A 130,965-nucleotide genomic window follows, 5' to 3' on the forward strand; every position below is an offset into this window, starting at 1 on the left:
CTACAAAGTACTGGCTTTGAAAAAAGACGTTCAGGCAAACTCATGATCCTCACTTATTCAATTTCTAAGGAACACTGATTTCACCAGAAACCAGAAGGGGAAATGTTAAAGTATAAATTTCTCTGAGAAGTAAAAAAACACAAAATAAAAGGGCCTTCTTTCCTACATCCTCATCCATTCTACAAGTATTTCGGAATTTTAATCTCTCCCACCTGAGGTATATATTCATGAAACTCCGGGAAAACCTATGTTCAAATGTAAAGTTAAAAAGGAAAACAAGCATAAAAATGTTCCTTCGATTTGTTACATTTTTTTCAAGCCTAGTGTTTAGTAGGTCATTTTTTTTTTCAATTTTATTTCTAGACATCACTCATCTAAAAAAATTGATCTTTTGCTTTTCTTTTTTCAAAACATCCTTTGGAGGATACTCATATAATCAAGATAAACTCTTTAACTTCTGCTGATTTATATAAAAATATACATCGTGCACATGTTGGTACACAGTTTTCCATGGAGTGGTGTTTGTATCATTGTAAACTTCCAGGGCTCTGAAAGTATGAGAAGGGAACATTCCTACCGCAGTCTTCCAGGAGTCAGCATCCATGTCAGCTGATCCTGTGACTGAGGACTCAGGGCTTGCTGCTCTCCTCAGGATCATAGATAAGAACTGCTACAATCTACAGAAGGGAAGATGACTCAGCGGATCCAGTCTCACGCTCTCAGTTAACACCAGGAAAATCAGATGGAGTCATAATGTCAGTGGTGATCACGGTGTGATATTTCCTCTTGTGGAGAAGAGTCTTAGGTAGCCCCAGAAGAGATACAGAGATTAGACTGGTGGTTACCAGAGGAGAAGGGGGGCTTGGGGGACAGAGAAAGAGGTGACAGGGCACATGTATACCATTGATGAGGATCAAGCCTGCCCCAGGGAGAAAAGCCCAAGGAGTCCTGCCCTACATACTGATCTGTATCATCCTCCAGGATGCGTAGGATGTCCTGACCTGATCCGACCTGATTCGTAACCAAAGTTATAGGACCACCCAGTAACCACACCCCACCCGCACTGATACGATTTTAAAGATTTTTTTCATGATCTTTCCTTTGTCATGTAAAGAAATAACTCACATACCTATGCCTTATAAATTTAGCTCCATCCCTCAACACATTGCAGCCCTTTACTGCCCATGGGTCCTGTCCCCATGCCTGCAGCTCTTTACTGCCCATAGGTCCTGTCCCCATGCTATTCTCTGAATAAAGGACCACTGCTGCCAGAACTTGAGAAACCAAGAAATCTTTCTTTCAACTCCTCGGCTGGCCAAGCCCACATCACCATGACGGATGGTATTTAGTCTTTGGGTGGTAAGCATGATGTAGTCTACACAGAAATCAAAATATAATGCTGTACATCTGAAATTTATGTAATGTTATAAATCAATGCTACCTCAATAAAAAAAAAAAAGACTCTCTTAAATGCAATTGTGTCTGATTAGGTCTCAGGGCTTTGACGTGATCGAAAGCCAACTGTGGACAATTCTCTCACCAAAAGTACCTGCAAGAGGGATGTGTTATCAGAGAGCAGTGCCTCATCCTCCTAATGACCCTTGGAAATGAAACTCAGAAGCAACCGAGACTTCCTCTGGGTGGGCTCTGGGGTCCCTCCGTCCCCTCCATGGGCCACCTGTTCTCTTTGGGCATCTTGGGCATCTTACATGGAAATCCCTCACAACTTTGAAGGAGTAACCTTCAGTTATATTCGCAATTGAATTAAGTGAACCCTGTCACCGCATAAAGGAGCTCTCACCATGTGCCCAGATTCGATGAGTACCAATTTACAACTTTGTGTCATTCATAAGAGAAAGCTAATTAGAGCTGAATCGTGAATGGACAGGAATGACTTCGCCTGCCTCTCTCCTCCTCCAGGAACATCTCCTATTTCACTAGAGCTTCAGCATCCTGGACGATTGTCAGCCCAGAGGGGACAAAACCTCGGTTTCAAGGCCAGCGGAGGAGTGAGCTAGAGGAGGAAGAGCGGAAGCAGCAGCTGAGCCCAGGGAGCAGCCAACGCCTCCAAGAGACGCCTTCCTGTGAGGAAAAGAAAGAACCACAGCCCACATGCCGAACCCCATTCCCAAAGCACAGGAGGAGCCCGGCACGAGTCGGCAGCCTGGAGGGCAGGGCCACAAGGGGTGGGATAGGCTGCCGAAGCGAGAAGCTGCCCGAACACGGGATACCCCAGGCAGCGGCAGGTGCCCGGGCCCAGGAACTGCATCCCTCTCGAGGGAAGGCCATGGCCAAGCCCCCAGAAGGAAAAGCTGGCAAAACCCAAGTGGGCCGGGGTCCGCTCGGGCTCTTCTCACACCACAAAGCTGGATTGGGAAGCGAAGAAAGTAAGAGCAATCTAGTTCTTCCGACTGGAACAATGTTGTTTGTGAGGACCAGGGACAGGAAGGAACACGAATAGGAACAGGAAACTTACAATGTCAAGTCCTGCTGAGCTTCCCATTCAAGCCAGGAACACCAGTTGCCCAGGGTGCAGGCATCCAGGCCCAGCTCTTCCAGGCTGACAGTTGGTGAGTCGGGTTGGAGCTGCTGATGTATTTCCTTCCTGATAAACTGTGTCCAAGACCCAAAAGCTGGCGGGGCCAGGAGCATGGAACTCTGTTCTAGGCATCACACGTTAAACGGGATAAAAGCCAATTCACAGGACAGTGTTGGATCAAAGTGGCAGACGGAACAAGATACACCTCTCTCCCCGCTCCCTTACCCCAAATTCCTAGAAACGACAGAGGAAAGACACGTTTAAAAACAGAAGAAATCCATTAGGCTTGTGACGCAAAAAAGAAATACAGTTTCAATGATGAGGCCACTGAGATCTTTAGACCGTTTGTTACATCAGTTCACTTTACCCTAACTAACACAAAACTTAGTGACTTGAAAGAGGGCCCATGATACTTTAGAAAATGATAAAACCTAAAATACATAGGCTGATTTTAGCAGTTGGATGATGAGAGGTAAGAAAACTGATATTTAAGACGGGGAAAATGGATCAATGTTGTCTTGTGGCCAGATCTTTAGTCAAATTCTTGCCTTTTATTTCTTGGAGGGCAGGCCATGTGCCAGTGGGTCTTGTCTTTCTGGAGAAGATGAACGAGAATGTTAGGAGAGTGTATGAGCCATCGCTTCTCTCAGAAAGCAATTACCAGAAAGAGATGAGCTCAGAGAAGGAGGGGCTCGTGCGCAAGCAGTAATCGCGGGGAATAGAGTCCAGAAATTCTTGGCCTTGCGTGGTTGGAGTGGAAAGAACTTGATGTGTTAAATCACCAGTTAGATGAAAGTGACCCAACTTGCACCAAATTGTTCATCAGCAAAAAATAAAACTTCCTGGTGTTAAATCACTGACATGTTGGGGCTGTTTGTTACAGTAGCCAGCATGAACTACCCCAAGACAATTTTCTATGTACTAGTCACAAGCAATCAGAAAGCATAATAGGGAAAAAAGATCCCAGTCACAATAAGAGAGGAAAAAACTTAGATCTATATCTAACAAGAAACGCGCAGGAACCGTATGAATATACCTGTAAAAGCTACAGAATGTCTAAAGAAAAGACCTGTAAAATGTTTTTTGCAGAATATTTTAAAACTGAGTAAATAGATTTAACACTTACCTGAATGGATATTAAAATAATGTCAAGTCTCCCAAAAGTAATCCACAAATTCAATGCAATCCTGATCCAAATTGCAACAGCGTGACTTTTTAGAAACTGACCTGCTGATCCTCAACTCATTTGGCAAAGGAAATGCATATACCAAAACAACTAATAAAATTCTAATTTAAAATATATAATTAAGGGAAACAGTTAGGCCAGATACCAAAACATACTGTCGTGTTATAGAAATTAAAATAATTTATTTGCGGAGAAATGGAAAACACTTTAATGGAAGTGAACCAAAAATTGAGAAATACCACTAATGTGGCATTTCATAACAGTGTAGAAAGAATGTGCTGTCCAATGGGTGGTATTAAAGTAACTGGCCATCCATTTAGGAGAAAAATAAAATTAGATCTTATATCATGACCAGAAAATAAATTCTAAATGATTTTGAAAAAATGAAAATATCAGAATGATTGTATCATCTTAGGATGGGGAAGGGTTTGCTGAGCCAGTCACAAAAAGCCAGAAACACTGACAGATTGGCTACACGAAACTCTAAAACAGGGGCTGGCCCCGTGGCCTAGTGGTTAAGTTCTTGAGCTCTGCTTCAGCGGCCCAAGGTTTCGCCAGTTCAGATCCTGGGCGCAGACGTGGCACCACTCATCAGGCCACATTGAGGCGGTGTCCCACATGCCACAACTAGAAGGAGCCACAACTAAAATCTACAACTGTGTACTGGGGGGATGTGGGGAGAAAAGGCAGAAGAAAAAAAGAAGATTGGCAACAGTTGTTAGCTCAGGCGCCAATCTTTAAAAAAAAAAAAGAAACTTGAAAACATACATTTGACCCAAAAAATAAAACACCATAATCAAAGGAAAAATTGAAAAAAATGAGAGAAAATATTTGCGACATATAAAGCAGGTTAGACACTAAAATTCAGAAAATATGTTGAAAATCACCCACCACCCAAAAAGATGAAAAATGATCCCAGAAGAAAATGAGCGATATCATGAACCAGTGAAAAAGAATGAATTCTAGCAGTGTGTTCTGACGTGGAAATGCCTTGGAGCTACATTGTTAGTAGGAAAAGTAACCAAGGGCTTCAGGATACTGGATAGAGGGTAGTCCTATTTGTACATTGTGATTGTATGCGTGTATACGTCTGTGGAGGCATAGAAAGGAGAGAGAAGGATACAGATAGGATTGTTAACAGTGGCTCCTTCCAGGGAGAAAACTCCTTTAAAGGAGAAAATGGCAATGTCTAAGAATTGTTACATGTGTGTACGTGTATATATATACATTTTACTAGACTTTAATTTTTAGAAGAGTTTTAGGTTCACAGAAAAATTGAGCAGCAGATATAGAGATTTCCCATATACCTCCTGGCCCCAGACACACACAGCCTCCCCTACTATCAACATCCTCCACCAGGGTGGTCCATTTGTTACGCTCTATGAAGCTACGTTGACACAGCATAATCACCCAAAGTCCATAGTTTACGCTAGGGCTCGTTCTTGTTGTTGTACATTCCATGGCTTTGGACAGATGAATAATGACATGTAGCCACCATCACAGCATCAAACAGAGTATATTCACTGCCCTATAAACCCTCTGTGCTCTGCCTAGTCCCCCCAACCACCGACCTTTTACTGTTGCCATAATTTTGTCTTTTCCAGAATGTCATGTAGTTGGAATCACAGAGTATGTATCATATATGTATATTCTAAAGTCTTCAAAAACACGGAAGTATACCTGGAGTTGTGTCTAAATTCAGAAGCATGCAGTTTGAAGGACAGTTGAAGGCTGTTGAGACTAGAGAGATTCAGGTGAGCTGCAGGAGACAGAAGATGAAAAAGGAGCTGATGAGACCTCAGAGCAAGACAAGAACGTGTCCATGCTGGGAAGAGGTTACCATATGAAGTAAGACCACACAGAAGGCAAACTCGCATTACACACACAAAATATTAAAAATATACACAACAAATGCAAATTGTAGAATTAACACTGGGAAAGAAACAGAATCAGTACCGTCTAAGACTGGCTAAATAAAATTTCCAGAATGCAGGAAAAATGTCCTATAAGATGAAAAAGACAGATACAGAAAATAAACAAAGGATGACCAATAAATGGAAACTTTGGCGTGCCTGCAAAAAGAAACCAGAATGAATGCAGATTGAATATGCTTGGCCAACACTAAGGTATATCCAAGTTAATTTCTTAAACTTTAATGATAAAATTTATTCCTTTTCATATGCTGAAAAGGGGGACTTCTAAACTAACCATAGATTGCACTAAGGCTTAACCTCCAGAATGTAAAACCAAGTGTAAAAATGTATTAATCTTTAACAGAACATAATTAACCACTAAGGACTGTTGGGGAGACGTTTCCATTATATGAAACAAAATGTTGTCATATCGTTTATAACAAGACAGAGAAAGTGTATTCTCTAAAACTCAAGCTGCACCACTCGCCCATAGGGACACGAAGGCTGTCAGGATTAGATTTCTCAGAGGAATGAAAGTCACAGGGAGGTTATGTGTCAGATCGTGTCCTTCTAGAAGATAGAGGAATATTAGTGGGACAAAATGGAGAAGAAAATAAAAGAGTTGATGGGGGTGCAACTGTGGGTGGCAAGATCTAGCCAGGAAAACAGTTGACCTACTGGAGAATAACAACAGAGAGAATTTAATACAGGGCAATGGCTACATGTGATGGAGGGGCTGAGAAGCCAAACAGGGATGTGATCCAACCCAGAGGTAAGCGACAACAGAAAATGACAACCATCCCAGGCTGAGAGACAGAGGGAAGAGGTGCATGGGTTCCCCATCGGATGGAAAATTGGAACCAGAGCAGGTCTATCTGATGGACGTGAGAGTCACAGAAACGATGCAGTTCCTGCTAGAGACACTGGCTGAACAGAGGCAGGATAAAGACACAGGGCTTCTCCTTCCAGTCTCCTCTCTGTGCCCCCATTGGTCTAACCCAACCCAAAGCCAGCTGGCTGGGAGCCTTTGACTATGGGCAGAGGGCAGGAGAGGGAGGAAAGGATCTGCCCAGGAGACGCAGCAGAGCAGTGGAAGGTTCTCTACCAGAGGGGACCCTCCACCAGGGCCTCAGAGACCTTTGGGAAATCCCGCAAAGATCCAGGCAGGTTTGGTTTGATTGGATTTCCTGGGGAAGGCAGCTGTGGTTTCATGTCAGTCTGGTTCGGGGGAGGGGTAAGGCGGGGAGAAGAAGAAACTAATTTGCAGGCACATCTTCAGTAGTGACTGAGAAAGCCAAGAGAGAGAAAGGTCAAGAACTCGCAGAGATGCTGGAAATGATCAACTCGGGGAGTGAACCTTGCGAGTGAGCCACACCAGCCTAGAACTCCAAAGACAGTGCGGCCCCAAGCTAAGGACACGTGTGTTACACTTGGGAGCCCGACACCGTGGTCTGGAAAGGAACTCTCCAAAAACCTGGGTTGAGGATATTATTGCTCAATTACAAATGGAAAAGTGGCTCAATTTCCTTAATTTGGTTTTCATCCTACTTGGTAAACACTAACAGCTTATTATTTCCTGGATACCAAACTAGGGTAATGAGTCCCATAATCAGGGTGGATTGTCCAACCTCAATTATTTGCAAACTTTTTCTACTCCCAAGACCTTTGAAATGTTAGCATCTTTTCAGTGCCCCACTTGCAAATGTTAAGGCGCATTTTGCATCACACACTGTTTCCGTGGTCCTCCTTTGTTCCGTGTTGCTAGTTGAGGCGACTGTTAGTCTGGACCACACTCTTTCACACTGGCAAGAGGCCAAGCTGTCACATGTGTTGGTCAGCGCTGGCTCTTCTTGTATGCCGATCAGGCACTTTTCCAGACCCTTACTTCCTAACATGCCACGCCTGATCCATCACCCAGCCCCTTAGCTCGGACCCCACCTAAGACACATAGTCATAACAATCCACACCCTCCTGTGGAGCACGGTGTGTAGAACATGACAGCAGACCCCAAGGCTTCTCTCCAGAGAGCCTCAGAAACCTTGCCTTGTGACACCTTCACACCAAACAGGGGTGTCCACATTTTACGTCCTGAAACAAACACGCTCTTAAAGCATTTGGCTTCCCCTCGCTGACCACAGGGTTGAGGTGGGGGCAGAGGGGGAAGGTTGTGACCCATGTTTCCTCTCCAAACCCCTTTATGCCTGATAATATTTGAATCTTTCCAACACATCCTGCTTCATGCTCTCCTCAGGCTGAGTTCTTTCCTGTGCATGGAACAGTCTGGATCCTGAGATGTCCTAATAAGATAAAAAAAGAAGCTCTAAGTCATAATCCTCTGCCCCAAGACCAGGTGAACAAACGTGAGCACTACATTTCTTTAGTTCTCAGGTCCTTAAAAACCTTCTAAAGAACTGCTATTACCCCAGAAACACATTTTTAATATTTCCCACTGTTTGGAAGAAGCAAGCATCTTTTGGAATACACACACATGCATACACCCACATACATATACGCATCAAACATGTGTGTGTATATTCTATGAAATCTCAAGATTTTTTTTTAAAGATTTTATTTTTCCTTTTTCTCCCCAATCCCCCCCAGTACATAGTTGTATATGTTTTTACTTGTGGGTCCTTCTAGTTGTGGCATGTGGGATGCCACCTCAGCATGGCTTGATGAGCCATGCCATGCCTGCGCCCAGGATCGAAGCTGGTGAAACCCTGAGTGTGTGAACTTAACCACTCGGCCACAGGGCCGGCCCCTCAAGATTTTTTGAAGGGAATTTTGGAAAACAAAATATTTTACAGCTCATGATCATTCAACAATCATTAACCAGAAACTATTTAGCACCTACTATGGTTTCATGATGAGCAAGAGAATTTTCCAAAGTTGTGGTAACAAAATATGCCTCTGGGAAGTGGCCCAAAGAAGAGTTCCTATTATGTTATGATCATGGACAGTCCACAGGGTTCAGGAAACTTAATACCAAGTTAATCAGATTTGTGCTATGCTCATACACTTTGCTTTATATAATAAACCCACTAAAATGTTGGCATAAAGAAATTATTATAAATTCGCTAAATGAAGTAGAAAGGTTATCATTTAAAGAAATGCTGGTGTGAATTATTTTATAAATCTAATAGTCACTCTCTGATTTGTGTTTTGCTTAATATGTACTTGTGCAAACACTTAGGGGGTTTTTACTGAAGTATAGCTGACATACCATATTGTATTAGTCTCAGGTGTACAACATAGTGATTTGACATTTATATACATTATGAAATGATCAGCGCAATAAGTCTAGTTACCTTCTGTCACTTTGGGTTTTGTTAGGAAAGGTAATATTTAAATTTAGGGGAGAATTTGAACTGTATTCTCTAATTTAATTTTTTAAATTGCTACATAGAAAAATTATTTCCGGAGTGTAAAAACAACAACCGCCTAAGTTTCTTGTATTCTTTCTACTCAAATAGCCAGTCTGTGCAGCCTGCCTCACCTGTGGCCCCTCACAACAACCAAGCTGCACTGGGATGATGGCGACCTCTAGCGGGTAGTAAAGGGAACTGACTAATTTAAAGTCACTTCATCTCAGGCTCTTAGCAGAATCATGAAACGTGGTTAGAATCGTGAACAGTCAGAGGTTTCCTTTCTCTTCTGTTACTGCTCACACCCCGGGTGTTTCCACCTAAGGTAATCATTTTCTCAAACTTTCATGGAAAATGCCTCCTTTTTCCTGTCTTACTATTCTTGTCTAAGGAGAATAATCTTTCCTTTCATTTCTACTTACGAGTAAAAATATAAAAATGACTCTATCCTTGGAACAATATCAAGGTCACAAAAACGAAGACATTGAAATGAAATCAAACAATATCGCTAACTGCTAACCCTTGATTCTCCCTAAAAGGCCCCTTCTCAGCACCTTCACGAGTTCCGTTTCCTAAGCACAGGGTTCCAACTCTGGAAAGGCTATGACGTCGTTGAGAACCTCTTTTGTTTATGTGTTAGTTCATTTATTAGTCATTGTGCTTCTTTGATGCTACAATAAAGAGTATTTTAGTATTCTTTAGTATTTGAATGCTTCATGTGTTAGTCAGAATAGTGTGGGTTATGATGCGGTAAGAAACTAACCTGGAAATCTCAGTAGCATTGTGTACAAAGATTCATTTGTCTCCCTCAAGAGTCTTCTGTGATTTCAGCCGATTTCTAGGACCTTTATTTCTGAACAGTAACTCAGAGATCCAGGCAAATTCCTTCTTACAGCTACACCACCCGGGTCCCTTGGGTTCCAGCTCACTGCATCAGTGGAAGAGAGAACCTCGGGGTCATGCACCCCCTCTTAAATGCTTTAAAAATCCGGAAGTGATGATCTTGGCCCACTGTCCAGAACTTGTCACATCACCCTACCTGACCCCAGGTGGTTGCAAAATGTGGGTATCATGTGGATATTCACTGAGCAGTAAATGTCTCTGCCACACACCATATTTCAAAAATATTTTAAGTTTGATGCTTTTGAGGGAAGAGTGGATCTAACCCAGAATTTCAACCCCAGTTATACCACTATCTATGAGAAAATGCAATCTTAATCAGTTGTAAACTGTTGTATTACTTTAACAAATACAAAAAGGGAAGGAAGAACTAGCTTTCTTCAAAATAAAGTCTGGGTGGAATCCTGTTAGCTAGGTACCACTTCTGAGATAAAGAGATCAGCTTAGACGTCTGGAGCAAGGCTTGACAAAGAAGAAAATCAACAGACAGTAATGAGCCAGTAGGCAAGAGTTGCAACAGTTCTTCTTGGACTACAAACAGTGTAACACATGTATGAACAGAGAGGAGGAAAATTAAACAAAGCCAAGAGTCTGATTGCTCAGCCACTGTTAGCCTCCGTGGAGGAACAGCACCTCCCAGTGATGCTTCCTCACATCGTGCAGTTCCCTCACGGGCATAGGAGGTCCATTCTTGGCTTTATTGCAAGGGGGAACTCTAATACTTTCCTGGCATTTTAAATTGCTTCCAGAAGAACTGGTGAACCGCAATCTTATGTAACTGTCTATCACAGATGATGTTTCCAGTAACTCTTGGAGCTAATCAGTACCACTAAAGAAAGATGCAGGGAAACCACATAATAATCCACATTGTCAGGATATTCCACGAGGGAGCCAGCAAAATAGGGCAGGAGAAGAAAGGTGGGTGATGAGCAAATAAAGAGAGCGAGTTTTGTGAGGATAGCTTAGAAGGAAATTGCTCATGTCCGGAGCTGACTGGCATAAAGCAGGGATCACGTGTGAGTGTAACGGGGTGAGATGTGAAGTTTGATCTTCCAGTAGTTTATACGGGACATGAGACAAGTTCTACTTTCCTTCCCTCCTGCAGTCCCTGTAGACACACCTGTATGCACATGGACACACACATGCACATCCACAGAGAGTCAAGGACAAACAGCTGATATAACGAACCATTGGGTTCAGCGAGGAGGTAGCCAGGTGAGGTATGAAGGTAGCCAGGCCCCTTCATAATTTTGTTAAAACACAGATAAAAATAAGGTCCCTGTGCACCCACAGAATACCCAGCACCCCCTCTCTCAGCCACAGTGAGTGATGGCTACTTCTTTACCTATTATAGCTTTACCTCCCCTCACTCTGCTCTCTCTATACGTAAGATGTATTAAGACACCCAACCTTAGAACTCTCAATCTGCTTTCTGACAGCATCCAGTCCAGAGCAAACACCTGCTTCCTTCAATGTGCTCCCAAATCACGCAACAAGAGTCCAAACCCCACACCAAGTTCTTCCCAGCACCCTGTTCCTGAGACGCCCATTGCTCCTCATGGAGTGTGTTCTCCCTCCCGGTCATGATAACAAATCCAACTTGTTAACCTACAGGTGCACTCCTGGTGGCCTGTGGCTGGCGAGCTGACACAGGAATGAAAATGCCCCAAGCAGAGAGAACGTATTAACCCGATGAGGTGGTTCGCTCCCCACACCTCCCTTCACTGCTGGAGATGACACACAAAAGCAGGCGCGAAGAGAGGAAGAGAGTTTGTCCTTTTTTGTTCCTGCCTCTACGTATCTCTCCATTACTCTGCAAGCACACACACACACACACACACACTCAGGAGGATGGAAGTGTATTTGGAAATAAAGAACTGATTCCCTCTTCTTGTCAGGCAGTTCCTGAGTGCAGGACCTACAAACGTATCCAGCCATGCCCAGGTAGGGAAGGGCAGCCAGAAGTGAGAAGAGGCAGAAGCAGGTGGGGGACAGCAAATACCACTGAGGTCAAACAGCAGGAAACCCATTTCCAATATGTCAAGGGGACAGCATAGAGAGAGCTGGAAAAATAAGCCAGACTTCCAACCCCCGAGAGGCAGCAAAATACAGTGAGAGTCCTTTCATTAGAGGCTGCTTTCTGCTGGAGAAGTGGCTACATCCACTTCAGCTCATCCACGCCAGGGAGCTGTGAGGAACCACCTGGATTCCTAACAAACAGGACTAGCCCCTGCCTGGAGCCAAGAAAGCAGCAAGGGCAGAGCCAGAGCCAGTCATGTGAGGTCAGGATGAGCAGGAGCCCGCTCGGAGCCCCATAGTTGCCACACGTGCTGTCTGTCCACTTCCTGACGCTCAGGCCATCCGTTGAGCTAACTCCCTTCCTCACTCAGCTCCTGTGGCAACAGACACATTCAAGCTTTGTGGACGTAAAAGAGGAAGAGGGGAGAGGAAACCATTTGAGGAGGGGGATGACAGTGGAGAGGGAACTTTGAGGATCAACTGGGTTTAACCTAAAGGTTGCCCAGAAAAGCTAATCATTACACTAGAAATGATTAGAATACCTGGAACTCAACAATAACAATAACAAAAACACCTAAAAATTCAACAGAGAAATGAAAATGGCATGCTAAACATGCTTGCTTAACATAAAAGAAGGCAGCAAAGGAGGCTCAGAAGAGCAAAAACAACAGGAGACATACAGAAAAAAATGTTGGGCATAATCGCAACCACATCAATGCATTCAACTCTCCAAGCAAAAGGCAGAGGTTGTCAGGATGACAAGCTGGATCCAAGTCTACACTGTCCACAGGAAATGCAAATTTGATTTAAAGATGAAAATTGAAAATAAAAGGATGAAAAAATTTATACCACAACAACAGTAACCATAAGAGAGCTGGAGAGGCTATAGGAATATCAGACGCAATAGACTTTAAGACAAGACATATTAACAGTGCCAAAGAAGGACATTTCATAAAGATGAAAAGCTCAATCCATCAGGAAAATATGACAATTATAAATGTATTGGCACTTAACAACAAAGCCCCAAAATAAATGAAGCAAAAACTGTCAGAATTGAAAGGAGAAATAGACAATTCAACAATTATAATTGGAGACTTCAATACTTCTTTCAGTAATTGATCAAACATCTAAACAAAAATTTAGCAAACTATAGAACTGAACAGCACTATCAACCAACTTGACCTAAATCATGTTTATAGAATACTCCATCTAATAATAGCAGAATACGCATCCTTTTGAAGCACACATGAATTAATTTCCAGGATAGACCATATTCTAGGTTGTGAACATTTCAATAATTTAAAAAGATTGAAACTGTACAGAGTATAGGGAATTAGAAATTAGAAATCAACCTAGAAAAAAATGTGAGAAGCTCCAAAATTTTTTAAATTAAACCACACCCTCTAAGTCTCCATAGGCCAAAGAATAAATCATAAAGGAAAATGAACATATCTTGAACTGGATCAAAATTAACATGGATGCAAAACTCCTTAAAAAATAGTAACAAATCAAACCCAGTAATATATAAGAAGGACAGTATACTATGACCAAGTGGGGTTTATTCCAGAAATGCAAGAATAGTCTAGAGGCTGAAAATCAGTTAATGTAACAAATTGTGTTAAGAGAATAAAGAAGACAAACAACATGATTACCGCAATAGATGCTGAAAAATCATTTGAAAAAAATCCAATACCATTCATGATACAAATTCTCAAAAACTAGGAATATCAGGAAACTTTCTCAACCTGATAGGGGGAAAATCTACAAAAGCTTACAGCTAACATGATATTTAATTATAAAAGACTAAATGCTCTTCTCCTAAGATCAAGAACAAGTCAAGGACATCTGTTCTCACCACTTGTCTTCAACATTGTACTGGAGATAAGACAAGAAAAAGAAATGAAATGCAGCTATATTGCAAAGGAAGAAGTAAAATTGTCTTTAGTCTCAGACAAGTTGATTTTTTTATGTAGGCAATTCCAAGGAATCTACAAAAAAAATAATAAACTACTAGAACTAATAAGTGAGTTTTAAAAAGTCACAGGACCCAAGACCAATCTACAAAAATCAATTGTATTTCTATATACTAGTCAGAAACAATTCAAAATGAAATTAAGAAAACAATTCTATTCACAATAGCATCAAAAAGAGTAAAATACTTAGGAATGAATTTAACAAAAGGAGTGGAAGAATTGTACATTGAGAACTACAAAACACTGCAGAGGAAAATTAAAGACCTACGTAAATGTAGAAATATATTATGTTCATGGACTGAAAGTCTTAATAATGTTAATACAGTAATAATTCCCCAAATATTTTATAAGCGCAAGGCAATCCCTATCAAAATCCAATCAGGATTTTTTTAGAACAAGAAGAAAACATAAGAGAAAATCTTGGTGACCTTCAGTTTGGCAAAGTTTTCTTAGATATGACACCAAAGCATGATCTATGAAAGAAAAAACTGATAATTTGGATTTTATCAAAATGTAAAATGTTTACTGTTCAAAACATATCAATAAGAAAGTGAAAAGATGAACCACGAACAGGGAGAAAATATTTGCAAATCATATATCTGATAAAGGACTTTTATCCAGAATATATAAAGAACTATTCCAACTCAATAATAAGACAAGCAGTCCAACAACAACAAGAAAAAATGGGCTAAAGATTTGAATAGATATTTCACAAAGATAATGTATACCATTAGTCATTAGGGAAATAAAAACCACAATGAGACACTACTACATACCCACTAGAATGACTGTCATCAAAAAAACTAAAACTTCCAAGTGTAGGCAAGAATGTGGAGAACGTGGAACCATCATATCTTGCCAGGGGAATGTAAAATGGTACAGCCACTTTGGAAAACAGTTTAGAAGTTTCTTTAAAAGGTAAACTTATACTTATCACACTGTCCAGCAATTCTACCCCTAGGTATCTACCTGAGAGAAATGAAGACACATGTCCACGTGGCAGCTTCTACACAAATGTTTACAGCAGCAGCTTTCGTAAGAGCTCAAAACTGGAAACCATCTAAATGCCCATCAATAGGTAAGTTAGCAAAACGTGGTATATCCACGTGATGGAATTCTACTCAGCAGCTAAAAAAATGGAATACTGACACATGCAACAACACAGATGAACCTCAAGGCATTACACTAAGTGAAAGAAGCCAGACACAAAGATTATGTATTATACGATTCCATTCATGTGAAAATTCCTGGAAAATACAAAAGACATGGAAACAGAAAGATCAGCAGTTGCCTGTGGCTGGGAATGGGAGCAGGATTCACTGCAAATAGGCAGGAGGGAGCTTTCGGGGGGTAACGGAAATGTTCTGAAGCTGGATTACAGTGATGGCTAAAAAGTCATCGAACTGTACATTTATGGTGGATGAATTGTATGTTATGTAAATTATAATTAAATAAATCTGTTTTTAAAACCTGCAAACAATGTTTATGCAGTCAAGGGTGCATTATAAAAAACTTTTAAGACACCTTAGAGAGCTCCTTCTTAAACAAACTACTCTCACTTGTGTTACTAAATTCTGGTGTCACAGGAAAGTAGAAGTATCTATATACCTATAGATGAGTTCACTCCCAAGATGTCTCTGCACCCTCGATGTGTGCCCCTAGGAAGGATCCATTCCATTTCGTTTATCTGACAGCTTATATACACCAGCAACTCACCCACAGCATGAGATGCGAAGGTTATGTTTCATAGCTCCTATGATGTTCAAAGGAGCATCTAGGGTTATCAGTGAGTCTTATTCACAAAACTCCCTTCTCATTTGGTACTAAAACATATTTATTCTGACATTGTCAGTCGGGCACTGAAATGGAGCTGTGAAGAGTGAGAAAAAGCGTATTCATGTGTTCCAGCCGTCGCCAGGATTGGCAGGATACGGCTGCGAAAAACAGCCTATGACAGCAGCCTTCTCTGGCTCTTGGTGAAGGCGCCCCGCAAGTTAGAATGGCGCCTTCCACTGCAAGTCCTCCTAACAACGCTTAATGGCCACCACCACTTTCCTCAAAGAGATTTCAAGGTTTTACAGATATAAGTTGTAGCCACTATACTGAAATTGGGCTCTTCCAAATCCTGGAAGTTAGAAGCAGTGGTGTGCTGGCAAGTCTTTAACAGGCTCTCCTAGAGAGAAAAAAGACCAAACGTGCAGCATCTGCTGATGGCCAGGGTGTAAATGCTGCCACCATGGAGGATTTCAAGCTATGGACTTAACGTCACTGAACGTAGAGTCGGAAAGAGATGTTCACGATGGCTCTGTGAGTCGGTGGAGCAGCTCCAGCAGCCCTGGGCTTGGGGGCAGAGGCTCACACATTACAATTTTTGATCAAGATTTAATCAAGATCAAGAATGTCAGAATAAAACCATATAACTGTTTTTACTTAAACAGTTGAAATAAGTTTAAAAGAATTTCAATTCAAATTTAATAAATTGCTAATTAGTGTTCATCTTCTTTCTCTGTATTTAGGTGTTCTATTCGCAAATTTTCAATAGGGTCATTTATATAGGTATGTATTTTATAAATGTATATACACGCATATCACATACATACACAAATGCGTGTGTGTGTACATATATATACACATATGTTAGAGTCGGCAATCTCCTAGTGAGTAACAAGAAAATGGTTCATCATGGGTCTTAAATAATAGAAAATATATCCCCTTTGAATAAATTAATCCCCCTACAGCTTGCCTGAAATGACTGGAAAATGCTGGTGTTTGTGTGTGCTAATTATCATAGCCTGATCTCACAGATTCCAACCTAACTGAGAAACGCAACCAAGAGGCAGGAAGGGGTCAAAACAGCAGTGTTGTCACTAGTAAAGCTGAACGAGAGACTGAGGCTTAGCACGGAGCCACCATGGCCCTTCCAGCCCCGCTCCCCATCATCGCATCCCATCCCTGCAGAGCAGCTGGACAATCACTAGACAACCCCTGCTTAGGCCAACATGGAAATCTGACTCTATGTCAGGCCCTAAATTCTGGAGGAAGGTGAAAACCCTCTGATGTTGGGCTCCTAGTCGGAAGAACAGCTCAGGGCCCATCCCATCATGGATTATGTCAGACGAAGCCAGAGCACGGATGTTGAGTGCTCCCAGTCAATTTTTACTCAAAGTGTGTTTAGGGTAGTAACAACAGCTCCCATTTACTAGACGTCTACCACGCCAGGGTTTTCCTAGGTGTTCTTGTTAACTCTGATAACAACCTGTTGGGTAGGTTTATCCTCATTTACAGAGTGGGTCTCAGGGAGGTTAAGTAGTGTCCCCAGTTGCCCTAGCTGCTAATGGGGGAAATCAGGATTCCGCCACATGACTATCTCCCTCCACAGACCTTTTCGTGCAATAAGATTTCTTATCCTTGGCCAGGATTTAGGCAGGTAGCTGGCAAGATTCTAGGGATATAGTCATCAGGCACAAAACCCTGGCCAAAAGAAGTCAAAGAGATGTCACCCAGAAGTCACAATAATCCATTGAGCATTTATCCTGTGTGAGGAGCATTCAAACACTTGCACACTTATTTCATGCAATCCATCCCATGCCCTACGATATAGATATCATATCAAATGAGATGTCATTTTCAAGCTGGAAACCTGAGATGTAACCCAGATAACCAGGCCTGTCTGAGATTGCATTTTCCTGCCATGTTACCTTTGTAGACTGTAGTCCGAATAGGCCCTGTGTTGATTTCGAAAGTCCTGAGGCCTAACCAAATGTTCTTGCAGTTCCAAGGTTTTTGCAGTCCTAAGGTTCTTTAGTTGATCATGCTACTAGACAGAAAATCTGTCACTAAAGGGCCTCACTCAGTTACAATGGATTGTCCAGCCAGAGTCATCAGTTTTCCAAGGGTGGTGCTGAGCTCCAGGTCCTCAGGAGGAACCATCTGAAGATGGCTCAGGGAGACCTCTTGTCTCCTTGGGCCAAGCAACACATGTGTAAGGGGTTGGTCTGCAGCCAAGAGCAGGTGCAAACAGGTCGGGATTAAATGCAGTTGTTGCTGATCCCCAGGGTCAGTGATTCACACACCACACGCCTGCTTGTTGGTGAGGCAAGGCTTCCAACCTCCAAGATGTGGAGAAGATCGGCAGGTCTGAAAGTAGACACAACCCCTTACACAGGGACTGAGTTTCACCAGCGTTCCACTCTCCCAGGTCAATGATGGCTCCCATGCATCTTGGGAGCCCTCAGTTAAGAAACTTGGGTGTATGCACACAAGTGGTGGTAGCTCCAGACATCAGACATGCATGCATCCTGGATGCAATTTCCATTACGTTCTGAGGACTGGTCAATGATTAGCAATGAGAGAGACCATCTTGGCAGAAATGACAGACAGACAAAGCTTCAAAGCTTACAAAGAACATGGATACTTGATAACCTTGTAGTTCTGGCTTAGAAGTGGGAGCAAAAATACTATCATATGATCCTGTAAAGACACTTTTCAAATATAAAAGACATTTGTAAGCTAGATTGTGATTATGAGCTTTCCCTAAACCAGATGAAGAAAAACTCCCATCTTAAAATTACCTGATTGCCAGAGAGAGTTCACAAGGAGGGGTGAACAGTAGCAATTAATAATTTAGCATTTATGTAACGTCTGGCATCTGCAAAGTGCTTTCCAATCGGCTCTCCTTATCATTGCTCACAACCACTGCAGGCAGGGGTCAGCTGGCGTTAGTCCTATTCTGTCAGAGAAGCAAGCAGGATAATAATTTGATGGTCCTTAGAGAAAAGTAGCATGACAGCAAATAAAGCCAGAAATAAGTGAGAATCCTTTCATTCTATTCAGAATGTCACTTTTAAAAGTTGTTAATAGAGAGAAGTAAATTTTGTCAGCTGTGTTGACAGGAGGGCAATGGTGTTTTTCTTCTTATCATATAAGAGCATCAAAATCCATATCTAGAAATACCACCAACAGTAAAGGTCAAAAAGAGCTACTGGTTTAATTAGGACTTTGAGACATAGCCTTTGTTATTTAAAAACAGAGAAATATAAATTTGTGCGTGTGTATTCCCCATTTTGGAGAGACGGACTTTAAGACCATAAGTTGTAATAAACATTAAGTGTGCTTTAACCATCCCAAGACACAGAGCAAGCACATCATCAGCCCACAAGTGACTTTCCCAGTCTTTCCACTCTGGTAAATTTGAGAGACTAACCAGTAGGAAAGGAAACTCATTTTTGCTGTCTAAGGTGAGCCCCTACCTTTGGCACGCAGTTGTCAAACCAGGCCTGCCCCTGCCTAGGGTCGGGGAGAGGGGCTTCAGTAACTCCACCTAACTATTTATAAGACCTGTGATAAGTGACATGGTGGTGGACAATAGGAGAACGTAACTTAGTCTGATGGGTTAGAAATGGCATCCCAAAGAAGGGTGAGTAGGTGTTAACCAAGAACAAAAGGAAGCAGGACCAGCATGTTCAAAGGCCCTGAGGTGGAGGCTGTGTGATTCACTAGAGGAATTAAAATGAGGCCAAAAGTCCAGAGCTCAGAGAGTGACGGTGGAGAGAGGGGAGGTGAGGAAAGCTCTGACTTCCAGAAACAGAGAGGCAGACCTGGGAGCCAATGGCCCACGTTGGCCAGGTCTTAGCAGCTTGGCTCGGAGCTGAGCCTGACTGCCACTTAGTAGCAACCACCGTTAGTGAGTCCCTAAGTGACCTCTGTGCCTCAGTTTCCTCCCCCATAATTTAGTATCTGCTTTACAAAGTTTTTGCAAAGATTTAACACTCTCTTGCATATAAAGTACTTTATATGCAACTTGATAATTTTTATTCGAAGCCTGTGTTGTCACCCTCCTGACATCTTCTTACCTTTAGGCCACTGTTCCCTAACCCATATTCTTGGGGCACTGCCCTGTAACGTACTCCAAGAAAAGGGACCCTGGTTAAATGAGTTTGGGCAACACCGCACACCAGTATACTAAAGAGGCTGAAAGTCCCACAGTCTTTTTAAAAAAAAATTAACTTTCTCAACCAACTGTGCATGAAAATTGACTATCACATGCCACTCCCTTTTTGCTGGCAACAATGCTGTCCCCTGTTAATAGTCTATGTCCCTAAGTGCACATGAGCTCCACGGAGGGAGCTCAGAGGCAGCGGCCAAGGCTGGCTGGAGACTCCGGCTTGGGCATTTGCAAGGCTGCAGCAGAACAGTTTCAATGCTGTTATTTAGAAAATAAATTATTTCAAAGCTCCCATTTATAACAAATTCTCAAGCAGTTCTTATTTCTCAGAACTCTTTCCCAACCCATAGCTATGATTTCCAGTGTCTTCAGTAGGGGACTTCCAGGGAACAAGTTTGTGTTACTAGAACCATATGACCTTGGTATCATCAGTTCATCTCTGAGCCTCAGTTTCCTCATCTGTAAACCACGGCGTCAGACTGGGTGATTGAAAAACCCTTCAAACTAGGATTATATGATTCTCTGTTAAAAATCTTTCCAGGTTGCGTACTTCATGTTCTTAGGGGATTCCTGGGGCCAATTCCACCGCAGTCTGAGTGGACAGACACACATCCATCCACATCTGGATGGATCCTAGGTCCATTCGCCTCCTGGCTTTCCCATTATTTTGTCTATCTTAGCAGTGCTGAAGAATATTCACCAAATCCATGAGTACTTTTGTGATTTTTCTATGTGTCCATTTTTTTAAAATGCACTAATACAGAAAAGTGCAAAACATAATATAAAAATAATGACATGAAGGAAAAGTACCCAAGTGTCCACATTTGTTAAATCATGGATGTCTTTGCCTCCAGATTTTTCTCTATGTTTTTAAATCCTTCACAATGTAAAAACTATGATCTTCAGTAACTGGTAAATTTCTTTTACTGGTGATGTCACAGAAACCTCTGAAGCTGTCTTGTGCATGTTCTTCATCATTTCCTTGAGTTAACTGTCTTGAGGCTGAACTTTAGAAAGAGAAATGTGATCTTGCTTCTTGTCCTGCAAAGTTCACGTCTGGTCATTATCTCACAGATTATTGCAAGAATTATTTGCTTGAGACCTAAATTAAGCTCTAACTAATGGCAACCAGGAGCTAAACCACAGCCAAGCCATCTAATTGCATTTCAAAGTCATTTCCATAAGCTTAACTGTCATCTTCCCACAAAGAGACATTTTCCCACTAATTTTATCTGGAAGGAAGACCTAGTGTGCACTATTCCACATAAATCCCCTTGAGAATGACCACGGCCAATAGGCCATTTTGTTTTTATTCAAAATAAATATTCAAAGATGTGATGTATTGTAAAACATCTCAAACTCTGCCCAAATTCTTACAAAGTTTGAATTAAGCCTGAATCTGGGTTGATGCCAGCTATGTTTATCTGTTTGGGACCAAAGTCTTTGTAGCACTTAATTATATACAAACAAGTGAGACTCTAAATAAAGAATTTTTAAAATCTTTTCTGTATTAAAGAAAATTCGGAAATTTCCCACCTAATGCTGAACTAGCATGACCCCAGGCTACTTTGGCCAAGATAAACCTGGAGAACTCTGAAGATAAAACACCAAGAAAGGGAGATGAGAACAGTGCTATTTTTGAACTCATGGGTGGTCGGTTTGGCCTGGCTCAGGGGCAGCCTGGCGCACTGTGGGAGGATAAAAGTAGAGGAGGAAGTGTGGGGGTTTGGTTTGCATCTCCCAGGCATAGTCTTGAGATGGCGTCTGCACCCAAAGCTGGGACAACTCTGACCTCTGGTCCAGAGGGCCACAAGAGGAACTTCAGGGAGGTCCAGATGCTCCACGCTTATGAGGAGCTGAGAAAAATAAGTGTAGACTGACAAATTCCAGACAGTAGCTAGCCTGTCTCCCCCTGGCGCCAGTGAGTTCCAGTCTAAGAGCATCTCCCCCTAGTGCTGCTTCCCCGAGTAGGCTAGTGGGTGAACCCGAGCTGAGGAGCGGTCTTGGGTGGGGCAGGGGGTGAAGGGAGGTGAGTGTGACTGTTTTCTGGTCCCAGCTTCTCCTCCACAGGCTCAGCCACCCCAGTGCCTTCAGATCACTGGGCTGAGGCAATGTAGTTGGGCCTTCCTCCTACACTTGACTGACAGAGGAGCCAATACCTCAGAGGAAAAGGAACTTTCAGGACAAAAAAGAAGAAACCAAGACAGTTGATTGGCACACCATTTTGGAAAAAACTTACTGGGTGATAGACTCCATCAGAAGCAGAAATATTAGACCAAGGATTTACAACTGGACTAATAAACATTTTAAAGGAAATAAGGGAATATAGTAGCAATATACAACCAAAAAATATTATAGAAAACAGCCGAACAGAAATGTTTGATATGAAAAATAGAATAATTGAAATAGAGAATAGAATGACTAGGATAAGTAACAGAAGAGCTGCAGTTGAGGAATGAAATAGCAAACTGAATAGCAATCCCAGAAAGAAGAAAGAAATGACAAAGAATTAGAAAATGCAAGAAAAAATGAAAGTGATATGGAGAAAAGAAATAGATGTATGAAATCCAAATAAAAGAAACTCCAGAGGGGGAAAAAGAGAAAAATTAAATTAAACCTGGAAAATATTTGAAAAAGTAAAATACAAATTCTCTAGAGTTAAAAAAAAATGCAATAGTTCATATTGAAAGTTTCCATAGAAAGCCAAAGAGGAGAATAAATTAAACACATTTAATGAAATTTCAAAGTATCAGGCAAAAAGAAAACTTTTAAAGCTTCTAAAGAACGTATCATAGACAAAGGATCAAGAATTGGGTCAACATCAGATTTTCAATGGCAACAATGGGTGTAAGAATGAAAAATGGATCAGTGTTTTCAAAATGTTGAGTAGCCTAGATTGTTACATCTAATCAAACTATCATTCAAATAAGAATATCGCCAGGTTTACAAGGTCTTATAGATGTCACCCAGAGACCCACTGTGACAAAAGTTTTGGATGAAGCTCTTAAACAAGAGAAGAGACAAAGCTGAGAGACGTTGCAAGTGATAAATGATGATACATGAAAGAAATGTAATCAAATATCTTCATAAAGTGTGTTGTTATCTTTATGAAGTCAGTAGGAAGGAAGAAAAAGGTAAAATATGCCCAAATTGATACAGAAATAATCATCCTCACTGCCCAATATGGAAGCCACTAGCCACATGTGGCTATTTAAATTTAAATTTGAGTTAATTAAAATCAAATGAAATTTTACAATCTGTTCCTCCATCACACTAGCCACATTTCAAGTGGTTAATAGTTCTGTGGGGCTGCCGGCTACTCTAGTGGACGGCATAGACTTAGAACATTTTCCCCATCCCAGAAAGTTCTGTTAGCCAGTACTGAAATAGAGGATATCAATATAACGGCAAGGTTTGTAGGAAAGATGAGGTCAGTGGATATGAGAGAATATAAGAGCTCTAGTCTCACTATTGAACAAATAAAAATACCAATTAAAAAATGTAGAAATGGAGGACAAGCAGAAATAATATATCAAGATGGTAGATGTGGATCCAGATATATCAACAGTTATAGCAGTAAATTGAAATGGCCTAAACTCATGGTTAAAAGACAAATATTGAGGGGCCAGCTCCGTGGCCGAGTGGTTGAGTCCGCGTGCTCCGCTGCGGCGGCCCAGGGTTCGGATCCTGGGCACGGACATGGCACCGCTCGTCAGGCCACGTTGGGGCGGCGTCCCACATCCCACAACTAGAAGGACCTGCAACTAAGATATACAACTATGTACCAGGAGGGTTTGGGAAATAAAGCAGAAAAAAAAAAAAAAGATTGGCAACAGTTGTTAGCCCAGGTGCCAATCCTTAAAAAAACAAAAAAAAAAAAAGGAAGATTGGTAGCAGTTGTTAGCCCAGGTGCCAATCTTTAAAGAAAAAAAAAAAAAAAAGACAAATATTGAAAGAAGAGATAGAAACCAAAATTCATATAGATGTTCTATGTGTACAAAAGACCCACCTAAAGCATAGGGACACACAAAGTTTGATGCGTTATTTGAGTCACATGAAATTGCCATTTTTGTAGGTCAAGAAAGGGTGGATACCGCCAATTTCGTATGGTTCGGTGTAAAAAAAAAAGAAGAGAGGCAATAAAAGAAGACATAAATGCCTACCAACAAAAGAAACAGCAAATGTATCTGTGTGAGTACTAGATAAAAGAGACAGTAAGACAAAATGGAGTATTAGGGGTAGAGAGAGGACCACTTCATTCATAAAACAAATTCAATTTATTGAAATACAACAATTTCGTTAAACGCATGTGCCTGAGAAAACACCCACCAAATGTAGCAAAATGCATTAAAGCTACAGAAAGAAATCAGTAAACTCACCATCATATTGGATTGATATGATAATTATTGGCACATCAATCAGACAAAAAAAATCAGCAAGAATACCCAAACAATACAATTAACAAGCTTTCCCTAAAGGACAGGTACAGAGTTCTATATCCCACAGCTTTCAAATACACATTTTTCTCAAGCACACATTTATGATAACCAGTCATAGATAATAACTATGATAATAATTAACATAACAATAATAATGTAGATAACAACATAGATAATAAGTAATAATAACGAGATCAAGAGAATCTCAATGTGTGTCAAAGAACAAGTGTCCCCACTCAGGATAGACAGCTCTTTGTCTACTTAGGCAGAGACCAAGAAGCTCAAAACAAAGCGCTTGAGATCGTCAAACCCAATCTCCACCCAATAGGTGAATTCCACAAAAACTATCTTTAAAAGTCCTAAGAATGAACCAACATCCCCTGAGGCGACCACTTTTTAGGCCTCGAGATTCAGTAGAGGTCAAGTCATACGCCATCGAGGTTGATGATTCTCATTTCTGTGCACACACAAATAAACAGATCGCCATATTGAGCAGGGCATCGGCCGCTTAGAACCTAACATAACAGAGCGTTAAATGGGCTTTTTCTATTCTATAAGAGTTTTGGCTAAAGCCACACAGCTTAGGACAAGGGGTGATGAGTACACTTACATGCTAAAGAGAGGTATGAACACATCTGTGCCCAACTTGCTGAAAAATAACAGAACCACCCAGCCGGTTAGGATCACAGCCCACCACTCATCTCCAGCATGTGTGAGAGAAGACCAGAAATGCACAGAGGATGGAGGAGGTACCCCACTGTGGAGTGATGTGTCTTTCTCCTCCACATCCCCATCTAAGGTGGTAAGGGAGACTTAGAGGGAATCCTTCCTAGAGGCTGGGGGTGCCGGCAGCAAGGCAGCAGATGCCTCCCGCCATGGCTAGAGGCTAGATGAGCTATAAAAACACCTAAATCCATCTTGGGGTGGTCCTCTTTGTAGATCGCTATGAAAAAGCTCTTCAGGGAGCTTAATGTCCATGTCAAGAAGGACAGACATTTCAGGTCCTGCGAAAAACTGAGGCTTTAGGATGTTCAGGTTCTTCAGGATAAAATACTCACATGGCACACAATCCTGTTCTTGGCAGTTTTGCCCACATCCCATAGCACGAGTTGAAGGTGTATTCTCTCCTTCATCTGGCCAAGCACCGCCCCCACCCTGGGAAGAGCGCAGAGAGAAAGGGAGACTGGAACTCGCACATACTGGGGGACTGGCCCATGATTTCCATCAGCGTTCTGCTCTTGGAGTAAATAACCCCATTTCTTCAACTATTCCTTCTTGCAAAATGGTTTATAGTCTCCCACTATCCTTGGCTTCCTGACTGTGTCCTGCTCCCTTTTGCCAGCGTCTCTGATCAAGCGCATTGCTCAGAAATTGCAATAATTCCACATAAAGCAGGACAAAGGGAAATAAACAACAGTCATTTTTAAATGTTCTACAAACCAGGATTTTTACTCACTCACTAATATAACAAGTCTGATTTACTGAGGTTTCACATCATGAAACAATCAGAGATCAACCGATTTTAGCTTAGCCAGATTTCTTTTAAGATTTTATTTATGTGTTAAATTGGACAAGTTCACTCTAGTTGTGAATGTGGAAAAAAAAAGGTTGGCAAAAGATTAAAAGTGAAAGCAGCTTTGTGTACATTTTTCTACCCTTGAAAACATAATTGTCACAATAATTAAGGTCTTGGCTTTCTTGTGTTCTTAACCCTCACCAATTTATGCATTTCTCCAGAACAATTTCATTGGTCCCCAAAATAGCCCTTCATGGGATAAAAAATTAGTTAATAAACTTTTGCATATAAAAAGGCCCTGCATCTTATAAATATTTTACAAACATTTGCCAGTTTATTTGTTTCTCTAAAGGATTTTTTTTTATTATTTCTTTGTTTAAAAAGTCCTGAACCATGAATATAGGTCCTGAGACGGCAAGATGAATGATTTCTTTTCTCTAATCACATTGTTCTCTACAACTTGATTTACCTTGCAAGGAAACTCAATTCCTTGGCGTGGGGACAGCTGTCCTGTGGCTGACACCGCATGGGGCAGAGCTGTGCTGTGCACACAGCCAGGCTCTCCCATCTGGCCTGGTTCTGCCTCGCCCCTCAGGTTTCTGCCTCAGATGACCCTCAGGAGACGGCAGGCAACATGCATGCGAGCCTTGTTTGTATCCACAGGGGGCGTCGGGGAAGGACCGACTCCCAAGAGCCTGAGATGACAACTCATCCTCAGGTCATTGAATTAATTTATTCAACAAATGTGTTTTGAGCATCAATGATGGGTCAGGTCCTATGGAAGGTGAAAGAAGAAGATGTGCTTCTTCCACTGACCAGCCTCAGAGGCCAGTTGGAACCCAGGGTATTACCATGGCAGTTGCATTGAATTTCTAACTCCCCCATTTCCTACTGTGACTGCAAGCTCCCCACACTCCTCTCCTTCCTCTGGGTACCCATCTATGGGCATTAGCTTTTGCAGTTCTCTCAGGAAATCTTAACAGGTGATCCTGTAATTGAGCACACATACCCCCTTAGACCCTCAGGCCCTGGGTTGTCACAGTTCATGATTAAGTGCCATGTGGATCTGGAAGCCTGACCAGCACTTACAAAGTCCCCTTGGATATTTCTCCCTGGGGACCTGGAGACCTTTCTACTGAGGATGCTCTTAGAGGCCTTCCTAACACCCCAGTGTAAGGGTAGCCAGTGTGGTGCCTTTCACTGTGAAAGACACAATCTCCATCACCAAAGAGCAGACGATCAACTAAGAAAATACCATTTGTTTAAAGGGTAATGTATTTTCAAGGCTCTGTGTGTGTCAATTCAATTGAACTTGTAAGAAAAGTAGCAGCCACATTATTGAGTCCTTCCTGTATTCTAAGCGCTTTGTGCATATTGGTGAAGTTACACATAATGACTAACTTAGTCCTCACAAAACTCATCGAAGTTGTTACCAAGTTCTGCTCCTCTGTACAGATGGGAAAAGATAACTTGCCCTAGACGCAGCTAGTGAGAGTAGATTCTGAGCAAATGCAGATTTGTACCCAGGATATCTGAGTCCAGGGCCCATTCTCATAACATTTGGAACATATTGCCCTCGTGAACCTATGCGACCAAGTACACAGACGAGATTTGGACCCATGAGTACGGTAACAACAAGTGCAGTACAGAAGTATTGCCACGTGATTGAGGAGTGTAAAAGTGGGAGAGATCACTTTCAACTGAGGAAATAGGAAGAGTCTATGATGCATGCTCAGCTGCACCAAGCCAAATGTGGAAGATAGAAGTAGAGAAGTAATCTCCATGTAACTAAATGGCATGTGAAAGGACTGGAGATGGCAATCTCAACACACAGGGTTCCCTCAGCTTCCCACTCCTGCCTTCCGGTGCACAGAGCACAGCCCTCCACTAGCATCCGTCCTTGCCTCTTCCCCTTCCCTCTTGGAGGAACTGGTGTGCTCCTCATTTCCCAAACTGAAGCCAATTCTCTATACTATACCTTGCTGTAGCCACCACACACCATCAAACATAATCAGTCCCCCTCCAGCTGGCTCCTTCTCTTTTACCCTAATAGCCTCTTCCCTGAAGTTTCTACCTTCTTCACTGACAATCTTACTGGAAAAAAATGGGTCTGCACACTCTCCTGGATTACAAAAATTATCAAGAAAGGCTTTCAGTTGCTTAAGCCTGTAACCCAGGTGGTGAAAGCTGTTCTTTATGAAATATAATTGAAAAAAATATCCAGTTGATCCCAAACTCAAGAGTGGCATATGCCGGAGGCTCAACGACCAGCCAGCCTGAAGAAGGAGAAATGAAAAGGGAAAAGAGAACTCTGATCGAATCAACATAAAATACTGGCGCAGACTTGGATCCAACTCCATCTCTACAGCCTCTAGGATGAAACTTACTCCCTCTCCACTCTCAATAAATTACACATACTAAGAGCCCAGAAGCCCAACCGAAGCCCTACTCCTCCTCCGTACCTTAAAAGAAAAAAATCCCAAAATGCCAGGAGTAGGGTAATCATTAGCCATGCCACAACTTTACAATGAAATGGAGAATCTTTAAGAAATCGGGCCCCAAATTTGAGCTATGTGGATCCAAATTTTGAGAATTATGTCATCATTCTAATGAAGTTGTTTCACCGGCTCCATTCTTTTAAGGATGACTCAGCTTCACAAAGAAAAATCCCAACCTGTGACCCCTGAAAAAGCCTCTAAAGTAAGAGATTTACAAATGGAAGTCTTGAGTCCCAATGGGTGCCACAGACTGTAGAGTATATTGGTGCTGAATCAAGTCATCAAACTATGGAAAAGAAAATCAAGGACCAGCCCAGTGGCATAGTGGTTGTTTGCACGTTCTGCATCCGCGGCCCGGGGTTTGCCGGTTCAGATCCCGGGTGTGGACATATGCACTGCTTGTCAAGTCACACTGTGGCAGACGTCCCACATATAAAGTAGAGGAAGATGGGCGCAGATGTTAGCTCAGGGCCAGTCTTTCTCAGCAAAAGGAGGAGAATTGGTGGCAGATGCTAGCTCAGGGCTAATCTTACTCAAAAAAAAAAAAGAAAGAAAGAAAGAAAGAAAAGAAAATCAAAACTGTACTCCAAACTTCCACTTCTAATTAGGATATTATGGGTCACAGCCAATGCTTCTGTTCTCAAAACCTGAAAAGAAAAAAAAGGATAAATTACAAAAATCACCTTTAAAGCATTGGAGAGCTGTGGGAGAGAGAAAAACCATTAGCAAAGGAAATGATGATTGACACCGCTTTCCCTGGAAGCATCTTCCACTTCTAGATACAGGCCTGATGCTCAGATTTGGGCCAAGTAGAGGATTTTTTGCTGGGGAGGAGAAAATCGAAGAGCTGTTAGTGGTGGTGTAGGGCCATAGAGATAAGTCCTACTTCAAGTGAGGGGGAAATGAGTAGCTGACTTCATCCACGAGACATTTGTTGACTTTTCTGGCTGAGTGGTCAAAGGAATGGGAAGCCTAAAGAGTAAGGGTAAAAGTTTCTGAAAGGGAGAGTAAAATTTCCATCAATATTGAGAGGTTAAGAAACAAAGACCCTCTGAGGGAAGGAGCTTGAAAAGAAAAGAAGAGCAAAATGAAAGCCTTGGTGAGATGACTCCAAGACCTATAGTTACCCTTTGGGGTCACGAGACAAATTTGGATGGCTAGAGGCTGAGAATCAAAGCTCGACCATTGGCAAAAGCTGCTGCTGGGAAACAGAAAAATCAGTAAAGATTTTGGTGTTCAAGAGGCACAAAATTAGAGACTGAAGAGCGTCAAACACACAGCCATTCACTCCATAAAGACATTCACCAAATTCTGACTGATCCAGGTCCATCTATCTCTGTTCGCAGGGCTTTAATCGAGAACTTAGAAAGTCTTTGCTTCCTCAGTTCTGAATGGCTGCGGGTGATTCAGCTTTGCCCTTGAGAGGTCACAGTTCAGCTCTCCATACTGACTCCCTCACCTTCAGCCTTGACACAGTTCAATTCCTCATTAGATTTTGGTAATCAGCCTCCTCTCTCAGACAGGAGATAGGGAACTCTCTTTGTTGAAAGACAACATCATGGGAATTTCTACAGTCTTTTATATACAATGTTCGGCTTACAAAAAATTACTAGTCAGGTGAAAAGCTAAGACCAAATACTAAGTAATAAAAAGTCTACAGAATTAGATTCACAGATGACCCAGATCTTAGTTGTAGCAATTACTTTAAAATAACTATGATTAATATGCACAAGAAAAAAGAGAAAATGAGAGGCAATATAAATGAAATGATGGCAATTTGCAATTGAGAATTGGAATTTATTTTTTAAAGTAATGGATATTGCAGAACTGAAAAATACAAAATCCAAAATTGAGAATTCAGTGAACAGTTTAAACAGCAGATTGGACACAGAAAATACACAGAATTAGTGAACTGGAAATCAGCACAATAGAAAAAGACCCAAAGTGAAAGATAGAAATTAAAAAGTAAGAAAAAATATTTTAAAAATTAGGAGACATGTGGGACACGATCAAAAGGTCTAAATGAATATACTTGAGTTACCAAAAAGAGAGGAGAGAGAATGAGGCAAAAACAGTATTCAAAGAGATCATTACTGAAAACAGTCCAAACTGATGAAAGACATAGACCCACACATTCAAGAAGTTCAAGCTAGGGGCCTGCCCAGTGGTGCAGTGGTTAAGTTGCCATGCTCTGCTTCAACAGCCTGGGGTTCACTGGTTCAGATCCTGGGTGCAGACCTATGCACTGCTTGTCAAGCCATGCTGTGGCAGGCATCCCACATATAAAGTAGAGGAAGATGGGCACAGATGTTAGCTCAGGGCCGGTCTTCCTCAGCAAAAAAAGGAGGACTGGCAGCAGATGTTAGCTCAAAGCTAATCTTCCTCAAAGAAAAAAAAGAAAAGAAAAAGAAATTTAAGCTAAACAAACATAAACAAAATCACATCCAAGCACATCATCACTGTCAGACTGCTGAAAATCAAAGACAAAAAGAAAATCTAAAAAGTTGCCAAAGAAGTAACACAATTATCATCAAATAAGCAAAAATAAGACTAATAGCGAACTTCTCAAAAGAAATAATAGAAGCAGAAAGCAATGAGAAATTTATAATCTTAAACGCATGTATTAAAAGAAGACAAGCTGAAAAATCAATGATTTGTTTCCATCACAAGAAGCTAGAAAAAAAAAGATCAAGTCTTACTTAAGAAGGAAGAAAATAATAAAGATAAGAACAGAACTTCAGTGAAATTTTAAAAATTAAAAAAAATCAACAAAGCCAAAAGTTATTTCTTTGAAATAATAAGTCCCAGCAAAATAGAACAAGAATAAAACACAAACTGCCAAATGATAAAAAATGAGTTATAACTACAAACTCCACAGACAGTAAGATAAAAGGATATTATAAACAAATCTACTCCCAAAATTTTGACAATCTGAATGACATCGACAAATCTCTCAAAACGTGTAACTTATGAATTCTAACAGAAGAATAAATAGAAAATATGAGTAATCTAGTGTATATTAAAGAAATTGAATTTATTACTAATAACCTTCCCACAAAAAAGGCTCAGGCCCAGGTAGATTTGTCAGTAAATATTTTCATTTCATAAGAAGATATGCTTTACATTAAATCATTGAAAAAATATAAGCAGAGGTAATACTTTCCAACTTTTATGGGCAAATCTCTCTCATGAACATATATTCAAAAATCCTAAACAAATATTAGCAAACTAAATTCAGTGATATATACAAAGGATACTACAGCATGAAAAAGTGGGGTTTACTCCAAGAATGGCAGGGCTGTTTTACATTTAAAAAGCCATCAATCTAATTCACAATGTTACCATTTAAAAAAACTAGGGGAGGAAAAAAATCATATTTTTATTTTGATGGATGCAAAAACACCCAACAACATTTGACACAACTCAATACTCATTCATGATTTTTAAAACTCAAACTAGCAATAGGGACAAGATACATGGAGATTCTTTTGTGCGACTGACAAAGTCCTATTTCATAACATGGGTGATTTTTGCAAGAGTTTTCATCTTGAAATAATTCACTAATCCAAAAATGTAAAATTTAAAAAAGGAAGAATTTAGCAAGATAAGCTGAATATCATGAATCTGATTTATATATACATCCTACATTACCTTTAAATTTAAGAGAAACGACACTTACACAATCTTACTTTGTAAAAAATGACTATCTTTAAATGATTCATTGATTTAGTAAGAAGAAAAGGTGTTACATCCTTCAGTTGCATGACTGGAATGCAGAACAAGTAAGATTCTAATATAAATTTGGTATTTTCCAAAGGAGATAGAAAATCTCTCCAACTCCGTTAACACAACGGAATGTAATATCCGTTTTAAATCTAGGCAAAACTGCCTGCTTTAAACTTTTATTTATCTAAGTTTTTCCCAAATTTATTCCTCTCCATCACGAAAGTAGAACACTGATAGCAACACTCTTGCCATCTGAAAAATATTATTTCCAATATGCCAAGATGTTATGGTAACCAGGAGCACACTACCTATTATAATATAACCAGCGAAGAAGATTTTCCAAATACTTTAATATAAAAAGAATCTCAAAAATGAATACAAATCAAACTATTCCAAGGCTACAAGTCCTCTTATGTAGAAAACAGGTTTTTAAAGTTCAGCTCCTATTCATCTGAAATAAATATTAACATCATAAATTGTTTGACCCATCGCGATGAAGTCTTATGTTATCTTTGATATTCTCACTTGGCCCTGCAATTTTTTGATAGAAGAGTTAGCAGCTATTCAAAGAGATGGAAGGAGAAGAGGAAGGAGTGTGGAGTGTACTGGGGATGTGCGTATCTAGCGTGATCTTCGTTACCGTGTGTGTGAGTGTGCATGTAACATGTATTTGGTATGTGTGTGTATCTGTGTGTTGGTGTGTATTGTGCAATGTGTCTGTGTGGTATATGTGTACTGTGTATGTGTGGTGTGTGTATATTTTGTGGTGTGCATGGTGTCTGTGTTGGATTGTATCTGTGGTGTGTGTGTACTGCGTGATGCGTGTGTGTGTGGTATGTATATTTCGTGGTGTATGTGGTGTGTGCCTATGTTGCATTTTATGTGTGTTATCTACGTATTGTGCTGCGTGTGAGGAATGTTTGTGTGGTGTGTGTCTGTGTGTGTATTGTGCAGTGTGTGTGGTGTCTGTGTTGGATTGCATGCGTGGACTGTGTGTATAGTGTGGCGTGTGTGACGCGTGTGTATCTCTGTGTGGGTATAGGCATATGGTATGAGGATTTAAATAGCACCAGCATTGTACTACTGCAGTGGTAGGTCCATTTCAACAAGAGCATCTTCTGCCCATCACATCAAAGGTTAGAGATCTCATAACTTAAAGTGTATATGCTCATGAAATAGCCAGTCCAAGGGTGAGGAGACTTGATCATTTGGAGCAACCAATGAGCAAACACCACCTGTCTATTTAGATGTAGAATTCACAAGAGATTGGTTATCTTAGAAAAACTAGTTATATCACAGTCTGGGTGAACCACATGAATTTTCTTATAAATGAATAAAGAAAGAGCTCAAAACACTTGAGAAATATTATTTCTGTCTGGCAAATAGCATCTAAGTGCACCATACCTTTACACAGGGAAGCAAGATGCATGGACAAAACACCAGATCGTCAAAGGGCAGACTGGACCCAAAACCCTCAGGTCTGGCCCTTCCTCTGGACTGTCTACTTGTGCTCCTGATTCTATTTGTTAATGAAGTTCACCCTTTCCTAATTGTAAATGTATTGATACACACAAAAAAATATGGAAAAGCAAAAAGAAGAAAAATATTCATTCCATAACCCGAAGACAGCCAATCAATTTTTTGCTTTAAATTTGGAGGAGGGGTGTAATTTAACATATTTGTCATTGTATTTCATATAACATTTTTATCTTGATTATTTAATATAATTTTTGAAAGCAAGAATCTCTGAAATGTTTAGAACTTTAAAGTAAATGTGATTGTAAAAGCTTACTGTTATATCCTGAAGATAGTTTAGTAGGTTTATTCTTTTTTCAGAATAGCATTTGGGTTCTTTCTCTTTTTGATCATTAAAAATAACACTAGTGAATGGCTTGGTGAATAAAGATTTTTCCATATTCAATTTGCGTTCTGAAGTTCGATTCTTAAAAACAAGCATGAGCCTTTTGAAGAGTCTTGATCACATCGCCAGATTCTTTTCTGAACCGCACTAAAGAGACGGGAGAGTGCCCAGGGCAGGACTGATCAATGGATAGATTGGCTAATTTTTTAATGAGATAATAATAACATGCATTTGTAGAGCCCTTTGCACTTTATAACTCACACTCCCAATCTCATTTCTAAGAGAGGTATTATTAACTCTATCTTACGAATAGGGAAACCAAGACTAAAAGAGGTGGTGTGCTAAAGGCACTAATGTGAGTCAGAACGGTCAGCGGTAGCTACTAAAACACTCAGTCGGTTCCAGGTGCAGAACAAGGGTCGTGTGCACAAGAACAGGGCATTAGTAGTTCCACCACACTGTGGGCTGCAAGGGCCTGCTTGGAGTCAGGAGCTCGGGCTCTAGAGCTCTAGAACTGGAGGGACGCCCTGGGGCCTTGAGCTTCAGGCGGTTGGAGCGAGTCACAAACCGCACGTGTTTCTTTTGCTCTCCTAGTGCCTCTTCTATCACGTGAAGTCTGCTTCTCCAAATGCCTGAGTGTCCCGCCAGCATTTGAGATGGCTCCAGCTGATTGATGGCTTCTGTGCCTCTTAGGTCAAATCCTTGACAGAAAGAATCCAATTGGAAACAAAGTTTGTGCCTTTTGGGTTGGATTTCACCCATTGTTCTATGTGGTAGGGAGGGTGGGGTCATAAAGTGCAGGAGCAAATTGATTGACACATGCGCCCAGGGGTTGCCTGGGAGATTAAGGACAGGGAGAGTGAACAAAAATTTCCCTCTGTCTTGGTGGAGTCAGGAACATTTCCTAAAGAAGTTCGTCTTGAACTGCACAGATTGATGGCTTGGGTCTGGGGATACAGGGCATGGAAGTATGAGCATCAGGAGATAAACCAGGAGCCAAAACTGAGGAGGGTTTTGTACCTTATGCATAAAAAGAAAACTCAGACAAAATCACTTCAAAGAGAAAAGTATTCCACATGTAAAGAAAATTTGCAAGCGATCTTGGATTTACAAAAACAACAAGAACTTTATAAGAAGTTTACTTATCAAGATTACTTACTGAAGGTCTGCAAAGGATACCAGATGTACAAGGGCTGGCTCATTAAATAAAAAATACAAGATTATATACAAAAAAGAAGTCACCCCCACAAATAAAGAAGAGATTTCAAGAAATATAGGAGAATGATTCACACAACTCTATGTCAACAGATTTGAATACCAGAGGAAAATGATGCTTTTCTGGTCAAAGGTAAAAATTAACATTTACCCAGGAAGAATTAGAATACTTAAATAGTCCATAAAAGTTCTATAACTAAAAATAGTGAGTAGAGCTTGATGGTTTAACAGCTGAATTCATTCACTCAAAGAAATAGTTATTAATCTCCTGCCACAAGCCATTTCTATTCCAGACACTGGAGATAGAATGGTAAACAAAACACATAAAATTCCTACACTTGCTTCATCTGTAATCTTCTTGGGGGGATAGAACATAAACAAATGAACACACACTATGGCAGTAGTGGGAAGTGCTAGTCACGTGGGCTTTTCTGGGACCATTTGCCTATTGACTTCCATCCACTCACCAGGTGGAGTGACAGGGTGAGTTGCATGGGCTCCTGAGGGAAGGGATTTCTAGGTCACTTAAAAACAACAAAGAATTCCAATGTTACTTAACTATTCCAGACTACAGAAAAAAGTGGGAATCTCCTCAATTCATTTTATGAGGCCAAAATGACACCAAAATCTAATAAAGAGAATTCCCAAAGATAAAACACACACACACAGAAACCCCATTATGAATATGGCTGCTCAGGTGGCAGCAGACCAAGTCCCATGGGAGGCCAAGTGGGACTACATGTGGCTGCCCCCTGGACGGTGCTCAATGAACTCAACACTGAGGGAATCCAATCCAATACTCTCTGAACTGTAACAGCCATCACTCAGATCAACACATGGGCAACTGCTGATTAAAATTTAAGTGAGAGGGAAGGATTACTGACTCTGGAATCCTTACTGAAGGAGTAGTGAGCCCATCAGAAGCAAAGAACACCGCAGGCAGCAGTGCACCCAGTGGATGGCGATGGAGGCAGCGAGAAGTTTGCGGACTGTAATAAAATTTAGCTTTTCTCTTCTGTCTAATGAGGTTTCCATGCATTCCTGCATTGAATGAGTGACTGAGGCTCATAGAGTCAAGGCCTCTGCACTGTTCCCAATGCACCCATAAGCCTGGAGAAATTTTAGAAAACATAGTCATTAGCTTTAACCATGCGGTTTTCAAAGATCCTCTGTGAACATTCATGTTATTTGTTCAAAAAGCAAGATTTGGCTTGAGCAGGAAACACAATTCAGAGTTTGTGGGGTTGCCCTTTAGCACTGCAGGACACACATCCATAATCCACGTGAGTTCCAGTCGTGTAATTTATCTTCTGCTTCCACCTCATCCTATATGTCACTTCTGGCTCCACCCCATTCATCTTCCGGGACAGGAGGATTGGGAAAAGGCCAGGGCAAGGCCACAGTTGCCATTGCTGTGCACAAACTACATCCATCCATTTTTTAGATAATTCAACAGTGGCCAAGCATATCTTTAAAACCAAACAGCTCAATTAAATCTGAATGCAATGATCATGCTTCATTCTCCACATTGCTTCAAAACCAAACAGATTTCTTGTGGGCCCATTTCCTATGTAATTTTCCTCCTACATGTCCAGACCAGCTTTTCAAAGGTCTGATGAAACAAATCCAAGTTAATACTACTTGCTAAAGATCAGAGATGAATACAAGAATGTCCCTAGCAGCCTTAAAATAGCCCTAGACTGGAAACAACCCAAATGTGCATCAAGAGAAAGGATAAATCTATTCTGGTATATTCAGACAATGGAATATGACACAGCATCTTAGTCAGCTGGCCTGCCACAACAGAAAACCACAGGCTGGGTGACTTAAACACCAGACATTTAATTCTTACAGTTCTAGAGGCTGGAAGTCCAAGATCAAGGCTTTGGCAGATCTGGTGTCTGGTGAGGACACTCTTGCTGGCTTGCAGATGGCCAACTTTTTTGTTGTATCCTCCCATGGCAGAGAGCAGAGAGAGATCTCTGGTCTCTCCATCCCCTGTGAAGGACACTAATCCACTCATGAGGGTTTCACCCTCGAGACCTAATCACCACCCAAAGGCCCACTTCCTCACACTATCACATTGGTGATTTAGGCTTCAACATATGAATTTGGGGGGACACGAGGATTTGGTCCATAGCACACAGTGATGAAAAAGAATGAGCTACTAATATCTGCCACAACATGGATGAATTCCAAAGACATAGTGAAGGGAAAGAAGCTGTAGAGAAAAGAGAAGATACTGCCTGATGTCACTGATATCAACTTCAAGACAGGCAAAGCCAACCTATGGTGATAGAGGTCAAGATAGACGTTACCCTTGGGGGACAGGGGTAGTGACTGAAAAGAAGTATGAGGAGGAATTCCAGGGGGTTGGCAAAGCTCTGTGTCTTGCTCTGGCTGGTAGTTAGTTACATGGGTGTGTTCAGTATGTGAAAATCCATGGGGCTGCACTCTGAATGACCAGGGAATGAGAAACAGTGAATAAATGAGCTCATCAGGAATTTAGAAATTCCCCTGGAGGCATAGTGGCTGGACGCAGGTATAACACAACCAAGATTATAATGCCATTTGGGGCGGCTTTTGTGGCCTCGAGCACTGTTAGGAATCCCTCAGCCTTTCAGGAAGAGCTTTGGCTCAAGGCATTGGACACCAGGATCATAAAACATTAGGACCAGCAGATCTGAGAGATCATGTAAGCCAAGCTCCTCAGTCAACGATTCGCATTTGTGGATCAACACATGTTACCCGGCAAAGCAACACCCTCAGTTAGTGGAGCTCAGCCCTGGCTGCACATCAGAAAAGCGGAGAGAGCTTTAAGAGAGTGATGCCCAGGCTCAACCTGGACCCAATTAAATCCTAATCTCTGAGCATGAGGCCCCAGCAGCAATGGTTTTACATGCTCCCCAGGTGAGTGTCACGAGCAGGTAGTGTTGAAAACTGACCTCTTTGCTTTCTGATGGGCTCACATCTTAGCTTTGATTCCTTTCCGACCAATCTGCCAGGCCCCTTGCAGAGCCCCGAAGCAAGGAACCCAGCAGGGGTAGGTGTTGTTGGGTGTGGAGGGCATGTGGAAGAGGAAGCTGCTCAGGGAAGGAGAGGGGCTCCCCGCCCACGCCCCCACCTGGCCTGCAGCCCACTGACACCAGCTGCCCTGGAGCAGGAAAAACGCCCTTCTGTTCTGTGCACAAGATTTCCCGTCACTTCCTTCCAACTGACATCCAGCGTGATGCCAGTTACATAACCCAAGGCGCTGTTTTCTTAAAGTTCAAAGTCAAAATGGATCTGGTGCAGCAGGAAATTCAGGATAAATTTAGTTGAGATCGCAGCTCTCTCAGGCGAGGCACGGGCTCTGACTTGATTGCGCTGTGCATCCCGACACACAAAATTTCCAGGCTGGAGATTCACACCCAAACATCCAACTTCAGCCAAAAACAAGTTAGGCCATTACCACCACTCCAGGAAGGGAGGGCCTGGCTTTGGCAATCCACACCACCTTTGGATTTTCTCTACCTGTAGAAAGAGCTTGCCAACAATGCATTGGCCACTTGCATGGGGCGTGGGCTGAGGCAGAATTGAGGAGGCAGGTTTGTAACTGAGATTCTCTTTTAAGGTGCGCAGGCAAACACACGGGAAATCCCTCCAGTTACTGGGCACCCAGCACTAAATGCACGCTTTGTTTATCCTCACGTAGCAAACTCACAAGCCCTTTGCTAATATTTTACCATCTAGAGACCAAATTCTCAACCCCATTAAGAAATTACTCAGAAGGTTAGTGATGGCACTTGGGTTTGGATTCAGATCTTTGGGTTACAAAGACTATGCATTTTCCTGAATGTTCTGCTGCTATCTATCTAGTCTTTCATTAGGACCTTAAGAGATTTAAGACTAAACGTAGCTTTATTTAACTCATTCACTCCTTCCTTTTTTCAACCAACTTTCAATGACCATCATATAGGAAGTACTAAACTATTGAGGTTTATTAAAGATAATAACACCCACTTTTACCCACTCAGTTTGGAAAGAGATTACTCAATTGAGAGAGGTGCAAGAGTTAAGCTGATGAGGATGAAACACACCACCTGTAGCACTGAGGAGCGCTAGAGGGAGCAGATGGCTGTGGAGGGAGAGCCCAAGGAGCTTGCTGAGCCTTCTCTTGAATCGAACTTACCCCGATCTGGAAGCCTACCCCTTGGGGACACATCCACTCTTATGTCATGGAGGAGTGGGCAGGTAAGCACACACCTCCTCTGCAGATCCAAGTGAGAGAGAAAGCCAAGGTTAGGGGTTGAGGCTGAAGGATTCCCAAGGTCAACAAAGACCTCTTCTTTCATGGGGATGAGTGCAGGCAAGAAAGGGGCAGAGACACCAGGAGCACTTGCTAATGGAAGTTCCTTCAGGAAGAATCAGAAAGAGGGGCCAGGCACTCCCAACATGTCCACTCCCCCACCTCCCTCATCTCCCATCCCTCACCACTCCCCCAGCTCCATCCCCCACCCCTCCCCCATCTCCCATCCCTCCCAAGGCTCTCTCCTGCATAGAGACACTTGACCCTCTCACACACATCCTCCTCTTTCAGGGTCACCGCTGAGACCACTCTCCTTGGCTGTAATAGCATTGGGGTGACAAATTAAAAAGTACTATTCCTGTAACACTTAACCTAATAAAAATGATGGAACAGTTAAAAATTACGCAACTACCTAAGTGGTGCTAAATTACAAGACATCCAAAATACTGTCATCCAATTCTAGTTTATTGAAAATGGAGGAATATTTTTTATTAAATTCTAAACTAAGTTATCTTCTATGTCTTTTTAAAAATAAGCATCCACTACCTAAACTTTAAGATATGTAATACAGTCGTGCATTGCTTAACCACTGGGATGCGTTCTGAGAAACACATTCTCTGAGAATAAGAATTGACGGTAGGTGACTTCGTCATTGTGCAAACATAGAATGTACTTGCACAAACCTAGATGGTAAGCCTACAACACACCCAAGCTATACGGTCGAAATCTTATGGGACCACCATCGTACACGCAGTCTGTCGTTGACTGAAATATCATTGTGTGACACATAATTGTATATACATCTTTGAGCCAGTGTGAGAAAATACAGACTCACACAAAATGGGGTCACAATTATGGACTTTGTAAAATGATACAATTTCTCTCCCTAGGGGTTGTGATTCCTTATGGCAATTAAAAATATAGATTTTATTTATATGCACATTGAACAATATAACTTGTACATAAATTGATGAATAATATCATATTAAAATTTCTGCCTTATGAACTAGCATCTTTATTCAAAAAAAGATCTATAAATCACCAATAAGATTATACTCAGAACTATATCAAAATAATGGAGGGGCCAGCCCCATGGCCAAGTGGTCAAGTTTGCGAGCTTGTTTTGGCAGCCTGGGGTTTGCTGGTTTGGATCCTGGGCATGGACCTACACAGCTCACCAAGCCATGCTGTGGCCACCTCCCACATAGAAGAACTAGAATGACTTGCAACTAGAATAGACGACTACGCACTGGGGCTATGGGGAGGGAAAAAAAAAAGGAGAGAGAGAGAAAGAATGGCAACAGATGTTAGCTCAGGGCCAATCTTCCTCACCAAAAAGCACACCTTTAAAAAATAATAATAATAATAATAAATAATGGAAAAAAAGAACTTTCCAGAAACTAGTGCCACCAAATCAGGGACTTTTATAATTATAGAAGTAAATTTAGCACAATGGAAAAACTCTTTTGGAGGTGGATTTTTACTCATATATGTACAAAATTTGGGGGCCGTTTTTTTTATTCCATGAAACATCTATTATCTTCCAAAACACACTGGTTCCTCCCTACCACCCCCGATCTGTGTCCCACTCCCCACCCGCATCTGGTAAGTGTTTCTGTGCAGCATTCGTGACCACAGGACTCACCAACCACCTGCCGATTTTCCAATCTGGTGGCTCCTCCCCACCCCTTAGCTCTTGCCTTCTCTGCAGCGTTTGTCACTGCTGGTAACACTCTCCTCCCTTGATTTCTTCCTCTCTAAAGTGCCTCCTCCTGCACAAGAACAGCTCACCACATCATATTCCCCACAGCCCATCGCTGGTCTTGTTCTTTCACTGAGAACATTGTCCTCATTTATGCCCACAGCTTCCACTATTACCAAGACCCTCCGTCCCATCCCAGACCACTCTCCTCTCTTCCCCCCCAGGGATATCCCCAGACTTTCTCCCAGGCTCCTACCTCGCACTCACTATGGCCAAATCTAAGCTCATTATGTCCCCAGAAATCTTGAAACTGGTTCTTCTTAGAGTCCTCTCGCTAAGACCCCCTGAGTCAACTCAGTGTGCAGCCAACACACACACACACACAGGATAAAGACTGCCCTAAGGAGGGGTTGCCAAACTTTTTTTCTATAAAGGGCAGATAGTAAATACTTTAAGCTTTTCAGGCCACACGGTATCTGTCATGACTACCCAACTCTGCCACTGTAGTGTGAAAACAGCCTGAGACAATATGTAAACAAATGAGTGTGGCTGCGTTCCAATAAAGCTTTATTTATAAAAAAAAAAAAAAAGGCAGCAGGTTAGATCGGGCCAACAGGCCATAGTTTACTAAGCCATGCCCTAAAATACACCGAGGGTTAACAGTGGTTATCTATGAATGCTGGTGCTCTAGCTGGTTTGATGCTCTTTATATTGTTCTATATTTTCCAAGTGTGCTATTAGGAACATGCACATCATATTTATAACCAGAAAAGGGATTGAAGCTAATGTCAGTAATTAATGGCTGATGTATTGACTCCCTGGTGCAGGGAACTATCCTTGTGGAACCCAAGCACTGTTCATAACTGGCCTGGAATGAAACAGTTAATACTTGGCTTGCTTGAAGCTCCAATAGAAAGTTTTATTTATTTCACTTCTTGTCCCTAATCTGAATAAGCACTTGCGTGTATGTGCCTGTGTTAGCATGTACACACCCACACAAACACACACACACAAAGTGATTTTCTTGGGGAAGTGTTTGAAATTCTCTTTTCCAGGATATTTTCCTCAAATGACTTCTTTGTCTCATTGATAGTGTGTGTGTAAGTCAAAGAAAAAACTGGTTTTTTTCCTTACACTACAAACTCAGTAGGAATGGAAAAATGGGACAGACTGAAATGTTTCTTCTCTTCTCCACAGTTGGTTCTGTTTCACGCAGCACTGGTGTAAGCCCTGCCGACAGGGCTCGGGGGTCACAACGCCTCCAACCACGTACGAGGCGAAAGAGAAGTGAATCCTCCAACGTTCTGCTCACACATATGAAAAGCAGCTTGCTATCGATCATGTCATTTGTTGCTTGCACTTTGAACCTTCCAAGGTAATTGTTTTCACATATAAAGTTGAGGCAAATCCTTTAAAATAATGTACATTTTCATTCAGAGAATTAAAATCTCAAAACTGCTCTAGAGGCCAATTCCAGAGCCCCATCAGCACAGCGCGCCCTCCTTGATGCCACCAACCACGACGCATATGTGCATGTCACTCGGTGTCAGAGTCTGTCAGCTCTGTGGACTCTCCTTCTAGGCTGTGAATACATCAAGAGCCGACATTCTTCCTCAAAGGAGGTTAAGAATCAATGAGTTAAGCTGAGTGTCTAGAGCCCACCAGCCATGCTCAGTCTCATTGCACTTTCCAAATTGAATGCTGACTGATGTCAGCATCTGGCCTTATACCTATCGATGTCTAGGTCATTGCTCTAGATCAGGGCTTCTCAACTGGGGCACCGCTGAAATTTTGGGGTCAGATCATTCTTTGTGGTAGATGTCTGTCCTGTATATTGTAGGGTGTTTAGCAGCATCCCTGGCCTCCACCCACGAGATGCCAGAAGCAGCCCCTCAACTGTGACAATCAAAAATATCTCCAGACATTGGCAAATGCCCATGGCGGGGGGGGGGGGGAATCATCTCATTGAGAATGACTGATGTATGTTGATCAAACCCACTCTGAGGGCATGAAAGCTCTACACTGAGTGAGAAGTGTCTTGCGTTTAGGGGATCATCTGTCTTTATATAATACCACCGAGGCTGTGTCCACCAGCAGCAGGGGGTCCTCCCTGGGAGGGGCCAGGAGAGCCTGACTCGTGGACTTCCTTGGGAGATCTTCTGATGGTAGATGATTGCATGTCATACTGTGACAACAGATCTTCATGCACCTATGACGATGGTGCATGGACCCGCCATTAGTCCACCACGGACTGAACTCACAAGGCCAGGCGTGGTGCTGGGTTATCTTAACCATCACATTATCTCACCTGCAATTCATTGAGTCTGACAGCTCAAATTGGTAAGATTCTTCATGATAACCCAAGAACAAACCATGGTAAATTATAAGTCTGGGGATAACTCTGGGCTGCTATCCTGCTTTGTTTGGCTTGCCAGGGGTCTACAAATGTTTTAGTTACTAACAACAAATGTTTTAGTTGCTAACATGTAAAAATTAGGAAATGTCACAGAAAATTCCAGATTTCTGGCTATCCTTAAAAACTGGGAAATCCGGTCCCTCTTGCCTTGCATCCAACAATGAAGGAGAGCTGGGTGGCTGCTGCCCCTTTCACTGTGCGTGCACTCTCACCCCACTTGGCCACAGTCCCCACTCTTCCCTGTAACACCCCAGCAAGGCACTTGGCCTGCTTCACTTACTTGAGGCAGCCTAAGGGCACTGAGTTTGCGGCTCTGGTCTAAGGATTCCTTTCATGATTTTTAATGCTGTGACACACAGTGTCTTTCACTAGAATAAGGAAATAAGCAAACACAGATGGTCCAGTGCAATTCAAGGCACAAAAGAAATTTAGAAGAAAAACTCGTGTTGAGGATATAAGACTACCTTACCCAACTGCCTTCTCTCAGATATGTTCAAAAAGTAAAATTCAGTCTAATGGTCCAGTGCCAGCTGAGTGGCCTGCTAAAGGCAGGAAGGCCAGATGTGTGACCCCGGGTAGGTCTTTCCTCTGAGCCTTGCTTTTCTGCACTATAAAATGAAAGGGCTGGAATACAGGAGCACCAAGTTTTTTCCTAAACTGAAAAAAATGCAATGATTCTCTAAGTCAGTCAGTAAACTTTTTCTATAAAGGGTCAGATAGTAAATATATAAGATTTTGCAAGCCATACAGGCTCTGTCACACTGTTCGGTTCTGCCATGGTTAGCGAAAAGCAGCCACAGACAATACACAAATGACCGCACGTAGCTGTGTTCTAATACAACTTTATTTACAAAAACGGGAAGCCACCCACCTGGATTCGGCCCTCAGGCCAGACTTTATGGACCTCTGCTCTAAATTAACATGTATGTCAATTTACAACTGATAAAATAGCATAAAATTATGCAAACACACTGTCCCAATGTCAGTTTCCTGGTTTTGATACTGAGCTAGAGTTGCGTAAAATGTAACCCTCAGGAGAAACGGAGTAAAAGGTACAGGAGACTTTTCTGTACGGTTTCTGCAACTTCCTGGGAATTTATAAGTATTTCACAATAAAAAGATTTATAAAAAGTGGTCTCTATTGGGAAACTAAGTTAATCACATTTTAAATTTTAGCTTTTGAGAATTTAATTTAGAAGGACACACGCAGTTCTATTGTAGCAAATAATGGTCACTTAAAAGTTCTCTGTTTAAATTTAGCCCAATCTCAAACACTCTGAGAAAATAAATTCCATGGAGTCAGACCGCAGACCTCCCATTCTCCAAGACGTCCCCAAATGGATTTTCCTTCCTGGTGATGCTCTAGGGACTGGGGGCCGGGCGGGGAGGAGCGCGTGGTCTGGGGGCTGTGTGGTGCCACCCACCCATCTAGGCAGCTGTCTCCAACAAAAATCTCCTCCCAGGTTTTCTGTTTCCTGTCACCCTCAAGACCACCAACACGCTCACTCGATAGCAGCCCTTTTAAAAGCTAAGCCCCGCCCTCTGGTTAAGGAAGCCGCTCGATGGAGGGACGGGGATTCCACAGCAGGAGGGACCTGGCTCAGAACGAGGACAGACATCTTCACACGCAGGTGTGCATGCAGGACGCACCCAGGGCCGTGCTGGGAAGGAGGAGGCGACACTGTTTGACCTGGAGGGGCATTTTTGGCCTTGCCACTTCTTCATGATCCCGTGGCTGCCGGCAATATTATAACCTGCTCTTACTAAACTCTAGATTGTTCCAGAGCACCCATCTCACTAATCAGCCTCTTCTTTGCAGCATTTTATACGTGCTGCTTTGCATCCAGAAGCAGAAATTGAATAATCCTTCCTAATTTATGCTGCACATGGAATGTTTTTGCACCTATCTTTAATTTTTTTCAGACCGGAAGCAATTGGCACGTAGCCAAAGAAAGAACAGCCGCTGAGTGTCTCTAGACAAGACCTAACAGCATTTGTTAGCATACTCCATAGGCTCTTGCATTTCTCAGACATACACACCACACACATACCATGCACACACCACACACCACACATCACACACCACACACATATCACCCTTGGTCAGCCCTCTGCAGGGATTCCCACACTCTCCAATGGCCTAGGTTAGGGGCTGGATGGGCAGAGGGCTGCATAGGGAAAAGAAAATTAATTTTAAGAGGCCCAGTGGCATAGTGGTTAAGTTCATGCGCTTCAGTGGCCCAGGGTTCGCAGGATCAGATCCTACATTAAGCCACGCTGTGACGGTGTCCCACATAAAGCAGAAGAAGATTGGCACAGATGTTAGCTCAGAGACAATCTTCCTCACAAAAAAAAAGACTGCCCAGCTCATTGTGGACACCTGGCCTCCTTTCATGCAATCCTTTTTATGTTATTTTTTTAAATTGCCTTATTATAAGTTAATTCACTTTTATGTAGCTGCTACATAGGCAAATTGTACATCATGGAAATTAATAAAAGAAACCCTAACTAAATTGGGAAGGCCTGTAGGGGGAGTTCTCACCCCATCACACATCCTCAATTACACCAAACAGGAAGAGACAGACATGTGCATCTTGGACAGGAAGTAAAACTACCTTACTATGGAAAGGAGACTTCTCTCCCAACCCAGCAACAGCCCAGCCAATGAGAAATGCCACAGCCCAGCCAATGAGAAATGCCATAGCTCAGCCAATGAGAAATGCTACAGCTCAGCCAATGAGAAATGCCATAGCTCAGCCAATGAGAAATGCTACAGCCCAGCCAATGAGAAATGCCACAGCCCAGCCAATGAGAAATGCCATAGCTCAGCCAATGAGAAATGCTACAGCTCAGCCAATGAGAAATGCCATAGCTCAGCCAATGAGAAATGCCACAGCCCAGCCAAGGAGAGGCTGTTGCTGCCCTGACCTGTTCCTTTCCCCAATGGACTTCCCTTAGAACAGCCCCCCCTGCTCCCCATCTTCCTCCATAAAAGCAAGCCCCATCCTTGGTCTCTCTGATTTGCCTATGGTTCACTATAGCATGCTCATGCCTAATTGCAATTCTTTGGGTTATTTCTGAATAAACTAATTTTGATGGTTAAAATAACAGGCGAATTTGCTTTTGCATTGCCATCCATTACATTCCTTGTAACTTCACCCCCCCCCCCCAAATACTGCACATGCTGAGTGCTTTATTTCCTTCCTCTCGTCTGTGGCTTCGTTATCCTCACAGGTCGGATTAACCAAGTGGTAGTTCTCTGAAAGAGAAAGGTTGCTTTGGTCAATGTGTCACCCTTGTCTTATCTTCCAATTTAACACACTAATACCCTCACTTCTAAATTGTCAGAGAGTACAAATGTAACCAGTATTTCTCAAAGTGCCATCCTCTAAACTACCTGGGATGCTGTTGAAAATAAAGAGCTCCGAGCTTTAACCCCAGACCCACAGAAAGAATCCACAGGCTCTGCATTTTTAGAAGGTGCTCTAGAGGAGTCCAAATGCTGACTAGAGGTTGTGACACCCAGTTTTAAAGTGACCACCAGGGCAGTATCGGGCACGTGTACCAGGGACAGTGTGGGGACAGTTAAACGTCCTTTGGACCCAGGTCCCCGGGCCCCCAGCTGTCCTGGAGTCCCCCAGCTGTCCTGGACAGTGGACGTGCCCCCTCCCAGCCTGGCTCTCCCCATCTCTCCCTATCTCTTAAGTGGGGACTGACGACAATGGTCAGTCTTCTGCCTCGGAGCTCATCTGGAACTCTGGACAGACATGCCGCCGGCTGGAGTGCGTCAGGAATTCAGAGCAGTTGGAGTCGACCTCCTGGGGTGATCCGCACTCCGCCTCCATCTTCCTCTTTGGGAGGAAACCCTGATCTCCCTGTTCCCAGGGGCCCTTCTCTCCGCTCCCCCTTCTCTGAGAACAGGCCCTGGGGACACGTCTGTACCCCCAGCAGTCTGCCAGTGTGGGCGGACACTCCACCCCTGCCCCTTCCCACTTAAAGAGAGCTCCCAGCTGGGCCCCCGTTCACCCTGCCTGTGCCCAGGGCACCTTCTTCGCGGCCTGGACATCTATTCCAAGTTCACGCTGCCTTTGTGAAATCTCACAACTTCGTCTAGAAATGACATTGAAACAGCTCACCATATTTCAAATGGTAGCTATGAAGAGTGCTAGACAAGATCAATTTTTTTTAAAATCAATATTTCTATACACCTAAAAATAAATTCGACATGTAACAGGAAAGGTCTCATGTCTAATAAAATAAAAATGATAATAAACCTATAAATAAGCTTTACGAGAAATGCATAGGACTTCTACAGAGAAAACTATAAAACTTTACTGAAAAAACATTTTTAAAGGCAGGAATATATGATGAGATTTGCTATACTCAGGAGTGAAAAGACTCAACATTGCACAGATCTTAATGGAACTGAACAAACTAGGTCTCAGAGTAATGATGTAAACAGTCAGAACCTGTCAAAAGGATGAAGAGAGGGGAAAAAAGATTGAGGAGGAGGCAGAGCAACATGGCGGGGTGAGCTGACCCGGGACTCTCTCCCCTCCAAAGTACAACAAAGGACTGGAAAAAAAAAAAAAAAACCCCTGAATTTCAGCTAATGAACCTAATGCCAGGACTCAGAGACCTACAGTATCAAAAGACAGAAGATGGAGCCCCTACTGCCAGCCTCAGAGGAGCTGGAACAGCGTAAGAGAGAACATCGCTCCATCCCCTAGAAACCAGGATCCCCGCGTGGGTTGGGAAGGAGCGGGGAAGGGGTCGCACAACCAGGGCATCGTCTAGGACTCCTGCCACTGGTACAGTGGAAACCTGCTGACGGGGGAAAGCTTCCGTGCACGGGGACCCCATAAACACAGGGCGGGAGACCAGAGAACAGAACTGATCGAATCCAGATCGGTGCGTGAGAAACCGCCCCTGCCCCCACCCTGCAAAGCGCACTGGGCGCCGACATCTTGTCCAAAGGCGGAGAGCTCAGAACACCTGGCTCTGGACCCCCATCTAGTGGCAACAGGCGGTAACTGCAAACGAATTCTACCATCGTGCGAAAAAACCGCTCCTCTACCACCCAGCAATTTATAAAAACCCCAGACCAGAAGGAAAACAATAAAAACACAGAATTAAGTCCTGAGGACTTGGAATTAGGTAAACTAAATGAAAATGAGTTCAGAGCAGCTATAATGAAAAAACTCAATGAGGTAGAGAGAAAGATAGAGAAAAAAGCCGAGTTCTGGAGTTACTTCACAAAAGAGATTGAAATTATAAAGAAGAATCAAACAGAATTACTAGAGATGAAAAACACAATGGACCAGATAAAACAGAATACGGATTCCCTGAATGCCCAGGTAGACTCCATAGAAGAGCAAATTAGCATAATCGAAGATAGACAGGCTGAATTGCTCCAGACAGAGGAAGAAAGAGAACTAAGGATTAAAAGGAATGAGGAAAGTATCTGAGAGATAGCAGATTCAATGGGAGAAAGAATTTAAGGATCACAGGAATTCCCGAGAACGTAGAAAAGGAAAAGGGAGCAGAAAGTGTGCTTAATGAAATTATAGAAGAGAACTTCCCAAATCTAGGGATTGAGGGAGAAATGTGTGTAGAAGAAGCTTTCAGATCTCCTAGATTTGTCAATGTAAAAAGACCTACTGCAAGGCATATAGTAGTAAAAATGGCAAAAAGGAATGATAAGGAAAGAATACTCAGGGCTGCATGAAATAAGAGAATTACCTACAAGGGAGCCCCTATCAGACTTTCAGCGGATTTCTCTGCAGAAACCTTACAAGCTAGGAGAGAATGGAGTGACATATTCAAAGCTTTAAAAGATAAAAATCTTCAGCCAAGAATACTCTATCCAGCAAGAATATCCTTCAGATATGAGGGAGAAATTAAATCTTTTCCAGACAAACAAAAGTTAAAGGAATTTGTAACCAAAAGTCCTCCACTACAAGAAATCCTCAAGAAGGCTCTCATACCTGAAAAAAGAAAAAAGGGAGAAAGGGGTCACAAACCACAGAGTAGGGAGACAGATAAATAGAACCAGAACAGGATAGCAAATATTCAACTGTAGCATTAGGATAAAGGTAAGGAAACTACCAAAGCAAAGACGATCTTATCACTCTAACTACAAACTCATAACACAAGTTGGAACAAGAAGTGAAAATAAGAATTTAGGAGGGGAAGAGCAAAGGGACTAAATTAGTCTAGGCCAAGTAAGTAAGAGACCACCAGAGAGTAGACTACATTATACATGAGATTCTAAATACAAAAGTCAGGGTAGACACTAAACTAAACAACAGAACAGAGAGACAAAACGTAAATAAGCAAAAATCTAAGAAACCCAGCATAAGAAATTGCAGTATCAAACGGGTAGGATAAAGCAGACAGGAAGAGAAAAGCAGGAAAGCCAGATAATGAGCGAAAGATTGACAGCACTAAGTCCACATGCATTAATAATCACTCTCAGTGTAAACGGATTGAACTCTCCAATAAAAAGACACAGAGTGGCAAAATGGATTAAAGAACAAGATCCAACAATTTGTCACCTCCAGGAAACACACCTCAGCCCCACGGACAAACACAGTCTCAGAATGAAGGGGTGGAGGACCATACTTCAAGCTAACAGCAAGGAAAAAAAAGCAGGTGTTGTAATTCTTATATCAGACAAAGTGGATTTCAAAATAAGACAGGTAAAGAGAGACACACAGGGACAATATATAATGATCAAAGGGACACTTCATCAAGAAGAAATAATGCTTATAAATATCTATGCACCCAACACAGGAGCACCAAGGTTCATAAAGCAACTATTAACAGACCTAAAGGAAGATGTTAAAAACAACACAATAATAGTAGGGGACCTCAACACCCCACTCACATCAATGGACAGATCATCCAGACAGAAAATCAACAAAGAAATAGTGGAGCTAAACAAAAAACTACAACAATTGGACTTAATAGACATATATAGATCACTTCACCCTGAAAAAGCAGAATACACATTCTTCTCAAGTGCACATGGAACATTCTCAAGGATAGACCATATGTTGGGAAACAAGGCAAGCCTCTACAAATTTAAAAAAATTGAGATAATAACAAGCATCTTCTCTGATCATAATGCTATAAGGCTAGAAATTAATTACAAGAAAAAAGCTGAGAAAGGCACAAAGATGTGGAGACTAAACAACACACTACTGAGCAAGCAATGGATCATTGAAGAAATTAAAGAAGAAATCAAAAAATACCTGGAAACTAATGAAAATGATAACACGCCATACCAACTCATATGGGATGCAGCAAAACCTGTATTAAGAGGAAAATTCATCGCAATACAGGCACATCTTAACAAACAAGAAAAATCCCAAATCAGCAATCTTAAACTACACCTAACTGAACTAGAGAAAGAAGAACAAATAAATCCCAAAGTCAGCAGAAGGAGAGAAATAATAAAAATCAGAGCAGAAATAAATACTATTGAAACGAAAAGGGCTGTAGAAAAAATCAATTAAACAAAGAGCTGGTTCTTTGAGAAGATAAATAAAATTGACAAACCCCTAGCCAGACTCACAAAGAAAAAAAGAGAGAAAGCTCAAATAAACAAAATCAGAAATGAAAGAGGAGAAATAACAACAGACTCCACAGATATACAACAGATTATAAGACACTACTACGAAAAACTCTATGCTAACAGAATGGATAACCTAGAGGAAATGGATAAATTCTTGGACTCTTACAATCTCCCAAAGCTCACTCAAGAAGAATCAGACAATTTGAACAGACCAATCACAAGGAAAGAGATTGAAACAGCAATCAAAAACATCCCAAAGAATAAAACCCCAGGACCAGATGGCTTCCCTGGGGAATTCTACCAAACTTCCAGAGAGGATTTAATACCTATCCTTTTCAAGCTATTCCAAAAAATTAGGGAGGTTGGAACACTTCCTAACACATTCTATGAGGCCAACATCACGCTGATACCAAAGCCAGACAAGGACGCCACAAAAAAAGAGAACTACAGGCCAATATTACTGATGAACATAGATGCAAAAATTCTAAACAAAATTTTGGCCACCAGAATTCAGCAATTCATCAAAAGGATCATACATCAGGATCAGGTGGGATTCATACCAGGGACACAGGGATGGTTCAACATCTGCAAATCAATCAACGTGATACACCACATCAACAAACTGAGGAATAAAAACCACATGATCATCTCAATAGATGCAGAGAAAGCATTTGACAAGATCCAACAGCCATTTATGATAAAAACTCTGAACAAAATGGGCATAGAAGGGAACTACCTCAACATAATAAAGGCCATATATGACAAGCCCACAGCCAACATGATACTCAATGGGCAAAAACTGAGTGCCATCCCCCTGAAAACAGGAACAAGACAAGGATGCCCTCTATCACCACTCTTATTTAACATAGTACTGGAGGTCCTGGCCAGAGCAATCAGGCAAGATAAAGGAATAAAAGGAACCCAAATAGGGAGGGAAGAAGTGAAACTCTCGCTGTTTGCAGACGACATGATCTTATATATAGAAAACCCCAAAGAATCAATTGGAAAACTCTTAGAAGTAATCAACAACTACAGGAAAGTTGCAGGGTATAAAATCAATTTGCATAAATCAGTAACATTTCTATATTCTAACAACAAACTAACAAAAAAGAACTCAAGAACACAATACCATTCACAATAGCAACAAAAAGAATAAAATACCTTGGGGTAAATTTAACTAAGGAAGTGAAGGACCTATATAATGAAAATTACAAGGCCTTTCTGAGAGAATTGGATGACGACATAAGGAGATGGAAAGACATTCCATGTACATGGATTGGAAGAATAAACATAGTTAAAATGTCCGTTCTACCTAAAGCAATCTACAGATTTAATGCTATCCCAATCAGAATCCCAGTGACATTCTTTACAGAATTAGAACAAAGAATCCTAAAATTTATATGGGGCAACAAAAGACCCCGAATTTCTAAAGCAATCCTGAGAAAAAAGAACAAAACGGGAGGCATTACAATCCCTGACTTCAAAACTTACTACAAAGCTACAGTAATCAAAACAGCATGGTACTGGTACAAAAACAGGTGCACAGATCAAGGGAACAGAATTGAAAGCCCAGAAATAAAACCACACGTCTATGGACAGCTTATCTTCGACAAAGGAGCAGAGTGCATACAATGGAGAAAAGAAAGTCTTTTCAACAAATGGAGCTGGGAAAACTGGAAAGCCACATGTAAAAGAATGAAAATTGACCATTCTTTTTCACCATTCACCAAACTAAACTCAAAATGGATCAAAGACCTAAAGGTGAGACCTGAAACCATAAGGCTTCTAGAAGAAAACGTAGGCAGTACACTCTTTGACATCAGTATTAAAAGGACCTTTTCGGACACCATGTCTTCTCAGAGAAGGGAAACAATAGAAAGAATAAACAAATGGGACTTCATCAGACTAAAGAGCTTCTTCAAGGCAAATGAAAACAGGATTGAAACAAAAAAACAACCCACTAACTGGGAAAAAATATTTGCAAGTCATATATCTGACAAAGGCTTAATATCCATAATGTATAAAGAACTCTCACAACTCAACAACAAAAAATCAAACAACCCGATCAAAAAATGGGCTGGAGACATGAACAGACATTTCTCCAAAGAAGATATACGGATGGCCAATAGGCACATGAAAAGATGCTCATCATCGCTGATCATCAGGGAAATGCAAATCAAAACTGCACTAAGATATCACCTTACACCCATTAGAATGACAAAAATATCTAAAACTAATAGTAACAAATGTTGGAGAGGTTGTGGAGAAAATGGAACCCTCATACACTGCTGGTGGGAATGCAAACTGGTGCAGCCACTATGGAAAACAGTATGGAGATTCCTCAAAAAATTAAAAATAGAACTACCATACGATCCAGCCATTCCACTACTGGGTATCTAGCCAAAGAGCTTGAAGTCAGCAATCCCAAAAGTCCTGTGCACCCCAAGGTTCATTGCAGCATTATTTACAATAGCCAAGACGTGGAAGCAACCTAAGTGCCCATCAACAGACGAATGGATCAAGAAGTTGTGGTATATATATACAATGGAATACTACTCAGCTGCAAAACAGAACAAAATCATCCCATTTGCAACAACATGGATGGACCTTGAGGGAATTATGTTAAGTGAAATAAGCCAGTTAGAGAAAGATAATCTGTGTATGACTCCACTCATATAAGGAATTTAAAAATGTGGACAAAGAGAACAGATTAGTGGCTACCAGGGGAAAGGTGGGGTGGGGGGTGGGTACAAAGGGTGAAGTGGTGCACCTACAACACGAATGACAAACGTTAACGTACAACTGAAATCACACAAGATTGTAACCTATCATTAACTCAATAAAAAAAAAGGAAAAAAAAAAAAGATTGGCAACAGTTGTTAGCTCAGGTGCCAATCTTAAAAAAAAGAAAAAGGAAAGAGACAGCCAGGTGTTAGCATACGGCCTCCTGCAGCGACGCCTGGGTGAGCAGGCTGGGCCCACTTGTAGCTGAGGAGGGCCAACCATCTGTGTTTTGCTTTCTACTTTACCAGAATGACTTCTCATCCTTTATCTTTACATCATGGAACTTCAGAGTGGAAATAACGTAGTCCCTTATCTGCAGACCTTCAGATAATGGAGTCCACTCCTAGCTTTAGAGATGAGGAAACTAAGACGCACTAAGGAAAGTGACTTGCCTACTATCACGCCCAGTGGGAAAAGAACTTTCATTTTAGCTTTCAAGAGCCCCTGCTCACCTGGAGGACTAGAGTCTCTTCCCACAGATGCAGTTATTTCTGGAACTCTGAAAGTAGGGGAGGCATGGGGACAGTCTACCCTTTCCTCCCCACCCCAGCTCAAATCACACATCACCAGTATATTATTTTAAAGAATTTGTGACACATTTTTCTCTTGGTTAAAATAGAAACTTGTAAATTTCAAAAAAAAAAAAAAAAGGATGAAGAGAGGGGACTTGCACTTACCGAAAATCAGGACTTCCTGAGTGACATAGCTGCAGCCAGGTGCAGACTCAGGAACAGATGGGCACATCCATGGAGCAGAGAAAGCCCAGAAACTCATTTATTTGTTCACTCAAGCTTAAATAACAATAAAAATTGACCCGGTACTATGTTTCTGGTGTTGGGACCACAGCAGTGAACAGAACAGACACGACCCCTGCCCTCGTGGGCTTGTCTTCCGGTGCGTCATCTGTAGGAAAAGGTGTTACCTCAAATTGGGGGACGGAGGGGAGGAGAGGAATTGTGGATCTATAATCAGTGGTTTGTATCAAATTGTCAACTTATTTGGAAAGACTGAGTTTGCTTTGTTCCCTTGTTGTGGCTTTCTTTGCTTTGCTGGTGTGGTTCAATATTTATCAGACTTTTTTATCACAACTTATCTGAAAGTATGTACATCTTACTTTTATTCTAAAAATGATCACCTTAGACTTTGAAAGGCAGATCGTATCAGGCTGGCACTGTGGTGCCACTAAGGCCAGTGAGCCGTCCTTGTAGGAGGAGAAATGAAGCACACTTCAATTCCACCCAGCCCAAGGCCACGGTTTCAGTGATGCCTGGATGTTGTGTCCCCTGGAACTGCACACGCGCGATGCTCTCCAGCCAGACTAGGCAACAAGGGGTTTATTCATTATCAGATGCTGGGTGGCTTTCAACATTCCCAGGAGGGCCAGGAGCCAAGTTGCTGTTACATTCCAGGAACAGGGAGCCAGGAGTAACACCCAACCGCAAGAAAGACTTTTGCAGGAGAACCCCCAGCTCCCACAAGAGGGGGCTGGATGCTGGAATGGACCCCGCGCTGCCTCCAGGAGCAGAGCATCTCCTTCACACATGGGCCAGGCGGCAGCCCGAGGTATCGCTTCCTCCATCTCATCGCCTGGCAACCATGGCCGGCACAGTCCTCCCACACTCCTGATCCCAATGTACGTAGAACCACCCATCAGGAAACTTTCCAATCGCTGTGTGCAGTGGACTCCAGTGAAGAGCTGAATGAAGTCATGGCGTTAAATCTACACATCACAGCACAATGAGAGGAGGGTCGCGCAAGGATCAAAACTAGATAGAGAGAGACCCTCCAAGGCTCTTGGAGGAGGGGGCATGGGAGCTGGGTCTCAAAGGAGAAAAAGGGTGTTTTTCCATTGAGATAGAATTCACCATCATGAAGTACACAATGCAGTGGTTTTGAGTATGCTCATTATGTTGTGCAACCACCACCACCATCTAGTTCCAGAACACTCCCCTCCTCCCCACCCCCTTACAACCACCAGTCTACCTTATGTCTTTATGGATTTGCCTATTAGAGAAATGCAAATCAAAACCACAGTGAGGCACCACTTCACACCCACAAGGATGGCTATAATCAAAAAACCAGATAATAACAAGTGTTGGTGAGGCTGGGGAGAAATCTGAACCCTCGTATGGTGCTGGTGGGGATTTAAACGGTGAAGCCACTTTGGAAGCCAGCTTGGCACTTCCTCAGTAAGTTACACATAGACCTACTATGTGACCCAGAAATTCCATTCTTAGGTATATACCCAAGAAAGATGAAAACATGTGTCCACACAAAAACTTATACATGCGTGTTCACGGCAGCATTATTCAAAATGGCTAGGAAGTGGGAGCAACCCAAATATCCATCAGCCATGAAGGGATAAATGAAATGTGATGTACCCACACAATCCGACATTATTCAGCCATAAAAAGGGAGGAAGCATTGGTATATTATGCTTAGCGAAATAAGCCAGACACAGAAGGTGATACACTGCATGGTTCCATTTACAGGAACAGGATGCCAGCAGATGAAGAGAGTGTGGGAACAGGGGGGTAAGTAATAATCACAAAATGGCTGCACTGAGCCCTTACTCTGCATGTGTATCGCCTCTCTGTCCTCACCACAACCCTGTGAGGTGGATACTATTTTATCCCCACTTTACAGATGAAAAAGTAAGAGCCCAGGCCAACACCCCATTGTGAGGAAATGACAGGGTGGACCCCCACCAGGCTGGCCAGCTCCAGAACTCAAGCGTTTACCACCAGGTCTCTGCCCTGACTCTGCATGCCCCGGGGGCAGCACGGAAAGGAGCCCACTCACGCTAGCCCCTAATGTCTGTGCTCACACCCAGTTTCCATGGAAACCAATCACAAGGCTGGATCCCACATCCGTGAACTCTCTCTCAGAGGACGGGAACGCTGGGAACCCATGGGAACAGGGGGCAGTTCCTGAGCTTGATTCATACCCCAAAGACTCAGACCCATTGTCTGATTCCCCATAAGGTGGACCACACATCCCAGCCTCAGCATCACAGACCCCAGAGGAACAAGATACTGAGGAAGTGACTCCGCCAGCCCCTCACTACCCCACTAACAAGCCACTGCTTACCTCGTCTGCGGGGGGTATGGAGTGAGTGAGCATTATGAGCCACATGTCTGTGTCCCCCAAAATTCATGTGTTAAAGTCCTAACTCCCAATGTGATGGCATTTGGAGATGGGGCCTTTGGGAGGTGATTAGGTTCAGATGAGGTCGTGAGAGTAGAGATCTCAGGATGGGATCCGTGTCCTTCTAAGAGGAAGACGGAAATCTCGCTCCAGGTGCATGCACCAAGGATAGGCCACGTGAGGACGCAGTGAGAACACTGCTATGTCGAATCTGGGAAGAGAGCTCTCACCAGCCACGGATCCTGCTGGCACCTTGATCTCAGACTTCCAGCCTCCAGAACTGTGAGAAATAAATGTCTTCTGCTTAAGCCACCAGCCTGTGGTATTCTGTGATGGTGGCCGAGCAGCCTGAGCCGACTAGGACCGGAGGCCAGTGAGCAGACGGTCGGTGAACTGGGTTGAACTGTCCTCCAAAAATTCCTGTCCACCAGGAACCTCAGGAGGTAATGTGAGATGGAAATACGGTCTTGGCAGATGTAATTAGCTAAATTAAGATGAAGCCATGCTGAATGAGAGTGAGCCCTAATCGAATGACTGATGTCCTTACAAGAGGAGGGAAATTTAGACACAGAGACACAGAGAGAAGACGGCCATGTGAAGACAAAGGCAGCGACTGAAGTGATGCATCATGTCAAGGACTGCCACGAGTTGCCAGCCACCACGAGAAGCTGGAAGAGGCAAGGAAGGAGCCTCCCCTGGAAACTTCGGGGTGAGTGTGGGCCTGCTGACACACTTCCGGTGTGCAGAAATGTGAAGGAATACGTCTCTGCTGTTTCAGCCCTCCCACATTGCGGTTCTTTGTCAGGGCGGCCTAGGGCACCAGCACAGCCGCTGTGAACTCCTGTGCAGGCCGACCTCATTCATCTGGGCCGTCATCCACACGCATGCCTCACCCACCCCTGCAGGCCGCTGTGCTAAAGGAACAGAAGGGGCATTCCAGGGTCCCCTCGGAGCAGCAGGAGGCGCCCGGGCCTGGAGCCACTGAGCTGGAATCCCTGCTCTGCCCAGTGCTAGCCTAAGAGTCTCAGGGGAGTTCGTGAATGTCTCCCACCTCCTTTCCTCTCCCACAAACTGCTGATGATCCCAGCGCCCATCTCCTAGGAGCGCGGGGAGCAGTATTGAAGTCCACACGTGCCAAGTGTTCCGAGCGGTGCCTGGTGCATAGTGAGTGCTGTGCAAAGACTGATCAATATGCTCTCTGTCCGGCCAAGAACAAGGCTGGACTCTTGGCTAAACAGCCCCCTCTCAGAGGTCTGAGACCCCCAACTGTGGAGCACCTTCCTTCTGTTGCCGAGAGGGGCTAAACTCTCGTGCTCACTCTCCTGCGTGGTGCCTCCGTAATCTCCTTAAATCAGGAACAGTCAAGAGCCCCACTTTCTTCATTTATGTCAAGAAGGGAAAGGTTAAGTCAGGATGAAAAGGTTAAGTTGGAAAGATTAAAAGGGTTCTTGTTATTTTCCAGGTCAGAGAGGTTTCCCTTGGTACCTTGTCAAACAGACATTTAACCGAAAAGTGTTTCAGGAAAAAATGTACTTATGAAAGGATGAAATCAACAGGCCCCATGACAAGGGCCTGGGTGATTGTCTGACAGCTTCTCCATTGAGTCTAACTGCATATTTTCCCATATGTGTGTGTGTATGTGTGTGAACACACATATGCACGCACAGGCACACACGCACACGTGTACATGCACACACACACATGCACGCATGCACACCCCTGAGAGCTCTAACAAACACTCCATCAAATCTCATCTTCCCAGCTTTTCCCAGATTAGACTCATTGCACCAAGATTCCATCCCAGGAAGGAAGGAATGAGAGCACTTCTTCTAAAAGTCATTGATTCTGCCCACGAGAACCAGGCTGGGGGGCGGGTCAGCCTCACAGAGGAGGTGACATCGAGTGGGCCTTAGAGATCAGTAGACCTTTCCAGATAGACAAGGAGAAGAGCTGCCACCTAGAGAAAGACCAGGGGCCTTGCGGTGAGGCGGACGGGAGCGCTCCCTGCAGGCCTGCGTGGACCAGCGCGGGCACCGCCAGTCACGTAACCAATTCTCATGGTCACAGCCCACAGTCCATGCCTGACCCACCCGTGTCTTCGTGGTCCCTCCAGTCACACCCTCGGCAACACTGGAAACTGTGGCCGTGCCTGCCCCAGGCTGGCAAGTGCTGAGCAAAATCTCTGAGAGCCCCCTGCAGCCCCAAGCCCCCCACATTGCTCCCTAAGGCCTCAATGTTGTGGCTGCAGCAGACGTCTCTGTGTGTACTGGAGCAGCCCAGGAACTTGGCCACAGTTCACCATGCAAACGCTGCGAGGAAAGCCCCTGCCGGCCCCAGCCCTGCCTGGTTCCTCACTGCCCCCACCCCTGCCAGTCCATGTGGCACCTTTGTGAGAAGTAGGAGGAGGGGCCCCTTCCTCCAGGCAGACACAGACCCCACCAGGGTGCCCCTCAGCCAGGCCCCTCATGCAGAGAACAATGTATGTAGTCCGAAGGCGGCCCCGAGGAGCCCATAAAACTCCCAGGGATTTGAGGCTCCCGGGGCAGGCAGCATGTGCTGTAGGAGGGCTGCGGCTAGAGTCCGCAGTGGGCGGTCAGTGTCACCCTAGCAGGACAGGGTGTCAGAGCAGCCCCATGGGACCAAAGCCCATCAAGTGGGGTGACAGAGAAGCAGGAGGGCAGATGGCGAGACAGTGTGTGGCCCGGGCCTGGAAGCTCAAGTGACAGAAGCAGCACCTGCTCCATTAGGTACAGAGCCCATCACAGGCCACGTGTAGCTTTGGCCTCTGGCCAAGGAACAAGGACGATGGGATTTCCAGCTTGTGGAGGTGAGGACTGCCTGGCCCTCTGGCAGCCACCAACCTCCCCCATCCTCCTGCCCATCATCCTGCCCCCAGGACCCCTGCTCCCTCCTCCTGGAACAAAGAGGTGAAAGGGCAAGGCAGAAATCATCCCAGAGCTCACTGACCCCAGAGGATGCTGAGGTGGCTGTGCTGTAGAGGGCAGGTTCTTCCCAGGACAGCCCCCTCCCCATGGGGATCTCTGGTGAAGGGACGCTCTGAGCCGCTGGTACACACATCCCCTCATCACTGCGGTTGGTTTAGGGACTGGCTCTTCTTAACAAGCAGATACTCACTGAGCATCCATGTGCCAGGCTGTGCTCAGGACTCCAGGGACACAGCAGTGGGAAAAGCAAAGTAAAAGGATTTAAAAGCCTTGCCCTCATGGTTCCCACATCATGCGGATGGGGCCAGCGAGTGGAATACGGTCTGAAACTCCCCATCCAGCTGAGGCCGGGCCAGAGTGGGGCTTCACAGAGCTGTGGGATTCCTGCCAAGCTGCGTAGGATGGAGGAGCAGTCCCCAAGGAATGCTCTGGAAGCCACATCATACATTCCTTCATTCCTTCCTTCTCTCAGCTAACATCTGCTGAGCACCGGCCGCATGTTGGGCCTAAAATGAAGATTCGATATTAAGGGCCGCCTTGACACCTGCTGAAATCAGAGGGCCTCCGTGGCTTAACCACAGGCTGCCGTCCCCACTCTGCTGCCACAGATCAAGTCTTCAGACGAACCTTGCTCCTTGCCCTGGGGATGAGGCACAGTGCCCCTCATCCTACAGGGTTCCCGCAGCTCCTAGCTGATGAGAGGGGCTCGCCACCTCCAGACTGTTGTACAAACAGCATGCTTTATGCTGGCACCTGCTTCCTGCTGGGGGTGTGGAATTTGGGTCCATGCTCAGCAAGGGGAGCCCAGTGACCAGCCCCCAATAACATCCTGAGGCCCTGAAACTCTAACGAGCATCCCCAGGAGACAGCATTCCCCACGTGCTGGCTCAACTCCTCACTGAAGGAAGTAAGGCCGCCCTGTGCAGCTCCACTGGGAGAGGGCTCTGGCAGCCTTGCCTGGCCTCCCAGATTCACCCTGTGCTCCTCTTCCCCTTGGCTGGTTTTGCTCCATATCCTTTTGTTGGACTAAATCTTGGCCATAAGTACGATCATATGCTGCGTCCTGGGAGTCTTCCTAGCAAATCACTGAGACGGAGTGGTCTTGTAGACCCCGACACAGCCCCGACAAGTCCCAGGCAAACATCAAGTGTCTGGGGCCAACACCAGCCGAGCATCTGGTTTTCAGACTGTCCCCGTAAGGATGAAGCCTCGCCCACCACCCAGCTGCGCTCTAACGAAAGCGAAGCCGGGTCATCCTGTCACGTCCTTTCCAGTTCTGCTCCTACAGTGGCCCAGAATGGCAGCTTCCTGGAGATGAAAGCAAACCCCGAATGTGCCCTGCCAAAGCCACCTGCAAAACCGTGATTATCAACCGAGAGTAACAGAGGACCAAGCAAGACTGCCTTTCCCCGACAGTGAGGTTAGAGGGGAAGTGTGCCGTGGTCTATTTATAGATGTGTGCGTGTTGAGAAATGCTCATGTCACAAAATAAACCAACAGCATATTTGCTGCCATGTATTTAAAAGCATTTCTGGGAATGTAAATGAGTGCAGCCACTATAAAAAAGAATAGGGAGGTTCCTCAAAAAGTTAAACATAGAATTACCATATGATCCAGCAGTCCCACTTCTGGGTGTTTACCCCAAAAAAATGAAAACACTAACTTGAAAAGATATCTGCACTGCCATGTTCATTGCAGCGTTATTCACAACAGCCAAGACATGGAAACAACCTAAATGCCCATCGATGGATGAATGGATAAAGAAGATGTGGTAGATATATACAATGGAATACTACTCAGCCGTACAAAAGAATGAAATCTTGCCATTTGCAACAACTTGGATGGACCTTGAGGGCATTGTGCTTCATGAAGTAAGTCAGACAGAGAAAGACAAATGCCGTATCATCTCACTTTTCTGCAGAATCTAAAAAGAAAAACAAAAAAACAAGCAAATGGAGAACAGACTGGTGGTTGCCAGAGGCAGGGATTGGGGTCACTGAAGAGGAAGCCCACTGACAGCCCTTGCAGACAGCAGGCCGCTGCACATAGCCTCCCACCCTGGACCTCCATCACCAACAATCCGTGGACCCTAAGGAAATCACCAAACCTGCCCAGCAGCAGTGGGACCAGGAACGTGCAGTGCTGAAGCATTTTGTGCTGAATCTCCTCTGTTCCCCTCACCCCCATCTGCCTATCTGAAAATGGCAGCAACCAGAGTAAGGGTCCCCAAGTGTTCTTGGGGTCCTCAAAACCACCCTGAGGTTCAGCGATTCTCTAGAATGACTTGTGGAACTTGGAAACGCATAATCCTTGAGTTTTTGACATCAAAAGGACACACAATAAAATCAGCAAAGGCTCATGGAGCAGAGGCCGGGCCAGGAGTAAGCTTCCAGTTCTCCTGTCCATGGAGCTGCATGGACAGCACTAAGTCCTCCCAGCAGTGATGTGTGACAGCACCTCTGAACAACTGCCAACCAGGGAAGCTTGCCTGAGGCCTGGGTCCAAGGTTTTACTGGGCGTCGGTCACAGGCATGAGGCGCCTGCGTGGCTGACCTTGGTTCTCAGCCTCCAGCCCCTAGGGAGGTCAAACTGATGCATCATGACCCAAGGCCCCCCATGAGTCACATTGCTAGCCTAGACAGCTGGCATGGCCCAAAGCCCCAGATAGACAAAGGCACTCTTATCAGCCAGGGCATTCCAATGGCTTAGAGGTGACCTCCAGGAATGGTTAAGGACCAAAACTTTCTTTGGGATGTGCGGGGTTTGGACCATTCCCTTTCCTGCACCCTGAGACTGTGCTTCTAAAAGTCCAGGCACTGCCCCTCACACTGGGACGTCCCGCTGGGCAGATTCTCACTGCAGACCCCCGAGCCCCAGAGCTGTCACTGCCAAAACCGCGGCATCTGAGATCCAGCAACCAAGACGGGATCCCGTGCCTGGATCTCGTCCGATTGAACCTTCTGCAGGTGTGACTCAACAGCTGTGCTTCTAACCTCATGGAATCTAAAACGTTGATTCTTTCAGTGGAAACGAAGCCTTCACCCACCAGGGTCTTTTGGTCAAAAGGAAATTTGCTTTACAATTTTCATAATTTCTCTAGTTTTTGTCACAAATCAGTTGTAGATTTTTATAATAAAAGCAGAATAAATATAAGGGCAACATGCGAACATTTATGAACCTGTGAACACAAAACCCACTGTCCTCCAGGGCAGCGATTCCCAATATTAGTGATAATTAGAGTAGATTTTGAATCCATAGAAAATGTCACTTTACTGTATTTTTATAGTGCATTGGAGTGAATGGAAGGAATCTGGGGCACTGATATGAAGCATGGGTAAAAGAATTTTTTACAATGAAATACAATATATGGAGATACTAAATATTGAATGCATAAAATTTCCAAATAAAGTGTTTTGCTATGTTTTTAGTAAGAAGTTTGAGCTGACTCATATGAGCATCACTTTCTTACGTCGAGCTGTGTGCTTGAAATGGCTGCGTGTGGTCCCTGATCAAGACTTCTTAACGATAATGTCTTCAAATTCTTGTTGACCACCCAGATGAGCAACTTTGTCAACACATTTGAGTGGTAAAGCACGAAGGAGCGTTTCCCACTGCTATTCAAACGTTGACAACAGTTGAAAGAAGCTCAAGGACCTCACGTGTCACGGCATCACTCTCTTTCACCAACAAATGTAACGTGGATTTCTCTTGTGACAATGAGCATGATCTTTGAGTCCAGCGGAACTCGTTCCAAGCGAGGATGTCAGAATGATGATGAAGCTTTCATCTGCCTATGGCTCCTGCCTGGTTAGAACGGTCTCCCTGAAGCTGGCTTTCAGGCCACTCACGAGGACACATCTCCCTCCAGTCAGTGACAGAAGTGTCTCCTGGGAGACAGAGATAGATGGGAGTGGGAGATGTTTGGATCTGTGTGACCCAGGAGTCCCCCTGCCCCGTCTCCTACCCAGAGGCCCATGGGCTGGGCACCAGGGCCCTCAGACGTCTGGAACTCACCCTTTGTTCAGGATGGGTGATGCTGATGTGGATTCTGGCATCACCCGAGCTCACTGTCCATGGGGGTGCAGGCCACACAGTCAGACCTCACCCTGCCCTCTGTCATCCAAGGGGCCCCAAGCCAAAGGGACTGTGTCACTCGCCCATTAAGAGTGGCACTTTAGCCACAGGTGGGAAGTCTTAAAAGAATCTTGGCTCAGAGGGGTCAGGCCACGCTCACTGCCCCCAACACTTCCAGGGTCCAAGGACTTGGAACTCAGTGTCTCCTACTGAAATCTCTCATCAAGTCCATTTCTCTAATACCCAGCATTCAGGAAAGCTCACTCTTCTGTCCAAACAGAGCTTCCTCATGCCTGTCCTCCTGGGCCCTCCTGGCCCTTGCCCTCTCTCCTGGGTCACCCTCCCAACTGCTCTTCGGGGCCCCTCTGGGGTACCTGGGTGCTGCCTCACCTTTGTCCTGAAGTGGGGGAGGGGAGAAGTTGTGGAGGAGGCTGGGAGCCCCACCTGACTTGTGACTTTGATAATGTCACCAAGAGCAAGAAGCTGGACATTTACGAAGTAAACTCACCTTCAGAGTCGTTTGGTTCACACTGTCAGATACACAAAAATCTGGATTCTGGGGACAAGCTGGGTTTCTGAGAAAAAAGCAGGACTTTATGGAATGCCTTGGGTGGATGTGGAGGGTTGTGTCCACTGGTGAGGGGACGTCAGCTGAGCTATGTGGGGCTTTTGTTGTGGCCTTGTCTCCCGTCACCTGAGGGAATGGCAGGTGGGAAGATCCCAGGCGACCATGGAGATGGCTAGGCCTGTGGGACCAAGAGCCAGCTCAAACACCGCCCCACTGATGCCCTCCAGACTTACACAGGCAGAGGAAGGTGGACATCACCGGAAGGAGGAGCAGAAAGAGAAGTGAGCTATGGGCTTTTTCCCCTGATGAAATAAATATTTATTCACCACCAGCTTAGGTTCTGAGGGTCTTTTTGAAGAGTGTTCACCAACATTGCTGTCCTCATAATGCGGCCATGAAACTAACAACCAAATTACCAGCCCCCAGAATCCACGACTAGCAGGTTGCATGGCCACTACCAGCTCCGCCCAGGGAATGAATGACCTCCCTGTCACCCACATGGTGGGAGCAGCTCCAGAGGCCCTGACTTCCCAGCCTCACCCACCCGCACTGCCCATCAATTTTTCGTCCAACCGCATCGCCACCAACGTCACACTCCCCGAGGGCTCCAGGGGCCTCCTGTGTGTCAAAAGGCTTTTCCGCCTCCAGAGGGCGGTCTGTGCTCCCTCCCCTGCTCCTGTGGAACTGAGTATGTGGTTGTCAGCCCCGCCCTTTCCCTGAGGTCCCACACAGCACCCAGCTGCCATTCTGCAGCTCCCTCTCTTCCCACCTCCCAGGACATCAGGGACCCTGATAACAGAAGGGCCACCAGTCCCCTGCCCAGGCCAGGACGTGGCTGCAGGTTCTGCACAGAAGGTGGAAGTCTGATTCCAGCAATTCGGGGGGGTCCCCTGTGAGGGCTGCTGGGCACCTGTGGGGTGGCAGGAGCAGCCTATATCCTAGCCAGGCAGCATCTCCAGCCTCCCTCATTGTCACTGTTAGGATTTTACAGATCTTTCTTTTTCTCAATAGAAGAAACAAAATGCAACATCATTTCCTTGTGTTTTTTTTTAAACCTGAGCACATGATTTCTTTTCAAAGATTAACTTAATTCACAGCCGACTTCGAGGGCCACTCTCCCACCCTAAAGGGACGCTCCTGCCCAGCGGTGATATGCAAGTCTGAGGGCACGGGGGACGGGACCAGCGTGGGAGGTTTGCAGGGCTGAGAAAAGCTGCCAGTAGGGCAAGAGTGCCCCCTCTCTTCTCTGCGGGGACACGGCTGGAGCAACTAGAACATCCAGAAAGGTTTGCAAGGAAGGGCCGGGCTTGTACTGGGGAGGAAGCCGTCGAGGGGACCCCACTGGGAGGAGGGTCTGGGTATGGACAGCAATGCCCACCCCAGACCCTGGGTCATTGTCAGAGATTCCCCCTCTGGGCAGGCGGCCACAGGAACGGATGAGAGCCTGGTACACCTACGAGAGGAGACAGATTCGTCAGCAGACACACCCCAACCAGCAACTCAGAGATGAAATGAGATGAAAACAAAGCAAAACAACAAAACAAAGGGCTGGCTTCTCATGGCCCTACCTTTTCCTCCTCCTGTGCCAAGCCGGAGGCAAGCTATCAAAAACCAACCAAAGTCCCCCAGGATGGCAGCGCTGGAAGGAGCTATGTGACAGCTAAAAGGAGGACATGACATTTTTAACATTCTAGTAGATACCTAGAGTCCAATTTCTTTCAAAAATGACCCTGGAGTCTTTCTCTTTCCTGCTTTTCTCCACGTAATTTTTTTTTTTTTTTTTTTTAATTCTCTAAAGCTTTGCTGTGGATTTGCTCCAGGCTTTCTCTGGCATGTAATAGCAGAAGCAGGGGGCACAGTCACCTACCCATAAATCAGTGAAGTTTTCAAGCAACTTCTGGGTGTTTGGCATGGTGTCGAGCTTGTGAGGGACACACACACACACACACAGAAAGCTCCCAAACTATTGAGTAAAGAAGATAAATTTGAAAAAGTTAAATAACACAAAAGAAATACTACTTTCTTACCATGCTATAGTGGATATCAGAAAGAATAGATAATTAACTGACTAGGATCCAGCACAATCCTTCTGGACCCTCTAGGGGGCTCTGAGGGGAGGAGGGACCCCAGTGGATGGGGACAAAGGAGCTGACCCCAAAAAGGGTGGACAGAGGAAAAGGAGGGCAAGGTTACCCCCCTTAACAGCCAACACTCACCCTGTGCCCCGAGAGGGACCCAGGACACACAGGGGGAGACCAGAGGTGTCGGGGCCTCCCACACTCAGGCAGGCCCCCTTCCCTGCACCAGACCTACCCCGGTGTTCCACAACTTCACAGCAAGCTGGAAACTCAGGACACAAAGAGGGAGGGAGGCCAGCCAAAAAACTTTCCAACTGCCCTTTGTTCTGCACCCACAACAGAATTCAGTCTTTGGACCCTGACCACATGGTGTCACCTCCAGCCAGAGAGACGCTTCTTATCAAAGGGCCAAGTACTGTGGACCCTGTTCATCCCGGTTGCTTTTGAAAAGCAGCCCAGAGGACACTGGCCTGGCTCTGGTGACCCCCTGGAAGGAGGTGCTCTGACGGGATCCTCATCTCCCTCGTCTGAAGCAGCTCCCGCTGTCCCCTCTCCCTGCTCTAGTGCGGTGTGTTTCAGATGACAGGTCCGGGCCATTGGTGGGTGACAAACGAAGTAGTGGGTGAGGCCACTAGCGTTCGTTTGCTTGTTTTTAATGGAATAGAGGATAGAAGAGGACAGACTGGATACCATACGTAAGTGTGGGGAGCGATTCCTCAAACGCGTACAGTTATATACACGTGGTGGCAAAGTAAAGTGTACTCCTCTGGCGAGGCGGTCATGGAAACAGGAAACATGGTGCTTCGGAGCACCGGCTCTGACCCCCGGCCACACGGGAGAATCCCCTGGGGCTTAAAGCCCCCAGGGGCGCAGGCTCCATCTACACCAATTGATTCAGACCTCTGGAGGGGTGGCCAGGCAGCCACTGCTCCCTGGAGAAGAGGCACGCAGGTCTCAGAATGACTTGTCAAGAGCAGTGGTGCCAGGTGGGCACCCATGGGCCACCCACAGGAAGGAACTGGCGCAAATCTCTTGGTGAGCACTGCAGGTCGTCCTGAAGCCACGGAGAAGCTGGGGACAGTGGGAGCCAGCCGCTGCTCAGAGCGGCTGCCAGGGCCCAGGGGGGGTCCAAGAACCCAGCCACAGCCACACAGGGAAGTGAGAACACTGGCCCCGGTAACATCCGACAGCACAGCTTATGTCTGTGGAACCCAGTAAGGAACAACGTGGGCCTTTAGATCCTATCTTTCCAGGGTTTTTCTCTTTCCATTTCATTTTCCTGTAGCTCGTATTTATTACATTTTATATGACTACGGGTATATGGCTGACTGCACTGACTGGCACACGACATAAAATAGCACGTATCCTTTGTCCAGACCATTTGCAGGGCGAGCCTTCAGAGAGCATTGGAACCCGTGGCCTCCTCTCAGGAAGGGAGGCCCAGCCCCCTGCAGGGGCGCCACAGGCTGGTCTCCACAACCATCCAGGGGTGAAGGGTTCTGGCTGAGCCATAAGCCAACCTCATGTAGGTCTGTGACGAAACCAGTGCCCAGCCCGGGCGTGTCCCCTACCTGAGGTGAGGCCGGGCCCGGAGCTGGATGAGGAGGCAGACGTGAAATGAGAGTTGACCAGCTTTGTCCCTGCTCCCTCTCTGGACCTGGCATGTTTGGTGAGTGCACAGTAACCAGTTTTGGGGTGCAGGGGCCCTGGGAAGCCCCTGAGTCCAGGCACAGGGTACAGAGCTCCGGTCAGTTCAGCAGCCTTTGTGCAACCTACAAGTCTCATCCCTAAAATGTTTACGGAGGGACATCTTTTCCTTTCTAAGTAAGCAGATCCGGGTAAAATAAAGCTAGGCAAGTAACAATTTGGGCAGCTCACGAGGAGAGAGGTGGTAAGATAATGCCTGATGTTGAGAATGCCATCCTGAGGACCCGGGAGACACCCAAGGATTTGAGTAGCAGAAAGATGGGGCTGTAGTTGCATCTTTGGAAGATGCTCTGTGGAGGGACTGAAGGCTGGTGGGAAGGCGGTGTGGCATCCAGGAGAGGGGCGAGGATGAGGATGGCCAGGACAAGCTCAGGGCAGCCGGGAGGAGGAGGAACAGGTCTAGCTCCTAAGGAGGTGGAGTCATCAGATTTAGGGGCTAACAGGAGGCGGCGGCACAGATGGGCAACTGCACAAGGCAGGATGTTCCAGGAAGCCTGACTGGGAGGATCCCCCACTAGAAGCAGGCAGGGACGCAGACCCCAAGGGAGAGGAGGCCACTGTGGTGGGGGGCTTGCTGAGGCCCGGGTCTGGGAGATGCTCGTGGGGAATCCAGCCGGTACACAAGCAGAGCTGGGAGACGAGAAAATGCGGTGAAATGGTGTCAAGGAGGCTAGAGGAGGGATGCCCTGTGTTTCCAGCCTGCTGAGCCAGAAGAAGCAGGGCCAAGGCTGTGCCTGCGGTTTCATGCTCCACAGTTACCACCTTGAGGGGCAGGCCAAGGGGCAGACAGAGGAGACTGTGCTGCATCCGGCACAGTGGGGAGGCGGGAAGGTGGAGGAGGCCAGTGCGGAGAGCTGGCTCAAGAGGAAGTGAGGAGGCCTCCAGAGGGGAGGAGAGGGGCAGAGACGTGGAAGGTTTCTTGGTGAGGGGGTGGGGGCAGAAGGGTCTGACACACAGGAACAAGGACAAGAGCTGGTGCCCAGCAAAGGCGGTCTCTGACACCTAGAGCAGGAAGCACATTCTGTGTGTTAATCTACAATGATATCTGGGGAAGGAGGAAAGGATGGTGCTGCAGGGGCAGGCGGGCACTCTAGGGCCAGAGTTTTCTTTCCGACAGGGAGGCAAGCCCCTGTCCAGGAGGGGAGAGAGGTGGGAAGGGAGATGAGGTGAGTTTGGACTAAGTGGGTTTGAGCCAGTCACTGGGAAAGGGGGAGGGAGGGCCTGAGTGACGGAGGCACAGGGGAAATGTGTCCCATCTCTGCTCCCACACTTATGGAATGACCTTGGCTGAGTTACCTCAACTCTGTGCCTCAGTTTACTCACCTGGAGATGAGAATGATGCCTGTGCTGTGCCCCGGTGGTGGTGGTGTGCAAACCCACAGTGCTCACGGGGGCCAGGCCCTGGACATCACAGGAAATGATCCAGGCCCGGTGCTGCAGCCGGCCCCCTAAGCAACATCAGCCTCATCACAACGGTGCCGCCTGCATGTCTTGGCTGAGGCCCCTGGGATTCCTCACTCTGGATGCAGGGTGGGGGGCCTGTGGGGGCGTGAACGCAGGGTTGGGTCTTGTCAGGAGAATGCAACCGAGGGACAGGGGGGTGCAGGATTTCACCACGAGGGCCTGCATGCACGTGAAGCAGGGGCCACGGAGCTGGAGCCGAAGGGAGGCGGCCGGGCAGGGGAGGACGGAAGGAGGCCCCACGGTGTTAATGGGGCGAGTCAGGAACCAGCTGAAAGGATCAGAGGATGGGATTCCAGCGTGCTTTTAACCAATCACAGCACGCTTTCCCAGGGCCCATCCTCATGAGGTCCAGTAACTCAACTGCAAATCCTCACCACGAAAACCAAAGGCCGGCAGGCAATCGCCACATGCCTGAGCCAAGCGGTTTCATCACAACCGCTCATCACGGCGGCACCCCAGGTGGCTCCGCTGCCACATGACAAGACAATGGGAGTCTCTGAGGTCCCGGCGGGCTCTGCTGACAGCAAGCCATGGAGCAGGCCACATTTTTGGAAACTTGCCAGGCTCAGCATGAATGTTAAGTCCAGGTTTTCAGCCTAAACTCAGCCGCTTCTCGAGGGGTCACGGAGAAGTAGAGGGGCTCCAGGCACTGGCGAGTTGGGATGAACGCGTGTGCATTTTGGGCCTGGCGCCGGCCTGAGGTGCAGCCTGGAGAAGCTGCAAACGCGGGCGGCCTGGAGTCCCTCATCTGAGGACGCCAAGGCCCCTGTTGGTCTCTAAGACACTTTGCAACTTTATGACTCCGACATTGCTGTTGGGGAGCTGAGCTCCTGTCTGCTCAGTGGACTCTGATTTGTCCCCGGCTCCATCCATCACCTCATCCATCACCTCGAACACTCACCCAGACTTGACGAAATATGGGCAGGAAGAACTGAAATCTGCCTCGAGTCATATAACTTTTTACCAAAAGTTTAAATGACCCACAACAGCACCTTTTTACAACCTTTAACCCTGTCAGGACTTCAAACAGTCAGGGTCAGAGCTTTGGACAGAGTGCAGCATTTGGAAGAACAAGGACTCACTATGACCAGCGGCCAAGTGGCTTCACTGAAGGCAGAACTGGGCCTCGAGGGGCGACAGCCACACCTTCCTTTAGAGTTCGAGTTGGGCTTATTGGTCTTCCTGGAATTCACTCTGGGCCTTTGAACCATGGTTGGTCCTTCTCCAGGACCCAGCTACATTGGGAGACTAACGGCGAATGACACCAGGTTTGTTCAAGGCCCCCTTGTAATGGATTATTTGTGAGCTGCCCTGCTCCCACAGAGCCAAGAAACACCATAATGAAACCTATGTTTGAGCCATTCTTAAACAATGAGAATTAGCCCCCAAGTGTGGGGTGTTTGGGGCTCTGTGTTTTATGGTGGCCACTATTGTTCTAAACCAGCTTCCTCTGTTGTCAAAGTCACCTAAGGATTGTCAAGAACCCTGCAAGCTAGAAAATGTAAGGATCATCACAGGATGATTGAAACAAAAATTGTGTACACACACGAGCTGGTGTGTCTGGATTACATCACCAACTCCCCAGTGCACACGTTGCTCGGAGCCTAGGCCTGCACGCTGCACACAGGAACCACCGAGAATCTTGAGCGGGGATAAAGGTGGGGCACTTGAGACCCTGTGGCAACTCCAGCAGGAAGTCACAGAGCCCCTGGCCATGAAGGGGTTTATTTGGAATCCTAGGATTTAGCGCTGATGGGGTCCTAAGACAAGGTGGTGCTTTGGTGGATGATCAACCTAAAGCTGAGTTGCATGGCCAGGGTGGGCATCCAGCGGGAGTGGGCACAGGTGCGCCCCACTGTGGCCTGACACTGCTTGCTGTGTTCTGGGCAGGCGCAGGACCCTGCTGGGACAGCCCAGAACACCACGTCCTCTCTTGCTGTCCCTGGGCAGGGCCACACCCATTCCCTACCGTGAGCTTGCTACAACAGGGTGGCTTATATTCCAGGTAACTGCAGCCTCCAGCCTCACCAAGCTCAGCTCCACCTCCGTCTGGAGGCCTCGGGCATTTGCGACGTCTCCCTTGCAGAGCACTGCCTTTGCAGAGAGCTGCAGGCAAAACTCAGAGGCCAAGGGTGACTCCTGTCGCACCACGTCCAGTCCACCAGGTGACCTTGCCAGCTCTACCTTCACACAGACCCTAAATCCTAAGCCCGTATTTCACCCTGCCCAGTGCCCTCGGAGTGGCCGTCCTCTCCCACCTGGACCACCTCAACACCTTCCTGCAGCCCATTCTCCAAAGAGTGGACACAGTGGCTTAGAAACCCTCCAAAATCCCATCACAGCCTCCAGGAGCTGCCTAGCTCACCTCCCTCTAGCCTCTGCTTCTGCTCCCCGGCCTCCTTACTGTGCCCTCAACACCCTTGGTGTTCGTGCAGCTCCCTTGGGCCACTCAATGGGCTCAAGACCTTTCCGGGTGGTCCTGTTCACAGAAATGCTGTTGCTCTTCACCTCCAGCCGCCCCGTTTCTCCAAAGCACCGACATCCTGTGCTACTTCAGCTGCTTCCTGAGGTTTTCTGCAGCCTCACTGGAGCGTGGAAGCCACGAGGAGAGGCCCTGTGTTCTCCAGTCAGCACCTGCTCAGCACATACAGAAGCCTCTGTGGAAGGCCCGGATGAGCCTGTACCCACGATCCCACCCCTACCGTGTGCCAGGCTCTCGCCGATCCCTGTAGAACACACACACAAGGGGCTGTGGAGCCTGAGACAAGTCCTGTCACTCCCCGGTTTGTAAAAATTTTTATAAACTTCCTTATAAATTCTTAAGTTACATTTTATGCTACATTATCACTGGTGGTTTAAAATGTGTAATTTTTAAGTGATATAATGTTGACCTGAGAGATGTAGAAGAAACAAATGTTTCACTGGGAAGTCTGTACATAGTATCAAATATGGGCTCATCAGAAATTGCACATAAATAGTATCATTTAAATGCTTGTATCGAGTCCCTGTTGCCATTTTAATGTGAGAGCACAGACTAGGTTTCAGTTCCAGTTCTCTCGTACACAGCCTGGAACCTCAAGCAGGTTCTGAATTTACTGAACCAATGATAAAATAATTTTTCAGTGTCCTAATTTATAAAATTCAAGAATATGAAAGTATAGAGGCCACTCTTCCCCTTGAAAGGAAAGCACATGCTCAAACACAAACACCACCTGGTTTCCAAAGTTTATTAAAAATCAAAGAATAGAAAACTTTACATAAAAATATGTCAATTTTAGCTTCCACATTGTTGTCCACACACACAAAAAAAATTGAAACATGATATCTCTTTGTTAAACCTGTAGCGCGTGACCACAGTGGTAGCCAGGCCAATTCATTCGGTTCACCATGACGGGGATGGAGCATAGCGCCGTGTCTGTGATCGAGCTTTCAAATGCCCACCCCACGGGACACTCGCCACCGTCCCCGCAGTGGTTTCCTTAATGGAGGTTACAGTCAATATTGCTAATGCGTAGATTAGTACAGGCCTACGTATCAGTTTTTATAAATATTTCTTTATCAATAGGTTCACAATTTAAATAGCTTTAAATATTGTGATAACTTTCGATCATCAAGAACTGCAGACAAAGTGTGCTACTCTACTCTGGAAGCCTCCTAGAGACCCTGCAGTCGCAGGCGGCAGCTCTCAACGATAATGTGGGCCAGTCCCGCTTCAGAAAGGCAGACTGCAGACAGGCCAGAGCTTGTCCTTTCTGGGCGTCCATCACATTCGGATATCACTCTAGAATTCCCCACTTCCGCACTTCAATCAGGTGTCATGGGAACAAGTTTCTCGTCTCAACATTCTCCACTAGTGGACTTCAAGACCAACCTACCTGTAGTGTTCAGCAGGCCAGAACCCCCATTTAAAAATGGGAAGTCTGAGGACCTACGAGATGCAGCTAACTCCCAGGACAACTGTGGTGCTCCGAGAACTCAGGGTTAGGCAGGATGGATATATTCTTGTTCAAGAAAAGGTAACAAAGACAGTGGTTGTCATGGCAGAAACACTTGCATAGTATACCTGTATGCTTCTCAGGTCGGGCGCCGCCGCTCCCGGGCCCCACGCTGGGCTGTGCTCTCCTGCAGTACATTGCAAATGCTCCCCCGGCGCACTGAGCAGCTGAAGTACTTCTCGTATATTTGCTCTTAACAGAACGAATGCATACTGCTATACAGATTCCTCAATGGAATCAACATAATTCCTTTCTCCACATTCCTAAAACTGGGTACCATTGTCCGTAATGATATTCTCCAGACCATTACAGGCTATGTTACTAAAACTGACTGAAGCATTTCAGAGTTCACATTTTTCTTTTAAAGATTTTATAATGTGACAACCTTTTCTCCCCTTAGAAAGTTATACTTCTGGCACTTTAAATGCTGGATTTGTTGTGTAGTTTAAAAGAACTCAAAACCAAAATATTAAAACTCCGTGGTCAGAGCGAGACAACAGACAGGCCGGACAGCAGAGCCGGCGGCAGCTGGTCAGAAGGCTTGGGGCCAAATCCCTTCAGAAAACCGTGGGGGCAACTTGGCTCCTTCACCACGAACTGAGAGGCCTCCCGTCTGACCGAAAGAAAAAACATAAAAATAAACTCCAAACCCCTCATTCATGGTGTTTGTAACGATGCTCATCAGACAACCAGCCGACACGATGAACCCAACTTAGAAAATGCAACTCGGGAAAGGATCTAAGCTTGTTTAAAAAAAATTCCCTCCTCCCTTAAATATAACTTATGTGAAAATATGAAATTAAATAAAAAATATCTGAGTTATTGCACAAATCATAAGTTTTCAATATTTACATAGAAAAACAGTTCTGAAACTTGAAACAAAACGTGAGGGCAGTAAAACAATGACGACCTCCCAACCCTAGGCGTTGAGGAAGAAGCGAGGACGGGCTGGGTCTCTGGTGTTGACAAACGTGAAATGAAAACACTCAAACCGCAGGGGAACAGACACGGCAACTGGGAAACGCCACGGCTACTTCCCGCCCCTGCAGCTCCTGGTTCAGACCGGCTCCGGCACTGAAGGAAGAATCCTGGGAAGGCAGAAACAGCATCCACGGTTAATAAGGCTTCACAGATGAGCACAAGGAGCTGTTCTTTAGGATGGACGTGACCACCACACAAGGAACATGCAGAGTGATCAGCAGCGGGCGTTCCGAGGGGCCCGGCTGATGTGCTGGATGCTGGTCTCAGTTCCCGGCCGGGCGCCGAGGCCCCCGGCGTCAGTCCGTGCAAGGGTGGGGCTGGGCGGTGTCTCCAGGAGCTATTATCTGCTGAGACTGACAGGCAGGCTGTCCCTCGTGTGTGTGTGTTTTTTCCTCCTCCAGCCAGTGCGGTTGTACTGGTGGTGTCCCCTGTTGCCCACAGGGGGCCGCACGCCTCCACTGCCCACAGAGCTGTAGCTGCCACCTTGGCTGTGGTTGTGAGAGCCCTTCATGGACAGTTTCATGCCGCTGTGCTGCTAAAGAGACAAAGAGGGATAGCAAGGTTGGAGGCTGGCTTGGAGACAGCAGAGGCCACTGCTATGGGGGCCACACCCCATCCCAGCTCCTGTGGAGCTGGCGCAGTGAGCCTAGGCGACCACGAGCTGCGTCCCTCTCTACTGGAGAGACAGCAGAAACTGCAGACGGTGAGAACGTGCAGATGCTGTGCACGACTGACAGGCAGACCTGTCACCACTGCACATGGTAAGTGTCCACAGGATACCCACAGATGCAAGAGCTGACAGAAAGCCAAACTCTTCCATGTCATAGTAACCACTACCTCCGAGACAAAAAGCATTCTTCCCATTCAGAGACTCATTGCAGGTAGGAACGGGGACCTGTATCAAACTACACACATTCACATCCAAACACATGCAGAATCGCACTTCTATCTGGTTCTATCTGTTCACTGTGATAGGAGGGTCCCTCTCCTCTCATTTTCTGCCCCCCAACTTCAACACTGACATTCTGGAAATTTTCTCTGGGGCTGGGACTCGAGCCCTCAGCAGGATGCCCTCTGCACATGCAGCAGCAGGCAGCCAGGTTGCTCCCACACTGTGACACCACAAGCAAAGTAGACAGGAAAAAACAGCCAGTTTCAGGAAGGTTTCAGAGGCAAACAAGCAGCAGAGGGGGTTGAAAAGGAAAGCCGAAATGCAATTACGGGAGGGTGTTCCCTTCAGCAAAGTTATTTCACCGGAACATTTCTGATAGGTCAGCGTGACATGCCTGGTAATGCAGCGAAATGCCGTCGTGACAGGATGGGTAATCCGAGGAGGAATGTTCTGTTATCTAACTCTACATTAAAAAAATCATCAGGGGGCCGGCCTGGTGGCATAGTGGTTGTTTGCACACTCCACTTTGGTGGCCCAGGGTTCACCAGCTCAGATCCCGGGCGCAGACTCAGCATTGCTTGTCAAGCCATGCTGTGGTAGGCATCCCACATATAAAGTAGAGGAAGATGGGCATAGATGTTAGCTTAGGGCCAATCTTCCTCAGCAAAAAAGAGGATTGGCTGTGGAGGTTGCTCAGGGCCAATTTTCCTCAAAAAAGAAAAAATCGTCAGGACTTAATAACATAGGTCCAAAGAACCAGTCCTCAAAGATCAAAATTCTACTGGCACAATATGACTAGATAAGCAACAGAGGCACCGCCTGGAGTAACTGAGATGGACGCTGATGGTGCAGCAGACGTTAGAGCCCAGGGGAAACCACGCGGTGTCCCTGTAGGGCACCCGACATCTACAGGAAGAATCTGTGACAGTCCCTGCACACACTGGGGCCCTTAGAGAGCACCGCAACTTAACAATGACCCATGTTGCTGCTACACAACAGTCTCTAACGTGTGGGTCTGGACTTAGAGAAGCCACAGAGAATGGATATGCGCCATCACAGGGACCCCCGGGACCAAACCAAATGCGGCCCGCGGCCCATCCCCACCCAGGGGCACCCTCGGCAGAGTCAGGAGGGAGTACAGCTGCGGGAACAACACCACGCGTGGGCCGAGTCAACAGCTGTTCCTGATTTTCTCGTTTACTTCTTGGAAACCCAAGTTTTTAGCATACAGACTGACAGACAAATGGGGAAACAAAGCATCCTTCGCTTGGAACCTTATTTCAAACTTCAGTCTTATGCTAACAAGGTCAACAGAAGAATTAAGAAAGGTGCTTGTGAGATAAATTAAACCATATTATATTTTGAAATTATTTCTTAACACTTCGCAAGTTTTGTTTGTTACAAGGGAAAGCAAACAGGAAGCCGAACGAGCAGAAAACAAATTCCCTTCTCCAAAAGTCTGTGCGGGGTTTCCTCAGACAGAGGGGCGTCAAGCCCAGGCCTAGCAGAGACGGCTCCGGTGGGCACGCGGGCGGATGGAGACCTACCTTATGATACAGGTGGGGGCTCGAGAGCGGGTTGGGAGACGCGGACGGAATGGCTGGGGAAGACAGGTGGTGGACGGCTTTCAGCGCCGGAGTTCCTTCAACGCCAACTTGTCTGCAAGGAACGGGGGCCACCCCGAGGGTCGGTGGAGGCAGCGTAAACCTGGTCTAGGAACAGAAGGACCAGAGACACCCGTAAGGCACCCACCCGGCAGAGGTGCACAGTCCCAGTTCTAGCACTGAGCACCGAGAAGGGGGGGCCCTGCTTCTGAACAGCCTTTTTCAAACAGGCTCATTAATATAGTCTGTGTTTTACTATAATCTCACAAGATTTTGTCTGACTCAGAAACATTTTATATTCTGAAACAGCAATTACAATATAAAGTATGCCCAATAACCCAAGTCAAAAAGTTTTAATTTTCATTGAAGACTAAACAACAATTCCAAAGAATTACCATCACCAGAAGAACGACCGTCGCTCAGACCTCTGGAAGCAGCCCTCGGACCAGCCCCTCCCCACAGAGGATCAGATACCGGGAGAAGGCCAGCCTCCTCACTGCTCCAGCTCCTGGACTGCTTCTATTTCTGCATCGCCCTTCCTGTCACGGCACAGGGGTGCTGGCGCGAACCCTTCTCCCTCGGACTTTCAAGAACTGCTCACATCTTGAAATCACATGCGTTTGCCCTAAAGAGCTCTAGAGAGTGACTGTGGCCCCCCATGGGCAGTGGATGGAGCAGGAGCTGGGGTCTCCACAGACAGTGCTCGGGGCCTGACACAAGCAGCTGCAGGGGCTCTGGGGGTTATAAGGCACATGCAGCAACCCTTCCTCACGCTTTACCGAAGCTCCCGCATCACCTGCCCCATGTCAGGGCCTGTAACACACCCATGGCCTCTTCTGGGTGGGGGCTCCGCTCCCCAGGGGCACGGGGCACAGAAAGAGTCCCCTCCTGGAAGACCCTGGCAGCTTCGTGTCCCCAGCTCTAAGTGCCCCATCTCATCCCAAGTGGGCAACTTCATCACCTTGTGAGCTGCAAGGGAGAGACTGCGCACGTGACCTTTTAGAATGGGTTTTACTTAGTTACTCTGCTGGAAGTAATGTTTGAAGTTTGGACATAAATGACAAAGTGGGCTCTGAGCCCTGTCTTAAAACTTGAATCATCTTGGCTGTAGTCTCACTCACTGTTAGCCTAAGTGACAGATGGGCCCACGGCAGCAGCATGTGACCTTCAACCTATCCCCCTGACGTTCCTAGACTTCCTGCTGGAACAGCACAGGCAGCATGGGCTGGGTGGCTGCTCAGCGGCTGCAGCGGGCCCCCGACGGGGCTGAGCCCCAAGGAAGGTGAAAACCAATGACACGGGTGAGGGACGCCACAGCCAATGCAACTCCCAGAGTTTATCTGTGGCAGAATTTGTGTCACAGCATAGGCAACTGCCTCAGCATTCTATATTGATGTGCTACTTGAAGTTTTCTGGGGGGCTGTGTTGACTGCCACTGCCGCCTGGGTGTCACGGGCTTGCTGCACTCGGTCCTCCCTGAGGCTGGGGTGCCTGTGAGAACGCCCTCCCAGGCAGAGGGCCCAACAGAGAGAAACAGGGCAATACGCTGCTCTATGCTCAAATTATAACCCACGTCATAGAGACTGGCTTTACTTTAAAAGTAAATTAATGTGACGGGTTTTATATATTTACATATTCACTGAAGTATACTTGGTAAGTGTAAAAAAATGTAATTTTTTGAACTTGCCTTTGAGACTTCTAATTTTGTCTAAATTAAAAAAAGAGGATACACAACCAGAAGGGCCTACAGCTAGAATATACAGCTATGTATCAGGGGGGTGGGGAGAAGAAGAAGGAGAAGAAGAAAAAAGAAAGGAAGATTGGCAAGAGATGTTAGCTCAGGTGCCAATCTTTAAAAAAATAAAAATTAAATATTAAAAAAAAAGAAGACAGACTCTAACAGAAAAAGCCCTATAAATACTGCCTAATGAATGTCGTGAAAAAGTTAAGGTTTATATTAAAAACTTTTTAAGAGGGTAACCCTGAGATTCTGAGAGGACAGCAGGGACAAATGTCCATTTCTGCCCAGGGATGACCTCAAAGTCCTTCTCTCCAACACGACCCCAGGACAGCGGGCTCACGCTGGACATCGACATAACATGCAGAAAGACAGTCAATTCAGACGTGGTCGAAAGCTGATTCAGTGCTCAAGAACTGGGAGCCACCTCGCTGCAAACACTGTGCCTGGGGGGCCTCGACAAAACATCCTTTATACGACAGGAGTTACATCCTGTTGAGCCGCAACAGACGAGAACTTCCTACAAAATAGCACTGTACCTTCCGAAGATTTTTAATGTCCTTTTTCTAATCTGAATTACTTTTGAAACTATCAGCCACTCCGACAGCATGTAACAGCTCAGACACGGTTCCTGGGGACCCATCATCAGGATGGCCATCAGCGGCCACGCACCTGAGTGTTGGTGGTCATGACCAATGTTCTGGAAGTGGTGGGCTGAGGTTTGCCACTGGGCATCGGCAAGGCGGCAGGCAAGCCGGCCAGCAGGGGAGTCGGTGCCTGTAGACTGAACTGGTAAACGCTGGGTGTTGTGCAGGGTGGCGTGTCGGAATCCTAGAGAAGAAACACAGCACGGAGAGCTGTACCCAGCGGCACTTCGCTTCCTAAAGCGAGGGAGGAAGGGACCGCGCGGCCAGCTGGCCAAGCTATTACAGCACATCCCAAACTGCAGCCCAACGACAGGCAGCCCCACCTGCCCCAACGTCCTTCAGGTCAGTTCAAAACTGAGGAAGCATGAAAAGGAAACGCAGGAGAGACACTCAGACTTAATGTTTTATCTCCAAGCAAGTTTTTAAGAAACTACTCCAGGAAGTCCACTGTAGTTCTGCTGTGAATGGCATTACTGCTCCCGAGGGCCACAGACTGGGGCTCCCCCAACTGTCACCGAGGCTCAGGGCAGAATGGGGACCACTCAGTGCAGACTTGGGGTGGCCTTACACACACACACACACACATCAAAGACAGTGATAAAGACAAAAGGGGAGGTCAAGTTTACACTCACTGCTATCGCTGTTTTCCAGAAACAAACCACGCAGCAGACACACTCACAATGTCACTTCCAGAGAGCGAAGACACCGAAGAAGCAGATGAGCCGGAAGAGAGCAGCTGGGGGCTGGGCAGAGACAGGGCCAGGCGCTGGCTGTAGGGCGACTCGGGGTCTCGGCGCTGGGGCTGCTCCCCGTCGCATGCGCTTACTCGCTCTTTTATCTTAATTCTATTGTCTGCAAGGGAATAAAGTGTCGTTGTCACGAAGTAAGAGCGCAGATGTGACTGCCCAACAGGACAGCCACCGACCAGAGGTGCTCCTGAGCCTCAGAACGTTGCTAATGAGACTGACAAGCTGAATTCCTAATTTTAATTAATTTGATTTTTTAAATTATATTTGTTTCAGTTATTGGAAAACACTTAAATATGTTTGGAACAACTGGGTGTGCAAATAGTTTTCAACTGTAAATTTTATGAAACCCAAATAAAGATTAAGTATTTGAGGTGAAAACTTAACATCTTAATCACGATGTGCTGTAAGTATAAAAACAACTGGATTTCAAAGATGTAGCACAAAAAAAAGCTGCAAAATATCTCAAAATTTTTTATGTCGATTACACGTTGAAACGTTAATACTTTGAACACTAAGCTGAATAAAATACCTTGTTAAAATTAATTTCAGCTGTTTCTTTTCACATTTTTAATGCAGTTACTAGGAACTTTAAAATTCCATGTGTGGCATGCATTGTATTCCTACTGGACAGTGCTGGTCTAACTCTTACAGTGTTAAACTCTTACAGAAAAACTAGGTATTTCCTGGGTTTGAACAATTTGCCATTAAGGGACAAAGATACTCCCGCACAAACGGTCAGGAGGTGAAGAGAGCATGACGGAGCTAAGCTCTCACCCAGATCCGGCGCCGGGTGGGCCTTGCTGCCCCACTTCTCCTTGATCCACCTGCGGTAGTCGATCACTTCCTGAGTTACTTTGATGATTCTCCCTAAAGTACTGCAAAAGGACGACAATGGAAATCAACATACAGTAGTACAATAGGTATCACGGGGCCCAAAAATCCTTTGGAGTAGCTACTTTATAACAATGCATCACTTTGCTAAGTGAAAGACAATATAGTAAAAAAGGTGAAATAGCTTACAAAATATGTATGACTTCTGATGTTTGAGCCCAAATGTACTTTGAGATCACAGTATAGAAAAAGTAGGTTCACTTATGTAGAAGTCCTTGAACGCACATCTGTCTACAAAGGACCGTGCCAATCCAGCACCTACGTAGGGAAGCCCACCGCCCACCCACGGCAGTGGCTGAGGCCTGATTCCCGTTCTCCACTGCACGGGCGAGAACGAGCAGACTGTGCAGGAGTCACTGAGCTCCCACCCCAGGGCTCAAACCTCTGCCTGAAAACACGGACTGGACAGAGGCCATGAAACCCATGACAAGCTCTACTACCACTGGCGCCAGGCCTCAACAGTTACTTAGTCCACAACCCGCCCAAGGAACAGGGCTAACGGCACTGTGTCAGCTGCCACCTCCGACAAGCATATCATTCTTCCCTCCCAGTCCCCCCAGCTCCCTCCCTCCATCCCCGAATCCCACCACCTCCACACAACAGCATAATCTGGGGTGAGAATAACTATTTCTCACTACCAATAAAAGCGTACACTGCCAAAGTGTTCCAAGGTGGAAAATGAGGGACGACTGTGCATAAGAGACAAGGGCTCGGTGAGGCCTGTGGACGCGGGCGACACTCACTCAGAGCTGCACATCCACACTGTGAGGACTGCCGAAGAAACAGCACGAGGCGCCAAAGCTGTAAAAGCCAGAAATCACCTCCCCAAAACAAAACACCCTGAAGAAAACGTCAACTCCGCGAATAAGAGGTTTTCAACTCGTGACATGGATGAATGAAATACGGCCTCCTGAACTCCTGAAAGGTCTTCCCTTACCAATATTTTCAGGTTCTACCAATATATGATAGCACATCCATTAATAAACTTCAAGGAAGCAAACGCAGAGGCAAGGGGGGCCAGCTTTGTAGAGGCTAATGAGGCCAGGAACTGCCAGGCCACAGGCGCCGTGCACCCAGGATGGTGACACAGGATGTCTGTTACCTTTCAGAATCTCGGTTTGGATAGGATCTCGCAAGTGGCGACACGGCGTGACTGAGGACGATGTAGGCGTAGTCAAACACCTGCTTCACCTGCATGGCCCCGTAGGAGCTTCGGCCAACGTCATTTCCTGAAACAGAAAGGCAGCTGCAAAACTTTGCCCAACATCTGAGCCACTAGTCTGACGTTTTTGATCTTCTTAGATAAGCTATTCTGAAGCGGGCTCTCCCCATTGAAACCGCCAGATCCCACCAGCAAGGCCAAATCAGGACCTGCAGACGCACTGCTGATCACCCACACGAATCTCACGGTGTTCTCGGGCTGAGGAGCCGATCTGCATCATCAGAGCACGTCTACCTCCATGTACAAGATGTCACTCACTGAGACGGAGTGACAATTCATGAACGAGTCAGGGAACTCCCCAGGTGGCAGAAAACACAATGGAGCCCAAGCAGCAACCTTAGTCAACTGTGGGGGCGCTGATGGAAGGCGCCACGGCGGGCAGTTAACGTGGGCACATGTGGGTACAGTCAGCACCAATGGGGCCTGCAGGAAGCAGTCCTCTAGGGGAGAATGTTCCAGGTCTGAACTCTCGGGTGCTGGGAACCAGACAGGCAGCACATCCATCACCTGAAGCCATCACTGAACTCACCGAGTGTGCAACAGCCAAGGAGCTTAACTTTTATAAGGATACCATAGCTTCTAATTTTAATTCACATGTAATTCCTTCACAATTTAGGTAAGTATGTCTGTTTTAGAAGACATAATTCTAAGTATTAGAATTTTATCTTTTCCAGATTTAATAATATAATCCAGTGATAATGCAAATTTTCACTTTTCAAGTATATTTCAGCAGACACTGAAGACAATGGAAATGTCTCCAATTTAACTGAAGCAGAGACCAACAGGTGATGAAAACCTGTCATACTACGCTGCCGGGAGAATCACCACCGAAAAGCACAGCACTAATCCTGCCATTTACAGACAACAGAAAAGAACAGTAAGCAAGTTTTCTCTCAAAAGATTTTTAAGAAATAAATTTCATACCCCAAAAGCCATAAAACAAAACAAAAAATCACTGAATGTGGAAATATTAAAAATATACAGGGGCTGAACAACCAAAGAAACTCAAATACAGCTGCAAAAGACAAACTGGGGTGAGAAAGAGGACAAAATAACAAGAAAGGCCTTCCTCACACACGCAGGACAGCACAAGGTCGGAAGAAGAGTGCAGCAGACAGACAAAGCACACGAACTCACACAGAAAGACAGACAAAGGGGCAGTGTACCTGGAGCTGACCTTCTCCACCACCTTTTCTGTCACCTGTCCGTCACTGACTTTATCACCAACAGTAAGAACAGTCTCACCTAATAGATGCTCAATAAACATTTGTGGAATTGATAAATAACAATGTGTTTAACCTCACTAATCATTAAAGAAATGTAAACTAAAAGAAAATTTATATTGTATGGTCTTATCAGATTGGCAAAGATTTAAAAACTGTCACTGAAAGCTTGGGGACACGAGCACCCTTAAATACACTCCTGGGAACAAGGCTGCACACACTGGAGCCCTGCCTCTGGCTCTTCAGTGTGGCAATCCCTACAAGGGAGCGCAGCCTATGCACACGAGGAAGGGGTCTTAGGTATACTGTTAAGGAAAAAAATGAGTTGTAAATCTGTTTGTATTACATGATGCCATTTAATTAGTAAGACTGCAATAATAACTGTTAATATCCATGCAGGGAAAAAATTGGAGAACTACACACCAAAACGGAGGGGACTATGGCATACTACGATTTTCTATGTGACATACTTCTTGGAAGTAAATGGTTTATGATGAATATGTAACACTTTTCTAATGAGGAAAAAGTAAACTTTTTTTCTTAATTCTCACTTTCTACATTTTTTCTGGTTGATTACAGAATGTAAACAAAATTGCAAGTTTTAAGTTAATGAGAAGCATTAAACAAGGAATTCTGAAAGTGTTGCCACAAACTCTTTTAGTACAGAAGGAATCTGCAACAGATCAAATGAATGGCCCTTGGCTCCTGGGGCTGCAGACACGGTCCACCAACGCCTGGCTCAGGGCAAGTGTGGGGCGAGGCGCCCTTACCAGGCAGCAGGGGGTCCTCAATGCACAGCATCGAAGGTCTGTACCCGCTGGTCATGGCTTTCATGATCTCTTCTTTGGCGATATAGGCACCTCCCTCTTTTATTCTAATACCAGTTTTCAAGTAATTAAAATTTCTTCCATAGAGTTCAAAAAATTCTACAAGAAGCATTCCAAGGTTTTCATCAGCTCTCCGGGCGTCAATTCTTGGATGCAACTGTAAAAGCAATACATTGACAGTTTGTATTCAAGTCATTTTCTAAAGAAGATAAAGTCCACTCTCCAGCGGTCTCTTTCAGGAAACGACATCTGGGCACCTGCTCACTCACCAGCACCGTGAGGATGCTCTGAATGGCAGCAAGGAGGCACTAACAGAGCCCGGAGAGCCTTTGTCAATAAACAGCATCCAAAAGAAATCAAACTTTTTAATCTCAATTTTTTTTTATTATACTTTAATTCTTTGAAATGTGTAATCTATATAGCAACTTCCTAAAAACACAGACATCTGATTAACCACAAGCTCCCAAATACAATAAACGAGTGGACCATATTCTGCACGAATGAGAGTCACCTAGATGGTGAATGTAATTTCAAATTCAAACTTTTACTTCCATTATCCCAAAATACAACCAATAGGGGGCAGTATTAGACTGATTAGCATCACAGTATGACATAAACCACAATATGAAGGGATTAATTTTAACTCTATAGGCAATCAGTGTTTATCATAACCTTTACAGCAGACTTACATCCTGCCTGTCACACAGATGAGGGTCAATCCAGTTCAGCACCACACTTTCTTTAAGCAGGAGTAGACTTACTCTCCTGACACCCTCCGAGGGTCACTGATTTACAAGGCTCACCAAAGTGAGCAACGCAGACCTGTGCTGCCCAGTATGACAGCCAGAAGCCACATGTGGCTATTTGTTTAAATGAATTATAACACATTAACTACAAGCTCAGTTTGTCAGTCTTGCTAGCTACACTGCAAGTGCTAGGGAGGCATGCATGGCTACTGCGCAGACAGAACACTGCCAGCTGCACAGCGAGCCACAGTGGACAGCGCTGATCCAGAAAACGACGGTCACGTCCACATGAAAGTAAAAGTCCTGCTGGAAGCTCACGACTGAAAATATTTATAATGCAGAGCTCCACGGGGAAATATGCCTTCTAAAGTCTACAAGCATTTTTAGGATTCAGAGGAATTTTAGCTTCTGAGGAGCTGCATGTTCCAAAGCCACAAGGGTAGCACTCTTGTTCTTGCCTCCCCCATTCCTTTCCTTCCGCCTTACTTGAAGTCAAAATCACATACCGACAGCCCACCTGTGCAAGGCTGGGCCTTCCCACCTCAACGAGCCTTGAGATGAAGGCACATGCTACAACAGTCTCAGCTCTGAAGCAGGAAAGGCAAGGCACTAAGGGATGTGGAGATGACAACGGCGACCCCACACACACTAGATGTAGGCTTCCGTGGGGTCACAGGACCACCACAGGGACCTCATGGGGTAAAGCGACACGAGGCACGGAGCCCAGCACCCGGCATGAAGAAAGGCAGGAGGAGTCATCAGTACAAGGCTACAGAACTAGTTCAAATCAGGAACGACAAGGAAATAAGAAACAGAAGGCTGTGTTTAAAACAAAATAATGTCCAAGAAATAGGGCAGAATGGCTTAAGGGCAGCACTGCAGAGGTGAGAGTGGAAGATAGGGCAATGAGATAAAGACTCTAAGGGAGCAGGCACGAATTCCCTTTTCACTATTCTTACAGCATCTCTGCAGAGACAGGCCAAGGAAGCCAAAATAATTCAAGGTGGTGTGACCAGCAGTTCTACTGACTGTCACAGCAGTATTAGTGATAATAAGAACAACCAAAGTCTGGATACAAAACCCTAAGCATAATCACAAACAAAAAATTAATGATAAACATGAGAAGCAGTGTTGTGCAGCTAAAATACACAGACAAGATTTACTCAAGAAAACATAAATGGGACAATGTTTCAATTAACTTAGAAACTCTTTTATATGTTAAAAAAGAATTAGTATCGGGGCTGGCCCCGTGGCCGAGTGGTTAAGTTCGCGCGCTCTGCTGCAGGAGGCCCAGTGTTTCGTTGGTTCGAATCCTGGGCGCGGACATGGCACTGCTCATCAGACCACGCTGAGGCAGCGTCCCACATGCCACAACTAGAAGAACCCACAACGAAGAATACACAACTATGTACCGGGGGGCGTTGGGGAGAAAAAGGAAAAAATAAAATCTTTAAAAAAAAATTAAATAAATAAATAAATAAATAAAAGAATTAGTATCCTTTATCAATACATCACAGCATTTAACACTTAGGCAGGTTTTCCATTGACAGATTTTCCATGGTACTCAACAAAATAAGGGAAATATATAATTCAAGACAAAATATTGATGTTTTGTCAATCTGAGAAGGTTCTCTTTTCAGTATTTCTTACCATATATGGTACCAATTTTTTTTCTGAGATAAATTTCTCAGTATAAATCATAGTCAAGAAGCAAGAAAAGCAGCGTCTTCTGGTCTATCAAGGCATGCAAGTTTTCTAAATGTAAAGGGTGTTTCCTCAAGTTTAGATCGACACACACTTGACTAGTAGACCCAGATAAGCCTCCCTTATCTAACAGTTAAATCAACTGCAAAGATGAGCTGTAAAGGAACAGAAGGAAAGAAGGACTGATCAAAATAGAGTTCTGTTATGCAAATTAGAAGTCAACTTCCAGGACACCAGGACACCAGAACGTAGCAGTGAAGGGTAACCAGGACCCCGCAGGAATCCAGGCGGCAGCTGGAGGAACCTACCCCTGCGCAAGCCTCAGTGTCAGCATTTCCCGAGAAAGCACACTCACCTGTAGAAAGCTAATGGCCATTAAAATTAGGCTGTATGAGCTAATTCCGCCGGTAAAAACTTCATTCAGGTCCCTCTGCAGGAGGAACTGTTTCAATACTAAAATCAAGTAAGGCAGCAATGAATATTTCTGTAAATCCAAAAAGAAAGATATTTACTGGTTAGTTAATGTGCCTTTGAAGACTTCTCAACACAGCAAATTTCACATGGTAGAAAGGAAAGCTTACTCAGTCCTCTTGTCCCTCAGAAGGCTCTAGGCCAACCATCCTCAAACTTTAGGGGCCTGAGAACTATGAGAGGGGCTCCTTCAGACCCTGGTGGGGAGCCCCATCCCAGGTTACGGTTCTGCAGGGATGAGGGGGGAACCCTGCATGAGGCGTCCCCAGGCAAAGAGGAGCTCGGGGGAATGAGTGAGTGCACACTTTCCAGTATTCCCACGGCCCGCTCCACGAAGGCGCAGGGCCCTGTGGGCAGCGGGCAGACACCAGTGAGCAAGGGAAGGCCCTGGACCCAAAGTGTGAAATCCCAACACTGAGAGGCCCCAGAAGAGGCGCAAGTGCGGGGGTGGTACAACTCGTGAGGCAGGAGGACAACAGCAGAACGAGGAGAGCAGGGTGAAGATAATGAGCACAGGCAGAGAGGTCGGAGGAGGGGTGGAGGACAGGGGGAGCTTCTGTGGTTTCTCATGTTCTGCTGGGGTACAAACAATCGTCAGACAAGCCTGACGATGCAGAGGACAGAGACGGTCCTGAAACCGTGGGATGAGGAACACTCAGGTCACGGTGCTGGGGTTGCCTCTGGGATGGATTTCACCACTTCCACTCTAACAGGAGGGAAAGACCACCTGTGCAGCTGGACCACATGTCTGCTCAGAGTCCAAAATCCGTCAGCCCATGAGCAAGTCTGCTCTCCCACCCTTAGGCAGGGAGGTCTCCAGAGTAAGCCAATCTAAACCACCTCATGACGCACTCAACTTCCAACAGACTAACTTTGCAAATCGGGCATGCTGAGCTACAGGGACAGTCATTTTGCAATAATACGAAGAACACTAGCAAAGTTCTCTAAAATAACGCTTAACTTTATGAAATACTTAGCCAAGGAAAGTCAATCTGCAAAACAGCCATGTAATTTCAAAGGATCTCTAGAAATAATATTGTAGGATAAATAATTCAAGTGTATAGTTTCTATTATTAAAGACTATCATTCAGTTTAAAGTTTCTAACATTGTAAGAGAACTAAGACCCAACATCACAGTCCCTTCTTTTTACTGTGCTAACTGACGACCTTCATATAATTCTTGATGAACTCCGCTGCCCGGACCCCGGTCTCCATGTTAAAGCTGATGTCAACTTTCACTTCAGTCTCCTGGTCTGTGAGTTTTATTATTGGTACCTGCAAAGATTTAATTTAAAAAATTGTGATTTAATACACAGCATTCTTCACGGTCAGGCATCACAATGCTTCCTAAGTTGTACAAGGGGTTTCCCTTTCCCTTATTCACAAAAAGGGTTTAGAGATCACGAACCCCTGATTTTAAAGATGAGAAGAAAGGGGACTTTGCCAACGTTAACCTCATCAGTCCCCGGCACCCAAGACTGCTCCCCACGCCCAACAACAGTCAGTGCTCACCTCTGCCCGCCCTGCTGGCCTGACTCGGCCCCTGCTGGTGGCCGAGCATCAATCAGGGCCACTGTCTGCAGGAAGGCCCGGACTCCGCAGGCCTGCCTACCACGAGGAGAAGCTGGCTAAGTCCCTGTGCCACGAGTGCCTGGTGATGCAGAGGAGCTCCTGGTCCCCAAATTATGTTTGCTAGAATTTCTGAAAACATTCAAAGTAACTTCAAAGCCATTTTTTAAATTATATTTTGTACTAACGTTTCCCCAAATAATTCTACTTTGTGTTCTCACTCTTTAAGACAATTTAACTAAAAAAAAGACTCTTTCCCAGAAAAATCAGAGAATAAAAGGCTATTTTGGAAAGACTTTCATAACAAGAATTATCACCAAAAGGCACTCAAAGGCAGCCTCATAAAACCTGCCCAAGCAACCATTCAGACCACACTCCTTCCTGCCCCACACAAAACTGTGTCCTTCCAGAAGAAGGAGCAATGCTTCATCTCCTTCAGCCTCTAAGGAATAAAACAAGGATGTCTCCCTCATCAAAACAATCGGGGTCTAATGAAAGGGCTACAACATCCAGCAGAAGTCAGTGCAGGAACATGCTCTTCAGCGCACATCGGATCTAGGATCTAAAACACGCACCTGGGCGCAAACTGCCACGGGCACACGTGAGGGGGATAGGCCAGCAGGTGGTGCTAGTAACCCCGGAGACCACTGAGGCCACCAGGCAGGGTGAGCCACAGCTGGTGAGGTCCAAGAAGGCAGACAAACAGAACACTTTCCCAAAGAACTTACCAAAATGGCTTCAGACAAACGTCCATACCCCCGCCACATAACAAATTCCTCACGCAGAAAACACCTCCTTCCCTACCCCGCAGGCCCAGCCGGAAGAACCGTCTTTTCTGTACTCAAGGATTTCTTTCCCAGAATCACTCCTGGCACTCTCCTGCCTTACTTGTACTCATTACATGTACACACACTCCTGTACACTCGCAGGTTGAACCCCAGACTCTGGAGATAGTAGTAACACTGTAATACTGACTTCTCAGTGGTGGTTCAACACAGACAAGCTTTCGCCTTGACCACAGCCTTCACGCCGGGCTCTGTAGCCGGTGCTAGGATGACAGTGAAGCTGCCCAGAGGAGGGCTGCCCAGCAACAGCTGGCGCTCATAGAAAGGAGATTGGGTGGAGGAGCACGCTTGGTTCTCCTTGGTCTACGCTGAATCTCTGGCAGCAGAAAAAAAGGCATGCGGCAGCAATGAGGCCACTGTGACCATGCAGTTAATGCAACAACCACTCCGTGTACTGTCTGTCCTTAAGAATGTTTTGAAACCCAGGACAATCAGGCATGGCCTCTTCAGCTCCTCTAGATCTAAACAAGGATACCTGGTCAGAGACCACCACCCACCTCATTCTCATCAAGGAGCCAACACAATGGGACAAACGTTAGAGCCACAAGGGGCAGGGCTGGAGGGCCTCAGAGACCGCCACGAACCCTCCCAGCGTGAGGTGAGGTGAGAGGGCACGGCACTCGAGGGAGAGAGTGAGGCAGACGGGGATACGGCAGGGATCTCACCATCCACAGTGGAAGCCCAGGCTAAACCAAGGCGCTGCCTCTCACTGGCTGTTGGACCCACCCAAGGCCAATCACCTAACCTCTCTGTGCCTCAGTTTCCTCACCTATAAAATGTGAAAGACAACGATATCTGCTATTGAGAGTGGCTGGGAGGACAAACTGGGATAAGGCCTACATATGTTTCAAAAACTGGCCAAAGCTAATCTATGGTGCCAGAAGACGGGGGAGCAAATGGTTCCAGCATATGAGCAAGAGGAAGCCCCCATCTTGATTTCTGACCATCTTAGGACTAACGGGACTGAGTCAAGCTTCATCTAAGCTGAAACACCACTTTAAAATGAAAGGTGGGCCCACAGCACAGGCGAGCCAAGCATTACCACACAACAGGCATGCATCTCACAGCTCCTGAACTTCTCTCCTCTCGGACCCAGATGAACCTCGACAAGGACACATCAAAGCAGTCTCCTCTTCCGACTTCTCCCCCAGGTAAGAGAGTTTTCATACAGGGACATTGTTTGAACAATGAAAGGAAGAGGTAAGCTTTTCTTTCTGAAGTGTGACTTGGCAAATGGTCATCCTGTTCTATGTGGTGAATGCCATGCTTTAATCATTCAGCTGCATACTCCAGGAAGGGCAGCATCTGAACGTGTCTCGTCTCAGCTATTATTATCCGCTCCTTCCACATCCTAACAAAAGTAGACACACTCATAGATCTTAGTGCCAAGTACACAAGTACATCAGACACGCTCTCATAACTTGCTGAGTTCAGATTGTCACTAAACACACTCTCAGCTGGTAATCCTAACCATAAAAAAAAATGCAAGCACTTTCATGCTAGAAGTAGAGAAGTCTTCAAAAACATAACCGGTAAGTGCTGTAAACAGCACAGGCTGGTCACACAGGGAACGGGACTGCTTGAAGGGGTGAGAAAGCGCCCCTCAACAGAGGAGAGGGACCCAAGGCCCCACACTTACTGTGGCTTTGTCAAGGACTTTGATGGAGCATGGCTCAGCCACGTTGTGCTTCCGCAGGGCCTGCTCCAACAGCTGCAGAGGAGGACGCTCCCATTTCCCAAACACCACTAAGTCGATGTCACTGGACAGAAAAGAAGTGACTGTGAACCACTGCTCCCCTCACCGCACAGCAGTGGGGCAGGCCAGTGCCACGGCACACACACTGGAAGCTCCTTCAAGGGCCCTAGAGGACCCCATTAAGCAGATCCCTCTCAGGGAGAGAAAATGCAGTTTATGAACTATTTGTAACATAAAGATGGAAAGCAAAGAGGCTGACAGTCTTTCCCAGCATCACTAGGTAATGAACAGGATTGAAATAAAAGTGCCTGCCCCTCTGAGGTTTCCTGGTCCTTACATTTCTGTGCTGTCTACACTGGATCACTCTTGCTGACCCAGGATTCCTGGACATTTCAAATCTGTTCAGTTCCCCACTTCCCCACTGGCCCTGCCAATGCCAAATCCTGAGAGGATAGCCTCATTAATCTCCACATGTTAACAGTGAGTTAACAGAAAACAAACTTTCAATGAAACAATGCACATAAAATTGATTTGGATATTAAAAGACTTCTTAATAAGAAAACACTGGAAAACGGTTTTAGAATGCAAACTTGTTTGACGTTTTTCTATCAAATAAAATCTTTACAAATATCATTTAAATAGAATTTTGCTTGAATCTTCCTTAAAACATAAGATCAATTTTTCAAAACATATCCAAAAATATCAGAACAAAGTTTTCTGTTGCATTTACTTCCCGCAGCTCTCTCACTCATCTTCGTTATGTTCCTAGTGTCCAGCGTTTTTGTACCCCAGCAAATTAAGTGCAAGAGGACAAATGCGACAGTCAATCATCATACTAAACTAAACTTTATTTTCTGCAATTTCTCTTCTGTGCTCCACAGTCTGTTCCTTTAGCTCACTTGTCTAGCCTTAGATTTGAACACAAGGAACCTACTTTTAGCCTTTAACACACCTACAGACACCACCCACCCCTCCCCCTGCTGAACACGCATGAACACCCATCTGCGCCAAGACCAGGGACTCACCTGGTGGGGAGATAGAGACCTGTGCTAAAGCTGCCAAATATCTGCACCTGAAAGAAAGAGCAACTGCCTTAGTGCGCGGCGTCTGCACGTCCCTCCCAGCTCCGCGCACTGAACAACAGCCTCACTCCTGCACCCGCGAGAGTGTGAACCGCCCTGCATGGTGGGGCAAGAGACACCGAAAACAGTCCAACAAAACCTTTCTAATTTTTAAGTTAAAGACCCACCCCAAAAAGAAATTTTTAAAAGCTCAAAATTAAGAGAGGAAACTATTACTGGCCTCGCCCACACCCACTCCAAGCCGAGGACTTCTCAGAGCCAGGTTCAAACACTCCAACAACTTGCAAACCAGTAGCTGAGGTGCAGGGCAGAGCTCTGTCCCACAGCACTAAAGCGTAAACACCAAAATGCCACACACCACTTCAGAAGAGGGGACTCGAGCTGCTGCCCTCGCCCAGTGAGCACACACGTGCCCTTCAGCACCTCAGCTTCTCCGTCCATCCCAGGTCGGTCATCAGTCACGGTCACAAGTAGGGAAGGCTGACTGACTAGGACAGGAGCTACAGACGGGCTGTCATCAACTCGGTCAGGGGACATGTTTCTCGCTGCCTATGCCAAGCACTGGACAAGCCCACGGACCTCATCTCAATGAACACTTGTTCATTCACTGTAAAAGTGGTCTAAGAGGAGATACTTTGAAGTTTTACAAAGATGAACATATGCTATGGTGTGTGGTGGGGGAAAGGGGTAAAATTTCTAACCTCAAGGTGAATTTAAAGCAAGAAAAATAATCACACCATTCCAAAAAAACCTTCCCTTAGGTGAGTGGTCCTCACACTAGGGGGTGTCAGATGCCCCTGGCGGGCGTGTTAAACACAGTGCTGGCCCACCCCAAGGTCTCTGATTCTGCAGGTGCAGGGGAGGGTCAGGGAGGGAGCATTTGGAACCAGATCCCAGGTATGCTGCTGCCCATCCTAGGACCACACCTGGAGAAACACTGCCTCGGGCCAACAGGAGATACACAGGTCTGCACAGATCCACAGACACATTACAACCACGGGAGCTGACATCTACTTGTGTATGACACAGAGGTACAAAGAATATACGCACATCAGCCGTGGGCCAAAGGTCTTTAACCACGGTTTCGATCCGCTTCACCACCTCTCTTCTCATGGCTGCTTCTTCAGGACAAGGGGACATGAAGTTATAAAAGTCAATTATTTCCTCGTGAAGCCTAGTGAACAAAAGAGAAAACATACTAGCGTTACAATTGAACTTAACCACACTTTTCATTTTGTTATTAGATCAGCATGACACTAAAATACATTCTGGCCACTTAAAACCCAGTTTCTTTTCTCCTCTGAGAGCACAAAATGAAGTGAAAACTCTGTGGTGGACAAAATCACACAGTATGGGTTTAGCACCACAGATTAACATGAGTGAATTTTGTCAATATCAAATACCAAAACTTTCAACTGGCACTTAGACTTATCCAAGAAAACCATTTCAGTGACTTTACATCACAACACTGAGAGAACTGCATCTTTGAAAGATGAAAGACGATTCCCTTTGATGCCGCCCAGCAAACACAGCCACCCCCCAGCACGTGGCCCCAGCTCTGACGTGCTCCGGAGCCCATGGGCACCTCCTGGTGCCCCATGCTAAGGAATGCAGACCGAGCCGCGAGCAGCGGCAAGGGGGGACGGACGGACGAGGCGAGGCAGACGCATGTCCTCAGGAGCCCGCCTGCCCAACCCTCACTGACAACGCTCCGGCCCAGCATCCAGCCCCTCACCAGCTCATCACAGAGAGCTGGAGTCCCCAGAGGCAGAGACGCCCATTTAATTCAGCACTCAAGGGTTCTCTCCTTAAAACTCCGACAAGCAGGTCAACCACCAAACGTGCGTGGGCCAGAAGTAAGTACGGCCCTCTCTTTCTTTCCTAACAAAGATCTAAGAGTGCTTTCAGGAGAGGAGCGAGCTCTGAAGCCGCCTTACACCCCTGCCTCCAAAGTCCCTTCTCTCACTGTCAGCGCCATGGGCGAGAGCACGGCCCTGCGGCAGCGGCAACAGCTCCCAGAGTACAGTTTCTGGGCCAAGGCTGTGACCGCAGATGCGGGGAGCCACTCCTGGGAACTGGAACAAGTCAAATTCACCTGCTTCCATTCTAGGTTTGATCAGTAAAGCAAATAGAAGACAAAATAAAACTAGCTCAATAATAACATAATAATAGTGTTAGTTCAACAGCCAGCAAAACAGTCCACATAACGGTATGCAATACTTCTTGACAGGACCTATTAGTGTCAAGTTACAAAGATAAGAGGCAGCACGTCATCCTATATCAGCTCTTGCTTAAGGCTGACTTCAACTCTCTCACCTGAAGAATGGCCTCCCCACCCCCAAAATTCATCTGGAGCAACCACTCCTAACACATGGCAGCAGGTTTTAAGGCTACTCAAGGCCACTGGAGGCACACATGGGTCTCCAGCAGGAAATAAATCCTCAAGACCCTTGTTCACAGTATACTTGCAATATCAGGTTGGCCAGTGCTGGGACCTAAGTTTATCATGTTTAATCTTCTAAAAGAATCAAAGAAGAAACCTTCACCCCAAGCATGCTACCAATGCAGACAGCCACGAGTCCAGTTTTTAATAAATCCAAAAAAGTAATGTCATGCAACAGAAAAATGCAGATATTTTCCAAAATATCAGACTTCAAGATTCTGGGGTCAAAGTTTCTATCGTTTCAACAATTAGTGAGCACCAACTACACACACTAAGCATTTAGTCATTTCTCTTCCTGCAGCTCAGCAGGCACATTAAAGTTTGAGGTGTTACCTAAAATTTCCTACCATTTGGCAATGTTGTTAGCAGGACTAGATGTGTCAGGTTGGCGGATTAATGCCCAAACCAGGGAAGAGCCACGGGCGACCCAGGATGTCTAGGCAGCTAGGCAGGATGTGCCTGTAGCTGTCGCTGTCACTGTGGAGAGGTGTCTGGGAGGTAGCACTGGGCTCTTCATCAGAAGAGCTTGTGCTGCTGGTCCAGCATCACCTTCGGTGAGAAACTGGGCCTGTGAAGCACTAAGAGCACGTGCTCTGCTGCACCTCTTAGCACTGTTCTGATAACAACAGGAGTACAGAAATTCAGAGACATAATAACAAAGATATAGGCCTAGCATAATTAAACAATTGGCCTAAAGTCATGGAAAAATATCAAAGCTAGGGTGCTAAAATTCTATCCACATCCCACAAATTTAATGCATTAAAAGCATCTTCTACACAAGGCATTCCAATCTGCCAAAACATCACTGCAGGTCTGCACTGGCAGAGTAGAACGTACTGTCAACTTTCTTCTAAGTTGCGTGCACCTGAAATGAGAATGATATAAAACAGTCCCTTCTCTGCTCCCCAGGACTCCTGCCTGCCTCAGTCACCCTCAATGCACCAGGAAGGGAAAGAGCATGAAGAGAACCCTTGCAGTCTTCACAGACACCACCCAACCAGTGTAACACAGTGTCAGTTTTATCAGATGTCTGCTGACTTGCTCCACATAAGGGGGGGGGGGGGGTGTCACCTAGCATTCCTACCCCCTCATATTTCAGGGGAGAGTAATAATGAGGTTGAGGCATGCCCACGTTCCCAGCTCGGGAAGTGATGCCAAGTGGAGCACACAAGCCTCCTGATTCCAGTGTCATGGTCCACCAATAAGATACACTAGTAATATACCTATCTGAAATGTGTATCAAATTGGATCTAAAAGTTAGCAAAAGCTGTAACAAGTATTAGATAGTAAAAGTACTTTTGCTTTGCCTTCTGGGGAGTACTGCTGGTGGACTGGCTGGACAGGAAGGCTCTGGCCAAGCCCCCTGGCCCTTCCTTGAGGCAAGCAGGGACCAGCAAGGCAGTGCCTGACCCCTGAGCCCCCGGACTGCACAGCTCTGGAGTGTGACTGCACCATTGGTGGAAACAACACAGGAAGGGCTAACAACCATCAGGATGTCTGGGAAGACTTGAAAAGCCCCTGCAGCTGCCTGCTCCTGCTGGGTGGGTTCTTCGTGGAACCCTCAAAGGGAGAGGAAGCATCCAGGGCTGAGCGAGGGGAACTGCTGACCAATGCAAGAAGAACTGAGAAGTCAGAGCAATTGAACAGAACCTGCAGGAAAGCAAGGCAGTGCCCCTCTCCCCAGCCACACCACCCCTCACCCTTCCTCCGCCCTGCGTGCTTCACTGTGGGGCGCAGGGATGGCTGGAGTCTGTCTGCCCAGGGAAGGTGCCCTCCAGCAGGAAAGGGCTCCCCTGCCCACTGCCTGATCTCCATTGCCACAACAGTGCTTGTTCGTGGTGAGTATCCAATCAACGTGTGAGGAAGGAATCAAGTCAAGTTTTGATAAAACAAATATTTTACCTAACCTTGTCACTTACCATCTACAATCCCTATAAAATGACATCAGAAATTAACATTCCAATGTTAATTCCAAGAATTAACATTTCCACTACACTGGATAGCTTCATTTGTTAACAGAAACCATTTAAATGACCAACTATTCTTTTAAAAATATAAACAGTGCTAAATAAAAAGTTTGGATTATTCTATACAACACTAACATTGCAAGTAGTTTTCATCACATTAAGAAACTGCATATTCTGATTACAACACCCTTTGAAAATTAAGTGCTATAACCAGACACCCAGCCACCAGCATTAGATACGACACAGGTCGTTTTATCAGTCTACTACTTCAGATCTGAATATACCGACACATTCAGTTCTCCAAAGTGATGCACAGAATTACGTCCTTGGAAAGTCTTGATCATTTCTACTCAAAAACGAAAATGAAGAAGTGCACTCTTCTGACATATCAAAACCTCAGAGGAATTTCACAGCTGACAAGATGTCTACATAAAAACCACACCCAAGTCTCCCTATCTATAGGCAATTTAGTCATTGTTATCTCTTAGAGCTCAATGTCAGTCTACTAGATCCAGTCTGAAATTAAGGAAATTTCTAGGCTGTGACCATCGTAGAAAAATCTCCTCTGTAACGGATCACAGAGGTGGTATCTCAAAACCAGCAGGAAACTGTGACTATCTAACGGCAGGCTCTGGGATGCTGCTTCAGGTGGCAGAGGTGTGGGCTGCCCACCCGGTGTGCTAAGAGGCCACACAGACTGTCCTCTCCTGCAGCTTCAGGCAGCCCCTGAGCCCTGCGGAAGCTGCTGGGAAACTTTCTCAGGAGGTTTCTTAAGGGAGAGTTCCTAGAGCGCTTTTGCCTTCCCCTCCCTCAGTCCTGGAGCGTTGATCCCCACATGGGCCCGAGACAGGCAGCCAGGTACGGAGGGAAGAAGACAGGCGACAGGGAGCTAGACCCCATGTGTTCAGCTCACCATTACTCCATTACTTTTGCTCTTTGTAGCCAAACCTAATTCCGACAGAGTAGCCTAAAAACAATGAAGTTGGATTCCTACCTTGTTCAACAGTTGAAAATATAATATATACAGATGCTGAGTTAAATTTTTTAAGTGAAAAACATCAAATAGAATTAGGAGAAAACCATGCGGAAGCATCAGCTATCTCAGATTTGAAGGAGGCCTTTCCAGACACCAACGAAAAACAACAATCAGAACCCAAAGACTGACAGATTCAAAGAAATTCTATCGAAAACATGCTGAGTGTAAACAAATTAAAAAGAAAATGCAACTGCATGTGGCAGCAAGCAGCAGCACTGACGTGCAGAAGGAGCAGGCCTCTCATGGACCACACAGGGAACTGGACCTGGCATACTCTAGGGTAAGCTCACCACTCACCAAAAGGCTGAAAAAATGCGTCCCTCTCTGAGCCCAGTAATTCCACTTCTGGACACCTATGCTATGAACCCTGACACACACCCAAGAAGCCATACGCATGCTCACAGCAGGGCGGCTGGCCCTAAAGAAACGGTCCCACAGGATGAGATGCTGTCCACTCATAAAGAAGAACCAGGAAGACGCAGGCGTGGATAAGGAAAGGTGTCCAGACAGACTGCCAGCATGGAGACAAATAAAAGCCAGACATGGGCCCACTTATCTATGAATGTCTGGCCCGCACATGTGTGTAAACACGTGAAAAGGCCACACGGCAGGGCAAACAGGGTTTCCCACCCAGGAGACTGGGAGGGTCTGGGAAAGAACCCCCACTGTCTACTCCAGATACTTTCCTACTGCTTGCTGTTTTGTTTTTTTATAAGAACAAACTCATTATATATATATAAACTAAAAAATGAAAAGGAAAAAAGATGATTATACATTTTAAAAGGAAAACAATTAAGAATGTACACAAAAGTTCACCCTTGAGAATCTTCATTACACCATTGCTTATATTACAACATTTGGAAATAACAGAATGTTAAATACAACACAGAAAAGTCAACTGTATTTCTAGATGATAGGATTACTTGTGATCTTTATATTCTTTTCACTTGTGTGCATTTTCTAATTTTAACAATGAATACAGCTTCCTTAATTTACAAAAAAAAGGAATATCAAGTCAGCCAGGCTTCCAAACCCCTAATGCCACTTCGCATCCCACCTCATAGAAAGCAGCGGGCTTACAGAGCAGGATCAGTGTCTCTGGGTACAGGTAATGACACCAGGCCCTAAAAGCCAACACAAGTGAGGACACACAGACTAAGGATGCGGCCACAAGGAGAGGAGAGATGGGACCCACGTGTTCTCCAGCAGGGGCTCACAGAACCTCCTAGGATGATGGACTGTTCGGTAAGTGTGGCTGTTGAGCACTTGAAATGTGCCTAGTGCAACTGAGAACCTCAATTTTTAATTTCACTTAATTTAAATCTAAATAGCCATGTGGGCCTAGTGGCTACTAACTCAAACGGCGCAGTTCTGGCTGCTGCTCCCTTAATTCAACCCGAGACAGCTGAGCAGCGCTAACCTCAACAGAAAGCTGACACATGCAGCCCACAAGAACACATTTCTTGAGGTTTTTCCGAAGTGGACGAATGGGCTCCCACCTCTCCCAGAGGCATGGCAGCCTAGGAAATAAGAGGAGGCTCCCCCGAGGGAGGCCTGACCCACGGGCCCAAGAGGAGCACACCCTCCCCCACCCACACCCTCTCCAACGGGAGACCAGGTCAAGACAGTACGTCCTAAGGCTCTCTTCTCCAAATTTTCCCTGAAATAAACACTTTAAAATCTTAGGGCTAAATGTGGACAAATAAGAGCCACGTCTGTCAAAGTGAAGCATTATAAGTCTTGATATAAACACATACTTTCTGCTAGATTTACAAAAATATGGTTTAATAGCTTAACAAGATGTTAGTAACAATAGTGCCTGATTAGGGCATTTTCCAAAGTAACCGATGTAACTGTGGAACTGAGCAAAGACTATTCTTCCATCATCACTAAAATGCACTCATTTTTCCTTAACACTTTAACGTATCTGAAATTGGGATGCATCTTTCAACCAACGGCTGAGCACAGATCCGTTTAAAATTAAACGTCTTCTCTCCTCATGGAACATTTCAAAGTGGCACGTCTTTTATGGTCAACTGATCTACAGGAAGTTGTCTGTATGAAGTTTATACTTCTGACCAACAAAAACGACAATTTCAAACGGTCAATCTTTTTCAAGCAATGGCACGTCAGATCCAACAACTAGGGAATCAGAAGTTGACCATAAGGCATCTTGAGGAGGCAGCAAGAGTGACAGGGAGGACTCACGGGGATGTGAGGCCTATCCTGACACTCCCCAGCTATGTGGCCGTGAGCGAACTCTGGAAAACTCTGTACAACACAAACTTCCAACTGAGCTGAGGAGCCGAGCGTACACGCTGCTGTGAGGTCGAGAGAGAAGGACGGGGGAGCAGAGCTTCCGACTGCCTGGTGGTGGCAGCTTTAGCCCCATCCTAAGTTGTGTCATCAGTCTGGGCATGCACAGCAGGAAAGAAGGTTTGTTGTCACGTGAACAGAAGGAGCACTGCAAGCAGTGGGACGTATGGACGCAGCCCGCCTGTGATGGCCTGTCTCTGAGAAGGGGACACTGAGACACTCCAGCAGTGGCTACTGGCCCACACAGATCAGGTGCAACTCTGAGATTCAACTTGGAAGGATCTCAGATTGACGCATCACAAGGGAGCAAGCCTAGAACGATTCATTTTCTAGTTAAAGAAAGATGGAAATGGTGAGACCAGAATTTTCAGAGAATTTTAGTTTTAATCATGAAACTACTACAGAACAGACTTCTGAAACATTTTCTAGTTTACTTTTACACTAAATATTAGAAAACAAAATTCTTTGACAAAAGGCATTTCTCATCTACAATCACTCTAAAGGGTCCAAACCCCTTCAGAAGGTAACGACCGACTTCTCGATTTTTAGTACATTTCTCAAATTAATTTCTGCTTTCAATACCAAATATCAAGATCAGCAACGTTTGGCATCTAGCTTAGTATCTGTTTTATGGTTGCTGTAAATATTTATGAAATCCAACTCAATGAGCTATTTTAAAGAATGAAAGACCAAATATTCAGTTAGAGAACCAAACTATCTAATCAGATAGCTAATAAAGCTATCGATGAAAACAGATGACCTATTGGAGGATGAGTTTTGATTTCAGAAGCTAAGCTGGCAGGGTCTCAGGGTTCCCAACTTTATCCAAACCTGAATCAAAGCCGCGAGGAGCCGGTGGGCTCTGAAGGCGTGCCAGGCAAGGCAGCCCCACCCCTCCCTGGGTGCTCAGCCTCCCCACCAGGAACACTTGGCATCCAGGCCCACTCCCAGCACAATCTCTAAGTTGTTCAAAGGTGACTTCATTGTACTTGACCAAGGGGGACAGGCAGATGTGCCGCAGCAGGTAAAGGACATAAAGAAACAAGGGGCCTGAAGCGAGGACAACGAAATGTACTTAAAATAAAACAGAGTGGAAAGAAAAGGGGCAAAAGTGGTTAATGATGCTGGTCTGCAAGGGGGCGTACCGCAGTCTGTCTGTCCCCTGGACTTTCAATCCCCTGGCTGCTTCTAAGGAAAGTGACGGTCAGAGGCCAGAGTTCATTCACCGCTTTCTTGAGGGAAAAGAGAAGCCAGATGAATAAAGGAACCTCCTCCCATGTGGTTACAAGAAGTGTAGGACCTGAACCCACTAAATACGAGCCGTGCTCTGAAGCGCTAACATGCCCAGCTTTCCCAGCTCACTCTCAACACTGGTCCCTGCAGTCCCCAACCCTCCTGCTAACCATGTGTCGCGGTGTTTAAGTTAACATCCTCCATGAACCTGGTCAATTCTATACGCTTGGGGGAAACCAGGCTTTTCCATCCCAATGTAAAATGGAATAGAAAATACTAGAAATTGTCTTCAACTGTCAATTTATTCTCTCCCTCCAACTTTTCTTAAAACCTTCAAAAGCCTTGAAAAGCCAGTGGTTTCTCAGAAACTGGAGCTCCCTCCCCTCAGCTCCACAATGTTCACTGTCAGCATTTTTGCCAAAAACAATGCCTTAGTGAAAGTATTTGGAGGTGACTACTGGAGGTTCCCCGATTTTAAAGCAGGCTTTGATGCACTCACAGCGAGGCGATGGATTCAGGCTTCACCCCGCTGGACAGACAGGCCTGAGTTAGCATCCCTCTCTCCACTACCTGGCAAGAGCATGCTGCTAAGCGAGTGGCAAGCGTGGACGTCACAAGGGCATGAGCGAAGCACTTCCAGCTTTGGCGGGGATGATCCTCTTTTAAGTTCCTGTTTACTGATACAGTTAATGAGCTAATTATAAGTCATCTTTAATTACATTACAAGGCAATTAATATCTGCACCAATTAGAAAACCTTGAATCAGGCTTTCAAAGGTTATTATTTTTTTTTAATCTAAGTGCAAAAGTGGAAGGAAACTAAATGAAACTGCAAATTAGAAACCTCCCATGTTTCCAGAGAGTTCCTGATGTTAACGTGGCAGCTGCTAAGCCGGGGCTCTCATCAGCCTGCCTTCAGAGCCTGCACCTCAGCTTCTTGCCACTGGGTCAGAGGCCTACTGTGCACCTGTCTCTCTTCAGAGGGGCTGTGGACAAAGCTGCACAGCTTGTGGTTTCAAAATGTTAATGGAAGAGTGAGGCCTTTGGGAAAAGCTGCTGCACAGGAGGGGCCTGAGAGCTAAGCCAGAGACAGGAGGAGGAGCAGGCAGGAACTGGGGTGGGAGGGCAGTGCTGCTATGGGGCAGGCCAAGGCCAACCCAGGGTTAAAAAGGCTAAGACCAGGGCCACCTCTGCGTCCTGGTGGTTAATTTCACCATGCTTTGCCTCAGCGGCCTGGTTTTGCAGGTTCAGATCCCAGGTGCAAACCTACACCACTCATCAGCCATGCTGTGGTGGTGACCCACATATAAAACAGAGGAAGACTGGTACAGATGTTAGCTCAGGGCTAATCTTTCTCAGCAAAAAGAAAAAAAAAAGCTAACACCAACCAGCATTCACAAAATAGCCAGGACAGAAGAGCTCTGCAGTTTTAGAATCATCAATGCAGTGACTGTGATGCATGCAAATTCAGCTCCCAGCAAAAGTGGAGCTTTCTCCACTCCTTCCCTCCAAGACCCCTCCTGGGATCAGTCACATTGAACCCTGGCCCAGGGAGATGTCCAGGGCCTTTCAGAACCTAATCTGAAGGCAAGCAGAGGGAATGACACCCTTCCACCCTAGCAGAGCAAATGCAACACCGTAAACGCCAAAAGCCCTGGGGCCACTCAGAGGCCAGAGAACCACACAATCTTCTCTTCGCCACAGAACAGAAAACCTGGAGCTCAGATATCAGCAGCTTACAATTAAGCCACGGCAAAAGGATTTAATCTAATGCCTTTCTTCTGAACCAACTGCTGGAGAAGAAAAGACGTGCTGATACGGTTTCTATACAGAGAACTCCGGTGAGGCACCAGAAGCTTCCCAGAGAACAGGAAGAAGCCAACTGCACATTTCAGAGACTGAGGGTTAGAACTCCTCAGAGCCATCATTGTGCCCTTTGCATTACAACCCAAGAAGCACCCAGGTCCAAGCTGGAGCAAACCAGCAGGAAGCACCCCACCTGCGCAGCACATCCTCACCCATCGTGGGCGAAAACGACCAAAGGGCCTCAGCCTCCTGACGCCGGTGTCCTAAGAAACCCACAACGCAGTCCAGGACCCCCGACACTCTGGAAGAGCTCACGGCGGGGAGAGCTGCTTGGGCTCAAGAGGAGGCCAAAAAGGCACCGCGCTGAGCCGCGTGTGCTGGCTCCCTCCTGCGCTGGCTCGGGCCACTTGCCACCCGGCCTTGCATGGCAGCCACAGCACAATTACAGACCACTGAAGGCCACCTCCAGGGTGCTCAGAGGGAACCAGACCCAGGGCCTCGAGCCTTGCCTGTGAGCTCAAGCAGCTGGATCACTTTTGAAATGAAAAGAGCTGTATTTTCTGTCATCTTTCCAGAGATCCTTACCATCAATGGGAAGGTGAGCTGGGATAATCTCTTGAGGCAGCCTGACGTTAGAGTCTGAAAACATTAATTCTCTGGCATACGACAAAATACCATCCACATTACCAGCATTTTCATTACAGCCTCCCAAATGGTCTTGGAAGCTAATACTATTGTCTCCACTTCACAGATGAGAAAACTAAGTATTAATCAGACAGTTGGTAACTGGCCCAAGATCACACAAGCAGGACTCAAACCCAGAGCCGTGTAGCTCTCGACCTTGAGCGTTTAGCCACACAGCTAGGAAGTCACATTCAGGAGGTGACCTGACATACAGAAACACGTGTGGAAAGTCAGTGTGGGCCCTTTACAAAGAGTGAAAGTTGTAAACATAACTAATTATTTAGGAAATACCGTACATCCATACAGTATTTAAAAATTGTGTGAAAGAGCCTTTCAGGGACAGGAGGAACCACTATTTAGAATTAGATTTAACAAAGAAATACAAAATGACACCTTTGTGACATATTTAAAAGGAGCATTAAAAATAACAAAGATATGTTCAAGTGTTAACAAGAAAATGATGGGTAGTTTCTTTTCTGTCTTTTCCAAATTTCTTCAATAAGTGCATTATTGCTTTTATAATCATAACCAAAAAAAAGTGCTATCATTTCAGCTTTACTAACTGACACTGACTTCACCTCCAAAGGTCAAAGGGCAGACGACAAGTGTGCTTAAGTCTTCTTTGAGACTCTGGCCTTCTTCAACCTTCATCTTAAGGCAAATCAGCATGGGCTTTTCCTTCTGGCTCTGTCACAGCCCCCAGGCGAGCCAGGCCCGGCATCTTGGAGGTCCTGGGAGCTACTCCCGTGACTCTGCTCAGCTCCGAGGTCCAGCAAGGCTAAATGGCTCCTTCATCACTCAAGTTCTGGTTCTAGTGCCACTCCAAGTCACTGGTTTAGGAAGCTACCCCAGAATGCAGCATACATCCCCCCAAAAGACAGGGCTCCTTAAAAAACTACCCCACAATCCAAGAAAAACCTCTGCAGCTGCAGAAGACTAAACCCAGACGAGACCTGTGTGAGGAAGAGGTGTTCTCACAAGCACCCCAACTCTCTCCGGCCACACCACACCAGGTACAGCTAACAAGCTTTCTCTACTGGGCCAGCTCTCCCCAAAGGCACGGCTGCTGGAGGGCTGTGTTGAGTAGGACTCTGAGGCTGCATTCAGACTCAGTACGAAAAAACTTAAAATTCATTAGTGATACTATCATATCAATATTCTTTTTATTAGCTGACGTTTACCACCTGCTTGCTCTGTCCAGGCACGTATGACACACTTCACTGAGCATGATCCTGACAACCACCATCATCCCCCATTTTCACACATGGCTGAGGGGTCAACCACCTGCCTGGGTCCCACGTCTGGTGTGAAGAGCTCAGGCATCGCAGCACTTCAACAGCTGCCTCAGCTCCTGGAGTGTCCCGGCTTCCATCAGTCACCGCCCGCCCTCCCGCCTAACCTCCCCACGTCCGCTTCCTGCAGACCTCTGGAGCCCCCACACTCCATGGCCACCGAGTTCAGTTGCACCTTCCCCACTGGCTACTTGGCTGGCCTTGACCACTCAGCAGTGATGTCAGACATGCTCAGCCTCTCAACGGAGCCAGTGCCCTGATGGGACAAATCGCCCCAAAGCCCCTCAGGGCAGGTAAGCCTCTGTGTGCGTGTGCCCGTCAGGGCAGGTAAGCCTGTGTGTGTGTGTGTGTGTGTGTGTGTGTGTGTGTGTGGGTGTGTGTGTGGGTGTGGGGGTGTGTGTGTCTCCGTGAGACCACCTGACAGAGGACATGCCGATCATGTTCCATGTCACCAAGACTGGAACAGCACTTGGTAAAGCCTAACGGTGTCCAGTCCCATGCGGCCCACAGTTGTGCACACAGTGGGGACTCATCACCTTCCAGGCGCCAGTGCACCGCGGCCACACAAGAGCCAGGTCTACCCTGCACACCAGTGCATTAACATGCCTGAGAAGTCTACTGTACTCAAGGCTGTTTAACTTGGTTGTATCCAAAGGGAAGTCTGATCTACAATATCAGAAGAATACACACTAATGTAACTGTTAATTATCATAATTTACTTTCCAGTCAATCAGCCAGGAATTTCTATCTAGTCTAAAGGAGGAGACAAGTCATTGGTACCAATTCTCCTTAGTATGAACCAGACATGTCACCTCCTAAAGTCTCAGGACAGGGGTTCAGGGGTCCTGGCTCAAGAGAGCAGGACAAGCACAGACCAACCTCCCAAGGCCCCACTAAGAGGACAGGTAAAAATTTTAAGGAAAAACACAGCACAACAGTACTGGGAAATCACCAAAAATTGATAGGAAAGAACGTAATGGATCCATGGGTTTAAGTCAATATCGAAGTAGCGAAAGCAGATGTGACTCACTATTCTACAGATATCTACTGCAAGCCTACTGCGTGGCAGGCTCTGCTCTGACATGACCACAGAGTAACGAGCAAGACAACAGAAAATAAGGCCCTTGCTCTCGCTGAGTTTATGGTGGGGACGAGGAGGCATGGAGAGAGGAGTGAATAAATAACCAAAATAAACCAAGAAAGTATAGCATGCTGTGCAGATTCCCAGTGGTGGCCCACGGCTGTCTACGTGGCTACTTAGGTTGGGTGGACAGGTATGGCCTCCTGAAGAGCTGGTACTGGAGCCAAGAAGCAGGGCAAGACGAAGCCAGACATGCAAACATCACGGGACAGTATTCTGGCAGAAGGAAGAGCGAGCTAAAGCCCCCAAGGCAGAGATGAACTTGGAAGGCTCAAGGACCAGAGAGGAGGTCAGCATGGCACAGAGACCGGGGGAGCCCGAGTCTGAGCTCCCAGGAGTGAGAGTCGTCCATCCCCGAATGGGCCAACTTCACAGCAAACAAGAGCACCAGGCTTCTGAAAGGACAGCAAGGACCAGCCAGAAGAACTGAGCCCTGAGAAAGCTGAAATGCTTCAGGAGCAGACGACAGGCCCCAAAAAAGGTGGCCCACCGACTCCCCCTAAGCCTCTCCTGTCCACCCAGGGGCCGTCAGGGCCCAGAAGGTCAGCCTTTCAAACCTGCAGCCTGGGCTGAGAGTTCTCAGGTAAGGTGGAGAGGGCTCAATGAACATACGCAGGCTACATCAGCGCAAAGACAGCCTATGAGGTCGGCCCCGGCAGGGGAGGCAAACCCGTAAAGAAGCCAAAGCTAAAAAAAAGAAAGAAAAGGAGGAAGCCAGTACAGAAGAACTCACAAGTTGCAGATCAGGAGAAACCCACTACAGTGCCTTGTTCTATGGGAAACCTTGGTAAGAACATGTCAATAAAAGCAGGGTTAAAAGATGACAAAGAGCAACTTGAGAGGCCAGGGGAGCTACTGTGCTAAGGGACAGACTGAGAACCAAAGCAGGAAGAGCCTCTTTGAATAAGACGGACAGAGAGGAAAAGAAAATGACCCCGTCATCCAAGTAGAGAAGCTCAACGGGGAGGGACAGAGACACGCCCATCAACAAGATGAAACCAGCAGTGTGTGGAAGCGTCGACAGAGGACCACATCCCTAAAGAGAAGGCAGAGTCCAGTCTGTGGGTGGAAGGGCAGCTGTGTCCAAGAAGAACTCACACCGGGGCCGATGCTGAGACAGACGCTGCAGAAAGGACGGGGCCTGGACGAGAGAAAGGCTTCGGACAGGCAGTTAATCAAAATAAAGCCCCTTCACTGAAGGGGGAATTGGTCTTGCCTCAGATTTGTCCACAACACTCAAAGCCAGAGACACGGGGCCCATGCAGAGGCTGCGAGGCAGAAACCTGTGATCCAGGCGCACAGCAGGCTTCAGGGAATATGGCGCCAATTAGCTCTTATTTAAAAACTTGACTAAACACACACAGGACGACACTGACAGCGGCTCCACATGCAGACGCGGTGAGTAAGTCGAAGGACAAGTCCGATGGCTGCCTGGGCCCCAGGCAGCTCAGCAGGCTTCGGTGCGAGGACCACAGGCACCCTTGCGGCAGTGGAGCAGGGTGCAGGGTCAGAGGCAGAGGAGCACTGACTGCCGAGGTGCGAAGGCGGTGCTGACCCTGCAAAGCTGACAGCACACAAAGGCAACAAAGACCGCACTGCACCTGTAAGCTCCGTGAGGAAACACACACCCCCAGTGAAGCCCACCAGAAACATGGGCTACACAGAGAACATCGAAATCCAAGGAGTCCCTGTGAGAGTCCTGGTGCCAAGCATGAAGTCCATGTAAACACAGAACCAAGACTAATCAATAGTAAACAGTGGGGTCCTGTGTTGAGGCAGGATTCACAGAATCGTCAGGAATCTGGACCACTTGGGGTCAGCTCTGCCCTGCTGCTTTCCAGCTACGAGAACTTGCAGGACCCTCACCAGCTCTGTGCCTCAGTTTCCTCATGTGAAACACAAGGATGCTGATGCCACTGCCCCACATGGCACTGTCAGGAGGACTTCATGAATCCAGACGGAGTACTGAGGATATGGCCTGGCCCTCAGTAAGGGCTCAACAAATGGCAGTGATTATAACTACAGAACAAAATACAAATGCTGAAGTCATGGTGACAAATAACACAATGCAAATCAGGAGGTGGGAAGATAGAGAAAAGTCTTAGCCTGCTTGGGCTGCTGTAACAGGATACCATAGACAGCGCAGCTTAAGTAACAGACACGCATTTCTCCCAGATCTGGAAGCTGGAAGATCCGGGTGCCAGCACAGTTGGGTTATGGTGAGGGCCCTCCTCCTGGATGCAGCCGGCTGCCTGCTCTCCGTGTCCTCACATAGCGGAGAGCAAGTGAGCTCTGGCCTCTCCTTACAAGGGCACTAATCCCAGGATGAGGCCCCACCCTCACGACCTCCTCTAAACCTAATCACCACCCGAAAGCCCCATCCCCAAACACCATTACGCTGGGGGCTGGGGCTTCAACACACGAACCTGGGGGGACACCATCCAGTCCATAGCAAGAGCCAAATCTCCACCCTACATAGCAGCAAGCAAATCAATAAGGTTTCATTAAAACTTTCATGGATTTTTTTTTGCACTTTGCTACTTAAGTTTTTTATCATCTTTTTTATGTTCTTAGACTCAGTGATCTCTCTCAGAAACCAGTAGTTCCATCTGAGGTTGAACATTACTTTCACTGGCAAGTGAAATTAATAACTTAGTAAATTGTATTTAAAGACAACATGAATTGTCATGGAAGTCCTGCTGCTGCTCAACCCACGTGTGCATCCACACACCGGCTTAGAGAGAGGCCTGCAATGGTGGTCACCAAATCCCACTCTGGTTCCTTCTGGGGGGTGGGACTGATGACTCTGAAGCCTTCTACTTTTTTTAATACGAATCTGTTTTATGAAAACAATTATCATTATTTAAAAATCAGCCTAAAGCCCACTTTAGAGAAATTATCTCTAACTTTAAAGGGATTAGCACACCCAATGGTAAGAGGCATGGCATCACACAGAGGTGCTCACACTGGCCACCTACAGGAGCCACTCGCCAACTGTGGGGCAACAGCACCAGGGCCTCTGCTTGGTTTGTGAGATCCTTCTGGGAGGTCAGGGCAAAGACACCCATGTTTGGGGTACCTGAATTGTTCAGAGACTGGGCAGAGTGTCATAGTGACATCCGCACCCCCTCCTGAGCTGTCATCTCTCCACCTGGAGCCCGGAACTCACCGTACCTCAGTGTTCTCTTCCTATCACTATGCCTCTTGGACAATTCCCGCTTTGCTCCCCGTGTCCAGTGGTTAGAGAAAGTCTGTGGCACGCATCTGCCTGGGCTCCCATGCCGGCCCTGCACCTACGGCCACCTCACCAAGCCTCACTCCCTCTTCTGCACTGTGGGAGGACAAAGGCCACTGCTTCTCCTGGGAGGGCCACGGGTGCTGCACGAAGGGGCGAGCACTCGGCAGGGCCAGCAACGACTATTACTGTGATGAGTGCTGAAGACCACTTGCTTGACAGGAACAAAGGAAAAGCTGAAGCACCCACCTGCAAAGACAGGCTCCGAGGACAGTGAGCCATTGCCCCAACCACAGGCCTTTCACTTCCTATAGTCTTACTCTAAAACCCATCCTAAAAAGGCCCTTTTTACTCCTAAGCTTCAGTTCATTCCAAGACTTAACCTGTGACAATTCTTTGGAACTTGGTCTCAGTTCTATATTTTTATTTCTATCCATCATGCTTGTATGTAGGTTTGTACGTTAGTCTCTTGTGAGTCAGTCTTTGATAGAGGCACAAACTTCAGATAGATTCACCATCTGTTTTTTCCCATGATAATTTAGGGCAATACTTTAGAATTTCTTTGCATTTAAAAAGCCACACAAGGTATCCTCTTTTATATGTTGGTCACCATTTTGAGTTGTCTTCAATTTTTAAAAATCTGTTTGCTTAAATTTAGCCAAGACACCTATAACCAAAATACTCTTCATTATGTTGCACTACGGCTGCCATCTCTGCAAATTCACCAAGTTCTTGCTTCCCGCTCTTAAGTGCACCAATTCCCTTCTTGGGGAGACGGGGGAGGCAAGAACATGGGCCTTCTCGTCAAGCAGGCCTGCGTCCGGGCCCCAGCTCTTTATTTTCTAGCTGCACCTTGGGAAGATGCTTACATCTACCAAGGCTTCATTTGTCTCTCTTTCAAATGAGTTTACTGTTGAGAAGAACTGGGAGAACACAGGTTCTGCACTGAAGGCAGTGCCTGACACCAAAGAGGCGGTCAGCAAACGCTCGCTCGGCCTGCTTTTGGTCTTTCAATTGTCTTCAGACAAACAGCACCTCATCAAATGCTCCATTTTTCATAGACTGCAACTTCTAAGAACAATCCAGATGGCAGGACTCCTGCTCCCTCCCCCACAACTCCCCTCCAGGCCACTTCTAGAATGTCTCAGGAAAGCAGGGACTTCAGTGTACTCCAGTAGCAGGACTGGCTGCCTGTCCCCGTCCCTCATTGCTCCCCCCTCTCCAGCATCTTTGTCATTTGACTGTCAAAGTCCTACAGGAGGACCTAGGTTCCTCCTCTCGCCCAATCCGCTCTCTCTGTAGGAAAGCAGAAAAGCAACTGGCCCTCTAGGGACACATTTAAATCAGGTCTGCAGAGTGAGGTGCTGACTCCCCCCCATCCCATCCCCACGCCTTGGGACTGTCTCCTCACTTCACACTGCTGGCAGCTCCCACCGGCAGCGCTGGACTGACATTTCCAAGGGCAGCATGTTCTGCCAGACCACGCTGGCAGGTCTAGGCTTCGGTTTCCTGAGTGATGCTCCCCACTTCACGGGCCTGCTGTGAGACTCAGGGAGGAAACGCATGCAGAGAGCCGAGTCCCACAGAGCCCCAGGCACTGTGAGCCACTGTGGCTGCTACTGCCGCTCAAGTGAGGACACTGCCCAGCCGGGAAGAGACTGTCGGGCACGTCACTAACCCGGTGTGCAGCGTTGAGCCCCACCATCTCCACGCTGCACTGGACACTGAGCCGGGAGCCATTCCACGTTCCACTCCACTGTGAGCCTACTTCATGCTTGATGTGTTATTGAAACAGCAGCCCTCTGAAAAGGATTTACACTAGAAACTCAGAAACACAATTTCTAGAGCTTTCCAGTGGTACCTTGCTGAGTGACACAGCTTTGGCTGTTGTTTGAATTTGGATTTATTTAGACAACAATTCTTGAGTCATACACTGTGTTCTGAATGAAGAGTCTAAAGTTACTCCCGTTTTGTGCTGTCCTGACATAAGGCTATTTACATTTTAATTAAAGTTCAGTTCCTCAGTCGCCTTAGTCACATTTCTACTGCACTGGACTCACGACACCAGCGCTCTGCCCTCCTCACAGGCGCGCTAGCGGACGGTGCTGCTCTGGTCGGTGCAAGGCGCCCTCCCGCACTCGTTTTCTCCACTATGCACAGAACACACGTGAGAAGCTGCAAAGAGCTCCGAGAAATAACACAACATCCACCCCTTCTACTATGCGAACAGAATGACAACAAAATCCTAAATGACTTTAAACAAGTTATTTATGGCAACAGCCACCTGATAAAATATATCAGGAGTACCAGTAAAGCTCTGGGAAGAGAAGATTCTTATTTAAAAACTATAGAACACACACTTAGGCATCATTTAAATGTTTAAAGATAGAAAAGTCTGTCTTGTTCAAAGGGAGAGGGTATTTCTGCAGCATCAGACTGGCCTCCAGCGGCCCACAGCCTTCCCAACAGACTCAGGGCTGCAGTCTCTAACAGTTTCTCCAAGAGAAAAGTTTTGGCCTGAGAGGCAAAATTGTCTGTATTTTCAAAAGCCAAGCAAAATGCTTTTTCTGTCCAGTTGGCCACAAGAACCACCTAATTTTTGGTTTCCATTTCCTCAGAGAGGAGAGGAGAAAAGAAAAGGAGTGGCCTTTCTAATTCCTGAATGACAATTCACACAATGTCCTCTCTCCTTTATTTAATATGCCCTGGGAGGCAGATATCATAGGCCCTGCGCCACAGGTGGAGAAACTGAGGCTCAGAAGTCAGAACCCAGGATGAAACTAGCCAAAACCAGACCTGTGAACCAGGCTACGTGAGTGCACAGTGCAGACTAACTGAGCAAGCTCAAGGCCCTGCGCAGGCCTCCCATGCCGAATGGATGCCAGCCGGAGGGCCAAAGCCAAACACAGGAGCAAGCTGACTTCTCATGCCCTTAAACTCCTGCATCCGGGTCTTCATTCAGAGCCCAGGAGTTCATGAATGTCAGGATCGCCTGCAATATCCCTCAAACACAGAAAGATATAAACCACTACATCCAAATGTGATCACTGAGAAAATTCACCCCCACCTGAACCCACAGGAAGGTCTGAATGGCTGTGCAGAGCAGCTGATTTGGGAACTGAAAAGAGCACAAAGCCACAATAAAGCATGTTGCTGATAATCAGACATTCCTCACCACGGGAAATCCGAACCGCTCCCTCCGGTGCACCCTGTCTGCGTGGAGGCGGATGAGCTCAGCGCAGGGGCCACGGGGCCCAGAGGGGGATCCAGCCTCCAACGCCTCTTCCTTACCAGCACATGGAGCACACGCCTCTGAGCCCAGCACATGCGAGAACCAGTCACAGGACACTCACCAGGTGGCCAAATGACAGGAGATTTATCTTCAGACTTTTCTGAGTTTTCTAACTTTTCATGGTTAGGTTTTAATTTCATAAGAAGAAAGACAGACCACTTACAACTAAATGGGGATGCCTTTCAAACACAGTATAGAAGTTTTTTGAGTGTTTTCTGCTTCTCCATTTATTATTGCAAGGTATAAAACTGGTTTAACCACACTCTTCAGGAAAGCATGCAGATAAATTGCAATAGATTTTACTTTATTCTGCACTTAAATAACTTCAGAGTTAGCAATCAAATCTTTAAAAATCCTAAGACAAACAACAAAAGTTATCTATAGCATTTGGTTTACTTAAACAACGTAGACCTGCCACCCCTCACGTGCTCATCTAAGCTGGCAGATCCTCTTTCTTTCTTTTCCTTTCTTTCTTTCTTTCTTTCATCCATCCATCCATCCATCTGACATTTATTTGGCAGCGGCTAGCATGGGCTTGGCGCTGGGAATGCAGGCTAAGATGCAGCTCCTCCTTCCCTAAGGGGATGCAGGAGAGCAGTGGCCAGTTTTCTAAGAGCAGCAGTACCTCCTCAGGAAAGGACAGAAGCAAGAACGTGTGGCAGTCTTCTTGCTCCTCCTGCAGGAGGCACAGTGGTCTGAAGAGGGGGTCCTAGGCAAGCCCCCACCTGCATTATCCTGGGCTGCAGAACAAGTGGTGTGGGGTCCTGTAAAGCAAAGACGGACTGCTATCTACTTAGAACTGGATTCCAGAGGGAACCTGGGAGGGTCACCAGCCACCCCCCACCCCCACCCAGCATAGGAAGGACACCTTTCCTAAGCCGGCCAATGCATGGTACCTCAAAAACAGGATTTTTCAATCACTGTAATTTCCACGTATTCACTCACATGGCTGTCATGTAAACTTTTCTTAGATGACTTATTTTAAGAACAGTCTAGATGGGAGAGGGGCAGAAAGGCACTCACAGCCATAGTCACTCTGGTCGCCACTGAGTCCAGTGGTGACAACCAAGCCAGAGGACAGGAGCAGCAATCTGCAAGAGTCATCATGATGGGCTGGAGTCCAGTCAAGGGAGAGAAGCGTTGGAAAAGAAAACGACAACCTCTTCATCACCTGTTTCCCCATGACAAGGAAGTCTACCTACAGGAGAATGCCTGCAGGTGTGGCAGGCAGCCCCCAGAAGATTCCACACCCTAATCCCTGACCCTGTAGCCATGATGAAATCATCACCACTCCCATGAACATACTGTATGATTACATGTCCTTAAGATAGACAGTGACCTGGGTGGTCCTGACCCAATTACATGAACCCTTAAAGCCGAGGGCTTCCTCCAGCTAGCAGACATGGACAGAGAGATTCAAAGCACCATTGCCGGTTTGAAGATGGAGGAGCCAAGCACTGCCAGTAACTTTAAGGAGCTGAGAGAGGCCCCAGCTGGTGGCCAACAAGGAATCAGGGACCTCAGTCCTACAACCTTAAGGAACTGAACTCTGCCAATAACAGGAATGAGGTTGCAAGAGGACCCTGAGCTCAAGCCAAGAATGTAGCGGCAACACCTTGACTCCAGCCTGGTGAGAGCCTGAGCAGAGAACCCTGCCCAGCATGCCCAGCCTTGGGCCCACAGAAACTCGGAGACAATAAATGAGTGTTGTTTTAAACTGCTGAGCTTGTGGTCATCTGTTACACAGCAACAGAAAACTAGTGCAGCCCAGAAATCTGAGAGTAAGACGTTTAATTGTAGTATAAATCCCAAACTGTTGGGGAAATGCACCCCTGACCACTTGGGATGCGTATTTGCACTGGGGCAGGGGTCTCAGGCATCTGCCCCGATTCCCAAGATCACCTACTTGCCCTTACTCAGATGCCACATTCAGCAGCCTTCTGAGAGGAGAAACCCCTAACAAGCTGACCAGAGCCTTCCAGACGGGCCTCTCCACAGCCACTGGAAATTTCCAGGTGACACTGTGGCTTACACAGTCTCCTATGAATCTAGTTAGTATGATTCTGTCACCCCACTCCCATTAACCAGCATTCTGGCTGAATTATCAAAATCAAGTTTCTGAACTTGAACATCACTGGTTTTTTGTTTATTTGGTTTTTACTACAACCTTCTTTTACTCCATAACTATAAAACCAGATCCTAGAGCCAGCCCTGATGGCCTAGCGGCTAAAGTTCGGTGCTTTCACCGCTTCAGCGGCCCAGGTTCGGTTCCCAGGCGTGCAACCACACCACCCAACTGCCAGTAGCCATGCTGTGGTAGCAGCTCACATAGAAGAACTACAAGGACTTACAACTAGAATATACAACTACCACTGGGGCTTTGGCGAGAAAAAAAAAAAAGAGGAAGATTGGCAACAGATGTTAGCTCAGGGTGAATATTCCCCAGAAAAAAAAAAATCAGATCCTAAACCGTAATGACCTAATCAAAGAACAAAAAGTCCTCATTTTCTAAAGATAACTGTTATCCTTCCTCCCATAGGCCACCTACATGAATCCACTTAAAATGAGGACCAAAATTTCCTATTAAGTAGTGATCAAAAAAAGGTCTGAGACTTTTCCTTCAAATACAAATCTCAAAACTATGAAAAACTTACTTTTTACTTTAAAACATTTATTTGAAAATTACCTGAAAAAGCACTAAGTCACAACATGCATTACTTCTAAGAAGCAAATGGCACTGCCTTTCTATGAAAAGCTCACAGCAACTAGAGGGGTCTGCCTTACCCCACAATGACTTCTACAGCATGAGCATTAAGAAGGTCGTCTTTTGCAAAAACATTTGAGGCTTCCAGTTTTCCAAAAGACCCCCCACACACACATCTCCAGCCTATTTAATACTCCAGTCCTCCTTTCCCAAAGTGTCGGTCCTGCCCTCCTCGTCGGCAGCCCCTTCACCAAGTATCGGCAGTCCTAACTTTGCCCACCCTTGTGTGTCAGTCGCGGTGTAACTGTCCCCAACTCCATCACAGCCAGCCTCTTACGCTGGATTTTCAGTTCCACTCTGCGGAGAGACTGGCCATGGTACAATGGGCAGGAACAGCGATGCTATTATAGAGCAAGGAGGAGTGTCTGAGCGGGAGCTCATTTCATAAATGGTCAGTGCGGCAGCAAACACGGGCATGGGGCCATCATTCCTACCTCCCTTAGACCTTTGGCCCAAGTGTGCCACCACCACCTTTTCAGGCAGATCTCACAATAACCTCTCCCATGTGTCCCGTGACGTTTACGGAAAGAGATAAGGATGAAAGAAAGACAACTAGTGAGATGACAGCAGGCCCTGCTGGGCTTTTTCTTGTGCCCTCCCACCTGGTCCCCATAAGAATGCACTGGGAGAGCTCACATTTGCTCTACTTTAGAGAGTGCCAAGTCAGGCTGGAGCCACAGAGGGAGAGCAGGGATCCTGGATGCTCCTTCAGGCTCTGACTCCCTCAGAAGAGAGCGAAGAGAACACACACGGAGTTCGAAAGAACCCACACCCAGAGTCCTGAGGCTCGTGGCTGACCGCGTCCCATGAATAACGTCTGCGACGGTTTCTCACAAACTTCAGAAAAAGAACGGAATTTTCTTTGGGGGAACAGATGTCAAAATATTAAACACTGTCAAAGGACCTGCAGAAAGGACGCTGCATATGACGGCTGCAGCATGCTTCAAAGGACAACCTGGGAAAGGCCGAACCCTGCACTGCAGCCTGGTCAGGGCCCGGGACGGCGGGTGTCAGCCAGGGGCCTGGGGGCCTGCCTCCTTCATTACGCTCTTCCTGGGGCTCTACAGGTTACCACTAAGGATGGGGCAAGGTATCTGAGGTCCACGCTTCCGCCCTCACTTCTGCAGAACTTTTCTTTACCTTTAACCTGAGGAGGCTTCCGAAGCTGCTGAGACTGACCAGGGCCAAGTAACAAAGCACTGCTGGGTCAGGAGGGGAAGAAATGCAAAAGAGGCAGCAGTCAGAGGCCAGGAGATGCAGGGCCCGCGAGCCTGTCCACACACCTGCCTGCAGCTGCAGGTCAGAAGCCCAGGTAGACAGCACATCTCACACTGTTCACACTGTTCACACTGTTCCCAAAACAAAAGTTTGAGACTTCAACGAAAAAAATGGAAGAACTAGGGTCAATGGCAGCTCCAAAGCAAGCATTTCACCTTCTCCATTCCAAAGGTTCTGGCACTAATCACTATCTTCTCTCACCTGCTTTTTCTTCATCTTACTCAAAGAGGAAAGCAGACTGGCACTCTCGCAAGGCCAGGCCACCAGGCAAAGTTTCCAAGGGCAGGAACCTCCTCCTCAGAAAAAAAAATAGTGCAGGATGCTGTATGGGCCACCAGGCAAAGGCCCAGCTGGGTTCCATTGATGCTACTCAAACTCCCGCCACACCAGGCAACTGTTTATCCTTCCTTGAGGACTGCAGACAGTCCTTCCAGAAACGCCTGTCCTCGGACTATACAGTAAGTCCCTACAGCTTCTCATCAATAAGGTCCTTTTCTATTGGCCAGGCCAGGCTCTTTTTTCTCAGTTCTTTCCCTTTCTAAGGCACAAGCAAAAGACACTTTGGTGGCCTTCCCCATCACTCTGGGTAAGACAGACCTATTTCTTGATTCCAAAAGGTTAGGTCCAATAAGCCTAGCAGGTCCATGGAAACGATCCTTAAGGACACCGTCCTCCTCTAATCATAGGCATGGCTCAACCGCTACTCGATTTACTACTTTCTCCTCTCTGTCCCCCTGAAACAGCAGTCTGCTGGAGGAATGGGGAGTGGTGAACCAAGCAGAGGGCACCCTACCCTTCCAGGCACCAGCAGGCAATCCTAGCAGGTGCCTCCTCTAGACCAAGATGGCCGAAAGCAGGTATTCTGAGGGCAGTACACACCTCCCAGAGACAGGAAAGGAAGGGTGGCCAGCAAAAGAGAAAACAGGAGCATTAACATGAGCATCCCTGCCAGGATCCCACATTAGGGGGGTTAAATCACAGACCTCCTGGCTGCCTCAGAGCCACTCTTAGCCCCATAAGACCACTAAGCTGGATTCTAACAGGCCGGCAGTGGGGTGCGGTAGGACCCTGATAGAGAGGGAGAGCAGCCCCCAGGCAGGGCCCAGAGCAGCAGCACTCTGGAGATGTGCTGAGTTTCAGGATTCAGTCTTCAGCGTAAGGAGGACAAGGGAGGTGCCATCACAGGGTTCCAACAGGGTGAGACTAGACCAGACCTGCTGGTGACAAGATCACCCCACTGGCAATGCTAGGAAAGGCCCAGAGGCGGGCGAGAGTGCATGAAAGACGACCACCTCAGGCTATGAGGCACCTCCACTAGAGGTGACCACAGTCCGCATGAGGGTGACAAGGATGAAGTACAGAGAGACTGGACACGATGTGATGAAATGCAGGAGACGAGAGAGGGGGAGAGGAGCGAGATCTGCACACCTGGACCAATGGTGCTCATGCGTGCTGGGCAGGCAGCACTCACAAGGGAGGACCAGGTTATGGGTCAGGATCATGAGACTGTGCGACTCCCACACCAACCCCTCCCCAGACCATAGCAAAGTACCTGGCAAGCAATGGACTCCTTTATTAAGAAAAGCAACACTGAAGCCTGCTAGAAACCTATGGGTGAGCTCCGAGAGGCTGAGCGATCAAGTGCTGTGCACAAGTGCACGACGCTGCCACTGCCAAACACTCATGAAAGGAGGAGGCAGGGCTCTGGACTGTCTGGGCACAAAAATGCTCTAGAAGTGAAGACCGCTTGTCTATTTTCCTAGTGCTAAGACGCAGAGCCAATTCCAGTTACGTGGCAGGCTGAAAACCTGCAGGTGTCCCCCAAAAACTCTTACGTATAATGTCATACATCAAGAAACTGCTCTCCACCGCTTCTTCTCAGAAAGTTCTACAAGTAAGAACTGGAGGGAGAGAGGGAAGAGGAGACTGGACTGGGCCCCTGTTGGGTCTGAAGTGCATGCTCAGGCTTCAGGGAATTTACAAAAGTAACAGTTCTACTGGAAACCAGGTGCAACAAATTGCAGAACATGCAGCCATTACCGTGTATCACACTTTAAAACAGTATCAACTTAAGTGTTTTCTAACATACTTCAAAAGAGAATAAACAGACCTCTAAAAAGAGTTACTTTAAGAAGTAATCTCAACATTTAGCAATTGTGGCATTTGTAGGACTCCAATGTTTGTAACAACTCTAACACCCTGGGAAATCCTCAGGTTCTGTTTGAGTCAGCATGCAACTGTGCAAGGGGAAGTCTATGATTTAAGCCCTGAAATACTGACAGAAGACCTAAGCACAAATGCTTTGTTTCTAGTGCTCAGAAAAGCTCAGTAAGGCAAAGGAGCCGGGTAGGTAGCATTTGTACCTGAAAAGCCTCACCTGGGCCTGCTCCAATCCAAATACACACACCCACATTTTCACCAGTCCTTGCTGTCTGTAATTGCACTAAACTTAAACAGAATTTCTAATCCCTTGTATTTGATGTGAAAATACTTAAAGACGGCATCTTCCAAAAACTAAGTATGTGCTACAAATATTTTTATTTAAAACGGTAAAAAAAAAAAAAAAGTTTAACTGGTTTTAAAAAAATTTGCATATGATGCTTTTCATGTTAATTTCAGCACAAAATTTAATCATAACATACCAGCCCCCTCCCAAAAAAAGCCACTTCTAAATTCACTGCTGGTTAGATTGCATCACTACCAAAAACCTAATCACGTTTCTAAAGGATTTTCTTAAAATAAAAAAAAAAAACAGTTAACATTTAACCAATATTTACCTTTATCCAAGTTCCTGGCAATACTAAAACAGTCTCCAACTTAACTTAAAAACGCCACACCTTTCTGCAGGCTACTTTGACAAAGGGTCCCTAACTTGTCTTGGGGGAGGGAAAGTATCCGATCTCCCTTTCTAGTTTCAAGAGGCAGAGAAGGGAAACGTCTGCACGAGTCGGACTCAGCGGCCCTTTCTTGCCCTGTTCCAGAATCCGCGCATATCACTCGTTTATAACAGGAGTTTGAAATTTCCAAAGATAAAAATAAATAAAAAGACACCCCAGGGCAGAGCCGGATCGTGGCCTCCAACATCCATCCGGGAATTACGAACACCCAGAGGATGTCCGAGCGCCCGGGGCACCCACGGCGGGGTCCGCGCACCTGGCAGGGAGGGGCGCGCGCCCCCCACCCCGCGCCCGGCCCCCGCGCGCACTCACCCCTGGATGCCCGGGCTGTAGGCGCGGCTCTTCCACGGCGTGCCGGGCCGCGGCGCCTGGGGCCCGGGGCCGCCCCCTCCGCTCAGCGCGGCCGCGCGGCTGCCCGACAGCAGGTAGTTGAGGCCGTACGTGCTGGCCTTGTTCTCGCGTTTCCGGCGGCCCGGGTGGAACTGGTGCGGCGGCGGCGAGCCGGCAGGCGCGGGCCCGCGCGGCCCGGGGTGCCCGTTGGCCGCGCCCGGGGCGCTCGGCGGGCCGTCGGCGAAGTGGAAGAAGGCTCCCCCGCGGCCGCCGCCCGCCCGGCCGAGCGAGGCGCTGCTCGAGGACGACGACGAGCAGCCGGGGCTCTCGGTGCCCGACTCGGCGTTGGACGAGGACGACGACGACGACGACAGCGACGGCGACTTGTGCAGGCGCCGGGCGCCCTCGGCCGCGGGCCCGAGCGCCGTCAGCAGCGCGGGGGGCAGCGCGGCGGGGCCGGGCGCGGGCGGCGGAGGCGACGCGGCGGGCAGCGCGGGCCCCGCCAGGCCGCCGCCGCCCAGCCCGGCCGCCCCCGCCGCGGCCGCCGTGTCCAGCGCGGGCGAGTTGAGGCAGAAGTAGGACGCGAAGCCGGAGCCGCCGCGGCCCACGCCCTGCGAGGTCTCCCAGATCTGCATCCACAGGGCATTGGCCGGCCCCTTCTGCTCGGGCTGGATCCAGGCCACGCGCGGATCCATCCACGCGCCGCCCCGCGGGCCCGCGCGCCCGCCCGCCCCGCCGCGGCCCCGCCCCCGCCGCGCCCCGGGCCCCGGCCGCGCCGCGAGCGCACGGACGGACGGACGGGCCGCGGGCGGGCGCACGGCGCGCGGGCGGGCGGACGGGCCTGGGCTGCGGCTCCGGCGGGCGGGCGGCGGCGGCGGCTCCCGTCGGGGTGGCGGCGCGGGGCGGGCGCGGGCAGGCCGCGGCGGTCGGCTCGGGCCTGGCGGGCTCCCTCAGGCGGCGCGGGGCTGGCACGGGGGCCGCGGCGGCGGCGGCGTTCCACTCCGGCCGGGGGGAGAGGCCATCGGAGAGGGGCGGGCGGCCGGCCGAGGGGGCGGGCCCAGGCGCCGCGCGGCCCGGGACCCGCGGGAGGGCCGCCGCCGTGCGCCGGGCCCTCAGTCACGCTCGCGCCGCTGACTCCGTGCTCCTGCGGCGGCAGCGGCGGCGAAAAGACACTCTCGGCGGCGACAGGGCGCGGGGGAAGGAGGGGGCGCCGCCGCCTCCGCTCCAATGAGGGGCGGGGAGGGCGCCGGGAGGGGGCGGGGGCGGGTGGGGAGGAAGCGCGGCCTCCCTCGCCCGGACCGGCACGCCAGTGCGCACGCGCGGCCGATTTCAAATCCTCACTAGACTCCGCCGTCTTGGTTACCGCGCCTGCGCACTGGGGCGCTCCTCCGTGCGGCCCAGGAGGGGACCGCGTCGGAAGGATACGCGACTGGGAGGAGCTGAAGGGGTGGCGGCGGCGCCGGCGGCGTGGGCCCTACTAAACCAGACTTGGCTGCGGTGAGAGGGAGAAGTGGGGAAGGCGGTGCACCGCCCTTGGCCGAGCTGCGTCTGCCGGCCCCACCTCCTGCCGCCGCGCGCAGGCCGAGGCGTGGAGACATGCGCACTGGGGCCGGGGTCCCCGGCAGCCACCCGGCCGTGCTGCGCGTGCGCAGAGGCGGGAGGCCACCGCCGCCGGGTGGAAGTTTCCGTGCGGACGGGCTGAATGGAACCGGGGACGCAGCCCGGGGCCGTGCCTTCCCGATCCGTCTGCCCTGCGTAAAGGCCAGGCCAGCCCGACCACTTCTGCCGCTGCTCCGGGGAAAGGACAAAAATGTACCCCAAGCCCCCTCCTGTCCATCAGGGTCCCGTGCGCAGCCGCTCACGCCGCAGCCGCTCGCGTCGGCGCCCGCCCTCGTGCTCGCCGGCGTTCTCCCGGAGGAGCGGTCCCGCCCCTCCGCCGCCTGGGCTGCGCTGCCAGCTGAGCCGCCGCCCCGGAGCAGGACCCGGAGATGCCCTGGCAAATCCCTTCTCCTGGGGGTTTCCTTACAGGCTTTTTCGTTTCCTTTTAAAAATGATTTCTTATGCAGAAAATGAAATTAAAACTTTCAGGTCTGCCCACTGCTGCGATTTCCCGAGGCAGACTTGGCAGTGTTGCCTATCGGGCCGCGTGGCCTTGATTATTCAAGCTGGCGCAGCGTGGGCAGGTTTCATTTGAGAATTGCCCAGCTGTCTGCTGTTTGAGTTCCTGGTGTCCAGAGGAGGCCATAAGCCTGGTTTGACAATAGTTTCCTTTGGACTGGAACGCTACATACACATTCTGTGAAGCCCAAAGCAAACGCTAGAGTGTCATCATATATATCTGCTTGTGCCATGCAAGTCTAGACTGCGTGACCGGACACCGGGGCCCCCACCCATCCTGGTCCCAGCCCAACAAATGCACTCCCTAGCCAGGCAACTTCAAGGAACCCGAGCCAGGGCCCTGAAGCTGTTTGCCTGGCTTCTGCAGCGCCTAGGCTGGATTCCTGTTAAACACAACAGGGCCTTTTTAACCGGGTATTTTAAAAGCTCTCTTCCTGGTCTGTATCACATTTCAGCACATTACTAAGCACTTGATATCTCTCACATATCTACCCATATAAAGATTCATGTGTTGCATACTAAGGCTTTTTGGCAAATGGTTTTTCTTAATAAAAATGAGTTTTTCTGTTTAGACGTTTTTCAGTACCTGTATACTGTACGTGTGGAAATTATGACCAAAGATTAGAATATGTGCAATAAGTAAAATATGGAAAATCCCTCACAAACAAGTCAAATAGTCGTTATTTTGGATGGAAGTCTTTGCTTCTAGTGACTCAGGCCAAAATCCTTGGAGTCATCCCAGCCTCCTCTCGCTATAACCAACGGATCTTCTTGGCTCCACCTGCGAGAAACAACTGCTACCCTTCCCTCCATCCCTCCACCTACTTCCCCCTTCAGGCCAGCACGATTTCTAGCCTATTTTAAAACAGTCCTCCTAGCTGGGTTCCTACATTCCATTCTTGCCCTTTGGCATCTTCTCCACACAGCAGTTTGAGTGATCCTTTAAAAAAAAACCCGTTGCTCTTTTTAAAAAATCAGATCACGCCACTCTTCTGCTCAAAACCCTCCAGTAGCTTTCTTTCTCACTCAGCCTTACTATGACCTGCAAGGCTCTACACTGGCCCTTCTCTTTCTTCCCCCATCTCGTCTCCCACCTCTCCCCCTAATCCAGCCTGCTGCAGCCACGAGCACAGCAGACACTCTCCTGCCTCAGGGCCTTTGCACTTTCTGTTCCAGCTGTCTGGAATGCTCTTTCCCTAAATATCCACATGCCTGCCTCCCTCCCCACTCTCAGGTCTTAGCGGGGACTTCCAAGTGCCTCTATCTAAACTACAGACCTAACCCTCGGCACTCCCTATTTCCATTCCCTGCTTTATTTTTCTCTTAAGCGTTTATCTCCTTTGGTTTCCTAGGACCACGTAACAAAATGCCACAAACTGTGTGGCTTAAAACAACAGAAATTTATTCTCTCCCAGTTCTCAAGGCCAGAAGTCCCAGATGAAGGTGTCGGCAGGGCCGTGCTCTTTCCTAGGGCTCTAGCGGAGAAGCTGTTCCGTGGCTTTCTCTTAGCTTCTAGTGTTGCCGGCAATTCTTGGTATTCCGTAGCTCATAGGTGCATCACTCCAATCTCTGCCTCCGTCATTGCAAGGAGGTCCCCCCTGTCTGTGTCTCTTCTATTGTTGTAAGGATACCATTCGTACTGGGCTAGGGCTTACACTGACGGCCTCATCTTAACTTTGTTGAACCTGCAAAGACCCTATTTCCAAATAAGGTTTCATTCTACTGGCACCCAGGGTTAGGACTTGAACATATTTTGGGGGCACACAATTTGACCCACTACACCATCTAATATAAATTTTGTTTATCACCTGTGTCCCCCCACCCCATTAGAATGTAAGTTCCACCAGGAGAGGAGTCTTTATCTGTGCTTCTTCCTGCTGTGTGCCAACTCGAGGTCTGTGTCTGGCACGTTGTGGGTCCTCAGTGAACATTGGTGGAACAACCAGTGGTCAGTTGACAGACCCAACGGGAATGAAAGCAGGCAGGCGCCTTTCCTAGCTTCTGGGATCTGCTGCAAGGCTATCATGTTCACTTCTTTTCAACGTCACGTTATTTTCTTCCCTGTGGCCTCCTGCTCTGTCTTTGCAGCTGGGCTCCAGCTAGTCCCCCTCCTTTGGTTCATCAGCTTCCAGTCAACTTCCTATGAGTAGATTGGGGTTTTGTTGTTCACCTATTTGGTCATAAATCTCTTTATGTAAATTAGAAGCAATATATTTCTTTATGTAAATCAAGAATCAATACTAAGAGTAAAATCCAGTCCCTGTGACTCTGAACAGGGAGGTCTTTCTCGTTGCTTATCAGTTTTCACAGATCAGCCCAGCATTTTCCCTCCTTGGCCAAAACCCACTCTTTTCTCTCTCTCTCTCTCCTGTTATTAGAGGAAGGGTAATATTAGAGATTACATTATGGTTTTAGTGATTTGTTCTCGTGAACAAATGGCTTCCAGAGTATGGACTACCATGGATTACCTGTGCCAGGATCAGATGTGCAGGTTAAAATGCAGGCATCTGGGGCTCACCTGATCTACTGAAACTTTCTGGGAGTGAGGCTCAGGAATCCATATTTTAGGTAAATTCTCTGGGAAATTCTTAAGCACAGTAAAGTTTGAAAATCTCTGCCTAATCCAGGGTTCCCTAGCTCAATTGTTCACAGGAACTGAATAGGTAATGTATGTAACTGAAAAAAATCAGAGTGTGTGTATATTAGTCAGCTACTGCTAGATAACAAAACATCCCCAAACTCAGTGGCTTAAAATAAGTGTTTAGTATTTCTTACAAGTCTACAGTTCAACTGAGTTATTTTGCTGATCTGGGTCAGACAAGCTGATCTTGGCTTAGAGATCACTTACATGCTGGCAGGTGAGCTGAAGTGTGGCTGCTCTGGAGTGGCTGCACTCAACATGGCTGGCAATTAGCTGGCTGCAGCTGGGGCACCAGGGTTGACTGGCCTACATGTCTCTCATTATCCATCAGGCTAGCCCCAGCTTGTTCTCAGGGTGGCTGAACAGGATTTCAAGAAAATGAGCAGGCACACATGAGGTCAGAACCAGCATGCCTTCACTTCTTCACCAAGCAAGTGGTGAGGCCTTGACAAGATTCAAGGGGTAGGGAGATAGCCTCCAACTTTTGATGGGAGGAGCTGCAGTCATATTGCAAGGGTGTGGCATGCTGGGAGAGGAATAACTGGGGTCACAGTGTGACGTGAAGGAGGAGTGGTGGGGACTGAAGAACACCTGCCTGGCATAAAGGGGTCAAAGCCACTCCTGTCCAGCCGGCAGGAATGCAGGACCCATCCACCATGCCAGAGTCACCCTTTTCCATGAGAAACTAGAAATGCACATGGGAGCCTGAAATCTCCTGTTCTGAAATGTCAACCCCTAGGCAGATTCTGCTGGTTGCCCACCCAAGTTCTTTGGCCCTGCCGCCCCTCTCTGCTCTAGCTGGCAGAACCCCGATTCTGCCCAGGTGTCTGCATGGTGAGGTACATAGGAAGGAGCCTCCTTCCTTGGACCAGAGGGCGAATCATGACGAGTCTGCGTCGCTCCTGGAGAGCTCATTCCCCCTGTGAGTGATGACATAAGCACAGAATGTAACTCCATCCTGGAGGACAAGACCTTCAGGAAAGGCTGACCGGACACTCCTGGAAGGCCCACCAGGTGAATAAGAAGAGCCATACAAGACAAAGCTCCCTTCCTCACCGCCAGACACAGTTATGTGTGCATAGGCTGCCTGGCACTGCTGCAGCCATCCTGAGGCCGCAGAAGAGATGTGACCAAGGCCCCGGGGCCGGATGATGCGAACAAGATACTTCAATTACCTCACGCAGCAGCAGAATTAGCCACACCGTAGCCCCCCTCTCCAGACCCTTGGCATCTGAGGTGATAACCTCCCTTACTAGCTGAGGCACTTTCTGGACGGGTCACACTCTCATTTGCTGAGAAAGCACCTTGATGCAGCAACTAATTCAGAAAATGCTAACATACCATGAGAACCAGACTAGAACAGTCCAGGGTTTGCATCCAGCTTGTGGGTAATCTCTGGTCATGAGAAAGCAAATAATATGATGGGGGAAAAAGAGAAGGGAGGAGAGAGAGATCCACCTGCGCTGTGCCCTAGAGAGTCTATGGTTGTGAAGAGAGGTTTCCTTCAAAGCGATTGTGTTCCTGCCAAGGTGGGCAGGTCGAGCTTTGTGAGTGTCGAGCAGTGGAGTCACTCATCAAAGAAAATCTTGGAAGTGAGTTTTTCTGTAAAATGAATGATCTTCCTTTTATCTTTAATTATGGCGAGTGTCAAACTTGTGTTGGGCGAGAGAATATATATAAAATGAGCCCCTATATACCCATTACCTGCTTCAATAAGTATCAACTCATGGTCAGAAGTGTTCACCAATATCCTTACCCACTTTCTACTTCTCCAATTATTTTTAAGCAAGTCCCAGATAATATATCACCCATAAATATTTCAGCATGTATTTCTCAGTTATAAGCACTCTGTTTTAAAACATAACTATGGCATTATTTTCACATCAAAGTATTAATAATGATTTCTTGCTTAATATTATCACATATTGGATCCATAATAAATATCTTTGATTATCTTATAAAATTTTTAATTGGTTGTTTTTTTTAAAAAGATCTATATATTGCAATTGGCTGATTTGTATCTTCCAAAGCTTTTATTCTATGGTTTATCCCTCATCTTTTTTCTGCCTTTTTTTGGCAGTCTGTGTCGAAGAACACAGATGTGGTTTGTGTGTCCCTCAGTCTGGATTTTGCCAGTGATGTCTCCCTGTGGTGTCATTTAACATGTTCCCTGTCCCTTCTATTTCCTGTAAGTTTGTCTTTGGACCTAGAGTCCTGACGGAATTCGTGTTCAGTCTTTTTTTGGCAAGAAAACTGCAGAGGTGGTGCCGTCTCCCACTGGCGGCACACAGGGTCTGGTGCTCTCTCTTGTGGTGACTCTTGTTAATGCCCTTGATGAGCGTTGCCCAAAACCCTAGGTCAGTTGTTCCGTCTGGGCTGATTCCATTTACACCGCACAGCAATGCCAAGACTGCCCCTTCTCCCGTCATTTGAGAAGCAGGAGACGGACTGCAGATCGTCGAGTCCACCTGTTACTTCCAGGTGAGGATTCTGAGGCTCGCCTGAAACTAGAACCCCGTCAGGACGACTGGAGAAGGGGGCTCAGGAAAGCAAGTCCTGATAACTAGACCTCATAGAAATCAACTTCGTTATGTCCCGTGGAATGGGGCCTGGTGGAATATAGAAGGAATATTCCCATGGAGGGAATGTGTGACAGAATTGGGGAAGTGGTCTGTAGGGAATCTAGAAATGGGGAGCCCCCCAGTTATGCTTTGACTCTGTTTGTCCAAGAATGCCCACCCTGACCCCGGCAGGCAGGCAGGGTCCTTCACCAGGAGGCGAGCTCTGTGGAAGAGGAAGATTTTCAAAACGCTCCTCAAAAGAAAGGTAACCATGTGAGGAGCTGGGTATGTTAATTAGCTTGACTGTAGTAATCGTGTCACTGCATATGGGTATATCAAATCACCATGTTGTACACCTTAAATATATACAATTTTTATTAAAATAATAAAATAAAGAAATGAGATTTAATTTTTAAAAATTCACGCATGAGTCAAAGCATGTTGAAGAAAAATTTTGGCTTTGAGAAAGCAGAAAATATATATTTCAAAAGCCCTCAAAATTGATATGAAATAGATATAGTGTAGAAAATATTAGAAGAAAGTTTGTGAACATAAAAAAAAAATGTAAGCTTCAGTTTTTTGTAATATTTATGTGGAAAGTCTTATTAGGAAATTCCTCACAATGCAACATAAATGAAGTGTTACGCATGTTGTTCTCCATTTTAAATGTCTCTATGATAAATAATAGATAAATTAGTGGCAAATATTTGGAGCCAAATTTAAAAAAAAAAAAACAAGAGCTCTACCTAGACTTAGAAGAAATGGGCTTCATTTCCCACCAAAGCAAACTTCCACTGGCTCCCCTCCTTCCTCATTCTCAGAGGGGCTCCTGGGAATGAGAACCCCCAGTGTGAGTCCTAACGTGGCCCTGGGTTTATGAGTGCGTGCATCAGTTAAGAATAGTCTCATCTAAAGTGACTGCGAACCTCACTAACACTGGCTGTATTCGTTTCCCAGGGCTGCCTGTAACAAGTCACTGCAAACTTAATAGCTTAAAACAACAGAAATCTCCTCTCTCACAGTTCTGGAGGCCAGAAGCCCAAGATCAAGTTGTCAGCAGGGCGGCTCTCCCTCCAGAGTACCTGGAGGATCCTTCCTGCCTCCTCCTGCTCCCGGGGTCCCTTGGCTTAGTGGCCACATTATTCCCATCTCTACCTCCGTCTTCAAGTGGCTTTCTCCCCATGGTCTCTCTGTGTCCTCTCCTCTTCTTATAAGGACAGCACTCATTGGATTTAGGGCCCACCCTAAATGCAGGATGACTTCATCTTAAGATCCTCAACCAATTACATCTGCAAAGACTTGATTTCCAAATAAGGTCATATTCTGAGGTTCTAGATGGATGTGAATTCTTGTAGGACACTCTTCAACCCACTAGAGGGCCTTAAACAAAAGCAGTGAGTTATTTTTCTCCCATAAGAAGAAATCAGAAGATAGAGGGCCCTTGGCATGGTGGTGTGGTGGTGCGACTCCAGGATGGCTGAGCTGACTGTCTGTGACTCCCCTGGCCTTTGCTGCATGGCTGCCCCAGCCCTAGCTGTCTTGTCTACAGTCAAGGATAGAGGGATGTAGGGGGAGGGGAGTGTCTGCTGTTTGTGACCCTTTTCATCAGAAAAGTGGAAATTTCTGAGAAACCCTCACACTGGATTTCCCCTTGTATCTTGTTGACTAGAACTCTTATAGGGCCACCCCTAACTGCATGACACGCTGGGATACTGAGGCACAGAATGATGGAGAATGGCCTAACTAATCTCAAGACATTCCTTAGGCTGGGCACATGGCCATGTTGGAAAACACTGGGGGCTGTGGGCAAAGAAGTAGCAGGAGGTGGGTATTGTGTAGGCCTGATGTCTGCCACCCCCAATCTCTTCTGAATTTAGTTCTAATGAGACTCCTTCTGAGAGCCTATTTTGACAAATCCAGTTTCAGGTCAACATTTACTGGGAGGACCCCACCAAGACCACGTGCCCTCTGATTTCTTGTCAGGGTTAGCAGATGGTCCCTTCTCCCACATGACTCTAGAGCAGGGCTCCTCAAGCTGGGCCGATTTTGTCTCCCAGGGGACATTTGGCAATATCTGGAGACATTTTGATTGTTGCAACTGAGGGGAAGCTGTTGAGCCCCTGTTGTGTGTCAGGTGCACAAGGATGACCAACACAGTCTCTGTCCTAAGTGCTTGCAACATAGAAAACACAGTGACATGCTGGTGTGCAGGTTACTAAGAAGAATACAGGAGAAGGGGACCTGCAGGAGGTGTTGCCAGACTGGTCCTATAAGATGCAGAGAAGTTAAGCCAATAGAGGGAGGTAGAGGGTAAGCAGATGGAAGGATGTTCCAGGAAGAGGCATAACAAGAGAAATAGCCCGGAGGACAGAAATGCCCAGGGCTCCCTGTGGCCAGGTCCCCTCGATGACAACAGAAATCCAATATGAGGCTGGCCCCATAGACAAAAGCCAGGCCTGAAAAGAACATATGTGACCTTATAGCACTTTGGAGGCACCATTAAAGGATTTACACTGAGGAGTGGTATGGTCTTGCTGGTGTTTTAAGAGGCTTTCCCTTAGCAGAGGAAATTGTGATGGACATGGTTGCAGGTGGAGATAGAGGTGGGGAGGACATGGCCTGTTGAGAGAAGTAGAAAGTCGGTCATGGGCACATGTTGAGTTTGGAAAGGATTATTTAGAAGAAGATAATTAGTTGGAGTAAGCACTCCACATGGAGGAAGCGAAGAGGGGGGATCCAGAGAGCTCCCAGGCTTCCAGCGAGGAGCTTGGGGCGGGACGCCTTAGACAGTGGACGCAGGACCCACTGCCTCAGCAAGTAAGACAATGGGTCTATTTTAAAAGCACCACAGAACACTTAACGTTTACTACCTGTTTGTGCAAAACAAGAAAATTCTCATTTTTCGGTATTTCATCCTTATCTAGTAAAGCCCCCTTCACTTCATTATTTCTCCTCGTTCCCTGGCTTTAAACTTTACAACAAAGAGTGCTTACTGAGTGTTTACCTTACACGCTGGATCCTCTGCTGGCACGGCCATCCCTGACACTTGCTGAGGCTGGAGTCGTCCCCAGGCTGCTGTACCCATCTCTGACTGAGGTCACTGGCAGCCCAGGACAAACCTTGTTGCCATGATCTAAGGCATTAGTAAGTTATGACTCTGCACACGGAAGTAAACCCAGACTGCTCGTCTCATTGAGTGTGCTG

General features: G+C 46.5%; 1 protein-coding gene and 1 long non-coding RNA gene across 3 annotated transcripts; both read right to left on the minus strand.

The window, feature by feature from the left end:
* Positions 1-65,626: 65,626 nt before the first annotated feature.
* On the minus strand, positions 65,627-66,991 carry LOC139077975 (uncharacterized). Its single transcript, XR_011530648.1, has 3 exons — positions 66,911-66,991; positions 66,166-66,257; positions 65,627-66,050 (listed from the first exon to the last, which is right to left on the minus strand). It is a non-coding gene; the product is annotated as an uncharacterized lncRNA (long non-coding RNA).
* A 6,067-nt stretch (positions 66,992-73,058) lies between these two features.
* Positions 73,059-121,189, minus strand: TENT4A (terminal nucleotidyltransferase 4A). 2 transcript variants are annotated; one of them, XM_008518791.2, is made up of 13 exons: positions 120,424-121,189; positions 93,779-93,902; positions 92,672-92,718; positions 91,590-91,710; positions 88,704-88,811; positions 87,421-87,549; positions 84,559-84,772; positions 82,446-82,572; positions 81,227-81,327; positions 80,383-80,555; positions 79,729-79,887; positions 77,262-77,426; positions 73,059-75,354 (listed from the first exon to the last, which is right to left on the minus strand). In XM_008518791.2, exons 1-13 carry the CDS (start codon positions 121,134-121,136, stop codon positions 75,163-75,165), a joined length of 2,373 nt encoding a protein of 790 aa, XP_008517013.2. In that variant the 5' UTR covers positions 121,137-121,189; the 3' UTR covers positions 73,059-75,162. The 2 variants fall into 2 exon arrangements, with proteins under 2 accessions (XP_008517013.2, XP_008517022.2); XM_008518800.2 differs by having other exon boundaries at positions 73,059-75,357; positions 120,424-121,187.
* Between the last annotated feature and the right edge of the window lie 9,776 nt (positions 121,190-130,965).

This window comes from Equus przewalskii, chromosome 20 (assembly GCF_037783145.1).
Source record: "Equus przewalskii isolate Varuska chromosome 20, EquPr2, whole genome shotgun sequence".
In the NCBI taxonomy this organism is placed as follows: Eukaryota; Metazoa; Chordata; class Mammalia; order Perissodactyla; family Equidae; genus Equus; species Equus przewalskii.

Bases quoted from the DNA above. Each gene is read 5' to 3' on its own strand.
- TENT4A (XM_008518800.2), bottom strand. From the start codon at position 121,136: ATGGATCCGCGCGTGGCCTGGATCCAGCCCGAGCAGAAGGGGCCGGCC. The intron at 84,773-87,420 runs GTGAGTGTGCTT...TTGCTTTTACAG, and splicing joins TGGCCATTAGCTTTCTACAG to TTGCATCCAAGAATTGACGC. The intron at 81,328-82,445 runs GTAACAGACATC...GTCCTTTTGCAG, and splicing joins CCAAACCGAGATTCTGAAAG to TACTTTAGGGAGAATCATCA.